A 144179-nucleotide genomic window follows, 5' to 3' on the forward strand; every position below is an offset into this window, starting at 1 on the left:
ACCCCCACCCGCCAACGGCCTGTACCAGTCAATCGCACGCACAAGTACGACACGCACACCCCCCTACGCGAACACCCCCACCTGCCAACGGCCCGTACCAGTCAATCGCATGTACAAGTACGACACGCACACCCCCCAACAAGCCCACGCGAACACCCCACCCGCCAACGGCCCGTACCAGTCAATCGCATGCACAAGTACGACACGCACCCCCCCAACAAGCCCACGCGAACACCCCCACCCACCAACGGGCCGTACCAGTCAATCGCACGCACAAGTACGACACGCACACCCCCCTACGCGAACACCCCCACCCGCCAACGGCCCGTACCAGTCAATCGCACGCACAAGTACGACACGCACACCCCCCTACGTGAACACCCCCACCTGCCAACGGCCCGTACCAGTCAATTGCACGCACAAGTACGACACGCACACCCCCCAACAAGCCCACGCGAACACCCCCACCGCCAGTGGCCCGTACCAGTCAATCGCACGCACAAGTACAACACGCACCCCCCAACAAGCCCACGCGAACACCCCCACCCGCAAACGGCCCGTACCAGTCAATCGCACGCACAAGTACGACACGCACACCCCCCTACGCGAACACCCCCACCCGCCAACGGCCCGTACCAGTCAATCGCACGCACAAGTACGACACGCACACCCCCCTACGCGAACACCCCCACCTGCCAACGGCCCGTACCAGTCAATCGCACGCACAAGTACGACACGCACACCCCCCAACAAGCCCACGCGAACACTCCCACCGCCAGTGGCCCGTACCAGTCAATCGCACGCACAAGTACAACACGCAGCCCCCAACAAGCCCACGCAAACACCCCCACCCGCCAACGGCCCGTACCAGTCAATCGCACGCACAAGTACGTCACGCACCCCCCCAACAAGCCCACGCGAACACCCCCACCCGCCAACGGCCCGTACCAGTCAATCGCACACACAAGTACGACACCCACCCCCCCAACAAGTCCACGCGAACACCCCCACCCGCCAACGGCCGGTACCTGTCAATCGCACGCACAAGTACGACACGCAGACCCCCCTACGCGAATACCCCCACCCGCCAACGGCCCGTACCAGTCAATCGCACGCACAAGTACGACACGCACACCCCCCAACAAGCCCACGCGAACACTCCCACCGCCAGTGGCCAGTACCAGTCAATCGCACGCACAAGTACGACACGCACACCCCCCTACGCGAACACCCCCACCCGCCAACGGCCCGTACCAGTCAATCGCACGCACAAGTACGACACGCACACCCCCCTACGCGAACACCCCCATCCGCCAACGGCCCGTACCAGTCAATCGCACGCACAAGTACGACACGCTCACCCCCCTACGTGAACACCCCCACCTGCCAACGGCCCGTACCAGTCAATTGCACGCACAAGTACGACACGCACACCCCCCAACAAGCCCACGCGAACACCCCCACCGCCAGTGGCCCGTACCAGTCAATCGCACGCACAAGTACAACACACACCCCCCAACAAGCCCACGCGAACACCCCCACCCGCCAACGGCCCGTACCAGTCAATCGCACGCACAAGTACGACACGCACACCCCCCTACGCGAACACCCCCACCCGCCAACGGCCCGTACCAGTCAATCGCACGCACAAGTACGACACGCACACCCCCAACAAGCCCAAGCGAACACTCCCACCGCCAGTGGCCCGTACCAGTCAATCGCACGCACAAGTACAACACGCACCCCCCAACAAGCCCACGCAAACACCCCCACCCGCCAACGGCCCGTACCAGTCAATCGCACGCACAAGTACGTCACGCACCCCCCCAACAAGCCCACGCGAACACCCCCACCCGCCAATGGCCCGTACCAGTCAATCACACACACAAGTACGACACCCACCCCCCCAACAAGCCCACGCGAACACCCCCACCCGCCAACGGCCGGTACCTGTCAATCGCATGCACAAGTACGACACGCAGACCCCCCTACGCGAATACCCCCACCCGCCAACGGCCCGTACCAGTCAATCGCACGCACAAGTACGACACGCACACCCCCCAACAAGCCCACGCGAACACTCCCACCGCCAGTGGCCCGTACCAGTCAATCGCACGCACAAGTACGACACGCACACCCCCCTACGCGAACACCCCCATCCGCCAACGGCCCGTACCAGTCAATCGCACGCACAAGTACGACACGCACACCCCCCTACGTGAACACCCCCACCTGCCAACGGCCCGTACCAGTCAATTGCACGCACAAGTATGACACGCACACCCCCCAACAAGCCCACGCGAACACCCCCACCGCCAGTGGCCCGTACCAGTCAATCGCACGCACAAGTACAACACGCACCCCCCAACAAGCCCACGCGAACACCCCCACCCGCCAACGGCCCGTACCAGTCAATCGCACGCACAAGTACGACACGCACACCCCCCTACGCGAACACCCCCACCCGCCAACGGCCTGTACCAGTCAATCGCACGCACAAGTACGACACGCACACCCCCCTACGCGAACACCCCCACCTGCCAACGGCCCGTACCAGTCAATCGCACGCACAAGTACGACACGCACACCCCCCAACAAGCCCACGCGAACACTCCCACCGCCAGTGGCCCATACCAGTCAATCGCACACACAAGTACAACACGCACCCCCCAACAAGCCCACGCAAACACCCCCACCCGCCAACGGCCCGTACCAGTCAATCGCACGCACAAGTACGTCACGCACCCCCCCAACAAGCCCACGCGAACACCCCCACCCGCCAACGGCCCGTACCAGTCAATCGCACACACAAGTACCACACCCACCCCCCCAAGAAGCCCACGCGAACACCCCCACCCGCCAACGGCCGGTACCTGTCAATCGCACGCACAAGTACGACACGCAGACCCCCCTACGCGAATACCCCCACCCGCCAACGGCCCGTACCAGTCAATCGCACGCACAAGTATGACACGCACACCCCCCCAACAAGCCCACACGAACACCCCCACCCGCCAACGGCCCATACCAGTCGATCGCACGCAAGGTACGACATGCACACCCCCCAAGCCTACGCAAACACCCCCACCCGCCAACGGCCCTTAACAGTCAATCGTACGCACAAGTACAACACGCACCCCCCCAACAAGCCCACGCAAACACCCCCACCCGCCAACGTCCCATACCAGTCAATCACACGCACAAGTACGACACGCACACCCCCCTACGCGAATACCCCCTCCCGCCAACAGCCCGTACCAGTCAATCTCACGCACAAGTACAACACGCACCCCCCCAACAAGCCCACGCGAACACCCCCACCCGCCAACTGCCCGTACCAGTCAATCGCACGCACAAGTACAACACGCACACCCCCAACAAGCCCACGCAAACACCCCCACCCGCCAACGGCCCATACCAGTCAATCGCACGCACAAGTACGACACGCACCCCCCCTAACAAGCCCACGCGAACACCCCCACTCGCCAACGGCCCGTACCAGTCAATCGCACGCACAAGTACGACACGCACACCCCCATACGCGAATACCCCCACCCGCCAACAGCCCGTACCAGTCAATCGCACGCACAAGTACGACATGCACACCCCCCTACGTGAACACCCCTACCCGCCAACGGCCCGTACCAGTCAATCGCACGCACAAGTACGACACGCACACCCCCCTACGCGAAAACCCCTACCCGCCAAGGGCCCGTACCAGTCAATCGCACGCACAAGTATGACACGCACACCCCCATACGCGAACATCCCCACCAGTCAACGGCCCGTACCAGTCAATCGCACGCACAAGTACGACACACACACCCCCCCTACGCGAACACCCCCACCCGCATATGGCCAGTATCAGTCAATCGCACGCACAAGTACGACACGCACACCGCCCTACGCGAACACCCCCACCCGCCAACGGCCCGTAGCAGTCAATCGCACGCACAAGTACGACACGCACACCCCCCCAACAAGCCCACGCGAACACCCCCACCCGCCAACGGCCCGTACCAGTCAATCGCACGCACAAGTACGACACTCACAATCCCCCAACAAGCCCACGCGAACACCCCCACCCGCCAACGGCCCGTACCAGTCAATCGCATGCACAAGTACGACACGCACACCCCCCCAACAAGCCCACGTGAACACCCCCACCCGCCAACGGCCCGTACCAGTCAATCGCATGCACAAGTATGACACGCACCCCCCCAACAAGCTCATGTGAACACCCCCACCCGCCAACGGCCCGTACCAGTCAATCGCACGCACAAGTACGACACGTACACCCCCCTACGCGAACACCCCCACCCGCCAACGGCCCGTACCAGTCAATCGCACGTACAAGTACGACACGCACACCCCCCCAACAAGCCCACGCGAACACCCCACCCGCCAACGGCCCGTACCAGTCAATCGCACGCACAAGTACGACACGCACCCCCCCAACAAGCCCACGCGAACACCCCCTCCCGCCAACGGGCCGTACCAGTCAATCGCACGCACAAGTACGACACGCACACCCCCCTACACGAACACCCCCACCCACCAACGGCCCGTACCAGTCAATCGCACGCACAAGTATGACACGCACACCCCCCTACGCGAACACCCCCACCCGCCAACGGCCCGTACCAGTCAATCGCACGCACAAGTACGACACGCACACCCCCCTACGCGAACACCCCCACCTGCCAACGGCCCGTACCAGTTAATCGCACGCACAAGTACGACACGCACACCCCCCAACAAGCCCACGCGAACACCCCCACCGCCAGTGGCCCGTACCAGTCAATCGCACGCACAAGTACGACACGCACACCCCCCCAACAAGCCCACGCGAACACCCCACCCGCCAACGGCCCGTACCAGTCAATCGCACGCACAAGTACGACACGCACCCCCCCAACAAGCCCACGCGAACACCCCCACCCGCCAACGGGCCGTACCAGTCAATCGCACGCACAAGTACGACACGCACACCCCCCTACGCGAACACCCCCACCCGCCAACGGCCCGTACCAGTCAATTGCATGCACAAGTACGACACGCACACCCCCCCAACAAGCCCACGTGAACACCCCCACCCGCCAACGGCCCGTACCAGTCAATCGCATGCACAAGTATGACACGCACCCCCCCAACAAGCTCACGTGAACACCCCCACCCGCCAACGGCCCGTACCAGTCAATCGCACGCACAAGTACGACACGTACACCCCCCTACGCGAACACCCCCACCCGCCAACGGCCCGTACCAGTCAATCTCACGCACAAGTACGACACGCACACCCCCCTACGCGAACACCCCCACCCGCCAACGGCCTGTACCAGTCAATCGCACGCACAAGTACGACACGCACACCCCCCTACGCGAACACCCCCACCTGCCAACGGCCCGTACCAGTCAATCGCATGTACAAGTACGACACGCACACCCCCCAACAAGCCCACGCGAACACCCCACCCGCCAACGGCCCGTACCAGTCAATCGCATGCACAAGTACGACACGCACCCCCCCAACAAGCCCACGCGAACACCCCCACCCACCAACGGGCCGTACCAGTCAATCGCACGCACAAGTACGACACGCACACCCCCCTACGCGAACACCCCCACCCGCCAACGGCCCGTACCAGTCAATCGCACGCACAAGTACGACACGCACACCCCCCTACGTGAACACCCCCACCTGCCAACGGCCCGTACCAGTCAATTGCACGCACAAGTACGACACGCACACCCCCCAACAAGCCCACGCGAACACCCCCACCGCCAGTGGCCCGTACCAGTCAATCGCACGCACAAGTACAACACGCACCCCCCAACAAGCCCACGCGAACACCCCCACCCGCAAACGGCCCGTACCAGTCAATCGCACGCACAAGTACGACACGCACACCCCCCTACGCGAACACCCCCACCCGCCAACGGCCCGTACCAGTCAATCGCACGCACAAGTACGACACGCACACCCCCCTACGCGAACACCCCCACCTGCCAACGGCCCGTACCAGTCAATCGCACGCACAAGTACGACACGCACACCCCCCAACAAGCCCACGCGAACACTCCCACCGCCAGTGGCCCGTACCAGTCAATCGCACGCACAAGTACAACACGCAGCCCCCAACAAGCCCACGCAAACACCCCCACCCGCCAACGGCCCGTACCAGTCAATCGCACGCACAAGTACGTCACGCACCCCCCCAACAAGCCCACGCGAACACCCCCACCCGCCAACGGCCCGTACCAGTCAATCGCACACACAAGTACGACACCCACCCCCCCAACAAGTCCACGCGAACACCCCCACCCGCCAACGGCCGGTACCTGTCAATCGCACGCACAAGTACGACACGCAGACCCCCCTACGCGAATACCCCCACCCGCCAACGGCCCGTACCAGTCAATCGCACGCACAAGTACGACACGCACACCCCCCAACAAGCCCACGCGAACACTCCCACCGCCAGTGGCCAGTACCAGTCAATCGCACGCACAAGTACGACACGCACACCCCCCTACGCGAACACCCCCACCCGCCAACGGCCCGTACCAGTCAATCGCACGCACAAGTACGACACGCACACCCCCCTACGCGAACACCCCCATCCGCCAACGGCCCGTACCAGTCAATCGCACGCACAAGTACGACACGCTCACCCCCCTACGTGAACACCCCCACCTGCCAACGGCCCGTACCAGTCAATTGCACGCACAAGTACGACACGCACACCCCCCAACAAGCCCACGCGAACACCCCCACCGCCAGTGGCCCGTACCAGTCAATCGCACGCACAAGTACAACACACACCCCCCAACAAGCCCACGCGAACACCCCCACCCGCCAACGGCCCGTACCAGTCAATCGCACGCACAAGTACGACACGCACACCCCCCTACGCGAACACCCCCACCCGCCAACGGCCCGTACCAGTCAATCGCACGCACAAGTACGACACGCACACCCCCAACAAGCCCAAGCGAACACTCCCACCGCCAGTGGCCCGTACCAGTCAATCGCACGCACAAGTACAACACGCACCCCCCAACAAGCCCACGCAAACACCCCCACCCGCCAACGGCCCGTACCAGTCAATCGCACGCACAAGTACGTCACGCACCCCCCCAACAAGCCCACGCGAACACCCCCACCCGCCAATGGCCCGTACCAGTCAATCACACACACAAGTACGACACCCACCCCCCCAACAAGCCCACGCGAACACCCCCACCCGCCAACGGCCGGTACCTGTCAATCGCATGCACAAGTACGACACGCAGACCCCCCTACGCGAATACCCCCACCCGCCAACGGCCCGTACCAGTCAATCGCACGCACAAGTACGACACGCACACCCCCCAACAAGCCCACGCGAACACTCCCACCGCCAGTGGCCCGTACCAGTCAATCGCACGCACAAGTACGACACGCACACCCCCCTACGCGAACACCCCCATCCGCCAACGGCCCGTACCAGTCAATCGCACGCACAAGTACGACACGCACACCCCCCTACGTGAACACCCCCACCTGCCAACGGCCCGTACCAGTCAATTGCACGCACAAGTATGACACGCACACCCCCCAACAAGCCCACGCGAACACCCCCACCGCCAGTGGCCCGTACCAGTCAATCGCACGCACAAGTACAACACGCACCCCCCAACAAGCCCACGCGAACACCCCCACCCGCCAACGGCCCGTACCAGTCAATCGCACGCACAAGTACGACACGCACACCCCCCTACGCGAACACCCCCACCCGCCAACGGCCTGTACCAGTCAATCGCACGCACAAGTACGACACGCACACCCCCCTACGCGAACACCCCCACCTGCCAACGGCCCGTACCAGTCAATCGCACGCACAAGTACGACACGCACACCCCCCAACAAGCCCACGCGAACACTCCCACCGCCAGTGGCCCATACCAGTCAATCGCACACACAAGTACAACACGCACCCCCCAACAAGCCCACGCAAACACCCCCACCCGCCAACGGCCCGTACCAGTCAATCGCACGCACAAGTACGTCACGCACCCCCCCAACAAGCCCACGCGAACACCCCCACCCGCCAACGGCCCGTACCAGTCAATCGCACACACAAGTACCACACCCACCCCCCCAAGAAGCCCACGCGAACACCCCCACCCGCCAACGGCCGGTACCTGTCAATCGCACGCACAAGTACGACACGCAGACCCCCCTACGCGAATACCCCCACCCGCCAACGGCCCGTACCAGTCAATCGCACGCACAAGTATGACACGCACACCCCCCCAACAAGCCCACACGAACACCCCCACCCGCCAACGGCCCATACCAGTCGATCGCACGCAAGGTACGACATGCACACCCCCCAAGCCTACGCAAACACCCCCACCCGCCAACGGCCCTTAACAGTCAATCGTACGCACAAGTACAACACGCACCCCCCCAACAAGCCCACGCAAACACCCCCACCCGCCAACGTCCCATACCAGTCAATCACACGCACAAGTACGACACGCACACCCCCCTACGCGAATACCCCCTCCCGCCAACAGCCCGTACCAGTCAATCTCACGCACAAGTACAACACGCACCCCCCCAACAAGCCCACGCGAACACCCCCACCCGCCAACTGCCCGTACCAGTCAATCGCACGCACAAGTACAACACGCACACCCCCAACAAGCCCACGCAAACACCCCCACCCGCCAACGGCCCATACCAGTCAATCGCACGCACAAGTACGACACGCACCCCCCCTAACAAGCCCACGCGAACACCCCCACTCGCCAACGGCCCGTACCAGTCAATCGCACGCACAAGTACGACACGCACACCCCCATACGCGAATACCCCCACCCGCCAACAGCCCGTACCAGTCAATCGCACGCACAAGTACGACATGCACACCCCCCTACGTGAACACCCCTACCCGCCAACGGCCCGTACCAGTCAATCGCACGCACAAGTACGACACGCACACCCCCCTACGCGAAAACCCCTACCCGCCAAGGGCCCGTACCAGTCAATCGCACGCACAAGTATGACACGCACACCCCCATACGCGAACATCCCCACCAGTCAACGGCCCGTACCAGTCAATCGCACGCACAAGTACGACACACACACCCCCCCCTACGCGAACACCCCCACCCGCATATGGCCAGTATCAGTCAATCGCACGCACAAGTACGACACGCACACCGCCCTACGCGAACACCCCCACCCGCCAACGGCCCGTAGCAGTCAATCGCACGCACAAGTACGACACGCACACCCCCCCAACAAGCCCACGCGAACACCCCCACCCGCCAACGGCCCGTATCAGTCAATCGCACGCACAAGTACGACACTCACAATCCCCCAACAAGCCCACGCGAACACCCCCACCCGCCAACGGCCCGTACCAGTCAATCGCATGCACAAGTACGACACGCACACCCCCCCAACAAGCCCACGTGAACACCCCCACCCGCCAACGGCCCGTACCAGTCAATCGCATGCACAAGTATGACACGCACCCCCCCAACAAGCTCATGTGAACACCCCCACCCGCCAACGGCCCGTACCAGTCAATCGCACGCACAAGTACGACACGTACACCCCCCTACGCGAACACCCCCACCCGCCAACGGCCCGTACCAGTCAATCGCACGTACAAGTACGACACGCACACCCCCCCAACAAGCCCACGCGAACACCCCACCCGCCAACGGCCCGTACCAGTCAATCGCACGCACAAGTACGACACGCACCCCCCCAACAAGCCCACGCGAACACCCCCTCCCGCCAACGGGCCGTACCAGTCAATCGCACGCACAAGTACGACACGCACACCCCCCTACACGAACACCCCCACCCGCCAACGGCCCGTACCAGTCAATCGCACGCACAAGTATGACACGCACACCCCCCTACGCGAACACCCCCACCCGCCAACGGCCCGTACCAGTCAATCGCACGCACAAGTACGACACGCACACCCCCCTACGCGAACACCCCCACCTGCCAACGGCCCGTACCAGTTAATCGCACGCACAAGTACGACACGCACACCCCCCAACAAGCCCACGCGAACACCCCCACCGCCAGTGGCCCGTACCAGTCAATCGCACGCACAAGTACGACACGCACACCCCCCCAACAAGCCCACGCGAACACCCCACCCGCCAACGGCCCGTACCAGTCAATCGCACGCACAAGTACGACACGCACCCCCCCAACAAGCCCACGCGAACACCCCCACCCGCCAACGGGCCGTACCAGTCAATCGCACGCACAAGTACGACACGCACACCCCCCTACGCGAACACCCCCACCCGCCAACGGCCCGTACCAGTCAATCGCACGCACAAGTATGACACGCACACCCCCCTACGCGAACACCCCCACCCGCCAACGGCCCGTACCAGTCAATCGCACGCACAAGTACGACACGCACACCCCCCTACGCGAACACCCCCACCTGCCAACGGCCCGTACCAGTTAATCGCACGCACAAGTACGACACGCACACCCCCCAACAAGCCCACGCGAACACCCCCACCGCCAGTGGCCCGTACCAGTCAATCGCACGCACAAGTACAACACGCACCCCCCAACAAGCCCACGCGAACACCCCCACACGCCAACGGCCCGTACCAGTCAATCGCACGCACAAGTACGTCACGCACCCCCCCAACCAGCCCACGCGAACACCCCCACCCGCCAACGGCCCGTACCAGTCAATCGCACGCACAAGTACGACACCCACCCCCCCAACAAGCCCACGCGAACACCCCCACCCGCCAACGGCCGGTACCAGTCAATCGCACGCACAAGTACGACACGCAGACCCCCCTACGCGAATACCCCCACCCGCCAACGGCCCGTACCAGTCAATCGCACGCACAAGTATGACACGCACACCCCCCCAACAAGCCCACACAAACACCCCCACCCGCCAACGGCCCGTACCAGTCGATCGCACGCAAAGTACGACATGCACACCCCCCAAGCCTACGCAAACACCCCCACCCGCCAACGGCCCTTAACAGTCAATCGTACGCACAAGTACAACACGCACCCCCCCAACAAGCCCACGCAAACAAACCCACCCGCCAACGTCCCATACCAGTCAATCGCACGCACAAGTACGACACGCACACCCCCCTACGCGAATACCCCCACCCGCCAACAGCCCGTACCAGTCAATCTCACGCACAAGTACAACACGCACCCCCCCAACAAGCCTACGCAAACACCCCCACCCGCCAACGGCCCTTAACAGTCAATCGTACGCACAAGTACAACACGCACCCCCCCAACAAGCCCACGCAAACACCCCCACCCGCCAACATCCCATACCAGTCAATCGCACGCACAAGTACGACATGCACACCCCCCTACGCGAAAACCCCCTCCCGCCAACAGCCCGTACCAGTCAATCTCACGCACAAGTACAACACGCACCCCCCCAACAAGCCCACACGAACACCCCCACCCGCCAACTGCCCGTACCAGTCACTCGCACGCACAAGTACAACACGCACACCCCCAACAAGCCCACGCAAACACCCCCACCCGCCAACGGCCCATACCAGTCAATCGCACGCACAAGTACGACACGCACCCCCCCTAACAAGCCCACGCGAACACCCCCACTCGCCAACGGCCCGTACCAGTCAATCGCACGCACAAGTACGACACGCACACCCCCCTACGCGAATACCCCCACCCGCCAACAGCCCGTACCAGTCAATCGCACGCACAAGTACGACATGCAGACCCCCCTACGCGAACACCCCTACCCGCCAACGGCCCATACCAGTCAATCGCACGCACAAGTATGACACGCACACCCCACTACGCGAACACCCCCACCCGCCAAAGGCCCGTACCAGTCAATCGCACGCACAAGTATGACACGCACACCCTCCTACACGAACACCCCCACCCGCCAACGGCCCGTACCAGTCAATCGCACGCACAAGTACGACACGCACACCCCCCTACGGAAACCCCCCCACCCGCCAACGGCCAATACCAGTCAATCGCACGCACAAGTACAACACGCATACCCCCCCAACAAGCCCACTTGAACACCCCCACCCGCCAACATCCCGTACCAGTCAATCGCACGCACAAGTACGACATACACACCCCCCTACGCGAACACCCCCACCCGCCAACGGCCCTTACCAGTCAATCGCACGCACAAGTACGACACGCACCCCCCCAACGAGCCCACGGGAACACCCCCACCCACCAACGGCCCGTACCAGTCAATCGCACGCACAATTACGACACGCACCCCCCAACAAGCCTACGCGAACACCCCCACCCGCCAACGGCCCGTACCAGTCAATCGCATGCACAAGAACGACACGCACGCCCCCCTACGCGAACACCCCCACCCACCAACGGCCCGTACCAGTCAATCGCACGCACAAGTACGACACGCACACCCCCTACGCGAACACCCCCACCCGCCAACGGCCCGTACCAGTCAATCATACGCACAAGTATGACACGCACACCCCCCTACGCGAACACCCCCACCCGGCAACGACCCGTACCAGTCAATCGCATGCACAAGTACGACACGCACACCCCCCTACACGAACACCCCCCGCCAAAAGCCCGTACCAGTCAATCGCACGCACAAGTACGACACGCACACCCCCTATGGAAACATCCCCCACCCGCCAATGGCCCGTACCAGTCAATCGCACGCACAAGTACGACACACACACCCCCCCAACAAGCCCACGTGAACACCCCCACCCGCCAACAGCCCATACCAGTCAATCGCACGCACAAGTACGACACGCACACCCCCCTACGCGAATACCCCCACCCGCCAACAGCCCGTACCAGTCAATCGCACGCACAAGTACGACACGCACACCCCCCTACGCGAACACCCCCACCCGCCAACGGCCCGTACCAGTCAATCACACGCACAAGTACGACACGCACACCCCCCTACGTGAACACCCCCACCCGCCAATGGCCGGTACCAGTCAATCGCACGCACAAGTACGACACGCACACCCCCAACGCGAACACCCCCACCCGCCAACGGCCCGTACCAGTCAATCGCACGCACAAGTACGATACGCACACCCCCCTACGCGAACACCCCCACCCGCCAACGGCCAGTACCAGTCAATCGCACGCACAAGTACGACAGGCACACCCCCCCAACAAGCCCACGTGAACACCCCCAGCCGCCAACAGCCCGTACCAGTCAATCGCACGCACAAGTACGACATACACACCCCCCTACGCGAACACCCCCACCCGCCAACGGCCTGTACCAGTCAATCGCACGCACAAGTACGACACGCACCCCCCCAACGAGCCCACGGGAACACCCCCACCCGCCAACGGCCCGTACCAGTCAATCGCACGCACAAGTACGACACGCACACCCCCCTACGCGAACACCCCCACCTGCCAACGGCCCGTACCAGTCAATCGCACGCACAAGTATGACACGCACACCCCCCAACAAGCCCACGCGAACACCCCCACCGCCAGTGGCCCGTACCAGTCAATCGCACGCACAAGTACAACACGCACCCCCCAACAAGCCCACGCAAACACCCCCACCCGCCAACGGCCCGTACCAGTCAATCGCACGCACAAGTACGTCACGCACCCCCCCAACAAGGCCACGCGAACACCCCCACCCGCCAACGGCCCGTACCAGTCAATCGCACACACAAGTACGACACCCACCCCCCCAACAAGCCCACGCGAACACCCCCACCCGCCAACGGCCGGTACCAGTCAATCGCACGCACAAGTACGACACGCAGACCCCCCTACGCGAATACCCCCACCCGCCAACGGCCCATACCAGTCAATCGCATGCACAAGTATGACACGCACACCCCCCCAACAAGCCCACACGAACACCCCCACCCGCCAACGGCCCATACCAGTCGATCGCACGCAAAGTACGACATGCACACCCCCCAAGCCTACGCAAACACCCCCACCCGCCAACGGCCCTTAACAGTCAATCGTACGCACAAGTACAACACGCACCCCCCCAACAAGCCCACGCAAACACCCCCACCCGCCAACATCCCATACCAGTCAATCGCACGCACAAGTACGACACGCACACCCCCCTACGCGAATACCCCCACCCGCCAACAGCCCGTACCAGTCAATCTCACGCACAAGTACAACACGCACCCCCCCAACAAGCCCACGCGAACACCCCCACCCGCCAACTGCCCGTACCAGTCACTCGCACGCACAAGTACAACACGCACACCCCCAACAAGCCCACGCAAACACCCCCACCCGCCAACGGCCCATACCAGTCAATCGCACGCACAAGTACGACACGCACCCCCCCTAACAAGCCCACGCGAACACCCCCACTCGCCAACGGCCCGTACCAGTCAATCGCACGCACAAGTACGACACGCACACCCCCCTACGCGAATACCCCCACCCGCCAACAGCCCGTACCAGTCAATCGCACGCACAAGTACGACATGCAGACCCCCCTACGCGAACACCCCTACCCGCCAACGGCCCATACCAGTCAATCGCACGCACAAGTATGACACGCACACCCCACTACGCGAACACCCCCACCCGCCAAAGGCCCGTACCAGTCAATCGCACGCACAAGTATGACACGCACACCCTCCTACACGAACACCCCCACCCGCCAACGGCCCGTACCAGTCAATCGCACGCACAAGTACGACACGCACACCCCCCTACGGAAACCCCCCCACCCGCCAACGGCCCATACCAGTCAATCGCACGCACAAGTACGACACGCATACCCCCCCAACAAGCCCACGTGAACACCCCCACCCGCCAACATCCCGTACCAGTCAATCGCACGCACAAGTACGACATACACACCCCCCTACGCGAACACCCCCACCCGCCAACGGCCCGTACCAGTCAATCGCACGCACAAGTACGACACGCACCCCCCCAACGAGCCCACGGGAACACCCCCACCCACCAACGGCCCGTACCAGTCAATCGCACGCACAATTACGACACGCACCCCCCAACAAGCCTACGCGAACACCCCCACCCGCCAACGGCCCGTACCAGTCAATCGCATGCACAAGAACGACACGCACGCCCCCCTACGCGAACACCCCCACCCACCAACGGCCCGTACCAGTCAATCGCACGCACAAGTACGACACGCACACCCCCTACGCGAACACCCCACCCGCCAACGGCCCGTACCAGTCAATCGCACGCACAAGTATGACACGCACACCCCCCTACGCGAACACCCCCACCCGGCAACGACCCTTACCAGTCAATCGCATGCACAAGTATGACACGCACACCCCCCTACGCGAACACCCCCACCCGGCAACGGCCCGTACCAGTCAATCGCATGCACAAGTACGACACGCACACCCCCCTACACGAACACCCCCCGCCAAAAGCCCGTACCAGTCAATCGCACGCACAAGTACGACACGCACACCCCCTATGGAAACATCCCCCACCCGCCAATGGCCCGTACCAGTCAATCGCACGCACAAGTACGACACACACACCCCCCCAACAAGCCCACGTGAACACCCCCACCCGCCAACAGCCCATACCAGTCAATCGCACGCACAAGTACGACACGCACACCCCCCTACGCGAATACCCCCACCCGCCAACAGCCCGTACCAGTCAATCGCACGCACAAGTACGACACGCACACCCCCCTACGCGAACACCCCCACCCGCCAACGGCCCGTACCAGTCAATCACACGCACAAGTACGACACGCACACCCCCCTACGTGAACACCCCCACCCGCCAATGGCCCGTACCAGTCAATCGCACGCACAAGTACGACACGCACACCCCCAACGCGAACACCCCCACCCGCCAACGGCCCGTACCAGTCAATCGCACGCACAAGTACGATACGCACACCCCCCTACGCGAACACCCCCACCCGCCAACGGCCAGTACCAGTCAATCGCACGCACAAGTACGACAGGCACACCCCCCCAACAAGCCCACGTGAACACCCCCAGCCGCCAACAGCCCGTACCAGTCAATCGCACGCACAAGTACGACATACACACCCCCCTACGCGAACACCCCCACCCGCCAACAGCCTGTACCAGTCAATCGCACGCACAAGTACGACACGCACCCCCCCAACGAGCCCACGGGAACACCCCCACCCGCCAACGGCCCATACCAGTCAATCGCACGCACAAGTACGACACGCACACCCCCCTACGCGAACACCCCCACCTGCCAACGGCCCGTACCAGTCAATCGCACGCACAAGTACGACACGCACACCCCCCAACAAGCCCACGCGAACACCCCCACCGCCAGTGGCCCGTACCAGTCAATCGCACGCACAAGTACAACACGCACCCCCCAACAAGCCCACGCGAACACCCCCACCCGCCAACGGCCCGTACCAGTCAATCGCACGCACAAGTACGTCACGCACCCCCCCAACAAGGCCACACGAACACCCCCACCCGCCAACGGCCCGTACCAGTCAATCGCACACACAAGTACGACACCCACCCCCCCAACAAGCCCACGCGAACACCCCCACCCGCCAACGGCCGGTACCAGTCAATCGCACGCACAAGTACGACACGCAGACCCCCCTACGCGAATACCCCCACCCGCCAACGGCCCGTACCAGTCAATCGCATGCACAAGTATGACACGCACACCCCCCCAACAAGCCCACACGAACACCCCCACCCGCCAACGGCCCATACCAGTCGATCGCACGCAAAGTACGACATGCACACCCCCCAAGCCTACGCAAACACCCCCACCCGCCAACGGCCCTTAACAGTCAATCGTACGCACAAGTACAACACGCACCCCCCCAACAAGCCCACGCAAACACCCCCACCCGCCAACATCCCATACCAGTCAATCGCACGCACAAGTACGACACGCACACCCCCCTACGCGAATACCCCCACCCGCCAACAGCCCGTACCAGTTAATCTCACGCACAAGTACAACACGCACCCCCCCAACAAGCCCACGCGAACACCCCCACCCGCCAACTGCCCGTACCAGTCACTCGCACGCACAAGTACAACACGCACACCCCCAACAAGCCCACGCAAACACCCCCACCCGCCAACGGCCCATACCAATCAATCGCACGCACAAGTACGACACGCACCCCCCCTAACAAGCCCACGCGAACACCCCCACTCGCCAACGGCCCGTACCAGTCAATCGCACGCACAAGTACGACACGCACACCCCCCTACACGAATACCCCCACCCGCCAACAGCCCGTACCAGTCAATCGCATGCACAAGTACGACATGCAGACCCCCCTACGCGAACACCCCTACCCGCCAACGGCCCATACCAGTCAATCGCACGCACAAGTATGACACGCACACCCCACTACGCGAACACCCCCACCCGCCAAAGGCCCGTACCAGTCAATCGCACGCACAAGTATGACACGCACACCCTCCTACACGAACACCCCCACCCGCCAACGGCCCGTACCAGTCAATCGCACGCACAAGTACAACACGCACACCCCCCTACGGAAACCCCCCCACCCGCCAACGGCCCATACCAGTCAATCGCACGCACAAGTACGACACGCATACCCCCCAACAAGCCCACGTGAACACCCCCACCCGCCAACATCCCGTACCAGTCAATCGCACGCACAAGTACGACATACACACCCCCCTACGCGAACACCCCCACCCGCCAACGGCCCGTACCAGTCAATCGCACGCACAAGTACGACACGCACCCCCCCAACGAGCCCACGGGAACACCCCCACCCACCAACGGCCCGTACCAGTCAATCGCACGCACAATTACGACACGCACCCCCCAACAAGCCTACGCGAACACCCCCACCCGCCAACGGCCCGTACCAGTCAATCGCATGCACAAGAACGACACGCACGCCCCCCTACGCGAACACCCCCACCCACCAACGGCCCGTACCAGTCAATCGCACGCACAAGTACGACACGCACACCCCCTACGCGAACACCCCACCCGCCAACGGCCCGTACCAGTCAATCGCACGCACAAGTATGACACGCACACCCCCCTACGCGAACACCCCCACCCGGCAACGACCCGTACCAGTCAATCGCATGCACAAGTACGACACGCACACCCCCCTACACGAACACCCCCCGCCAAAAGCCCGTACCAGTCAATCGCACGCACAAGTACGACACGCACACCCCCTAAGGAAACATCCCCCACCCGCCAATGGCCCGTACCAGTCAATCGCACGCACAAGTACGACACACACACCCCCCCAACAAGCCCACGTGAACACCCCCACCCGCCAACAGCCCATACCAGTCAATCGCACGCACAAGTACGACACGCACACCCCCCTACGCGAATACCCCCACCCGCCAACAGCCCGTACCAGTCAATCGCACGCACAAGTACGACACGCACACCCCCCTACGCGAACACCCCCACCCGCCAACGGCCCGTACCAGTCAATCACACGCACAAGTACGACACGCACACCCCCCTACGTGAACACCCCTACCCGCCAATGGCCCGTACCAGTCAATCGCACGCACAAGTACGACACGCACACCCCCAACGCGAACACCCCCACCCGCCAACGGCCCGTACCAGTCAATCGCACGCACAAGTACGATACGCACACCCCCCTACGCGAACACCCCCACCCGCCAACGGCCAGTACCAGTCAATCGCACGCACAAGTACGACACGCACACCCCCCCAACAAGCCCACGCGAACACCCCCACCCACCAACGGCCCGTACCAGTCAATCGCACGCACAAGTACGACACGCACACCCCCCAACAAGCCCACGCGAACACCTCCACCCGCCAACGGCCCGTACCAGTAAATCGCACGCACAAGCACGACAAGCACACCCCCCCAACAAGCCCACGCGAACACCCCCACCCACCAACGGCCCGTACCAGTCAATCGCATGCACAAGTACGACACGGACACCCCCCTACGTGAACACCCCCACCCGCCAACGGCCCGTACCTGTCAATCGCACGCACAAGTACGACACGCACCCCTCCTACGCGAACACCCCCACCCGCCAATGGCCCGTACCAGTCAATCGCACGCACAAGTACGACACGCACACCCCCTAAACGAACACCCCCACCCGCAACCGGCCCATACCAGTCAATCGCAATCACAAGTACGATACGCACACACCCCTACGCGAACACACCCACCCGCCAACGGCCCGTACCAGTCAATCGCACGCACAAGTACGACACGCACACCCCCCCAACAAGCCCACGCGAACACCCCCACCCGCCAGGGTCCCGTACCAGTCAATCGCACGCACAAGTATGACACGCACCCCCCAACAAGCTCACGCGAACACCCCCACCCGCCAACGGCACGTACCAGTCAATCGCACGCACAAGTATGACACGCACACCCCCCTACGCGAACACCCCCACCCGCCAATGACCCGTACCAGTCAATCGCACGCACAAGTATGACACGCACCCCCCCTACGTGAACACCCCCACCCGCCAACGTCCCGTACCAGTCAATCGCATGCACAAGTACGACACTCACACCCCCCTACGCGAACACCCCCACCCGCCAATGGCCCGTACCAGTCAATCGCACGCACAAGTACGACACGCACCCCCCCAACAAGCCCACGTGAACACCCCCACCCGCCAACAGCCCATACCAGTCAATCGCACGCACAAGTACGACACGCACACCCCCCTACGCGAATACCCCCACCCGCCAACAGCCCGTACCAGTCAATCGCACGCACAAGTACGACACGCACACCCCCCTACGCGAACACCCCCACCCGCCAACGGCCCGTACCAGTCAATCACACGCACAAGTACGACACGCACACCCCCCTACGTGAACACCCCTACCCGCCAATGGCCCGTACCAGTCAATCGCACGCACAAGTACGACACGCACACCCCCAACGCGAACACCCCCACCCGCCAACGGCCCGTACCAGTCAATCGCACGCACAAGTACGATACGCACACCCCCCTACGCGAACACCCCCACCCGCCAACGGCCAGTACCAGTCAATCGCACGCACAAGTACGACACGCACACCCCCCCAACAAGCCCACGCGAACACCCCCACCCACCAACGGCCCGTACCAGTCAATCGCACGCACAAGTACGACACGCACACCCCCCAACAAGCCCACGCGAACACCTCCACCCGCCAACGGCCCGTACCAGTAAATCGCACGCACAAGCACGACAAGCACACCCCCCCAACAAGCCCACGCGAACACCCCCACCCACCAACGGCCCGTACCAGTCAATCGCATGCACAAGTACGACACGGACACCCCCCTACGTGAACACCCCCACCCGCCAACGGCCCGTACCTGTCAATCGCACGCACAAGTACGACACGCACCCCTCCTACGCGAACACCCCCACCCGCCAATGGCCCGTACCAGTCAATCGCACGCACAAGTACGACACGCACACCCCCTAAACGAACACCCCCACCCGCAACCGGCCCATACCAGTCAATCGCAATCACAAGTACGATACGCACACACCCCTACGCGAACACACCCACCCGCCAACGGCCCGTACCAGTCAATCGCACGCACAAGTACGACACGCACACCCCCCCAACAAGCCCACGCGAACACCCCCACCCGCCAGGGTCCCGTACCAGTCAATCGCACGCACAAGTATGACACGCACCCCCCAACAAGCTCACGCGAACACCCCCACCCGCCAACGGCACGTACCAGTCAATCGCACGCACAAGTATGACACGCACACCCCCCTACGCGAACACCCCCACCCGCCAATGACCCGTACCAGTCAATCGCACGCACAAGTATGACACGCACCCCCCCTACGTGAACACCCCCACCCGCCAACGTCCCGTACCAGTCAATCGCATGCACAAGTACGACACTCACACCCCCCTACGCGAACACCCCCACCCGCCAATGGCCCGTACCAGTCAATCGCACGCACAAGTACGACACGCACCCCCCCAACAAGCTCACGCGAACAACCCCACCCACCAACGGCACGTACCAGTCAATCACACGCTCAAGTATGACACGCACACCCCCCTACGCGAACACCCCCACCCGCCAACGACCCGTACCAGTCAATCGCACGCACAAGTATGACACGCACACCCCCCTACGTGAACACCCCCACCCGCCAATGTCCCGTACCAGTCAATCGCGCGCACAAGTACGACACGGACACCCCTCTACGCGAACACCCCCACCCGCCAATGGCCCGTACCAGTCAATCGCACGCACAAGTACGACACGCACCCCCCAACAAGCTCACACGAACACCCCCACCCGCCAACGACACATACCAGTCAATCGCACGCACAAGTACGACACGCACACCCCCCTATGCGAACACCCCCACCCGCCAACGGCCCGTACCAGTCAATCGCATGCACAAGTACGACACGCACACCCCCCTACGCGAACACCCCCACCCGCCAACGTCCCGTACCAGTCAATCGCGCGCACAAGTACGACACGCACACCCCTCTACACGAACACCCCCACCCGCCAATGGCCCGTACCAGTCAATCGCACGCACAAGTACGGCACGCACCCCCCCAACAAGCTCACACGAACACCCCCACCCGCCAACGGCCAGTACCAGTCAATCGCATGCACAAGTACGACAGGCACACCCCCCCAACAAGCCCACGCGAACACCCCCACCCGCCAACGGCCCGTACCAGTCAATCGCACGCACAAGTACGACACGCACACCCCCCAACAAGCCCACGCGAACACCTCCACCCGCCAACGGCCCGTACCAGTAAATCGCACGCACAAGCACGACAAGCACACCCCCCCAACAAGCCCACGCGAACACCCCCACCCACCAACGGCCCGTACTAGTCAATCGCATGCACAAGTACGACACGGACACCCCCCTACGTGAACACCCCCACCCGCCAATGGCCCGTACCAGTCAATCGCACGCACAAGTACGACACGCACCCCCCCTACGCGAACACCCCCACCTGCAACCGGCCCATACCAGTCAATCGCAATCACAAGTACGATACGCACACACCCCTACGCGAACACACCCACCCGCCAACGGCCCGTACCAGTCAATCGCACGCACAAGTACGACACGCACACCCCCCCAACAAGCCCACGCGAACACCCCCACCCGCCAGCGTCCCGTACCAGTCAATCGCACGCACAAGTACGACATGCACCCCCCAACAAGCTCACGCGAACACCCCCACCCGCCAACGGCACGTACCAGTCAATCGCACGCACAAGTATGACACGCACACCCCCCTACGCGAACACCCCCACCCGCCAATGACCCGTACCAGTCAATCGCATGCACAAGTATGACACGCACCCCCCCTACGCGAACACCCCCACCCGCCAACGGCCCGTACCAGTCAATCGCACGCACAAGTATGACACGCACACCCCCCTACGCGAACACCCCCACCCGCCAACGGCCCGTACCAGTCAATCGCACGCACAAGTACGACACGCACACCCCCCTACGCGAACACCCCCACCTGCCAACGGCCCGTACCAGTTAATCGCACGCACAAGTACGACACGCACACCCCCCAACAAGCCCACGCGAACACCCCCACCGCCAGTGGCCCGTACCAGTCAATCGCACGCACAAGTACAACACGCACCCCCCAACAAGCCCACGCGAACACCCCCACACGCCAACGGCCCGTACCAGTCAATCGCACGCACAAGTACGTCACGCACCCCCCCAACCAGCCCACGCGAACACCCCCACCCGCCAACGGCCCGTACCAGTCAATCGCACGCACAAGTACGACACCCACCCCCCCAACAAGCCCACGCGAACACCCCCACCCGCCAACGGCCGGTACCAGTCAATCGCACGCACAAGTACGACACGCAGACCCCCCTACGCGAATACCCCCACCCGCCAACGGCCCGTACCAGTCAATCGCACGCACAAGTATGACACGCACACCCCCCCAACAAGCCCACACAAACACCCCCACCCGCCAACGGCCCGTACCAGTCGATCGCACGCAAAGTACGACATGCACACCCCCCAAGCCTACGCAAACACCCCCACCCGCCAACGGCCCTTAACAGTCAATCGTACGCACAAGTACAACACGCACCCCCCCAACAAGCCCACGCAAACAAACCCACCCGCCAACGTCCCATACCAGTCAATCGCACGCACAAGTACGACACGCACACCCCCCTACGCGAATACCCCCACCCGCCAACAGCCCGTACCAGTCAATCTCACGCACAAGTACAACACGCACCCCCCCAACAAGCCTACGCAAACACCCCCACCCGCCAACGGCCCTTAACAGTCAATCGTACGCACAAGTACAACACGCACCCCCCCAACAAGCCCACGCAAACACCCCCACCCGCCAACATCCCATACCAGTCAATCGCACGCACAAGTACGACATGCACACCCCCCTACGCGAAAACCCCCTCCCGCCAACAGCCCGTACCAGTCAATCTCACGCACAAGTACAACACGCACCCCCCCAACAAGCCCACACGAACACCCCCACCCGCCAACTGCCCGTACCAGTCACTCGCACGCACAAGTACAACACGCACACCCCCAACAAGCCCACGCAAACACCCCCACCCGCCAACGGCCCATACCAGTCAATCGCACGCACAAGTACGACACGCACCCCCCCTAACAAGCCCACGCGAACACCCCCACTCGCCAACGGCCCGTACCAGTCAATCGCACGCACAAGTACGACACGCACACCCCCCTACGCGAATACCCCCACCCGCCAACAGCCCGTACCAGTCAATCGCACGCACAAGTACGACATGCAGACCCCCCTACGCGAACACCCCTACCCGCCAACGGCCCATACCAGTCAATCGCACGCACAAGTATGACACGCACACCCCACTACGCGAACACCCCCACCCGCCAAAGGCCCGTACCAGTCAATCGCACGCACAAGTATGACACGCACACCCTCCTACACGAACACCCCCACCCGCCAACGGCCCGTACCAGTCAATCGCACGCACAAGTACGACACGCACACCCCCCTACGGAAACCCCCCCACCCGCCAACGGCCAATACCAGTCAATCGCACGCACAAGTACAACACGCATACCCCCCCAACAAGCCCACTTGAACACCCCCACCCGCCAACATCCCGTACCAGTCAATCGCACGCACAAGTACGACATACACACCCCCCTACGCGAACACCCCCACCCGCCAACGGCCCTTACCAGTCAATCGCACGCACAAGTACGACACGCACCCCCCCAACGAGCCCACGGGAACACCCCCACCCACCAACGGCCCGTACTAGTCAATCGCACGCACAATTACGACACGCACCCCCCAACAAGCCTACGCGAACACCCCCACCCGCCAACGGCCCGTACCAGTCAATCGCATGCACAAGAACGACACGCACGCCCCCCTACGCGAACACCCCCACCCACCAACGGCCCGTACCAGTCAATCGCACGCACAAGTACGACACGCACACCCCCTACGCGAACACCCCCACCCGCCAACGGCCCGTACCAGTCAATCGTACGCACAAGTATGACACGCACACCCCCCTACGCGAACACCCCCACCCGGCAACGACCCGTACCAGTCAATCGCATGCACAAGTACGACACGCACACCCCCCTACACGAACACCCCCCGCCAAAAGCCCGTACCAGTCAATCGCACGCACAAGTACGACACGCACACCCCCTATGGAAACATCCCCCACCCGCCAATGGCCCGTACCAGTCAATCGCACGCACAAGTACGACACACACACCCCCCCAACAAGCCCACGTGAACACCCCCACCCGCCAACAGCCCATACCAGTCAATCGCACGCACAAGTACGACACGCACACCCCCCTACGCGAATACCCCCACCCGCCAACAGCCCGTACCAGTCAATCGCACGCACAAGTACGACACGCACACCCCCCTACGCGAACACCCCCACCCGCCAACGGCCCGTACCAGTCAATCACACGCACAAGTACGACACGCACACCCCCCTACGTGAACACCCCCACCCGCCAATGGCCGGTACCAGTCAATCGCACGCACAAGTACGACACGCACACCCCCAACGCGAACACCCCCACCCGCCAACGGCCCGTACCAGTCAATCGCACGCACAAGTACGATACGCACACCCCCCTACGCGAACACCCCCACCCGCCAACGGCCAGTACCAGTCAATCGCACGCACAAGTACGACAGGCACACCCCCCCAACAAGCCCACGTGAACACCCCCAGCCGCCAACAGCCCGTACCAGTCAATCGCACGCACAAGTACGACATACACACCCCCCTACGCGAACACCCCCACCCGCCAACGGCCTGTACCAGTCAATCGCACGCACAAGTACGACACGCACCCCCCCAACGAGCCCACGGGAACACCCCCACCCGCCAACGGCCCGTACCAGTCAATCGCACGCACAAGTACGACACGCACACCCCCCTACGCGAACACCCCCACCTGCCAACGGCCCGTACCAGTCAATCGCACGCACAAGTATGACACGCACACCCCCCAACAAGCCCACGCGAACACCCCCACCGCCAGTGGCCCGTACCAGTCAATCGCACGCACAAGTACAACACGCACCCCCCAACAAGCCCACGCAAACACCCCCACCCGCCAACGGCCCGTACCAGTCAATCGCACGCACAAGTACGTCACGCACCCCCCCAACAAGGCCACGCGAACACCCCCACCCGCCAACGGCCCGTACCAGTCAATCGCACACACAAGTACGACACCCACCCCCCCAACAAGCCCACGCGAACACCCCCACCCGCCAACGGCCGGTACCAGTCAATCGCACGCACAAGTACGACACGCAGACCCCCCTACGCGAATACCCCCACCCGCCAACGGCCCGTACCAGTCAATCGCATGCACAAGTATGACACGCACACCCCCCCAACAAGCCCACACGAACACCCCCACCCGCCAACGGCCCATACCAGTCGATCGCACGCAAAGTACGACATGCACACCCCCCAAGCCTACGCAAACACCCCCACCCGCCAACGGCCCTTAACAGTCAATCGTACGCACAAGTACAACACGCACCCCCCCAACAAGCCCACGCAAACACCCCCACCCGCCAACATCCCATACCAGTCAATCGCACGCACAAGTACGACACGCACACCCCCCTACGCGAATACCCCCACCCGCCAACAGCCCGTACCAGTCAATCTCACGCACAAGTACAACACGCACCCCCCCAACAAGCCCACGCGAACACCCCCACCCGCCAACTGCCCGTACCAGTCACTCGCACGCACAAGTACAACACGCACACCCCCAACAAGCCCACGCAAACACCCCCACCCGCCAACGGCCCATACCAGTCAATCGCACGCACAAGTACGACACGCACCCCCCCTAACAAGCCCACGCGAACACCCCCACTCGCCAACGGCCCGTACCAGTCAATCGCACGCACAAGTACGACACGCACACCCCCCTACGCGAATACCCCCACCCGCCAACAGCCCGTACCAGTCAATCGCACGCACAAGTACGACATGCAGACCCCCCTACGCGAACACCCCTACCCGCCAACGGCCCATACCAGTCAATCGCACGCACAAGTATGACACGCACACCCCACTACGCGAACACCCCCACCCGCCAAAGGCCCGTACCAGTCAATCGCACGCACAAGTATGACACGCACACCCTCCTACACGAACACCCCCACCCGCCAACGGCCCGTACCAGTCAATCGCACGCACAAGTACGACACGCACACCCCCCTACGGAAACCCCCCCACCCGCCAACGGCCCATACCAGTCAATCGCACGCACAAGTACGACACGCATACCCCCCCAACAAGCCCACGTGAACACCCCCACCCGCCAACATCCCGTACCAGTCAATCGCACGCACAAGTACGACATACACACCCCCCTACGCGAACACCCCCACCCGCCAACGGCCCGTACCAGTCAATCGCACGCACAAGTACGACACGCACCCCCCCAACGAGCCCACGGGAACACCCCCACCCACCAACGGCCCGTACCAGTCAATCGCACGCACAATTACGACACGCACCCCCCAACAAGCCTACGCGAACACCCCCACCCGCCAACGGCCCGTACCAGTCAATCGCATGCACAAGAACGACACGCACGCCCCCCTACGCGAACACCCCCACCCACCAACGGCCCGTACCAGTCAATCGCACGCACAAGTACGACACGCACACCCCCTACGCGAACACCCCACCCGCCAACGGCCCGTACCAGTCAATCGCACGCACAAGTATGACACGCACACCCCCCTACGCGAACACCCCCACCCGGCAACGACCCTTACCAGTCAATCGCATGCACAAGTATGACACGCACACCCCCCTACGCGAACACCCCCACCCGGCAACGGCCCGTACCAGTCAATCGCATGCACAAGTACGACACGCACACCCCCCTACACGAACACCCCCCGCCAAAAGCCCGTACCAGTCAATCGCACGCACAAGTACGACACGCACACCCCCTATGGAAACATCCCCCACCCGCCAATGGCCCGTACCAGTCAATCGCACGCACAAGTACGACACACACACCCCCCCAACAAGCCCACGTGAACACCCCCACCCGCCAACAGCCCATACCAGTCAATCGCACGCACAAGTACGACACGCACACCCCCCTACGCGAATACCCCCACCCGCCAACAGCCCGTACCAGTCAATCGCATGCACAAGTACGACACGCACACCCCCCTACGCGAACACCCCCACCCGCCAACGGCCCGTACCAGTCAATCACACGCACAAGTACGACACGCACACCCCCCTACGTGAACACCCCCACCCGCCAATGGCCCGTACCAGTCAATCGCACGCACAAGTACGACACGCACACCCCCAACGCGAACACCCCCACCCGCCAACGGCCCGTACCAGTCAATCGCACGCACAAGTACGATACGCACACCCCCCTACGCGAACACCCCCACCCGCCAACGGCCAGTACCAGTCAATCGCACGCACAAGTACGACAGGCACACCCCCCCAACAAGCCCACGTGAACACCCCCAGCCGCCAACAGCCCGTACCAGTCAATCGCACGCACAAGTACGACATACACACCCCCCTACGCGAACACCCCCACCCGCCAACAGCCTGTACCAGTCAATCGCACGCACAAGTACGACACGCACCCCCCCAACGAGCCCACGGGAACACCCCCACCCGCCAACGGCCCGTACCAGTCAATCGCACGCACAAGTACGACACGCACACCCCCCTACGCGAACACCCCCACCTGCCAACGGCCCGTACCAGTCAATCGCACGCACAAGTACGACACGCACACCCCCCAACAAGCCCACGCGAACACCCCCACCGCCAGTGGCCCGTACCAGTCAATCGCACGCACAAGTACAACACGCACCCCCCAACAAGCCCACGCGAACACCCCCACCCGCCAACGGCCCGTACCAGTCAATCGCACGCACAAGTACGTCACGCACCCCCCCAACAAGGCCACACGAACACCCCCACCCGCCAACGGCCCGTACCAGTCAATCGCACACACAAGTACGACACCCACCCCCCCAACAAGCCCACGCGAACACCCCCACCCGCCAACGGCCGGTACCAGTCAATCGCACGCACAAGTACGACACGCAGACCCCCCTACGCGAATACCCCCACCCGCCAACGGCCCGTACCAGTCAATCGCATGCACAAGTATGACACGCACACCCCCCCAACAAGCCCACACGAACACCCCCACCCGCCAACGGCCCATACCAGTCGATCGCACGCAAAGTACGACATGCACACCCCCCAAGCCTACGCAAACACCCCCACCCGCCAACGGCCCTTAACAGTCAATCGTACGCACAAGTACAACACGCACCCCCCCAACAAGCCCACGCAAACACCCCCACCCGCCAACATCCCATACCAGTCAATCGCACGCACAAGTACGACACGCACACCCCCCTACGCGAATACCCCCACCCGCCAACAGCCCGTACCAGTCAATCTCACGCACAAGTACAACACGCACCCCCCCAACAAGCCCACGCGAACACCCCCACCCGCCAACTGCCCGTACCAGTCACTCGCACGCACAAGTACAACACGCACACCCCCAACAAGCCCACGCAAACACCCCCACCCGCCAACGGCCCATACCAATCAATCGCACGCACAAGTACGACACGCACCCCCCCTAACAAGCCCACGCGAACACCCCCACTCGCCAACGGCCCGTACCAGTCAATCGCACGCACAAGTACGACACGCACACCCCCCTACACGAATACCCCCACCCGCCAACAGCCCGTACCAGTCAATCGCATGCACAAGTACGACATGCAGACCCCCCTACGCGAACACCCCTACCCGCCAACGGCCCATACCAGTCAATCGCACGCACAAGTATGACACGCACACCCCACTACGCGAACACCCCCACCCGCCAAAGGCCCGTACCAGTCAATCGCACGCACAAGTATGACACGCACACCCTCCTACACGAACACCCCCACCCGCCAACGGCCCGTACCAGTCAATCGCACGCACAAGTACAACACGCACACCCCCCTACGGAAACCCCCCCACCCGCCAACGGCCCATACCAGTCAATCGCACGCACAAGTACGACACGCATACCCCCCAACAAGCCCACGTGAACACCCCCACCCGCCAACATCCCGTACCAGTCAATCGCACGCACAAGTACGACATACACACCCCCCTACGCGAACACCCCCACCCGCCAACGGCCCGTACCAGTCAATCGCACGCACAAGTACGACACGCACCCCCCCAACGAGCCCACGGGAACACCCCCACCCACCAACGGCCCGTACCAGTCAATCGCACGCACAATTACGACACGCACCCCCCAACAAGCCTACGCGAACACCCCCACCCGCCAACGGCCCGTACCAGTCAATCGCATGCACAAGAACGACACGCACGCCCCCCTACGCGAACACCCCCACCCACCAACGGCCCGTACCAGTCAATCGCACGCACAAGTACGACACGCACACCCCCTACGTGAACACCCCACCCGCCAACGGCCCGTACCAGTCAATCGCACGCACAAGTATGACACGCACACCCCCCTACGCGAACACCCCCACCCGGCAACGACCCGTACCAGTCAATCGCATGCACAAGTACGACACGCACACCCCCCTACACGAACACCCCCCGCCAAAAGCCCGTACCAGTCAATCGCACGCACAAGTACGACACGCACACCCCCTAAGGAAACATCCCCCACCCGCCAATGGCCCGTACCAGTCAATCGCACGCACAAGTACGACACACACACCCCCCCAACAAGCCCACGTGAACACCCCCACCCGCCAACAGCCCATACCAGTCAATCGCACGCACAAGTACGACACGCACACCCCCCTACGCGAATACCCCCACCCGCCAACAGCCCGTACCAGTCAATCGCACGCACAAGTACGACACGCACACCCCCCTACGCGAACACCCCCACCCGCCAACGGCCCGTACCAGTCAATCACACGCACAAGTACGACACGCACACCCCCCTACGTGAACACCCCTACCCGCCAATGGCCCGTACCAGTCAATCGCACGCACAAGTACGACACGCACACCCCCAACGCGAACACCCCCACCCGCCAACGGCCCGTACCAGTCAATCGCACGCACAAGTACGATACGCACACCCCCCTACGCGAACACCCCCACCCGCCAACGGCCAGTACCAGTCAATCGCACGCACAAGTACGACACGCACACCCCCCCAACAAGCCCACGCGAACACCCCCACCCACCAACGGCCCGTACCAGTCAATCGCACGCACAAGTACGACACGCACACCCCCCAACAAGCCCACGCGAACACCTCCACCCGCCAACGGCCCGTACCAGTAAATCGCACGCACAAGCACGACAAGCACACCCCCCCAACAAGCCCACGCGAACACCCCCACCCACCAACGGCCCGTACCAGTCAATCGCATGCACAAGTACGACACGGACACCCCCCTACGTGAACACCCCCACCCGCCAACGGCCCGTACCTGTCAATCGCACGCACAAGTACGACACGCACCCCTCCTACGCGAACACCCCCACCCGCCAATGGCCCGTACCAGTCAATCGCACGCACAAGTACGACACGCACACCCCCTAAACGAACACCCCCACCCGCAACCGGCCCATACCAGTCAATCGCAATCACAAGTACGATACGCACACACCCCTACGCGAACACACCCACCCGCCAACGGCCCGTACCAGTCAATCGCACGCACAAGTACGACACGCACACCCCCCCAACAAGCCCACGCGAACACCCCCACCCGCCAGGGTCCCGTACCAGTCAATCGCACGCACAAGTATGACACGCACCCCCCAACAAGCTCACGCGAACACCCCCACCCGCCAACGGCACGTACCAGTCAATCGCACGCACAAGTATGACACGCACACCCCCCTACGCGAACACCCCCACCCGCCAATGACCCGTACCAGTCAATCGCACGCACAAGTATGACACGCACCCCCCCTACGTGAACACCCCCACCCGCCAACGTCCCGTACCAGTCAATCGCATGCACAAGTACGACACTCACACCCCCCTACGCGAACACCCCCACCGCCAATGGCCCGTACCAGTCAATCGCACGCACAAGTACGACACGCACCCCCCCAACAAGCTCACGCGAACAACCCCACCCACCAACGGCACGTACCAGTCAATCACACGCTCAAGTATGACACGCACACCCCCCTACGCGAACACCCCCACCCGCCAACGACCCGTACCAGTCAATCGCACGCACAAGTATGACACGCACACCCCCCTACGTGAACACCCCCACCCGCCAATGTCCCGTACCAGTCAATCGCGCGCACAAGTACGACACGGACACCCCTCTACGCGAACACCCCCACCCGCCAATGGCCCGTACCAGTCAATCGCACGCACAAGTACGACACGCACCCCCCAACAAGCTCACACGAACACCCCCACCCGCCAACGACACATACCAGTCAATCGCACGCACAAGTACGACACGCACACCCCCCTATGCGAACACCCCCACCCGCCAACGGCCCGTACCAGTCAATCGCATGCACAAGTACGACACGCACACCCCCCTACGCGAACACCCCCACCCGCCAACGTCCCGTACCAGTCAATCGCGCGCACAAGTACGACACGCACACCCCTCTACACGAACACCCCCACCCGCCAATGGCCCGTACCAGTCAATCGCACGCACAAGTACGGCACGCACCCCCCCAACAAGCTCACACGAACACCCCCACCCGCCAACGGCCAGTACCAGTCAATCGCATGCACAAGTACGACAGGCACACCCCCCCAACAAGCCCACGCGAACACCCCCACCCGCCAACGGCCCGTACCAGTCAATCGCACGCACAAGTACGACACGCACACCCCCCAACAAGCCCACGCGAACACCTCCACCCGCCAACGGCCCGTACCAGTAAATCGCACGCACAAGCACGACAAGCACACCCCCCCAACAAGCCCACGCGAACACCCCCACCCACCAACGGCCCGTACCAGTCAATCGCATGCACAAGTACGACACGGACACCCCCCTACGTGAACACCCCCACCCGCCAATGGCCCGTACCAGTCAATCGCACGCACAAGTACGACACGCACCCCCCCTACGCGAACACCCCCACCTGCAACCGGCCCATACCAGTCAATCGCAATCACAAGTACGATACGCACACACCCCTACGCGAACACACCCACCCGCCAACGGCCCGTACCAGTCAATCGCACGCACAAGTACGACACGCACACCCCCCCAACAAGCCCACGCGAACACCCCCACCCGCCAGCGTCCCGTACCAGTCAATCGCACGCACAAGTACGACACGCACCCCCCAACAAGCTCACGCGAACACCCCCACCCGCCAGCGTCCCGTACCAGTCAATCGCACGCACAAGTATGACACGCACACCCCCCTACGCGAACACCCCCACCCGCCAATGACCCGTACCAGTCAATCGCATGCACAAGTATGACACGCACCCCCCCTACGTGAACACCCCCACCCGCCAACGGCACGTACCAGTCAATCGCATGCACAAGTACGACACTCACACCCCCCTACGCGAACACCCCCACCCGCCAATGGCCCATACCAGTCAATCGCACGCACAAGTACGACACGCACCCCCCCAACAAGCTCAAGCGAACACCCCCACCCACCAACGGCACGTACCAGTCAATCACACGCACAAGTATGACGCGCACACCCCCCTACGCGAACACCCCCACCCGCCAACGACCCATACCAGTCAATCGCACGCACAAGTATGACACGCACACCCCCCTACGTGAACACCCCCACCCGCCAACGTCCCGTACCAGTCAATCGCGCGCACAAGTACGACACGCACACCCCTCTACGCGAACACCCCCACCCGCCAATGGCCCGTACCAGTCAATCGCACGCACAAGTACGACACGCACCCCCCCAACAAGCTCACACGAACACCCCCACCCGCCAACGGCACGTACCAGTCAATCGCACGCACAAGTACGACACGCACACCCCCCTACGCGAACACCCCCACCCGCCAACGGCCCGTACCAGTCAATCGCACGCACAAGTACGACACGCACACCCCCCCAACAAGCCCACGCAAACACCCCCACCCGCCAACAGCCCGTACCAGTCAATCGCACGCACAAGTACGACACGCACACATAACTCCAACACCCAAACCAGCACAAGGACTTTGCAAACAAGTCGCACAACAACACTGAACATGTCTCCTGTCTACACACCATACAGAATCAATGTCCTGGTCACAGCCAAGCAGAGGTCAACACTAACACCCACCCCATATAACATACATACAACCAATTCAAATTAAGCCACACCCACTATTTGACCAATAAAAGGGTCCACACATACAACCCATCATCCTTTGCAACATACCCATTCTTGCAAAGAAACCGAGAGCACATCAACAATTGCAGCCACATACCTTCACACATACACCCTATCACATCTACACCCACACCACCCCTTCACAATCACAACCACACACCCTCATCCATACACACCATCACCCCCTCAATCACATACATCCCACACCATGACCACACCCAAGAATCCAAAGTTCACTAACCCGGAGATGGAGATACTTACAGATGAAGTCATCAGAGTCGAGCCACAGCTGTTTAGCGCATTGGTCAGACAGACCAGCATGCAGAAAAAACACGCCTGTGGGAGAGGATCGTAGACCGGGTCAATGCTGTTGCACCCATCAGGCGCACCAGGGGGGAATGCCAGTCCAGGTGGTATGATCTGCGGAGGATGGTCAAGAAGAAAATGGACCAGGACTACGCCTCTGCACACTACGCTGGAGGTGGTGGTCCCCGCAGACCTCCTGTATACCATCCCTGGGAGGAGAGAGTCATGGCCTTGCTGCCACCGGTGGGAGTACATGGAATAGAAGGAGCCGTTGAGTCTGGTGAGTGTACAAAAAATACATGTTACATGGGTGGACTTACAACAGTGCCCAGCAGCATGGGGTGGGTGGCCATGAGTCCTAGCAGGACACAACTAAAAGTGGTTTGTTGCAAGTGGGAGCCACAAAGGGTAGAAGGTGGAGGGCAGGAGGTTGCTCTCATCCCATATGCCCCAGGGCCTCACCCAGGCACCATGCCCAATGTACAGGGATAGGGAAATATCACACAAGATAGTAAACCACAGCTCGTAAACAATTTCATGTTGCGGACTCACCTTCCAGAGATACAATATTTTGTGACACAGTAAGGCAGTGTAGCAAGTGAGCAAGCACAAACAACCTGTCTCCATCCCTGTCTCCCCCTCCCTCTGTCGCCCTCTCCCTCTGTCGCCCTCTCCCACTGTCGCCCTCTCCCTCTGTTGCCCTCACCCTCTGTCGCCCTCTCCCACTGTCGCCCTCTCCCTCTGTCGCCCTCTCCCTCTGTCACCCTCTCCCACTGTCGCCCTCCCTCCCACTGTCACCCTCTCCCACTGTCGCCCTCTTCCTCTGTCGCCCTCTCCCACTGTCGCCCTCTCCCTCTGTCGCCCTCTCCCACTGTCGCCCTCTCCCACTGTCGCCCTCCCTCCACAGTCGCCCTCTCCCTCTGTCGCCCTCTTTCTCTGTCGCCCTCTCCCACTGTCGCCCTCCCTCCCACTGTCGCCCTCTCCCACTGTCACCCTCCCTCCCACTGTCACCCTCTCCCACTGTCGCCCTCTCCCTCTGTCGCCCTCTCCCTCTGTCGCCCTCTCCCACCTTCGCCCTCCCTCCCTCTGTTGCCCTCTCCCTCTGTCGCCCTCTCCCACTGTCGCCCTCCCTCCCACTGTCGCCCTCTCCCACTGTCGCCCTCTCCCTCTGTCGCCCTCTCCCACTGTCACCCTCTCCCACTGTCGCCCTCCCTCCCACTGTCGCCCTCTCCCACTGTCGCCCTCTCTCACTGTCGCCCTCTCCCACTGTCGCCCTCTCCCTCTGTCGCCCTCTCCCACTGTCGCCCTCCCTCCCACTGTCACCCTCTCCCACTGTCGCCCTCTCCCTCTGTCTCCCTCTCCCTCTGTCGCCCTCTCCCTCAGTCGCCCTCTCCCACTGTCGCCCTCCCTCCCACTGTCGCCCTCTCCCACTGTCACCCTCTCCCTCTGTCGCCCTCTCCCACTGTCGCCCTCTCCCACTGTTGCCCTCCCTCCCACTGTCGCCCTCTCCCACTGTCACCCTCTCCCTCTGTCGTCCTCTCCCTCTGTCGCCCTCTCCCTCTGTCGCCCTCTCTATCTGTCGCCCTCTCCCACTGTCGTCCTCCCTCCCACTGTCGCTCTCTCCCACTGTTGCCCTCCCTCCTACTGTCGCCCTCTCCCTCTGTCGCCCTCTCCCACTGTCACCCTCCCTCCCACTGTCGCTTTCTCCCACTGTCGCCCTCCCTCCCACTGTCGCCCTCTCCCACTGTCGCCCTCTCCCACTGTTGCCCTCTCCCACTGTCGCCCTCTCTCTCTGTCGCCCTCTCCCTCTGTCGCCCTCTCCCACTGTCGCCCTCCCTCCCACTGTCGCCCTCTCCCACTGTCGCCCTCTCCCTCTGTCGCCCTCTCCCTCTGTCGCCCTCTCCCACTGTCACCCTCCCTCCCACTGTCGCCCTCTCCCACTGTCACCCTCTGCCTCTGTCGCCCTCTCCCTCTGTCGCCCTCTCCCTCTGTCGCCCTCTCCCACTGTCGCCCTCCCTCCCACTGTCGCCCTCTCCCACTGTCGCCCTCTCCCTCTGTCGCCCTCTCCCACTGTCGCCCTCTCCCACTGTCGCCCTCCCTCCCACTGTCGCCCTCTCCCACTGTCGCCCTCTCCCACTGTCGCCCTCTCCCACTGTCGCCCTCTCCCTCTGTCGCCCTCTCCCACTGTCGCCCTCTCCCACTGTCGCCCTGTCCCTCTGTCTCCCTCTCCCTCTGTCGCCCTCTCCCTCTGTCGCCCTCTCCCACTGTTGCCCTCCCTCCCACTGTCGCCCTCTCCCAGTCGCCCTCTCCCTCTGTCGCCCTCTCCCACTGTCGCCCTCTCCCACTGTCGCCCTCCCTCCCACTGTTGCCCTCTCCCACTGTCGCCCTCTCCCTCTGTCGCCCTCTCCCTCTGTCGCCCTCTGCCTCTGTCTCCCTCTCTCACTGTCGCCCTCCCTCTCACTGTTGCCCTCTCCCACTGTCGCCCTCTCCCTCTGTTGCCCTCTCCCACTATGGCCCTCCCACCCACTGTCGCCCTCTCCCTCTGTCGCCCTCTCCCACTGTCGCCCTCCCTCCCACTGTCGCCCTCTCCCACTGTCGCCCTCTCCCTCTGTCGCCCTCTCCCACTGTTGCCCTCCCTCCCACTGTCGCCCTCTCCCACTGTCGCCCTCTCCCACTGTCGCACTCTACCTCTGTCGCCCTCTGCCACTGTCGCCCTCTCCCACTGTCGCCCTCTCCCACTGTCGCCCTCTCCCTCTGTCACCCTCTCCCTCTGTCGCCCTCTCCCACCGTCGCCCTCTCCCTCTGTCACCCTCCCTCCCACTTCGCCCTCTCCCACTGTCGCCCTCTCCCTCTGTCGCACTCCCTCCCTCTGTCACCTCACTGCATCTCCCTGGGCACACACACAGTTGCACCCAAGCACTGCACAGGCCTTACAAACACCATAGAGCAGAATGTTTAGGGATGTCTCCTAATTACCAGCAGTCATCTACTAAGTGCCTGCAACACACACACCATTTCCAGGCAACACTGTACTGTGTCAGGACACATATATCGGAAAGCTCTGTAGTACACAATGGGCACAGGTGTAGGCAGCACAAGTCCCTCCTGTGATCACTGCAAACAAGTTCAAGTTCAAGTTCTAAAATTTGTATAGCGCACTACTCACCCAGAGGGTCTCAAGGCGCTTGAGGGAGGGAGGTGCTTTACTTATCGAATATCCAGGTTTTTAGTTGTTTTCTGAAGGAGAGGTGGTTCTGTGTAAGGCGGAGGTGGGTGGGGAGGGAATTCCAGGTTTTGCCCGCTAAGTAGGAGAAGGATCTTCCCCTCCATGGTGGATCTGTGGATGCGCGGAATTGCGGCGAGGGCTTGGTTGGACGATCGAAGTTGGCGGGAGGGGGTGTAGAAGGAAAGTCGTGTGTTGAGGCATTCCGGTCCTAGGTCGTAGAGGGCTTTGTGTGCGTGAGTGAGGAGACGGAACGTTATTCTCTTGTTGACAGGGAGCCAGTGGAGGTCTCTCAGGTGGCCGGAAATGTGAGCTTGCCGAGGGATGTCCAAAATGAGTCTGGCTGAGGCGTTTTGGATGCGTTGGAGTTTTTTCTGTAGTTTGGTTGTGGTTCCGGCGTAAAGGGTGTTTCCGTAATCCAGTCGGCTTGTGACCAGTGCGTGGGTGACCGTCTTTCTTGTTTCGGTGGGGACCCAACGGAAGATTTGTTTGAGCATGCGTAGGATGTTGAAGCATGATGATGAGACGGCGTTGACTTGTCTGGTCATCGAGAGGGAGGAGTCCAGGATGAAGCCCAGGTTACGTGCGTGGTCCGTAGGTATGGGTGCGGTTCCCAGGGCCGGTGGCCACCATGAGTCGTCCCAGGCAGAGGGGGATGACCCTAAGATGAGGACTTCCATTTTGTCTGAGTTAAGTTTAAGACGGCTGTTCTTCATCCACTCGGCTACTTCTTTCATTCCTTCGTGTAAATTGGTTTTGGCGGTGTTTGGGTCTTTGGTGAGGGAGAGGATCAGCTGGGTGTCGTCTGCATAAGAGATGATGTTTATTTTATTTATTTATTTATTGTCATTTATAAAGCGCGACAAATACCCGCAGGCGTCTTGGCGCTAAAAATATTTGCGTTTCTACGACTCCCTGTGACTTGCAGCATCCGAGTATCTTTCCCGAAGGGCACTATTGGTTAAACAACCAAGTTTTTAATTTCTTGCGGAACTGCAGGAGTGAGGGACTTAGTCTGATGTCCTGCGGCAAAGTGTTCCAAAGTTTAGGTGCCGCTATCAGAAAACGACAATCACCCCAGGACACTGTTTTGGACCGAGGGATCACTAGCTGATTAAGGTTAGAGGACCAAAGCTGCCTAAGGGGATTTTATGATACAAAAGGGGATGATGGACGGAGCGTTTGAACAAATCAAACACTCACCCCCAGTCAACTGATCTGGGTTTAATCCATCACCATTCTTTAGTTCACTCAGCCACCCCAGTTCAGACATGGCTATATGCAAATCAGTCTGACCCTGTGCCTTATGGGAACAGTCCAGCCCGAACTGCCAAGCCATGTCTTCCCTGGACCGGAAACAAGCATCCTGGGACCGGTTTCGGATTCATAATCCTCATCAGCCAGGCTATCTTGAATCCAGTGCCAAGTGAACAAGGGACTCACGTCTGAGCATACCCTGCCACACTTAGGGCGAACAAAGCGATACAAAAGGGGAAGCTTGTTTCCGGTCCAGGGAGACATGGCTTGGCAGTTCGGGCTGGACTGTTCCCATGAGGCACAGGGTCAGACTGATTTGCATATAGCCATGTCTGAACTGGGGTGGCAGAGTGGGCTAAAGAACGGTGATGGATTAAACCCTGATCTTTTGACTGGGTCTGAGTGTTTGATTGATTCAGATGCTACGTCCATCACCACCCCTTTTTGTACCACTTTTGGCCGCCATAAGTGTGGTAGGGTATGCTCAGACGTGAGTCCCTTGCTCACTTTGCCACTGGATTCAAGCAAGCCGGGCTGAAGACGGCTGGAATGCCAGAAACCGGTCCTCGGAAGCTTGTTTCCGGTCCAGGGAGACATGGCTTGGCAGTTCGGGCTGGACTGTTCCCATGAGGCACAGGGTCAGACTGATTTGCATATAGCCATGTCTGAACTGGGGTGGCAGAGTGGGCTAAAGAACGGTGATGGATTAAACCCTGATCTTTTGACTGGGTCTGAGTGTTTGATTGATGCAGATGCTCCGTCCATCACCACCCCCTTTTGTACCACTTAAGGGGATTTTATGGCACCAGCTGGTCCGATAAGAATTGGGGACCTTGAGTGTTTAAGGATTTATACACTATGCATAGTGATTTGAATTTAATCCTGTTTTGGATCGTCAGCCAGTGTAATTGTTTTATTGTTCCAGATATGGCCGCGAATTTTGGTATTCCTGAAAGAAGACGTGCTGCTGCGTTTTGTATCGACTGCAGCTTTTTTAAGACCCTGACCTGGGTATTTAAAAACAACCCATTACAATAGTCAAGGGCCGAAAGAACCAAGGAACTAACCAAGGTTTTAGTGGCAGTTGCTGGTAAAAACGGGCTTATCTTTCTGATCATTCGTAATTTATGGTGAGCTGTAGTTGCGACTTTGTTCGCATGATCCATAAAAGTAAGGCCCTCGTCAAAGGTGACTCCTAGGTTTCTGACCTTGGCTGTTGGAGTAGGTGCTTCTCCGAATGTGGGTGGCCACCAGAATGAAGACCACACTGGAAAAAGTGGGCCGAAGATAACTACCTCGTTTTTTTCCGAATTGAGTTTCAGGCAATTTGTTGCCATCCACTCTCCTATTTTCAGCAATCCATTTTGGAAGCGTTGGGCCACCTCCTCTCCGTCACATTTAATGGCCAATACCAACTGCGTGTCGTCTGAGTACGAGGTTAGGCTCATCCCATAGGTTTTGATGACATTCGCAAGGTCCGACACATAGATGTTGAATAGTGTCGGACTAAGGGATGAGCCTTGAGGAACTCCGCAAGGCAGAGACAGCTGCGCAGATTGGTATGGCCCCAAGGTGACGGCCTGGGTTCTGTCCAGGTGAGCAGGTTTATTGCTGTTTGGCAAACGCCCATTTGGCCGACACGGTCGACAAGGGTCTTATGGTCGACCGTGTCGAAAGCCGCCGACAGATCCAGCATTACCAAGACTGCCGTCCCGCCCTGGTCTCGAATTGCTCTCACCTCTTCGGCAGCTTTAATCAGGGCGGTTTCGGTCCTGTGGTGTTTTCGGAATCCCAATTGTGTGTCATCCAGCAATTTGTGTTTCTCAATATACTCCGACAGTTGTGAATTCATAGCTTTTTCGACCACTTTTGCTATAAAAGGTAGACTGGCTATAGGCCTGTAGTTTCTTTGTTCAGTTTTATCAAGGCCTGCTTTCTTTAAAAGCGGTTTCAGTAATGTCTTTTTTAAGGCTTTGGGATATATACCTGAACTCAAAATGGAGTTGCATACTTGAGTAAGGATCGGTATTATGGCGTCCATCACAGGAGGGAGGACGAAAAATGGGCATGGATCCAGTGCCGATCTGGTTTTGATTGTGGTAACAATAGCTTTTGCCTGATCCTGGGTTAAGGGGTTAAAACTGTCAAAGATGGCTGGATGTATGTTGGGGGAAGTAGAACTGGTTATATTGGGGTTGGAGGCAAAAATTGATAAATATCGTTTACTTTAGAAAAGAAGAAGCTGGCGAGCTTGTCGCACAATACTTGTGATGGGGGTGGGGTGAGGTCGGAAACGTTACCTGACAGTGTTTTAGTTATTTCGTATAGTTGTTTACTGGAGTGTTTAGCTTGCTCAATTTGGTCGGAGTAAAAGGATTTCTTAGCTTTTACTATCATCGCTTTGTAGACCGCAAGTGACTCTTTATAGCGCGTTCTGCTTGCTGGGTCATATGTTCTCCTCCACTGCCTTTCGCAGTTCCTATTATATTGTTTTTGCGTTTTTAATTCAAGCGTGTACCACGGGGCTGTTGGACTAGGTCTGTTCCTGGATATGGATTTAATAGGAACCAAAAGATTAGTGGCCTGGCCTAACCAGTCCTGGAATTGTTGTGTTGCCGTGTCTGGTTCGGAAGTAATCAGCGGTCGCGTACTGTCCAGCTGATTTTTAAGATCTTGCTGATTTATGTTCTTCCAGGCTTTAAAGGAATTAGGGGCGTGAAGGGTGACTTTGTTGTACCCAGGGGCTGTAATTGTCATTGTACTGAAAACGGCATAATGATCGGTTCATGGCATTGGTAAAATGTCTGAGACCTGTAGGCCCTCGACATTGGAAAATATGCCATCTAATGTATGCCCCGCCAGATGAGTGGGTGAGGCAACCAGTTGTCTGAGTCCTAGTGTTTCCATATCCGAGAGCAAGGCATGGGTATCTTTCTGGTTTTTATCTTCCAGATGGAAGTTCATATCACCTAGGACCGTACAAGAGTCCTCGGTAGCCAGCGATTCCAGTATGGTAATTAAGCCAGATAGAAAGCCTGTCCTTATTCCTGGGGGTCGGTAGAGAAGTATCCCTTTAAAATTATAAAGGGGGCTAAGTTTAATTCTAAACTGCAGAGCTTCACATGAGATGTCTGGAATATGTGAAGTTGTAATAGCAAACCTTTCCCTGGCTATAATAGCTAGCCCACCTCCTTTTTTTCTGATTCTGTCCTGTCTGTAGATTTTATAACCATTGGGTGTGGCAACCACTAGATCCGGATCTGAGGAGTTATCGGTCCATGTCTCCGTTATAAAAAGAAGGTCTAGATTATAGTCGGTTATGAGATCGGCAATTTCCTGTCTGTGTTTGCAAAGCGAGCGAGCATTAATATGGGCCATAGCTATGGATGTCTCTCTGCCTTTGGTGTGTATCTTAGTGTGCTTTCTGGCCTTGGTCGTTAGTATCACTTCATTACAAGATGGGCAATGCAACACAGCGTCTTTAGGGGTTAGTATCAGGTCATATTGGGTGCACTCGGGTGCCTGAGGCAGTCGTAAATCCATCAACGATGAGCGGGAGTAGACCATATGCCGATTATTATATATCGAGCCAGGGGTCGTGGCCCTGGGCCCGGTCCCGGCGCGGACGGGCGCAGACGGGCTTGCCTTTGCGCGCCACCGGCGCGCCCGCTGCGTGCGCCCGCTGTGCGCGTCCGCTGCGCGGGCGGGATGGTCTGTTGTTTTTATCCATGATTAGGTAGGTAGGAGGAGGGTGGGAGGAACGATCAACTAGACCGCCAGCCTTCCCTAGGCAAGATGGCGGCTAAAGTGGCTGTAATGGGTTGGCAGCGCCTAGTAACAGTGGCGCTGTGCCTGGCAAGTCGGAAAAACAACCTCGGGCGACGTAAGTCTCGCACCAAGGTGGGAACTGGTGTTTAAAAATGAGCTATTAAAATATTTACACTCTTTTTAAAATGTTATTCTTAAATCAATAGCAAATAGCATTCAAAGTGAAAGTTGCACCAGAGCGCGCAGAGAACCCTCGGAGGTTGTGTTGGCGTGCGATGGATGCGAGATGTATACGTTGAAGAGGGTGGGACTGAGTGATGATCCTTGTGGTACGCCGCAGATGACTTCGGTGGCCTCTGATTTAAAAGGGGGGAGGCGGTCTCTCTGGGTTCTTCCGGCGAGGAATGAGATGATCCAGTCCAATGCTTTTCCTTGTATTCCGACGTTGCTGAGGCGTTGTATGAGGGTGCTATGACAGACTGTGTCGAAGGCTGCGGATAGGTCAAGTAGGATGAGGGCAACTGTTTCTCCGTTGTCCAGTAGTGTTCGGATGTCGTCTGTTGCTGCGATGAGGGCGGTTTCGGTGCTGTGTTTGGCTCGGAAGCCGGACTGTGAAGGGTCGAGGGATTTGTTGGATTCGAGGAAGGCGGCGAGCTGACTATTGACGGCTTTCTCAATGACTTTGGCGGGGAATGGGAGGAGTGAGATGGGGCGGTAGTTCTTAAGTTCGGTGGGGTCTGCTGTGGGTTTCTTCAGAAGGGCGCTGAGTTCGGCATGTTTCCAGTTTTCCGGGAAGGTAGCGGAGTTGAAGGAACAGTTGATGACATCACAGAGGTGGGGTGCGATGATGGAGTCTGCTTTGTTGAAAATGTGGTGGGGACATGGGTCGGTTGGCGATCCTGAGTGGATGGAGTTCATCAGGCGGATGGTGACTTCGGTGGTGATTGGGTTCCAGGCGCAGAGGTTGCTAGAGTGCAGTTTTGGTTCGGGGCTAGGTGGAGTGGACTGGTCTTCGGACTGGTTTTCAAAGCTGTTATGTATTTCGGCGATTTTGTTGTGGAAGAATGAGGATAGAGAGTTGCAGAGGTCTTGGGAGGGAGTGATGTCGTTGGTGCCGGCGGTGGGGTTAGTAAATTCTTTGACGATGTTGAATAGTTCCTTGCTGTTTTGGGCATTGTTGTCTAGTCGATCCTTGAATGCTGATTTCTTGGTGGATCTGATTAGTTGGTGGTGTTTGCGGGTGGCGTTCTTGAAGGTGGCTAGGTTGTCAGTGGCTGGGTTTGTTCTCCAGGTTTTCTCGAGAGTACGACAGAGCTTCTTGGATTTCTTAAGGTCATCGTTGAACCAGGGGGCTTTTTTGCTACCTTGCTTGATTAGATGGTTTTTCAGGGGTGCTAGTTTGTCGGCGCTGCGGGTGATCCATTGTGTGAGGTTAGTGGCTGCTTGGTTTGGGTCCGATGATTTGGCAGGGGGGTTTTGGTGAAGCGATGTGAAGAGCTGGTCGGTGGTGATTTTGTTCCAATTTATTCGAGGAATAGGTTGTGGGTCGTGGTCTTTTTGTAGTAGAAGTGAACGCAGCTGTGGTCCGTCCAGTGGAGAGCTGTGGTGTGATCGAAGGAGATGTGCTTATTGGAGGTGAAGATAGGGTCGAGCGTGTGTCTGGCAAGGTGGGTGGGGGTGTCAACAAGTTGTTTGAGTCCGAGATTGGCCAGGTTGTCTAGGAGGGTGGTCGTTTTTCTTTTCCAGGTGGAAGTTGAGGTCTCCCAGTAGAATGTAGTTCTCGGAGGGGAGAGCGTGTGGGCTGATGAAGTCAGTGATGCCTTCGCTGAATTGTGTGCGGGGTCCTGGTGGTCTGTAGATGAGGGTGCCTCTGAGTGTGGTTTTGGTGTCGGTGTGAATCTGGAAGTGAAGGTGTTCGGCGGAAGTGAGGTTATCGTCGGAACTGGTCGTGATGCGGATGGTGTTCTTATGGACGATAGCAATGCCTCCTCCTGTTTGGTTGGTGCGATCTTTTCGGATGTTCTTGTAGGCGTCCGGGATGGCTATGGCGATGTCGGGTGCTGATGAGGCGTTCATCCATGTTTCTGTAAGGAAGGCGACGTCCGGCGATGTGGTGTCGAGTAGGTTCCAGAGTTCAATGGAGTGTCTGTGGACCGAGCGGGTGTTGAGCAGGATGCACTTTAGGTGGTTAGTGTGTTGTAGTTTGTGGAATTGGTGTGGGTCCTGATGCAGTCGAACTTGCAGGAGTGGCAGGTGAAGGGTCCCTGGGTGTGTCCAGGCGCGGCTAGATAGCAGTTTGGGAGTCGGCCGGGGTTAAGGGCTGAGAGGGTTGCGGTGTCGTATGTAATGCGGGTGGTATGGGTTTTGTGGGGGGCAGGGGGTCTGGCGCTGGGCGCGGTCCAGGCGCGGACGGGCGTAGACGGGCTTACCTTTGGCGCGCCTTCAGCGCACATAGGGCGCGTCCGCTGCGCGTGAACGCTGTGCGCAAAGGCATCTGTCATAAGTGGGTAGTGGAGGGGGGCGGAGCGAGGGAGGAGCAGCTGGGGGGCGGGAGCGGGGAGTAGGGATGGGCCAGGAGTCAACAAGCAAATGGCGGCACAAACAAAAAGCGGAACAGGGGCACCACCGGAACTATGCCACGATCTGGGCAGTGGTAGCGGCACAACAATGCACAAATAACTCTGCAGGCGATGCGAGCAGCGCAACAACAGCAGTCAGCCCAATGAGCAAAAGCACAACAATTGGCAGCCAGCGCTACGATATCAGGCAGCAAGCGCTACAATGTCACACAATGTCACAGGCAATGAATTAGCAGCAAGCGCTACGATAACAGGCAGCAAGCGCTACGATGTCAGGCAATGTTCCAGGCAAAGAGTTAGCGGCAAGCGCTACGATACCAGGCTGCAAGGATGGTCAGGGAGCGTGGGGAGCGACCTCTTCAGAGCAATCCGAGACGGTCACAAACACAAACACAAACACCAGGACAAGGTCACACATCCTGTGCATAAACACAAAACCACAATTATGCCAGCATGCTACATCAGGGGGCAGCCAAATCATGAACGATGGACGCTTGCAAATCACATGCAAACTACTAGCATGGCCTATCATACACCCGCCTTACAGAAACTCATCCCCTGGGGACAGGCTTTGGAGAGCAACACTGTCCCAATTGTCATGTACCACAACAAAACACTCACTCATATGAATACGCATACTACTCATAAATGCACATTGCATATGCTCAAGTCCATTGTGCCGCTCAAACAATGCACGTGCCCCATCTCATGAACGTTGTGGATGCACTGAAGTACCAACATGGACATGGGTATTGACAAGGTTATGCGTCTTACAGAAGTGCCAAGTTCAAAAGCCATGATCTATAAGTGTGTGTACAGGTCCAGGGGTGTTGGCATTGTTTGGCCATCACGGTACAGCAAAAGACATCCAAAGTAGTAGATGTCATGCAAATTAATGATGCTCTGTCTCTTACATCAACATGCTGTATCTAAACTCTGTGCATGCTTGACGCAGACATAAGGATTTACACCGTATCCTGAATGTTGCGTGAACATGACCAATGCTTTACATGTGTTGTGCCGGCAATACAAGACACAGCAATGGCTATGTCAGTCATTGTCAAGAGAATGGAAGAATGAAAATACCCTAGAGTACATGTCAATTTACTACCACTACATACACAACAGAACAATGTCAACAATGTAAAGCTTGTGGAACTGTGATGCTCATAATGGATAACTAAACAAGATGTCACTTGATAGTGCCTTTACAGTGTCTGTCTCACCTACACACAGGGGAACGTGTGGCGCCCCCCCCAACCAGGGGGGAGAAGGATCCCAGTCCCAGGCTCAGCAGGACGCAGACCCCACCGACAGCGACGCCACTCAACGCACTGTGGATGATCCCAACCAACCTGGCTCCTCTGGATCCCAAACCCCTGCACCAACTGTACCAGCTACGTCTCAGCCAACCACCGGACCCATTCCCACCACATCCCAGCAGACAGGTCACAGCCCTGCCCATGATCCACAAGAGAGCCAGTCTGAAAATGAGGGACACCCTTTGTCGGGCGCCCCTGAGGTTGCTGACGACCTCCACCCTGGCAACACTCGGGGGGGCCGTCGATCGGATGTGCCCACAAGCGCAGGCCGTGTTCATGTGGGTCAGGGTGGTGGGAGTGGCGGAAGGCGGAGGCGAGATTTTGGCCAGTCAGCTGCAGCACCCGGTATGCCTGAACTCGCTAACATCCTGGAGGCATACCGGCGGGACACCAGGGAGATAAGCCAGCTTGCGGAGGCCCTCAACCAGGTGAAAGAACAGCAGGCAGAGCAAATAGCCAGGCAAGACCTACATTATGGACGGATGGAGGCAAGTCTGGCTCAGCTCTTGACGGTGCATCGGGAAATTAACCAATCGCTATGTCAGATAGCTGTCAACATGCAGCAACCTCCCTGTGTCACAAGGCCAGCAACATCACGGCAAAGTGTGACACCAGGCACAGGGAGGGAGGAGGAGGAGGAGGAGGAACTCTCTGACGTAGCATCCCACGCATCGTCCAGGCCTGCACCTGAGGGTCCCCCAAGGAAGGTGGGTCGTCCACGGCTAAGACGTTGAGGGGCAGTGGGCCATGCACATCTCCCAGGACACTGGACCTGGCACATTGCCCCTGGGTGCAACAGCATCCCCTATGAGACTCTCCCACATGGACTTGCTGGTCACAGTCTGCCCAATTATGCCAAGCACTGTGGCCTGGACTCTGTTGACTGAAACTGTAAGGCATCTCATCTCCGGGAGTGAACTTTGGATTCCACCCCTTTCTGTACAGCACCTATTCACGTTTCCTGCCCAAGATCTCCCAATAAATATACTAATCCTCATACGCATGTGGTGAGTTATCTTTGAACCACAGCATAAATTGATATGTGTGTGCAAATGTATGAAATGCAAGGGTATCCAACAAACAGCAGCCTACCACACACTTGGATCAGAATCTGAGTGCGGACACACATCGGTCAGAAATTCCTAACAACTAGATACATGGATGGAAAGACACACCTGTGTGGGATAGTAAATGCTGGAGGGGGGTTTGGATCCCAAAACTGCTATCACAGGCAGGCCCAGGAGAGTCACTTTGAGGTGTACAGATCAGTGTGACAAAACTAGTTGTCCACGTAGGGAGTACCTACAACTGTGTCCTCAGGTATGTGAACTATCATCTGCATGATGCAGTACTGTGGATGTGATGAATGGCGCACAGGACAAGGGTGGCAGGAAAGACTGTGGGTAATGGGCTGTAGCACTCTACACAAGCACACCTGAATAGGTGACCTACCCCTATATAGCTACAAGTACTATACTAATGTAATGGGAGCAACGCATACAGAACAACTACCCACACCTGACAAATACCTACACCAGAACGGGGAAATCACACCACACCCAAGAGACGTGGTCATGGTGTGTGTCCCCTGTGGCTACTTGACTGACTGTGACAGCTATGTTTTTGCTGCTGTGGCGTTGACAAGGTAACACTGTACAATATTGTGCCTATGGAAGGTGTGTGTGTGCTGTACACGGCACATGACCTGGTGGTACATAGACCCAATGTCATGTGAATCTGCCCTGGTCATGCCAGTATGTGTTGCACACACAGGCATAGCAGCTGCAATGGCTGAGTTTGAAGCATTGTGATAGCAGGATGGTGAATGTCTGGTGTTGTCTGTGTGTAGGGTGGCAGGAGCATGCTCTATAAATGGATGGAAGGAGGGTCATCCTGTAGGTCTCTGTGTCCCTGGATAGTGTGCGCTGCATGGTGGCTGTGTATGCAGCAGCAGCAATGAGTGAAGACATGACGGCAGGAGGGGTGTGACAACTTGCAAAACAAGCACATACCACAAGGGCATTGGCAAGCCACAAAGTGACATGTGTATGTGAAGGCAGGAGTGTCTGCCTCACTCAGGGTCACTGCAAATAAAATGGCACAGTAATCACCAAAGATCACAGTCACTGGATCAGGGCCCTTACGGACAAGTGGGGCACAAGACACACAGCGTCAGCAGGTGTAGACTACAGCTAGTGTGTTCAAAGATAAACAGCAGCTACAAAGCCATCTACCTCACACACAACATAGTATTCTAGCCTTCCCCAACACCATGCGTGTGGTCACTTTACAGGTAAACACATGACAAGCATAAGCTAACTTCATGCAAAATAGTATACATGCACATTAGAAGGACATGTGCGTTGACATCAAGGCGGCACAATATTCTGTAGAAGTCAGACGTCATGCACAACATGATTATTAACATTGTGAGCCCATAGATCATTATCAAACATACATGAGCATTGGCAAGAACTCCAAATAACACTATTAATGATGTCACCTGTAATGCAGCAGTACTATTGGCTACAAGCCTGTCAAGGACTGGCCGTACCTTTCTTCATCAGAGTGGTGTGATGCTCAAAGGGTTCCACCTCCAAATAGCCCCTTTGTCTGAGTACAAACGACAGACACAAAAGGGTGATCAGGCGAGGGAAGGAGAGGATGAGTAATCATGCTATCACATGAGATCCGATGCTATGACACGGACATATAAACCCTAGGACAGTCTGTCATCCATTAGAGTCATGTGTAACTCTCACAAGTGAGCTACCATGCAATGAGATCTATGTTGTTAAAAATCATTCACTGGCTCAGATGAGGTGGACCTTACAAACAAATGGAAACATATGGCAATGCTACTTACGCTAACTGTAATGTCTGTATGTGATTATGGGTACCCATAAGGGCCATGTACACAAACTTGACTTCACCCACAACAGCTGTAAGTATCACATATGATGAGGAAGCTAATGATCTACATGCAGGACCCTCAGGTGCAGGCCAGTCTTTTGATCTGTCAAGTTTGCATTACTATGCTAAACATGATATGCAGGTTGAAGAAATATAAAGTGCAAGTGATGTTGATCCAAGCCACATAATGAGACCCTAGCATTGCACAGTAATGCTGCACGGGACTAGAGATTCATGTGAATGACCGCACTCCACTGGTGCAACACAATAAATCACATATGCATCATCCCAACATTGTCATTTCTCATGCTAAACATTCATGGCATCATGTGAATCAAAACAGAACTGCTACTCACTGTGAAGGCTGGCGTAGCACTATTTTCAACCTGCACTGCGGTAACAACATGACAGTGACATGATATACTGCAACAAGGGGCAATGCATCCATGTAAACAGAATGACAGGACAGTTATCTTAACATGTGGAACATAGACTGGGCCACACCTACACCACATGGTTTGATGGTAATCAAACGGGACTGGCCCACAAGCTGGAGGTGAGGATCCACTCACATTCTAATGCACACAGTGAGGCTGCAATCCCCCACAGAGTCCGTGTTTTTTTGTTTTTTTTTAGAGTTTTATATAACGCGAACTAGACCCGAACCGAATCAGGTATCAGAGCGCTTTACATAGCACCAGTTACATTACATGAGGACACACTTTCATTTTTTTTAGGCACGGGGAGATTAAGTGATTTGCCCAGAATCACAGGAGGTTTTTGGTGTCGTTACCGAGACTCGAACCCAGATCCCCAGGTCCGAGGTCGAGCGCCTTAGCCGTTAGGTCAACCCCTCTCCCCCTCTGGTTGTGACCTCTGACACAATGTCAAGGCATGGTATATGCAATATTGCAGTGTCAATGTCTACAAACATAGATGCATTCACCAGAGTCTCAAACTACAACAGATGACAGTCAGATGGGGTGACTATCCTGTCATGGGAGTGGGCATACATGTAATAAGTAACATTATGTTGTTGCATGTATGCATGGTCTCACTACATGCACATGAACATGTACCACACGTTTCAAAACATACCAACGCTGAACAGCCTCATATGAGTCCTTACCCAAATTGACTTCTCCACATGTCCATGCATGCTCCGTTGATTTGGCTGACGTTGCAATCATTATGATCAATAGCAGGATGACCACGATGACCCCAACGGACAACAGGCAGGTCGAGCTGTGGATGAGAGTGGCACGCAAGGGGTCAAGTTCTGTATAATGTCGTTTTGACAATGTCCTGTAGAATATCCAGATGTTGTAGTACACCTGTACATTCCAAATACACACATAGCACGTATGTGTGTTGCATTACATCTGCACCTGTGTGACACTGCACAACAAACATCCAAGTGACCTTGCATACAGTCTGTTGCATACACAGCATGCTACCCATGTAACTCTATAGTACATGTTTCACATTACAGCTGCTATGACTCACCATTATGAAAAGAAGTTGCGGATGAGGTGACTCCGGATATCATCTTCACCCTCATCGTCGCTGGCATCCTGGGCAAGGCCTTCATCCTCAACGGGCGGATGTTCCAGCTCATCAGAATCAAGGTAGAGTGGCACGGCCTTCTCCACTGCCATGTTGTGTAGCATGCAGCAGAAGGTCAAGATGTCACACACCTTGCGTGGGCTGTATTGGAGGGCTCCGCCTGTTTTGTCCAGGCACCTGAACCGGCTCTTCAGGAGTCCAAAAGTTCGCTCGATCACCCGCCTGGTCTTCCCATGAGCATTGTTGTACCGCTGGCCTGCAGCTGTCCTGGGGTTGCGTAGTGGAGTCATTAACCACGGCATATTTGGATATCCAGCGTCTTCTGCAAATTGACATCATGGAAATGAGTGTGTAATATGATGCAGATCATGAAGTTGTGACATACTGACATACATAGCTGACAGGGTATACTCACCAACAAGACATGCCCGGTGGTTGTGCAGCTGCAGCATCATCTGTGGTACTCTGCTACGCCTCATGATGAAAGCATCGTGGCACGATCCTGGAAAACGTGCACAAACATGTGAGATAATCATGTTGGCAAGACACACCACCAGGGCATTTATCGAGTGGTGGTGTTTCCTGTGGCGATACGCTTGCTCCTGATCCTGTGGTGGCACCAGAGTAACATGTGTACCATCAATTGCACCAATTACATGTGGCATGCGGCCCAGGGCATAGAATTCCCCCTTGACATCTGTCAACTCTTCTGGAGTAGGGAATGTAATGAATTCATCTATGTGCAGCAACATAGCTGCCAATACATCACCCAATACCCGGCTAAACATTGTCTGAGACATCCCTCTCACATCAGCTATGGTGAATTGGAACGTACCTGTGGCAAAGAAATGGAGGGCTGCCATCACCTTTACCTTGGGTGTCAGCGCAGTTGGATACCTCTGGTGTGGTTGTAGGTGAGCCTCCAGCCTGTCCGTCAGGTCCTTGATCAACTGTCTGTTGAAGCGATAACGACGGATGCAATTCTGCTCCCTCATGGCTTCCAAGTCAGGCAACGGCCTTTCCAGAGGGGGTGCCCTGCAATACACAATTTATCGAAAATGTCTTCAACTGTCTGACTACGACAATAACAATGTACATGGCACAAGCAACACTGCTTCAAATAATCTAGACCATTTGGAGTGTGGCGTGGGATACACACTGATGTAACATGTGCCAGCTCCCAGTCACTCCTCCGTGAAAAGTAAAACACATGTGGTGTGTGGAATGGATATGACATGCATACAAATGATCGGATGGAAAGGTCTTAGTGAGCATTGACAGTGTATCATGTCAGTGACACACGTCATGTGAATGTCAGTAGGAGGTTGTCTGCACATCCAGACAGCTGACAGCAATACACACACACACACCACATGTGCCATCATTTGCACAGTTCTGCCTTAGTCATGTTGCGTTGTGTACTTTCCCTAACTATTACATGACCATCGTCATACAGCATAAATCTTTGATTTGTGACAAATGGTCTGTGATGCCATCACACATATGAGAGGGTAATTAACACACGTGGCATGGTGTGCGTACATTAGAAACCAGGTAATCACGCCAAGGACACTATATAGATGCTTCTACAGCAGATGTACTGAACTGTATGGACTAGTTACTTACCTTTTGTAACAACATATCAGTAAGGAACAGTAGTTAGTAGCATAATCCCGAATTTGAATACATGACAAGCTTTTGACAAATTTGCCTCCCTGGATGCCATCGATCTGCCCAGTGAGTCGGGGCTATTCAGGCCACACCGGAAAAAAGACAGTGTCGCTGATTGGCATCCTACAAGGGCGTGGCCAAGTATTGCCCGAACCTACAACGCACACTCTGCCAGCAGTTACACAACCATGTCCCACAGAGAGTGTGGGTAGCGGACAAAGAGGCATGCGATGTTGGAAGACCCCACTCCCAGACTCAGGGAGGAGGATTACATGTTTCCGTTGTGCTCATACCTCTTGGATACCCTCTACAGCGGAGCTAACGGGAATGTGGTCTGTGATTTGGGGGACTGGATGGCCATGCTCTCTGGGGTGGGGTGGGAGGACAGGGAACATGGTCAGTCCGGGGAGGGGTGTGGGCGTCTGACAACATGCCTATCTACAGCCAAACATGCAGCATGCCTGTACATGCTGGCCAATATAGATACAGTACATTCCTGAAGATAGGCCTGCAGAGGCTCAGCGGACCGTGAGTGGAGTTGAAAGACCTCAGTGAGGAGGTTGGTCCTCACGGCGGCAACGGGGAGATGAAGGGGCAAGGCTCCGGCTGGCCACGTAAACACTACACTGTACGTTGCCCGCTCATCCAAAAACACGTTTGGAATAGAGACATCACCAGTGTCAGGCTAGGTGTCCAGACCACTCGCATCCCCCAGTCCACCTGTCCTGTCGTCTTGGGACTAACACTCACATGCCAGTGGGTCTTCATGACCCGACCAATACTCATTAACACCCATTGTTATGAGCTGTGCCCGGCTCATTGAAGTTTTACTCCCCATGCAGCATTAATAGCGGTGTTCTGCCGCACAGTTTCCACGCTGGAGCCGTACAGTGTGTGGTATCGGCGACAGCACCCCCCGAGAACGGCACCAAGGCTGACACCTGGGGGACAGTTGCCAGTGAGGTTGTGAGGTGAACCAGCGAGGACCAGGATGACCATTCACATCCTGTCTGTCCCAGCGGTTCCCGGGACGTATGCACCGCCTGCGTCAGGGACAAAGCGAGTGATGGCGTCAGGGGCAATTCACCGGACTCGCTCGTGCCCCCAGACGGGTCCGCTGGGCCAGAAGCCGACGCGTAGGCCGTTGGTGGGGTGAGGGACATCATGGACATGAGGAAGTGCACTTACTCCTCCTGCATCACATGCAGGGCACGGCCTGGAGGTCGTGGTGCAGGCTACGACGGCTGCAAATCTGACAGAGCCGTGTGGCCGCTGTCACCCGAATCCCATGCACCATTGCACGTGCATTGTGGGGATTTGGAAGTGCGATGACATATCTTTGACTTATTTGGGATACCTGACGACTCAGCCCTGGAGGACTGATGTCTAATTCAGGGGCTCTGATGTCTCAACACCCACACCCAGGCACTCGTCCTACGTCCAGACCATGAGCTATAGTGGTGCAGGGCCAACTGCTGGAGTCTGAGCGGCTTGTGGGTCCAATCACACCTGGATTCATATGTGTGTTCCCGGCAGTCGGAGCAGCTCTTGTTGTTGTGCTTGACGTGGAAACAGTGGAGATACCAACGGTGAGGGTCAGTCACCAACATGAGTCGTTTGCATTCCTCACAGGCTTTGAAACGGACATCCATATTGGCACCGTCCGGAGTCAGACAATCCTAGTGAAATGGTCAGAAGTGAACGTACTATGATTTTGGTGCAAAAATGAGTAAGCTTACACTCATACGGGACCAGCGCTTGTGTTGTGAAAAAAGAGTACCTGACGTGTGCCCGCAGAGGTGACGTCTGAGTACTCAGATAACGTCATCACGGCACACACAACGCCAACAACACATGCTGAGCCGCAGGACATGCCTACCGACACACAAGTGTAGTGCTGAGCGGAAATTGCCATATTCAGGATGACACTTGGGGATATTCAAAGGTGAGTAATATGATACTGACCTATAAATTTCATATGCTATCAGCATGCACAATGTCGCACATGGCACACACATGCCGTGGTCACACAGGGCCATGCTGTGCGGCTATTACACCTCTGTGACAGTGGGCATGTTGCTGTCATCATGTGCCAGTTCCCTGTACTGAATGGTGTGCCATTCCAGTGTTGATGTGCATCACAATATGTTGCAGACTTTACTCCGGTGTGAAGTGTTGAATGCATGTGATGCACATGTGCAATATGGTTGATGACATGTCACGCCAGCTCTTCACACATCAACTGAGTCACAAGGTCACAGTCCCTGTGCTTCTTCTATGTCTGCCACACCTGGGGCATGCTGATGTATGGATGCCATGCTGATGTATGCATCCCCATCCTCGACATGAGTGTAGACTACATCCCTGCTATGTGATTTCCTGGAGTCACTCTCCCAATGGTGACATGGAGGAGGACAGGGACGCAGCCTACACAATTGTTCACTTGAGCATGTCCGACGCACTCTACCCCAATGGTACGTGCGTGTGTTCACCTCGTTTCCCTATTGCATTTCAGCCATACGCGAGCCAAGCGTACCCCAATGGTACGTGCGTGTATTCGCCTCGTTTCCCTATTGCATTTCAGCCATACGCAAGCCAAGCGTACCCCAATGGTACGTGCGTGTGTTCGCCTCGTTTCCCTATTGCATTTCAGCCATACGGGAGCCTAGCGTACTCCAATGATACGTGCGTGTGTACGCCTCGTTACACCATTCAATGGGTTGCATAAGCAACGGCAATGTTACCGTACTTGTGTGGGTATTTGAATAAATACATAGGCAACATCTAGGGGAACAGTGTACTGATCAAAATGCAACCAGGTTGTCATGGATACAGAGTTTGTTGAGCCTCCTACTGGTGTTCTAGTAAATTCAGTTGGGCAAAAGTATACAATGTTGCAAATGTTGTTCAGCTCAGGCTCAGTTTTCAAACCATGCATATGTGTGTAATGGCCTTATGTGTGATGTGGTTGGATGGAACATAGGATGCTAACTATGGTGGCCTATCACACACTACTCCTTGGACTCACAGACCCTCTGCAGCACAGATATAAGGCAGCATGTGGCTGTAGGAGGGCACTTGCCTGAACAACATTGGTGTGTTAACCACAGCTGCTGTCTCTGAATCCTCTGGACCCTGATTAGCTGAGCATGGAGAGGGCACCTGCATTCACTGATGCTGAGAACAAGGCCCTGCTGGATACCCTCCTGCCAAACTAGAGCAAGCTGTATGGGAGACCAGGGGATCAGGTGAGTGATGTGTGCAATACCTTGGAGTGTGCACCTGTTGTGTGTGTGACATTTCAGCCACTGTGTATGTATAGTGTATAGATGCAATGTTGTTAGGAGTGATTGCCAGGGTGTACAGTGTTGTTTCAAGAGGGTTATTTGTTGTAGTGGGGTGTGTGACAGCGTGTCACGTGCTGCAGTGCACCCAGATGTAGCATACATTGCTCTGTGAGTGCCATGCTCTAAGAGTGTTTAGCACCCGTCATGTCATCTGTAGCCTTTCAATGGCATGTAATGCAGTAGTGTTTGCTCACAGGCCACATACTCCTGGACAATGATGCTAATGTGTTGAGCCTACGATGCCCTGTTGTCATCAAGCATTTTGTGCACATATGTGTGTGTTTAGAACATGGACCAGGTGTACTGATGCTCTTTAACTTTACATTTGTGACAGGTATCTGCCTATGAGAAGGGTGAAATCTGGGTGGACATCGCCAGGGCTGTCAGGAGTGAGGGGGGCCTCGCAGGAGGCTCAGAAACATCAAGAAGAGGTGGCAGGACATCCGGTGCTGGACCCGCCGCATCGCCAGAGTACAGCTGAAGCTGGAAGCTCCACGCCGGCATGGCGGCACCCGCCACCTCACCCCCCACATGCTCTGGGTCCTGGAAGTGGTGTTCCCAGACCTCCATAGGCAGTTGCAGGAGGGACAGCAGCAAGAAGGGGGTAGGTACATGTATGTTTGTTGTCATGTGTGTCACATGCTCCCTGCAGTGCTTCAAGGCATGGTGACACTCCCATAGTTAGAGTGGTGTGGTCAGACAGGCACTCCATGCATTGGCATTAGAATGTCCCAGTTTCTGCAGCTGCTACTTTACATGCCTTGCCCTACTCCACATTAGCCCTGCGCTTTGGCTGATGTTTGTTTTTCACATGTACTCCTATGGTGCAATGTCTCAGTATGCATATTCCTTTGCACATCATCATGTTGGAGGGGGGTCTGTGACACCTGTTGGTACATTACATGTAGCACCACATGTGCACTGTGTCTGCCATTCTTAATACTTTGGCACGGATCCTGAGTGTCAACATGTGTTTTCTGCACGAGTCAGCCTCAGTAGCCTTTGTCCATGGTACTCTTTCGAATTGGCATGTGTTGGCTACTGGTGCACAATGTTCATGTCTAACATTTTGGGCTTATGCATACTCACACTTGGCAGTGTGCATATTTGCCAATTAAGTAGAATGTTGTTTCTAACTAATAATGATGGTCAGCCACACAATGAGGCCTTAGGTGTCAACAGCTGTGATGCCAGTGTGAGGTGTTGTTACACTTGGTTCAGGTCCAAGGATGGCATAAAATTTCAGTTCAGGAAGGACTTTTCCCATGTGGCACAAGGTCTAAGCAAATCAAACATGTCCAGGTCTGGGTTTGGGTGGCAGGGTGGGTAAATGAGCATGTGATGCATCATCAGCTATCCTGTTGTCAGGCAGTGGATCATCATTGTGTCTCTCATACAAGTTTTTGCCTTGCCTGTTGCTTGTATCCTACTATACATTGAGCGTTGTGTCTCTCACAATTGGCCAAAACTAGACTTATCATTGTGCAGAGTTCTGTGTCATGTGACTCATGATGCATGCCATGTTTAGAAATGAGCCCAAATGATTTGTAGGTGATATGTCTGATGTGTACAGGTGACTGATATGTTTTTATTCTTCTCCTTGCCCACAGCATCATCATCTGAATCAGGAGGAGACACAGGCGCGGACCAGGCAGAGGGACCCAGCGACAGTGCCACCTGCTTTGAGGAGTCAGAGGGAGGCAGTGGCACGGAGGGTGATGAGAGTCTGCAGACCGGACGACATGTGACTGACACATCTTACCATGCCGACAACTCCGAGTCTGACTCTCAGGAGGAGGGGGAATATGCAGATATGGTCACTTCTTCATCTTTCTCTGGCCGCCCCTCCTCCAGTACCATCTCCACCCTTCCTGTCGTTAGTCTCCCTAGGGTCCATGCTAGCCCCCGTGTCTCCTTTGTTCCCGGCACCGCAGCCCCTGCCCCTGTGTCCCCTGCTGCCCTCAGTGCTGAGACTGTGGACCTACTCCGACAGATAGCAGTAGGTCAGACATCCATGCTGACTGTCCTCCATGGACATACACAACTGATTACACAGTTGGTGTCATTCATGGAGGGCATGTCATCGGCCATGTCTGATCTACGTCGGAGTGTGGCTGCCATAGAGTCAACACTTATGGCAGCTCTGTACACCCAGCAGCATCTGTCCCCCCCATCCTTCAGACCCATCCACCTCTGCCTCTCACATACCTACACAGCATACACGCACACGCCACAGGTCAGACACACACAGCACATACACACACACCATAAGAAGCTCAAAGCTCCACGCACCCAATCTCAAGGGGATGTAGGCACACCCACAGAGAGAGGGGAGACACCTCACACACGCATCCACACACCCAGGGGAACAGACTCACAGCCCTCTACCTCCACCCCCAATGTGTCCCCGGGTTCAGGTGGTAGTTTTTCCGCACTAGCTGAGGTGTGCAGCCAGGTTTTTGAGGCTACTGTCGGCGATGCACCAACCAGTGTGGATGAATCCACTACACCTGCACCCACTCCACCTGTCCTTCCCTCTCCTGTCCATGCGGTGCCGGAGGATTCCACAGATGGTGCCCCCATAGTTCCCACAGCGGATTAAACGCCATGTGCAGGCAAGTTTGGGTGTGATCACACCCATGGAGGCACAAACTGTTGCTCAGACTTATTTGGACTGGCCATTGGCCTTTTTCTGAGCAAGGACTCTTATTTGGATTTCTATTTTGAACCAGCTGAATAAAGCAATTCTTTTCTTTTTCTGAACTTTAGTTTGTGTGATGATGTCTGTGACTGCTGTGTGCCTGGGAGCTGGTGTGATGTTCAAATATAGTAATGTTGACATGTGTCATTCTCATGATGGTAATGTGGTTAACAATGGTATGTTTATGTTGTAAGGGCTGGGCACTGGTGGGCAGTGGTGGGGGTGTTGTCCACACACACACTCTGATGCTGGGCACTGGTGGGCACTGGTGGGCACTGGTGGGCAGTGGTGGGGGTGTTGTCCACACACACACTCTGATGCTGGGCACTGGTGGGCAGTGGTGGGGGTGTTGTCCACACACACACACTATGATGCTGGGCACTGGTGGACACTGGTGGGCAGTGGTGGGGGTGTTGTCCACACACACGCTGATGCTGGGCACTGGTGGGCAGTGGTGGGGGTCTCAGCCACACACACGCTGATGCTGGGCACTGGTGGGCAGTGGTTGGGGTGTTGTCCACACACACACTCTGATGCTGGGCACTGGTGGGCAGTGGTGGGGGTGTTGTCCACACACACACTCTGATGCTGGGCACTGGTGGGCCCTGGTGGGGGTGTTGTCCACACACACACTCTGATGCTGGGCACTGGTGGGCACTGGTGGGCAGTGGTGGGGGTGTTGTCCACACACACACTCTGATGCTGGGCACTGGTGGGCAGTGGTGGGGGTGTTGTCCACACACACACTCTGATGCTGGGCACTGGTGGGCACTGGTGGGCAGTGGTGGGGGTGTTGTCCACACACACACTCTGATGCTGGGCAGTGGTGGGCAGTGGTGGGGTCTCAGCCACACACACACTCTGATGCTGGGCACTGGTGGGCAGTGGTGGGGCTGTTGTCCACACACACACTCTGATGCTGGGCACTGGTGGGCACTGGTGGGGATGTTGTATACACACACACTCTGATACTTACACTTAGAATGACATAGCAGACGTATGTCCCACACGTCTAGTACACTGGTGAAGTGCGGTGACGTACTTCGATGATGTAGGTGCGGCACGTCTCCATATTACACTGGTGTTGTGCGGTGACATACCGTACCCCGAGGTCGATGACGTACCGTACCACGAGCTGGATGACGTACATGCGGCACCGATTACACTGGTGAAGTGTGGTGACGTGCTTCAATAACGTAGGTGCGGCACGTCTCCGTATTACACTGGTGTTGTGCGGTGATGTACCGTACCCCGAGGTCGATGACGTACCGTACCCTGAGCTGGATGACGTACATGCGGCACGTATTACACTGGTGAAGTGCGGTGACGTACTTCGATGACGTAGGTGCGGCATGTCTCCGTATTACACTGGTGTTCTGCGGTGACGTACCGTACCCCGAGGTCGATGACATACCGTACCCCGAGCTGGATGACGTACATGCAGCACGTATTACACTGGTGTAGTGCGGTGACGTACTTCGATGACGTAGGTGCGGCATGTCTCCGTATTGCAGTGGTGTTGTGCGGTGACGTACCATACCCCGAGGTCAATGACGTAGGTGCGGCACGTCTCCGTATTACACTGGTGTTGTGCGGTGACGTACCATACCCTGAGGTCGATGAAGTACCGTACCCTGAGCAGGATGACGTACATGCGGCACGTATTACACAGGTGAAGTGCGTTGACGTACTTCGATGACGTTGGTGCGGTATGTCTCCGTATTACACTGGTGAAGTGCGGGAGTGTGTGGACCAACGTACCCAGACATTACAGTCGTGCAATGGAGATGTGCGCGTGTGGCAACACGTACAGGTATGTTGGACTTCGTTGTACTCACCTTCTGCGCCGTCGTCGGTTTCTAAGTACGAGGTGGTGGCCGTACAGGATAGGGATGAGATGGACGATGGCGTTCATGTCCTGCTTGTCGCGTACCGGGGTGCGGTTCGTGCCGGAGTGTGGTTTTATGGTAGTTTTGAGCTCTCATAGAAAAAGAGCCGTACGGAGTGTGTTCTACACGGATCGTACTTCCTGGGTTAGGAGACGCGCTCTTTTTACGTTCGGACGTAGCGTCGAGCGTCAGCCGACTGCAATTCGTATGGACTTTCGATTCGTACGGCGATTTTTACGAGCCGTACGGAGTGACGCTTTAGATTGTGATCGTACTTGCTGAATCGTACAGGGACGCCTACGGGTACGATACATACGGGGAAAAACGCTCCGAACCGCTATTCGGAGCGCTTTTTACCGGATCGGAATCGAGCCCTAAGTGTCTACAATGCACAGTATGAAACCAGGGAGCCTGGTATAAGTCCTGGCTCTCCTGTTCAACAAAGTGCATACTCCTGCACTCTGCTTTAACTAGCTAAGAAGACTACAACCATAGGAAATCATATGGACGTGCAGTGCTGTTCAAAGCTGCAATCATACTATAAACCATATCTTGCAGATATGTCTCTCACACCTTTTCATCCCCCAAACTACTACCTTCCTCAACTCAGTATTCGAATCCCGGTGGTCATCATGCACAACATGGGACACTTCCCACATAGGCTCACAAAATAAAGACAACACCTTTCCCACCACAACCCCTACATGGATAGGCTTGCAGGGTAGTAAGCAGTACAAACAAATGCTGCAATACAATTATTTTATTACATCATACCTCCTTTTTCTACATTACCACATGACTAGACCTTGAAATGCCTGAGTTCAGGATTTGCACTGTACAAATTATCTCCTAACCATAAATGTATGCCATGTAATAATAACCTACTATAGATGTATGGTTCACATGAATTGGTACTTAGTTCATTATCATAGAATTGTCATCAAGGATGGTGGGAGTCCATGATTATTTCATGATTAAGAGCTATTACTTCTAAAAATGCCTCTTAATCTCTAGTACTATAATTTGCTGTTCATAAGAAATGCTTAGGCATGTAGTAAAAATAAACCTTATTATTTTCTAACATTCCATCATATTTTTGAATTACTTTTGTGCCACTGTTTGCATTACTTGTAACTCTTTGCTCGCGCAAAGAAGGGGCCACAGACCTTAGCTTGGCCCATGGACAGCTCTCCTTGTTGATTTATTAGCCTCGTTAACAACAGAAACTTGTGGCCACTGCAAGGTTGTGAACTTTTTTAAACGGGATACATTTGAAGTGAAGTGGGAAGTCTTATTTTCATCGTGCCTAAAATCAACAGTTCTCACATGATATGATATAATGAAATGAAATGCATAATTTAATACATATTTTGTTTTTTAAAAAGCACCTCTTAGGAGTTCTCCCTGTCCACAAACTAGAGCCAGTAACTTAATTTTACATTACATTTCTCCCATTATTTCATTAAAATGGGGTGGGGTGGTGTTATAGCTGAGTGAACTAGACAGGTTTCAAAACTGTGACTATGAGGTCAAACGCAGATCACGGAGGGTGCATTAGCCCACAGTGAGTGACCTCGGCCCGGCAATGAATTGTGATGTGTTGGCATGCACTGAAAACTATACAATGTTAAAAGGAAACAATGACAACGCCGTAACACAAGCACAATAATGCAAGGCATAAATGACGAGGTGGCAGCCTGCTGTTCTCTCACTCAAAATAAAACAGCACAATCCGTTTTCATGTAACAAAAACCAAAAGTAACAATGCGCAACTAATAACGTCTATTATCACCCGAACAATAAGGCGGCAAAGCAGAGCTAAAAATGAACAATTTATTTAGTTCAACAAGAGCTACTTAATTTTAACATCCAAAGCCATTTGGAAGGAATTCAGTCCAACTTGTTCGAAGTACTGCTCATGTTTGATTTAGAAGCCTCAAATAAAGGCATGCACAAGCATCTATTTAAAAAAAATAAAGCTGCTTTTTCCCACATACCTACTGTCTGTCTGGTTCTGCTTAAGTTGGCTGAACCTGCACCTCCTGTATTTCAGCATGGAGATCCTTCAAGGCTGCCGCTCCGGCCGCAAAAATGCACAGGCTCATAGAATGGAGACAAGGAGCAAAAGGTGCGCATAGTGGTTCTCAGAGGGCAGCAAACACTGACCATGCGCTGGCCGACGTCAACCACTTCACCCCGCCCCAGATAGGCTCTAATAGCAGCTGCTTCCTACGGCGGGAGAACAGCATCTGCAGAAGGCCTAAAAACAAGCAAAATGACAATGATAGGCTACTAAAGTGGAAGTCAGGCCGGGTGCTACTGACAGGGCACCAGCGAGCTACCGGTAGCTCACAATCGACCGGTTGGAGACCCCTGGTCCAGCACCTACCCCAATTAAATAGTAATTGGAGTGGGAATAGTAAATTAATTAAGGTTAGTGTCCAGCACCTACTCCAATTAGGGGCCGATTAGGATTGCGGTGAATCCGCATCCTCCGGGCTGGCGGAAGCCACCGCCGGCCCAGAGGATGCAGATTCACCGCTGCGGTGCCTTCAAAGACCCCCCCGCCAGATTAGGATGGCTGGGGGGTCATGGGTGGACGGGAAGACCGTCCGCCGCTTTTCTGCCGCGGTCGCCTTCCGACCGTGGTGGAAAAGCTCTAATATGGTGGCAGGGTCTATCAGACACCGCCAGCCATATTAGGATGCATGTTCAAACATGCTTTTCCGCGGCGGTTTTTCCGCCGTGGAAAAACATGTGGTCCTTTGCATCTGCATTTGCAGGGGCCGTCAGAGTGAAGGGGGTGGTGGGGGTGCACATGGGGGGTAGCTATGGTACCCCCCTGCAGTTGCATGCACAAAGCGGCAGGCACAGCGCGGTGCCTACCGCTTTGTGCATGTAACTGCAAAAGATGCATTTTTAACCTTGCGGCGGGTGCTGCATCAAGCAGCACCCGCTGCATCAAGCAGCACCCGCTGCAAGGTTAAAGATACAGGATGTGACCGCCAGGGTGGCGGTCACATCCTAATTGCACCGGAGGGACCGCCGCTGCCCCTGCGGACGGTCCCTCCACCTTGGGGGTGGCGGACGGACGCAGGTCCGTCCGCCATCCTAATAGGCCCCTAAATACAGACTGGAGTGGGAATAGTAAATTAATTAAGGTTAGTGACCAGCACCTACCCCAATTAAATACAAAGAGGCACATTAGGATGGCGGGCAGATCCTGACGCAAAAAGGGACCACCCGCCATAGGGTGGGGGTCCTGTGGAGGACATTAGGATGCGCCCCAGCATTCCTGACATTGTGGCGGGTGGTGCACTCAGAACCGCCCGCCAAAATGCCAGGAAGGCATGTTGTGTACTTCCATGCACAACATGGCAGGCACCCATAGGTACCCCCCATGTGCACCCCCAACCATCCCTGGGGGCCTGCATTGGGCCCCCGATGGCAGCCGCACACATGATAATATGGATGGCGGTGTCTCCCAGACACCGCCACCATGTTAACTGCTTTTCTGCCTGGTCGACTCTGCGACCGGGTGGAAAACCGGCAGATGGTCTTTACGTCCGCCGGGGTCCCCTCCGCCATGGTAATCTGGCAGGGGAGAATTAGGGAGCGGACAGTGGTTTTTAGCGGGCGGATCGCTACCGCCATACGGGCGGTGGCGATTCACCCATTATCATAATGGGCCCTAAAGTGTAGTGGGAACAGTGAAATAAGTTCATTAAATAAAAAATAGTATTGGGCGCTTATGTTGAGTGGAATTGTAAGCGTAATTTAGGTGAGTATTTTCTACATATATTATAATAATATTATTAAAGGTAAAATTATTTAAAACATATTTAGTTATATGTTGAACTAGAACAGATATCATATATAGGTATATTATTTAATTTAAATTATGTACTTTAAATAAAATACATTTTGAAAAAACATTTTAGTATTTACATTAAAAGTGATATCAATGAAAAGATAGTTAAAAAATAGACATTTTATTTTTATTAACAAATTTTATTATATAAAACCTAGAAATGAGAGGTGAATCTAAAATGTTATTTTTTATTAAACATTAGAAACAAAATCACAAAATATATATATATTTGAAGGAGAGTGTATTTATTACAGAGAAAATAAATGTTATCAGTTTGTGTATTTTAACAAGTAAATTATTCCCAAAAAGATTTAATAATGAACAAAATTATATTTCACAATTGTATATATTTTACAAATTTAGCATGATGCATATCAATTTTTTTAAAGGACATTTTGTAAATTAGTACACATTTTTGAATAAGTACTAAATATTGTTTGTAATTTTTTATATTTTACCAACTGTTACAAAATGTGTAAAGAATTTATTGACATTATATACTGTAAATATTTTACAATGCATTTAATATAACAATAACATAGTTTACTTTTGTTATACAAACTAAATATATTGTTAATATTAATATTAATAATTAGTACACTTAATAATAGTTGTTTCTTTTATTTACAAACCACATATTTTTTAAACAAAAAAGAACATTAATACAATGTTTTAGTAATTGTAGTTTGACATATATATATATTTATAATTATAATAATAGATAATAAATATTAAAAAACAAGGTATATTTTTAAGTATTTTATTACAATGCAACAGTAATTTTTAAACCATTATATAATATTAAATAAATAGTTTAGTCATTTATCTATATGTTTATAGTTGACATCTTTGTTTGGGCCTTTAATTTAGTAACCTCTCGTTGTTGTTTTGGGTCATTTGGGAAGAAAGAAGCTCGCGGTTGGGAGCTACTTCGCGTCTGAAAACGTGAGAGTAATTTTCTTTTATATTAAACTATTTTTAGTTTGTTTTGAAGGTAGTAATGTTGTAATTAGGGTGCATAGATTTATATTTTAGAAGTAATGGTGTTTTTAGTGCTTTATGTAGGCATTAATTGTTAAGGTCGTGTTCCGTATTTGCGGCCTAGTTATTAGTTTTCCATTTATGTTGTATTTACAACATAACGGAGGGTGCAGTATTACGCAGAGAGGACCTACTTGGCATACGCATGTTCCCCCTAGCACCCCAATGGGATGAGATGGGATGAGATGGTTTCTAGAATTTCGGGGGCAGGCACAGACACAGGATCTCCGATGGCATGGCAGAGCCTCCTCATCAGGAAACCCCCTCCTCCCCCCCTCATTGCTGATGTACATTTAGAACACCACCGACATTTGGACAGCCACCACCCCAGCGCCATAAACCCCTGCCACCATTGAGACTCGGAGGTGTATAGCGAATTTAGATATGGCAGCAGGTCTGGCACGACTTTACCCTACCCTACCTTCACTTTTGTTGTCCTCATTTGTTGCATTCTATGCCCCAGGTTATGTTTGAACTGCACTGTTCCTAAAACTATTCGCATACTATCTGAAGTATTGATCTAGCAGCATTATGTTGTCCTCCTTGAGATATTGCCACAAGATTGGTTAGGATTAACACAATCCTGTCTCTACGCTGAAATGTTGTACTCAGTCACAGTGTACCTATTCTTTTCCCGTCTGTTACAGGAATGCTGCTCTTATTGTACGGTTTTACTGAATGATGTGCAAAGCAAACAAAAATGGTTAATATTGTGTGAATAATGTTAGTAGTGATGTTTTAAAGTGTATTATTTGTGCATTTGTGTGGGTTGGAATGTTTGTTATTCTCTTTTAGGTTTTACGATGAAGAAATTTGGAAATACGCAACTTTTTTTTAAAGGAAGTGTGTATTAGTTTTATTAACTAATATTTATTTTACACTTCCTTCATTATTCGGTTTTCATGTAGCAGTTCTTATTTTTTTACGATTTTTCTGTTTTTTTATTGTTACTGGAATGTCGATTTTTACCTGAAGGATTACGTTTTTGACACAGTTGTATTTTTACATTTTTTGGGGTTTTATTTTTAATATGTATGGATTGTGAACTACCTGGATTATTTTGGAAGATGTGGCATTTTCGCATTACAGCAGCGGGAAAGTTAAGTGTTTTTAAATATTTTAATTGAGGGAAGTTTTATTATTTTAAATACTGTAGTTGTTTTGTTGTTTGATTAATTTGTCTAAATATATATGAGTTTTTTATACATTTATAACATATATTAGACAAAATAAATAATTGTTTGATTTAATAGAATGCACTGTTTTATTATAATAATTGTTTGTTGAGAATGGTAAATTTAAATTGTTTACATGTTTTAGAGTAGAGTTTTAGCTATCATATTTAGGTACTCAAGGCCTCTTGTCGAAGGGTATAGCTGAACTTGTTGTTGGAGTTACTGATACCTTTGACTAGTTTGTCTAGATAGTTTTGGTTTTAATTGGATGACAGATTGTTTCATTCACAGTTCTTGGAAGTTTTGTTCTTTTTGTATGGCAAGGAATAGTTTATCTAGGGTAGGAGTGCTTTGTCCTGTAGAAGATAGGAAGGCATTATGCCAACCCTGAACTGCGTTGTTTGTTTTAGCTTCTTGGTTAGGTGTAGTTAGATACACATTCCACCAAGGAATTTTAAATTTAGGTTGACGTCTATGGCCTGATATGTGTAATCTCCCCACCCAGGTATCCTCAAAATAATCTAGGAGGGGAGATCATTTTTGTTCATTTTGGTAGTAAAATGGACTTTCAAATAAAATGTTATAGTGCTCAGCCACATCTGTCACTGGCACATAGGCAAGGGCTATTAGATGTTTTATTTGGTATGCAAAGGTAATATTTGTTGCATATTCCACACTAAGGGGTTTATTATTATGGCGGGCGGATCGCCACCACCCGTATGGCAGTGGCGATCTGCCCACCATTATACTCCACATACATGTAATTTACCCCTGCCTGATTATGTTGGCGGGGGTACCGCGGTGGACGGGAAGACCATCTGCCACTTTTCTTGCCCAGTTGATGAGTCGACTGGGCAGAAAAAGTTTGAATATGGTGGCGATGTCTGCTAGACACCGCCATCCATATTATAATGCATGCGGGGAACTGCCTTTCAGTGGCGGCATTGCTGCCACGGAAAGGCATGCAGATTTTGAAAATGTGGGCCCGTTGTGGGCCCCCTGGATGTTGGGGGGATGGGGTTCACCTGCATTCTCACAGACAAAGTTGCATTCCCAACATTGTGGCGGTCGGTGCTGTGAGCACCGACCGCCACAATGCTGGGGATAGAGGTTGCCACTGCCCCGGTGGCGGTGGCATCCTAATTGCTGGTACGGTCCCAGCACCACCAAGGTGGCGGGTGGACGAACGTCCGCTCACCATCCTATTAAGCTCCTAAGTGCAGATTTCTGTAAATGTCTCCATAAACATTGATTGAAATGGAAGTAACATCCTTGTATAGATGTGTGGGGTAAAATTTAAGGATAGAATTTATCATGGCTTGATCAAAGTCTATTACTATTCTTTGAGGAAAAAATTTGATTGTTTCTTCCTTTATTTTAGCTAACATTTCAATATATGTTGCATTATGTTTGTTTGGTTATAATGCATATATAAAGGGGGTGCACGTGTTGTGATATTGTTCATGGATACTGTACAGTTGGTAGAATGGTTTGGGCCATATGGTGAAGGTGCCATCCATCATCCATGTTTGACATTGTTGAAGTTTAGTTATATTGTTTGCTGTAGCAAACATAATCCTTTTATCTTTATTTTTATAGTCAATGAAAATAAAACGTTCATCATCGTGTGTTATACTCAGTTCTGGGGGTACTATGACATCTTCAAAAAATATAGGCATAGGTATTGGTGTTGTTGCTTTTTTGTTCCTAGCTATTGTTCTTTTAATAGAAACAATTGATGTTAATTGACCTGTTGCTTCTCTGGGTATTTTAGGTAACATTTCTTTAAGTATAACACTTGTAGGAAGTCCTGAGCTACTACTAAATTCTTTTATATTCTCAAGTGTTGATCTCACTTCAATTTCTGAAATATTTGGTGGATGGTTATGCCCTCTAGTATATAATACAGTTGTTTCCCTGGTGGTAACACAATCATAACATTTGCTTGAGTAATATTTTGAACATTTCCACTTCCCTTCAAGACCCGTTTGTTTCTCTTGGGTATAGATGTACCCCCATATAACACAATAAGAATTTCCCTTTCTGAGATGTTATAAATCAGGCTCCTTCAGTCATTGTGATGTGGAAAAATCTATAAAAAATATATATGAATATATATGAAAAATAATATTAAACATGTTTATATGAATAGTAACAAATACATTTTTAATACATACTTACCAAGTGTTATTTAGTTGTAATTAAATGGAGATGTTCTTTGTTCAATAAATGCTGTTTGGTTGAAGTGCTCTGTGAAAAAAATATAAAGTATATTTTAATTAATGTTTTACAATTTTACATGGGGTGGTATTGGTGTTTCGGATAAAGTATAGTATAGTTTTAATAAAATGTTTGTTCTATTTTCCAAAGGTTTTTTAAAAAGTTAAAAAGTTTAAATGGGGTGTTTTTGGCGTTTAGGATATATTAGGTGTTCAGTTGCCTTTTAATGAGATTTTACAAATGATCTTTAAAGTATACTTACTTTGTTAGTTAGCTATTTTTGCAAGGTGGTATCTTTTTTCTCGTTTTTAGATTAATATCTGTAGTGGAAATATAAAGAGATAAAATATATAGGTTAGCAATTTTAGTTAGCAATTGAAATCTGTGTTACATTTCAATTTAACAGTTTATTTAGAAACTGTATTTTACTTACTTTTTCCTAGGTGTAGTAGGCTTGATGTTAAACCTGTGTTTGATAGTGGTGAAAATCAAGCAGAGTTTCCCCTTCCTTAATTATTTTGGTTTAAGTTGTAATAGAACACTGAATTTTCTTGTTGATATAGTGTGTTTTTAATTGTTTGTTGAAATTCATTGCTTTATTTTGATCTTCTGTATTTCTATTGGTTAATTTGTATTTTTTTTCTTTGTTTGGTAATTGTTTTCCATATATGGAAAATGCTAATTAAGAGATTTTTTTGGGGGGGTTAGGAAAGAGATGTTGAACTAATAATATTTTAAAAAAAATACGTATAATATGTATTAAAAAGTTTGAATATGTTGCCAGTATATGTTTAGAAATATTAATATTGTTGTAGTTGTTATGTTATTATTTATTCATGTTGTTATTATTTTGATAGATATGTTTTTAGTTTAATTCAATGTGATATGTATGTTTATGTAATTTATTGTATTTATGGTGTTAAAAGTACTATTTCCTATGTATATTTGCGTTGTTGATATATTGTAAAAAATGATAATATTGGTGTCTCTGTTTTTGTATTCGATATTTTGGACATGGTCGATACTTATTTATAAACGACGATAACTTGTATTACGTTATTGTGGTATCGATATTAGTGTAAATTCATAATTAAGTATACAACATCAATATTTTTGATGTCGATATTTTTGCCTCAAAATATTTGCATTTCGATAATGCGACTTTCGATATTATGTCAGTGATTCCTTGTAAATTTGGGCAATCCCAAGAAAAGTGATGCATCAGTGGCACAATGGGCTTGTAAATAAGTCCCACAGTTTCTGGGCTTTATTGTGGATTTGGTTAAGGCAGAACTGAAATTACCAAGAGACACAATACAGAATTTATGGAGGAATTGAGAAAAGTGTTAGAGAAGAAGAAAATACCTTTCAGGGTTTGGGCAAAGATTCTGGGTCTGTTATCCCCAGAGATTCAGGCAATATTCCCAGGCACACTGTATTATCATGCCTTTCAGAGACTCAAAACAAAATGCTTAGGGACCAATTGGCCACACTCCCAGATGATATGTCTGGATCAGGAGTCAAAAAAGGAGCTAGTGTGGTGGCTCAAGAACATGGAGGCATGGAACAGCAGGACCATTTTCAGAGAGGAGCCAGAAATAGTAATAGAGTCAGATGCAAGTTTAGAAGGATGGTGAGCGAAATGTGGGAAATCATCCATGGGAGGACATTGGACAGTTTAAGAGAGGACGTTACACATCAACTGTTTAGAATTGTTGGCAGGTGCAATGGTGTCGCAGACTAGTTTTCCAGGAAACTCAAATATTTGAGCAACTTGACGTTGAACAGGGAGGTGTTTCTAAGTATTCAGGGCGATGGGTCCCCTTCGGTGTGGACCTCTTTGTGGACACATTGAATACAAAACTGACAAAGTTCGTCAGTTGGAGACCAGAGCCAGAGACTTAGGGAATAGATGCTTTTCTGCAGGACTAAAGGGGCTTAGCTCCTTATACTTTTCTTCCATTTGATATGCTGCTAAGAGTACTTCTGCAAGTACGCAAATGCAGGTAAACTGTAGTTGTGTTAATCCCAGTTTGGAGGTAACAGGTTTTGTTTCCAATCATGTTGGAAATGGCAATAGACTTCTCTGTCCTGATACTGACATTCACAGTTGTACTTCTAGGACCAGGGGGAGATTTTCATACTCTGGTAGAACAGGGCCTCCTTGTCTTGATGAATTGGAAGATTTCAGGAGACAGTGGGAAATGCCAGGGCTTTCAGCAGAGGCTTTTAGACTCATATCACAATCCTGGGCATCATGAACAAGGTAAGCATATAGATTGGATTGAAAGAAATGACTTTGTTGGTGCATTTGTGATCCAGTTTCAATTAATATAGTCCATGTGATGAATACTTAACAGAATTGTTTGATTCTCATTTATCATACATAACAGCCAATGTTTACAGATCAGCTATAGTAGCTGGCCATTGCTTAGTAGATGCTGTATCTGTCAGTCAGAATTTACTGAGTAGGAAAGTTATGCATAGTATGCAAGTATTGGATTCACGTACAGCAAGGTACTCTTCATTCATTCAAGTTTTATTGTGAATTGGGGTGGTAACTCTAACCTGCAGCTAAAACATAACTCTTACAAACTGACCATTTTACTCTGTTTGGTGTCGTTTAGCGGAGCTTCAGACATTAGGCACGAAGGGCCCGATGTAGGTAATTCTTATTTACCACTTCTTAAATACCGAATTTTACCGATTCGGTATTTAAGAAGTGGTAAATATGAAGGGGGAGATGTAGGTATTTCAGAATCTGTAAATACCGAATCGTTAAGATTCGGTATTTACCGATTCTGTAAATACCGAATCGGTATTGCCCATTGATTCCTATGGGCTTTGAAGCCCATGGGAATCAATGGGAAATACCGATTCTGTAATTACAGAATCGGTAAAATTACCGAATTTGCAAGGGTGACAGGGTGTCACTTTGACACCCTGTTGCACCCCTGTTCCTGGCTTGTGTGCCATGTGACACACAGACATGCCCTTAGGGCATGTCTGTGTGTCACATGGCACAGGTGTACATGCACAGATGTGCATGTACACTGGAATTCGTTATTTACCATGGAATAGTATTCCATGGTAAATAACGAATTCTAAAGGCCCTGTAGCACTGTTTATAGTGCTACCTACATAAGAAAATACAGATTCGGTAATGTTACCGATCGGTAATTTTACCGAATCTGTAAAATTACCGATTCGGTAAAATTACCGAATCTGTATGTTTTTCAAAGCCCTACATACCAATGTCCAAATACCGGTCGGAAACGGCCGAAAATCGGTATTTTCGGCCATTTCCGACCGGTATTTAGACACCTACATCTGGCCCTAGATGTCATTCATAGGGCCTACCTGCCAGAGGGAGTTTGTTTTGATATTAAAAAAGAGAACACAAACTTTATCTACCTCTATTTTTTATCCTTACGTTGAGTCAAAAGAAAGACTTTGCATAGTTAAATGTTTGAAAGAGTACGAGAGAAGAACCAAGATGTCATACAGGTGGCCTCATTTGGGTTCTTTTGCCCCCATTTTGGCAAGACGAGTGAAAGAGGTCATGATAGAGGCTGGCATAGATGTCAGTAAGTTTAAGGTTCATTCCTTTAGGGATACATCAACATCAAAAGCATTTATCCTTGCCTGTGCCTTGCAAGATATCCTAAGAGCTGCAGATTGGTTGACTGAAAATATGTTAAAAAGTTGCCAATTAAGCCATTAAGCCATTGTGGTAAATGCAATTGACAATGGGTTAACATCACTTTAAACTTGTATAATGTTAGCCTTCATGTCCTGACATGGAATAAAGATTTTTCACAGCCTGGTGGGCAGAAAATCTGGATTTTATTAATGACACAGAGGCTAAGATTATCCCACCACATAAATACTCATCCTGTTGGAATATATACATGTTCTAATTTTCTTTCAGGTTAAGAAAAATTCAGAGAACAAGATTTGGAATGATTTATTGGGTGTATTTGCCTTTGGATTTTAGGTCTGTGTTTTGAGATTTATCTTGCTCATAGGATTTGAAGGTGGGAGATGACTGTGCACTGCTTGACTTTATTCAATGTTTTAATGTTCTAAGTTCGCTCTATTTGTTCTGCTGTTGAGCGGGCAATTAAAGATTTCCATAATCTTAGCCTGGGTGTCATTTATAAAATACAGATTTTCTGCTCACCAGGCTGTAAAAAATGTTAATTTTGTTAGAAAGGACTCCCTTTTTCTGCAGACAACTTTTCTTTCTTTTTAACTTTTGGATCCTTTGCAAAGCAAAGGAAAAAAGCTATCTTCTATTTTGAGTTGATGGAGTTGTTTTGCCATCACTACTACCTATGGTGCAGTGTGGGGCCTTTTACTTGGAGCAGTAAATGGCCGACTGTTAGACTCGCATTTTTTGCATTTGCCTCCTGTGTTTTGCTGTGTGTTGGACTCCGTTTTGCTGGTCCAGATGCTTTGGGCACTGTGGGGCCGATTCACAGAATAAACTTACGACAAAATCCTAAACTTACTACTTTTGGTATTCACAGAAGGCATTTAGTAGTGTTAAGTTGGGATTTTGTCCTAAATTAGAATTTTGTCTTAAATTAGGATGTTCTCTTAAGTTAGGATTTTGTCTTGTTGTAAGTTAGTTCTGTGAATCGGGCCCTTTGCCAATGCTGTCAGTGCCAAAGTGCAAGTACTCCCTTTATAAATTATTGCTATGGATTAGTGATTCCATGATTAGCATGTTTGATTTACGTGTCAGACCCTAGTAAAGTGCACTGTGTGTGCCCAGGGCCTGTAAATCAAATGCTGCTAGTGGTCTGCAGCACTGATTGTGTCATCCACAGAAGAAGCCTTTAAAATGAACCTCTGGCCCGCCATTGCACAGCTGTGTGCAGTCTGGACTGCCATGTCGACTTGGCAAGTGCACACACTTGCCAGTCCCTAAACCTTCCCTTTTCTTCATATTAGTCATCCCTAAGGTAGGCCCAAGGTACCCCTGTGGACAGGGTGCATTGTGTGTGAAAGGTAGGACATGCCCTGATGTGTGTGGCTGGTCCTGATAGTAAAATGCTGTAAATTTCATTTTGTTTTTTCACTATTTCAAGGCTACCTGTTCCCTTAGGACAACTTGGGGAGTTTGTTTATAACATTGTATAAACATAACTGGCCCTTGGAACAAGGTAGACAAGTAAAGTTTAGTATGCCCGAACTCAAAATGTTAAAATACATCTTTTAGTGAGGGTGATGTTTACATTCTATGTTTGAAAATACCACTCTTAGAAAGTAGGTATTTTCTTGCCTAACCATCCAGTGGGCTTATGCAAGGTTTGTGTATTGCATGTCTGGCTTTTGGATGACAGGGGCTGGAGAGGAGCAGTGGCTCCAGAAGTCTGATTGGGTCAGGGCTGGGCTGAATAGACCTGGGCTGCATTTAGAGTAGGTGGAGGAGATTTCCTTTCACCTGAATGGGCCTGGTCTGACTTCAACAATGCTGTCTCCACCTCCTGCCAGGAAGCTGCACCAGTGAGGACAGAACTGGTTTTGGCTGAATACAAACACTCTCTGCCTTCAAAGAACAAAGGATTTTAGTGAATAAAAAGAGGGGCCCAGACCCCAGACTTTTAGATCACTTCTGGGAAATCAAGAGGAACCTTTGCCAATGAGAAGAGCTGTAGATGCTGAGGAGGAATACTTCCCCTGTGCTGTTTGCTGTCTGGGGTTGGTCTGCAGTAGCTACTTGCTGCCAAGGAAAAGAGAAAAGGACTTTGCTGTTTGCTTTGTCACCTGCTTGAGGAAAAGATCCCCAAGGGCTTGACTTGCCTCCTGTTCTGTAGTCTCAGGGATGCAAAGACTTCCCCACCAGCTCCAGTGAACTTCCTTGCTAGGAGTTCTGATCTGCAAGAGGAGCCTGCTTTTGTTTTGGATCTCCATAGAATTGTTTTCCGCTGGGAGCTGGAAAATCAATGCAACACCGAAAAAAGCATGACGCATCTGTACCTGTTTCTGATGCATCGCCAAAGAAACCATTCCAGCACCTGCCGCAGCTTGACAAGTCGCTGCACGCCGCATTAAGTGCAACGGTCTCCGAAGTCCGAAATCACTACATCGATTCCGACGCAAGCCCTGGTGTGTGGCTGCAAGAATCCATGCATCATGCTGGATCGTCGCATTACATCGAGGCGCCAAGTCTGTCGCACCGTTGGGGGATGCAGTAAGAAACAGATGCATCAACTCCCCTGAGTGTAAGGAACTGGCACATAACCTTCCCTAGGGCCCGTTTTATTCGTTTGCGTGATGCATCCCAGGTACTTTGTGTGAAAGGTGTCGCATCTGCAATTTGCTTTGAACTGAACTATTTGCACCATCTGGAAGTTATATTTTTATTACTGTATTGTGGATTTTTGTCATTTGGTCTTGTTTTGAGTTTAGATAAAGATTACCTATTTTTCTAAACTGGTGTGGTGTCCATTTGTAGTGTTTTCGCTGTGTTACTGTAAGTGTTCACAAATGCTTTACACACTGCCTCTGAGATAAGCCTGTCTGCTTGTGCCAGCATACCACGGGGGTGAGCAGGGGTTATGTTAGAAATGTATCCCCCTTACCCTGACTAGAAGGAAGGGTCCCTATTTGGACAAAGGTGCCTACCTCTGCCAACCAGAGAGCAACATTTCTAACAATAACCTGCGCAGTTTTTAATAGAGCCACACCAATGGATGTTTTTAATGCTGCACATGGTTACTTCCCTACACATTTATTACACATTACCATGTACAGGTTGGCGGAGGATATTCTAGGGATTTTGTTTCTCTGTTATTATCTCAGAAATTTGTTTTTTTCTTTTAACTCTAGTTTGTTAAATACAAAAAAGAGAGACAAGAGAAAGAGTGAATGTTATTGTTCGTCAGTGTTTACTCCCTATATAAACCTTTTAGCTTGGTTATAGCCTCCGATTATGAGGACTAGGGTGTGCAAGATTGAGAAGGAGCTAATAACACGATTGCTTACAGCTAAACTTCATTAACCCTTTGGGTGCTGGTGAGGGAACCACTCCGTCACCAGCCACGGACGGGCTGTGCTAATGACGAAGTGGTTCCATCACGGCCCCGCCGCCATTCCTGCGCGGCAGCGATTTCACGCCTGCGCTGAGCGTTCCATTGAGTGGGCGGGGCCGTGATGGAACCACTCCGTCACAAGCACAGCGCGCCCGAGGCTCGTGACGGAGTGGTTCCGTCACGAGCATGGCGGCGCCGTGCGGGCCCTCCTCCCCCCTAGCGCTGAGGCAGAATTACCGCCGCAGCCAAGGTGTTAAACTACCCCGATCCATAGGAGTACATATCCAGGTGTAGATTAGCTAGTATTTGTTTTCTTTTAATCGGAGGCTGGTGTGCAGGCAGCAGTTCGTCTGCTCCCTTTGACCCTTGGAACTTTTTTCACAAGCTGAACACAATCCTAAAATGTGTATATAACTCAGCTAGAATCTGGTTACTAACCAGAAAGGTCGGTGTAATATGTTAAAAAAAATAGCATAATCATGTTTTAGTTACTACAATTGTCTGAGGCAATTGTTATATAAATGATATGAAGGAAGGGCATGATTACATATAAAAGAAGTGCTAAATTAGAATTTATTATATTTTATCACACTCTTTTTGTTGATGGCAGGTTCCAACACCAAAGTGGAATCAATAAAATCAGATCCGGAGTGCGAACTTGACTTCAGTAGATTGCGGCTGGAAAGCTGCTCTGGTGAGCATTAGCTAGATTTGTGAAAATCTGCGCAGAGGAGGGAAAGAAATTGGACAATAAAATTTCAGCCAACTTAATAAATGTCAGAGAAATAACTGCACAAGACATTGACTGGTGACATTGTACTCATCGTATAAGGGAGAGTCACAAAAAGAATTAAAATCGTTTGTCCAGTGTCAACGTCCTCTTTTCAAAATGCAATCAACGCTAAATTGTTCGTTTTTAGGAGTGTAGTAAAAGGCTAACACCTGACCCCGAATTGACTTCGCAGGTTTCCCATTAAAATAGTTGTGTATATCATGCTTGTTGGCAGTAAAATCAGTTATCAATTTACTCTGCTAATAATCCCTCCTAATGGCTGTAAATATAACATGATCAGATGACTTTATACGACGTGGATATATCGAAAAGGCTTAGAGGCAAGCTGTGAAAGGAAAACATATTTTGCTGAAACGGTTCATATAAAGTTTCATGTACCTGTTTTATATCTCTCCAGTGCTGTCAGTGGCTGTAAGTATTTCGTGTAACTATAATTAAACAATGGAACAATTACAAGAGCGTCTATATAAATAGGTGTCATGTTCCAACATTTAATTGAGTGGTTGTCTGTATTCATTGTTACAATGTTTATTGCCCTTAAATGTACTAGGCTTTGGTATTTAAAACTATGGAAAGTTCAAGCACATTAGATGTCTTTAGAGATAGGAAAAGCAGTGCCATGTATGCGAATATCTTTGAAAGGAAATATGGACTTCTATGTTATAATGTATTTGGGAAACAAAACAGTTGGATACACAAAGGGCAAATAATGTACATGTAAGTTTGTGAATTATAATTAGCGAATTTATATCCATTATAGTGCTACCCATGAATAGTATGTGTGTAAATTATGAGTGTAGATGAATGAAAATAATGTACAACATTGATTTGCCCTAATATTTAATTAACCCTACGATTGTATATTAATCATGTATATCATACAAATGATTAGTGAAGTTAGTTATTAGGCATGATTTTCAGGTCATGCATTTTCCTAAAAGATTGTTTTCGTACGTCTTACTCAATTCAAAATATATCTTACAAATATTTTATTAACTAATTGTTTTGAGAAATTTTTGCAGAGGGGATGGCTGCGGAGTTCCACGCCTCCGTGTAGCCTCCGGTGGCCCGTGGTCTGCGACCCCGCCCCCTGGAATGGCGAACGCTGTCTGAAACGCCGTGGCAGAGATTTGCTCCTGTTCCTGCCCCAAAGCCGTTTTTGCCTTCACGGACTTCAGCGGTGGTGATGCGGCTGGCGCCCACAGTCGTTGTGTAAGGTCGAGGGGTGTTTGTGGCCCCTGGAAGCTGCTGGGAGGTCATAGTCTGCTTGCTTGCTTTTCGACGATCGGCATTCGGCACTCTGAGTCCCGCGGACACTGCGACTTCCCGGCTTCATGCCTCAGTTCGGACTCGGGGGCAAGTCTCTTGCTCTTGCTATTGGAGCTGCTGATTAAAGGGATACAATTTCTAGTACTTCAGAGGTTTTTTCGGGATTGTGGTGCTTTTACTTTTTGGATTCTGCACTGCCCCTGATTTTTTGAATTAGATGCAGCCAGAGGCTGGAGGCTGCAACCTGCGCACAGGTGGAGGTTGTTGGATTTGGATTCGGTAACCCCCTGAAAATCCTCGCTGCGGTGGCAAGATAAGAAGTTTTGCACTTACATCACGCCTATCACCGTGAGTAATGCCTGGCCTAAAAAAAGGGAAAAAATATAAGGGGGAAAAAAATGTTCTTCTTTTCTTTTCTCTTTTTTTTTTTTCTTTTTCTTTTCCTCTTCTGCAAGAGCATCAGTAAGAAAATTTTAAGGTGGCTGAACTTTACCAATTTTGCACGCTAGAATGGGCAAGCCTCAAAGAGAGGGAGAGGAGGTAATAAAGTCCAGCAAAGTCGAGTTGGCTGCCCGCCAGAAAGCAAGAACTCGTCTAGCCCTAGCCAAAAAGACCTCTCGCAGAGCAGCCAGGGAAAATGACAAAAATAAGGGTAAAACAGGGGGAGAGAGCTCAGCGGGGGATACGCTGCCGGAGTTCTCGGATGATGAACTGCCTATTCCTCCTATCTCATTGCAAATCAAGGAGACAAAGAAGACCGCAATGGATTGCCAAGATAATTACAACTCGACAATACAGTCCGAACCAGAACCAGAACTAGAGTCTGAACCAGAGCTAGAAGCAGAGTTACCAGCCGGTACCTTGGTATCAGTACAAGAAACACCATCTCACGCAGAAGAGACCAAAAATAAAGCTGGTAAAGGAGGAAAAGAATTAAAAGAGTATCCGCTTTTTGCAAAAAAAAAACACTCCTAAGACTCTCTCTGTACAATCCCCCACAACCTCAGCTCTCGCCGCTTCACCTGCCTTACCCCCCTCACCGGTCAATCTTGCACGTTCCAATGACCCTGGCCTAGCGAATCCGTCTAAGTCACCCTGTCGTGATGGGACATCTGAACCTCTTCCTCTACGTGCTTCACAATCTCTTGGAAACTCCATAGAAGAGGAGCTGGGCACGGAGGGTTGTACGCAAGACTGCTCCTCATTTCCAGATATACAAGGCGAGGTATTGGGAGTCCCAAGTGGAGAGGGTGATGGGGAACTGCGGTGCTCCAATAAGAGCAATTCGGATTCTACTACATAACTTTTGGTAGGGAAAGATAATTTTCCGGGGCCAGAGGAGAAATCAGAGGTGAAATACCAGCTAGACATCCGCAAAATGCTGAATTTAATTCTTGATGAGATCCGAGATATTAAACATAATCAGCAAGTAGAGATAGCCACACTTCATTCAAGAATGGATAAATTCGAGGAATCAATGTTGGTGTTCCCGAATTCACCATTTCCAAGAACTATTCTTATGAACTTTGCTGACTACTGGATCAAGAAGAAGATTCTTTCCAGAGCTTTCCAACAACGCCAGTTTTCAGTATCAGAAACTGTTAAATGCAGGATCTTTCAGACATGACTTCAGTGGCTGCAAAAAGAAGAAAAGAATTTGTGAAAATTCTACACTTATTTAAGGCAAATGGCGCTCAAGCCTCGATTGCGCAGCAGTCAAAATTAAAGGTCCTGGTTAAAGGAAAATTCTACTTGTTTACGGACGTAGAAGAGGCGCAATCTCTTCTCAAGGAGATCTCTTCAGGAGCTAGGGCCTGAAATAGGGAAAATGTAATCTAGGCCTGGCAATATTCTTCTTTTTCCTGAAGTTGTCTTCTCTTGCTCCTTTACTTTGTGTTTCCTTTTTCCTTCTCCTAGTATGAATAACGCACAATAGTAATATGGGGCCGAATCAGATCTATGGGTCACCTAGGGTGTAACAAAAGGACACCCAGACCAGAAGAAGTGGGAGGAATGTGCCAAGCGTGGCAGGGAGGGGAGTCTCCACATTCCTGGGAAGGGAGGGGGAGGGTGTGGGTAAATGCAGCAAAAGGAATATGAGCAATCGATATTTCACTTTTTGTAGGTTTATTAATAGGTACTTAACAGTGATAAGATTGTTTTTTTTTCTTTATGAAATGTAATACCTGTAATATCCTGTCAATTAATGCAAATGGAATGTTAAACAAACAGAAGTATGGGGCGCTGGTGAAATGGCTAATATCTTAGACCCCAGGTGGTCTTTTTTCAGGAGACTCATTTGAAGTCTAATAGTCAAGTTGTTTATTCCTAGATATTTCTCCAATGTATTTTTTTCATCAGCAGGGGTGGCCCAGAGAGGGGTTGCCATTTATTTCTCAAGGGACCTAGCCTGGGAGTTCCTACAGGTTCATAGAGATGCCAAGGGCAGGTGGATATGGGTGGCGGCAAAATTACAAGATAAAATTATAAATTTTGTGAATTACTATGGCCCCATCTTAGATGATATTTCCGGGTTGTCAGAAATGTATGAATCTTTAAGGGGAGTCCCTGGACAGATAATTCTAGGAGGTGATTTTAATTATATTCAAGATTTGTCAAGAGATACTTCTAATAAGAAAAAGAAACAGCTAAAGCCTAAAACAAAACGTTTCTTTGAAGCACTCTTAAATGAATATCAATTGAGGGATCCATGGCATTATAGAAATCCTGAAGTTGAATCTTTTACATGTTATTCCCACCGGTTTCGGACTGCCTCCAGAATAGATTTCTTTTTAATATCCAGATCTTTTCAGATCTCAAGAATTGTGATTGGATGCAATCCGTTTTCGGATCACGCCAGAATTGAATTAGAACTAGTACTTGGAGGAGTGGAGGAAGTAGTGATCCAGGACTATTTTGCAAATATAGAAATCCCCAAAATCTCCGAAAACCGGGTCAACCAAATCACTCTTGAAATAAATACTCCAGAAATACAAGATTGCATAAAGGCAACCTCAGGGGGAAAGGCTTCCGGCCAGGACGGATTCCCAATTGAGTTTTATATAAGGTTTTTTTGAAAGAATTAGCAAATTCCTTGAAAAATTTATATAATTATGTTAGGTTAGGTGGGCACGTCCCTGCGGAGTTTAAGGAATCTACAATTATATGTTTTATCAAAAAAGATAAAAATCAATATGATGTTAATTCATACAGGCCAATTAGCCTTTTAAATTCTGATTATAAAATCTTTATGAAAATATGGGCCAAAAGATTTGTCCTTGCTGCCCAGGAGGTCATCCACCAAGACCAGTTCGGTTTTATCGCAGGACGTTATATGGCAGCTAACACGGAATGTTTGATTCAAGCATTGGACTATTTTAAAACAAATTTGACCCCAGCCTGCATATTGATGATGGACCCAGAAAAAGCGTTCGACCTGGTGAATTGGGCAGCACTATTCTACTCTCTCGGTCAATTTGGTTTTCCAGCCTCAATTATCAAGATGCTTCATAACATCTATGAGGGAGCATCGGCCCAAGTAATAATCAACGCCAAACAAGCTGGTAAAATCAAGGTAACTAGGGGTACAAGGCAGGGCTTTTTTTATCGAGCCTCTAGTAATAAAGATCAGGGACAATGCGGCTATCCTGCCCCCTATCTTCGGTATGTCTAAATTAAAGTTGTTTGCCGATGATACTATTTTATATTTAATACCTAAAAAAGAAAATATTGAAAACCTAATGAGAGATTAACAACTACGAAAAAATAGGGGGTTATAAAGTAAATACTAAAAAAACGGAGGTCCTTGCATTAAACACTGATCTTCATTTTCTCCCTATTGATCTGCAGGTCCAAGCTGCAAGGAGCGACCCAATTAGATACCTGGGCATATTCGTGACTACCGAATACGACATACTTTATTCTATGAATTACATTAGAATGAAGAACAAAATTCGGACTCTTTTAGATCAATGACTCCTTCTCCCATTATCAGTTATAGGCAGGGTATCATTGATTAAGATGTCGATGCTACCATTGCTCATATTTTTGTTCATTAACGTTCCCATTAAATTAATTTAGCTTTTTTTAAAGAGCTTGAAACAATGCTGAGAGGTCTTATATGGGGTAATAAAGCTTCGAGAGTCAAACTCCCAGTATTATAACTTCCAGTTGAACAAGGAGGTTTAGCCCTACCCCATTTAAGGACCTACTATGAAGCTGCATTTTTTGATATATTGGCAGGATTATTGAGGAGTAATCAGACAAGAGATAATTGTTTTCTTACAAGAATGTTACAAGAGGCAGGTTCCCAAATTCCAGTTTTTTTTTAAAAAAATTGCAAAGTTCCCAAAGAGGTCAAGATACAAGACGTTAAGAGAATATGCCTCAAGAATGACACTCCTTTTTTTTTTAAAAATGGTACTGATGGCTCTCATTATTTAAGTTTATTTGAATGTACTCAAATAGGCCTCCCACTAAGTTTGATTCATATTAAAACCTGGGAACTTTGTGGGTTTCATGAGATGTGGCATATGATAGTCCAAAACAGGGTAATTAGCTGGCAGGAGGTAGTTGTTAGAATTAATGGTCCATTGCGCCCGACCTTTTTTGAATATATGCAGATTTTGCATTTTATTAGAAATGTGACAAGTGTCCTGCTAAATGCTCCTAATGCTATACTAACAGCCCTTTATGCTGGAAAGAGCAAAGGTATTGGATACTGGTACAAGATGCTTTTTTTGCTCAAATCAAAATGTATTAGTAGATAGACATCTTGAGAAAATAAATATCTCTACACAATGTAATTTTTCCACAAAGGATTGGGAGGTCATTTGTCAGTTGGGGAATGGATCCTTACGTGCCGCCAACTATAAAAGGATGTCTTTTCTATCTCGCTGGTTAGCGTATTATACACCGGAGGCTTTGGAAAAAATGTATCCTGAAGTTGAGAATAAATGCTTCAGATGTATGGCTAGTAGCCAGGGCGGATGGAATCATATCTTTTTTACTTGCCGGCAGTTAGAAACCTTCTGGAAGGGAATATTTGCCGATATCGAACAGGCTATTGGGAAATCTTTGTTACCAGCAGCAGAAGTAGCCCTGTTCGGTATATGCAAAGATAGAAGTGGGCTTAATAAAGCAGAAGAAGTATTTATATTTATATCTTGTGCAGTTGCTCGCTCCTTAATACTTCAAAATTGGAAGTCCAGCGAGATCCCATCACATATAAACTGGTTTAATAAAATGAGGAGAACCTGTTTTTTTTAAAAGGCTTATACTGGCAGAGTGGGAGCCATTGGGGGATTCGAGAGGAACTGGAAATATTTTGAGAATCTAGAAGAAATGAAGGGAGGATGATTTGTGAAGAAAATCGAGAGTAGATTTTTTTTTATTCCAGGTCATCAGCACTTATTAGCACTTTCTATTAACATTAGCTTGCATTACGCACTTTTTAAGATGGTACTTTTTGTACTCTTCGCACTTTACTCTTTGCACTAGCACTTTATTGCAGTTTTGCACGCCTTTGCAGATGCACTTTATAAAATTGCATATTTTGCACATGTCTTGGAAATCTTAATGATGTAGTAGACTGTTCTTTTTTCCGCATCTCGACAAACCTCCCTTCTTATCCTTGTACATCGTTTTTATCTTTTTATCTCTTGTCTGTCATCTAAGAAATTTATTGGAAATGTGTTGTAATTGAAACTTAGAGTGTAATATGTTTTGTACCTTTGGTTTACCTATTGCTCTATTCAATAAAAAAAATTATTTAAAAAAAAGAAGAAATTTTTGCAGAGTTTAGAACAGGTGCATGTGTACATAACTTTGCTGGTCAGCAGGGTGTAGCAAGTGCATTCCTAAATCTGTGTGAACATCCAAAAGTAACTACTGTGGCAGTGATGGTGAACATTGAGTACACTGTGTTCCAGAGGGCAGAGCTTGGATTATTGCATCTCCTTGCCAATTGTCTGACTCTTCCCTCGGTGTATACTGTTAATAATTGCTGGTCAGAAACAAAGACTGTTGTTTCCTAGTTTCCTCCTAATAATAATAAATAAATAAATCTCAATTTGGTGCAATCGCAACTATAAAAGATGCAATAAAAAACATTGTTACAGGTCCAGTTAAAAGATAAAACACAACTACTGGTCACAGGTGATTTAAGAGAAAAAGAAAGAGAGACAGTGCAAAATATGCAAAAGACATTCAACAATCAATTGAGACTGGAGAGTCGTGATCTATTGGTGGCCCGCAGGAAGTTTGTCATTACACAAAGTATAAAATCATTAGGCAAAAGCTGCAGGTACATAAGCACCACTCGGGCTTGCCTAAACTTCATGGATTTTAAAAGGGGCAGAAGAAACTGCCTCCTCAGGTAGCTAAACTTTTTGCATAAAACATGTCCTGTGGAGACCCAAAGTCAAAGCCAAAGGTCCTCACATTTGGGAGACCTAAACCAGACAGGGACATCAGGAGATGGTGAAGCAGTTTGAACCTAAAACAGGTTACTAAAAACCTGTGGATTGCGCTTGTAAGGATTGAGAGATAGTTTTCCCTACCCTGGAATGACTTTAACAAGGCGTGCCGTCTCAATGCTGGTCTCAGGAGCTCAGTGTTTTCATCGAGGGCAGTGGTGTGTTTGAAGAACAATTCTTTTACCATGTTAAGGTCCTGAAGCCTTATTGAGCCACGTGTAAGAAAAATGTCTGCCCTAGCTAGAGCAAAAAGGGACTCCTTAACATACCGGAACCAGGGTATTTTAAGAGCATGCTCCAGTGACAGGCAGTCTGATATGATCAGGCGGTTTAGAGCCTCATCCTCCCTGGACCATATCTTTACCCAACACAGCAAAGGCTTAACTGTCACCTGGTCAGCTCAATAGTGAACGCCAAGTTCTTCGTGTACAGAGACGGAGAGAGTGCTTTGAGGAACCTTCAGAATCCATCGTAAAAACGTATTTTGGGACACCTGTAGTTTATGTGCTGAAGTATACCCCGGACTTCACTACCATATAAGGTCTTGGGGTGCATATGGACTGGTAAAACTTTAAAATCACATCTGGTGACCACGATCCCAGTCTAAGGGCATACTTGCGATATCCCCTGTAGATTTGTTCAAGTTGCTCAGCTTTCCCTCCATCAATGTTTTTCAGTTTTATTTTTCATCCAATAGGATTCCCAGGTAAGGGAAGGGCAGGAGCTTTGTAAGAGTATGGGTTCCCGCTTTAAAAGTTTTAGACCGGAGCACCCGAGGGCCAACTTACAAAATATAGGACTTTCTAAAGGTCCAGTCTATCCATGAAGTCAACAGATCATCTTGATTAAGACATACAGGTCCAGTGCTGTGAGAGCCATAAGTCAGAAGGACAACATCATCGGCATATAATAAGACTGGCAAATATTTCTTGCTGACTATGGGGCAATCATACTGTAGTGGCAAGAGGGCAGCTTCTAATCCATTAATATAAATAGTGAATAAAAAAGGGGTTAATATGCAGACTTGGCAGGCCCCCCTGGAGCTGTTGAAATGTTCAGTAAGGCCCCCTCCCTGAGAATATATAACTGCTGCTGTAGTATGGACATGAAGATTCATTAAAAGGGATACAGTGGCAGGCTCGGCGCCCACAGAGATCGATAAGTCCCACAGTTTTGGTCTGTTGAAGTTGCGATTCAGATGTCTCGACCGTACGGGGGTGTGCTGCTGTACTCCCCAGAAGTCGTGTGCAAGATCATATTAGCCTGTTGTGCTTTGCACAACATTGCTTTATTGCATGGCTTACACATGCCTCTGGAACCTCGGCTAGCTCTGAATCTGGGAAACCGGGCCATTGCACATGACCGACGTCAGGGCATGCAAGTCTGTGGTCAGCTTGTTGCCACATTTTTCACATGAGCAACCTGTAGGTCACGGACAAAATGTGGTTTGCTCTCTGTTGTCAATGATGAAACTTGGATAGACACGACTGTGTCAATAAATCCTACCCTGAAGCGACTTTGCAAGCCACACTAACTGCATGTAAATCACAGCTGCTGACAGTAGTCAAAAGGTGGAGTGTGCCTCAGGTAATGTGCCCATGTCAGCGATCAGTGTAGTGGACGTCCCTCAAAAGAACTATTCACGCAGATGACAAACAATACATGTCCTGAGAGACAAACCTGGGCCTCATAAGGATGGGTCACCTAATCACAAAAGGCAATAACCCTTGCATACTCAGGCCTGTGACCACAACAGATTTGACTCCCCCACAAATGATGGGCCCAGAATGTGAGTGATGATGTCATGGATGAATCAGGCACCGTGGGGCAGATTTACAATAACTGGAGCATTCCTACATATTAGCAGGGATGCCCCAGTTATTGTGCGTCACGGCAGACACCCCTTGCGCCATCATGGATGCGCCGCATTTACAATGCGGCGCATCATGAGGCAAGAATAGACAGATGTGTGACGCATCTGCTGCCATAAAGGTGAAGCACTGCTGGAGTTGCGTCGCAAGCACAACGCAGCTCCAGCAAGGCTTGCGATGACCCTATGCCTAACATGCTGCGTCAATCCTTACACCTGCTTCAAGCAGGCGCAGGGTTTTGACGCAGCATGGCCATAAAAGTGACTGAGTGAAATCTTGTACATTTCACTCAGCCACTTTTAGGAGGCGTTCCTGTGCCGGAACGCCCCCCACACCCCCCGCGCCGGAATGCCCAACTGTGGTGCAGGGATTTGCAAAGTGACACATCTCCCAGATGCGTCACTTTGAAAATACCCCACAGCATGGAGGTGGCTTTGTGCTGCCGCTGCGTCACAAAAGTGATGCAACTTTTGCGCAAATGTGGCATATGGGGCTTGTAAATCTGCCCCCATGTGTCTGTGATATTTCCACACTGCTCCACACCAATGTTACGTAACACATCACACAACTCTGATAATGAGCACTCAATATGGACTACATGTACCATAATGCAAAGCAGGAGAAAATGAAACTGGGGTTTGATGTTGTGTCAGCCCCACCTGTCTGTGCAGAAATGACATCAAATGGTCTGTTCCCCTTTTTGTTACATATTCTTGATTCTGACTTGCACTGTCATTTCAGTTTTTTCTACAACAGAACAGCAGGATGGCAGTGGATTTGATTACTGATTGTGGATGGATCAGGATGAATACAAAATGGCTGCCAATTACTTCCTGTGATGTATTTCCTGTCTCCTACTTCCTGTATAACATTTCCTGTATGATATGTGTTCCGGGTCATTTTCGGAGGTTACGGCCCAAAAATGTAATTTCCGGTTTTGCGGCATAATGCGCATGTGCGTAAACGATGCTCCGGACCCAGAAACTACGTTTTCGAGCCGCAATATCCGAAAATAAACTGGAACACATCATTTCATACAGGCAATATTATACAGGAAGTGGGAGACAGGAAATACATCACAGGAAGTAGTTGGCAGCCATTTTGTGTTCATTCTGAGTCATCCTGTATCACTGATCAGATCCTCAGACACCCTGCTGCTCTCATCACACTTATTTCCCCCAAAATGGCTGAGGAATATGAAGAGAGAGCACCCCCTTTCTCTGAAAGGGAATTGGACATATTGGTAGAGGGGGTGCTGGAGACATTTCCTGTTATATGGGGACCCTGAGTACCATCTGAGCACTGCAGCCCAGGCCAGGCTACGGGCCAACATCGGCGATTGCTGCAGTACAGTGGGAGTGTACACCTGGAGTGCTAGGGCATGCCGCAAGCGCTGGGAGGACCTAATTCGCTGGGCCCGTTACAAGGCTACGGAGCTGGTGGGCCTGTCTTCCCAGCACGATGTGCATCGTCCTCACCTCTCCCCACTGTACAGGAGGGTCCTGCGAGCAGCTTGGCCGACCCTCCATGCTCAGCTGGAGGAGCATGAGCAGCAGGGACCAAGTAAGTGCATCATATGCAATATGTGTCTGAGAGTATGATGTGAGTGAAACAGTGCTGTACCATTGTTTGTCCCATGCCTCCATTTACCAATTCTGTGTCCATGCAGCAGTCACCAAGATTAAAAAGGAACACTGTGGCATATGGACTGTGCAGGGCAGAGTGCCTTTTGGGAGTTGTAGTATCTTCATGACAACTGGGTAAATGAGCCGCACTTGTGTATTCATATCGAATTCTGCTCTGCCAGCACCAATACCATTGAACTAAGGAAATCATAACTGATGTGTGCATTGGATGAGCAATGGTACACGGACTGTCCAGTGTTCGCATGGCAGGCCATAGGGTATTGGATGCTGTGATTTGCATTGCATTTGTAGAGTTTGGGTTACAATTGAGACAGATCATCATGTGCCATGGAGTCAAGACAGACTTTGAGTTCCTTGCATCACTGTTAAGTTTTCCTAAATTTGCAAGGTGTGTCCACTGACAGACGTCTCACCCTCAGTGGCCTGTATGATATTTTACATGTACAGGTAGCTGTCACAACCACCCACCACTATTCACCGGTGTACTGCACTACCTTTTAAGTCAACAAAGCCAATATGTGGCACTGGATCGTCCGATGATGTGTGGGGACGGCAAAAGGCTAGACTCACAATGTAGCTAGAGAAGTAGCCCAGACCCTATGTGGATGTGTGACCCACATTCGGCATTCGTCTTGTCCCATACAATGCTACAAAGCAGATGACACTTGTCCAGACGTTAAATAGCTGCAACTCCATATCAATGGCCAAATTCTATTAAATCTGGACTCCTCATGTTCTCCTTTGGTGGACTGGTTTTGGAACTGGCACATGTTGCAGTGACAGGACACAGATCTCGAGAATGCCAAGGTTGAGGTATGGCCAATACAGTAGCGTAAGCCACAATAATACACATGAGATATCCATTTCAAACTCAGTTCAGTAAATGACAGTGAACATACATGTAATGTAAGTTCATAAACACTGAGGGGCAGATTTACAAGGCCCTTGCGCCTCTTTTAAACCACCATTGGGTCACTTTTGTGAGGCAGCGGTGGCGCAAACAAAGCACCATGCTGCTGGGTAATTACAATGTGACTCATCTGGGAGATGCGTCACGTTGTACAGCCCTGCACCACATGTAGACATTCTGGTACTGGGGGGCGGGGGGCGTTCCGGTGCAGGAAATCCTCCTAAAAGTGGCTAAGTGAAATCTGCAAGATTTCACTCAGTCACTTTTAGGGCCATGCTGTATCCAAACCTTGCGCCTGCTTGAAGCAGGCGTAAGGATTGACGCAGCAAGTTAGAGATTGGGCACCCCTGAGCCTTGCTGGAGCGGTGTCACGCTTGCGACGCCACTCCAGAAAAGCGCAGTTTTTCCACCTGGGGATGCGTCATACATCTGCCCACCCAAGTGCCATCAGGGGTGGCGCAAGGGTGGGCAGATGCGTCGCAACTCTTCTGGCACATCTCTGCTGATTAGCAGAGATGCGCCAGAAGTCATAAATCGGCCTCTGACAACTGTAGGGTGTGACCAGAGGAGAACAAAATCTGACCTTGACTCATCTATGTATGTATACCAAAAAGGGGACACTGTTCCTAATGCAAGGTGCAAAAAGTCACCCATGCATAGGGGTGCAAAAAGTCACCCATGTGAGGAAAAGGAAAGAGGAATAAGAAACAGAAATCCGCCCTGATCGATTCTGAGGGTATTTTAACTTGGTTTTCACGTGCACTTTACATTTTATAACTTTGGTCCTGAAGAAGCGCCAACGACCCTTATGGCGATATAGGCGCGAAACATGTTGACCTATGTCCTTCTACACCCGGGCATAGTATGCCATTGGGGCTAGATTTTATTTAGCAGTTGAGTCTGCTCTGGGTACATCATTTTAACATTTGCTGCATGGTGACCCTTTTCTTTGAATTTCACATTACACTTGCACGCACTTATTACCACCCTCATTGAACACAAACAACCCCTCCACCCCACACACCCACATGCACCATCCGGCAGTCCTATAAAAGATCTCCGATAAAGAGACCCTTCGGGGGACCCGTAGGGAATTGCAGCGCCGGCCCTACGAGGAGCAACTGCCCAATGAAGAAGCATGACACCTTCCGAGGTGTGTGAGGGCAACAGAGGACAACACAATGGTTTCCCTATCATTGGTGGGGCCCTTCACCTAGGATTTCTGTTTCTTATTCCTCTTTCCTTTTCCTCACATGGGTGACTTTTTGCACCCCTATGCATGGGTGACTTTTTGCACCTTGCATTAGGAACAGTGTCCCCTTTTTGCTATACATATTCAATTATGGAGCATGGACACTGGACCTTGTAAAAGCTCTTTGGTCCCCCCTCTTTTTTGTTGAAGTAATTTATGCACGGCGGATCAGCCGTGGGACCGTACTATCCCCTTTTCTTTTCCTTTCTTTTCATTACAGATCCATGAGACAACATCCTTTCTGACAGTGACGATTGCCTTGACCCTGCATCCGCATAATTGCTGACACGGCATCCACTAAACATTATGTACTTCCACTTATTTGGATGAGACAGGAATTATGTTGGCATTTATATCGTGAATGACACTTTACCCCAGCCCTCTGTACCCTACCACTTTGTCAGTATGAAGTTCATGTATTGGCAAAATCCTCGTGTGCAGGCATTGACAAGTGTGACCCCTTTGGATCTACTGGATTTATCAACAGACTAGAGAAATTGTACTCATACGAGTAGTTCTGACAACCGTCTTTATGGTTTATCAGCCCGAGTTAAGTCGAGCAAAGTCTGTTTTTCTAAAGTCAATTATTATCGTGTTGAACCTGCACATAACTTATGATTCACGGTATGAGTACATTAGGACTAATAGCGTTTCTACAGCGCATGCGTTGGGGAGTAGTCTACTCTATTACTACACATGAGCAGTATGTTTAAGCCCCTGAGCATGCACGTTGAGTTTCCTGTTCAAACGGGATATCCCGGAAAGGGTCTACGCCTAGCACACCTGACCCCTGTGATCCCTTTTTAAAACAAGTTGCCGTGGATGTCTAAATCATTTCCCTGGCAGACGAATTGATGGGGGAGGTTCAGAGGAATCAGCACTCGGGTGAATATGTGAGTAGCTTGTTTTCATTGCAACGGGCATCGCGACCAATTTTATGCTTTACATAGCACTTTCCGTGCCCGTTTGCTAACTCCCGCTGACCATTTGTTATATTCACAGCCCGGCATTTTTGCGGCGTCCATTGCCTTTGCCAGTTGTGGCCTTTCCTCATTATTGCGAGGTAAGCACGCATTAAGAGACTATACCTTAAGGGCGCCCACCAATTAGGGTGCTGCTCGTGTATTATATTTCTTAGTGGTTGAGACCTCTGATTACTAAGTATACATGGACGCTAGTAGGTTCCTGTTCTCCCCTGTATTTTGACATGAGAGGAGCGGCTCTCTTCGTTTATGCTCACATGGGGCCCTTTCCTTTTTGCACGTATTCATGCTCTATTGGGCAAGGGCATTTCTGATACACTGCTGTGAATTTATGTCCCATGCATTTGTTATTCTTTATGTTTTTATGTATAGAATGTGCACACAGTGGTGGCACACTATGTAGCATCAAGGTGTTCCTGATGTTGAAATCTGTGTCCTATCTTGTTTTGCTTTTCTTTCCTAGGTACTGATCAGGAGCGGATACATCATGCAGCTGTAGCCAGAAGTTGGGTATACAGGTTACTGCTCCGCCCTGATCGATTCTGAGGGTATTTTAACTTGGTTTTCACGTGCACTTTACATTTTATAACTTTGGTCCTGAAGAAGCGCCAACGACCCTTATGGCGATATAGGCGCGAAACATGTTGACCTATGTCCTTCTACACCCGGGCATAGTATGCCATTGGGGCTAGATTTTATTTAGCAGTTGAGTCTGCTCTGGGTACATCATTTTAACATTTGCTGCATGGTGACCCTTTTCTTTGAATTTCACATTACACTTGCACGCACTTATTACCACCCTCATTGAACACAAACAACCCCTCCACCCCACACACCCGCATGCACCATCCGGCAGTCCTATAAAAGATCTCCGATAAAGAGACCCTTCGGGGGACCCGTAGGGAATTGCAGCGCCGGCCCTACGAGGAGCAACTGCCCAATGATGAAGCATGACACCTTCCGAGGTGTGTGAGGGCAACAGAGGACAACACAATGGTTTCCCTATCATTGGTGGGGCCCTTCACCTAGGATTTCTGTTTCTTATTCCTCTTTCCTTTTCCTCACATGGGTGACTTTTTGCACCCCTATGCATGGGTGACTTTTTGCACCTTGCATTAGGAACAGTGTCCCCTTTTTGGTATACATATTCAATTATGGAGCATGGACACTGGACCTTGTAAAAGCTCCTTGGTCCCCCCTCTTTTTTGTTGAAGTCATCTATGTATGTGTCTCGTCCTGCATGAAACAACCACCACATCAGGATTTTGCTTACATTTCTGCAGGCACGCCTGCTGAGACAGAAGAACTGCTGGAACAGGTCCGGAGCAGGAGGACATCAGTTCGCTGGCGGCTACACCCTCTTTCCACCAGCGAGGAAGAAGAGGAGAAGGAAAGGACCTCAACATCAGGAGGCAAGGGGATTGCGCCCACCCGGGATGAGGAAGAACATGACTGGTGCTACGTTCCGGGTGGTGGCTGTGGACATTGAAGGTGGGGGGGAAGGACCAGACACCTCTGACCATGATGTGGTGGAGAACCACTCTCCCACACACTCTTCACCAGTGGCTCTTGAAGAGGTGTCCCGGGGCAGGCCAACATTCAATCTAGGCCTGTCATCAGCCTCTCCCTACCTCTAGAGTCCCCCATACCATCGGGGGCTCCAGCTCCATCCCCTGCAACCTGTCCCCCTCCTTGTAGCCGCCAAGACGAACACATCAGCTCCGGACCTGAGGCACCACATCCCTCCTGTCCCCCCAGGCCCCTCCTGGTGTTGCTCCTCCTGTGGCTTTGCCAGGGGACTTGAGTTGGATGGTTGACGGTCAAACAGACATGTCCGCTCACATCTTGCTACAATCTCTGGACAACCTCGCCACCAACGTCCAGTCCCTGACCTCAGCCATGTCATCTGTTGCCTCCCAAATCCCTTCCTATACCACTGTCAATGTTTCCCCCTGTCCGTTGCCCCACACTGTTTCCCCCCGTACTCCTCGTGTGTCAAAAACCCATGTGGTGCCTGTTCCTGCACCAGCCAGCCATGTGCCTGCATCGGACTCTGAGGATCTAGACATTGTGGTCCTGGAGGATGACCAGTAGGACACTTGACTTTTTGACTGAGACATTGTTGAAGACAAAGATTTAATTTTCCCCTTGTAAATAGACTGGTTTCCCTGACCCACCCCAATCCAAGTTCCCTTCTCCTTCTGCATTAAGATCATCATTTGTTTTCCTTTCTCCCTTCCAAACGGACGGTTATTTTCGGTTTATACATAAATATCCTTGAGCAATTCTACTTAGTTTAACTTGTTTGACTTCATTTTGAATGTCTGTTTCCAAATATGATTCAAAAGGGGGTAGTGATGGACAGAGTATCTGAATTAAGCAGAACACTCCTACCCAGTCAAAAGATCAGGGCTTGATCCATCACCGTTTTTTAGCTCACTGCACCATCCCAGTTCAGAACCTGGCTACATGCAAATTAGTCTGACCCTGGCCCAGTGCACCAAACTACCAAGCCAATTCTTTACTGGAAAGGAAACAAGCTTCCAGGGACCGGTTTCTGGCATTACAGCCGTCTTCGGCCCGGCTTGCTTGAATCCTGATGGTGCAGTTTTTTTGAAATTATTTTGGCCACCATGAGTGTGGAAGGGTATGCTCAGACATGAGTCCCTTGCTCATTGCACCATCAGGATTCAAGCAAGCCGGGCCGAAGACGGCTGTAATGCCAGAAACCGGTCCCCGGAAGCTTGTTTCCTTTCCAGTGAAGAATTGGCTTGGTAGTTTGGTCTGCCCTGTTCCCATGATGCACTGGGCCAGGGATAGACTAATTTGCATATAGCCAGGTTCTGAACTGGGATGGTGCAGTGAGCTAAAAAACGGTGATGGATCAAGCCCTGATCTGTTGACTGGGTAGGAGTGTTCTGATTAACTCAGATACTCTGTCCATCACCACCCCCTTTTTGAAATTGTTTCCAAATATGGACACATATTTTGTGAGTCATATGCTATGCACATAATAGCGCATTGCAATGATGGGTTATACACGTAACTGTGTCTCACACACATGCCTACATCGTTAGACAGGACATGATACACAACAGAATATTACTTTTGTAGATTTTTATTTTCACTATACACCTAAGAACCCCAAGACAAATTGACCACGTGAATGTCACTGGCGATCGTGTTAGCGACTCCGCAATTTTGGGGGTGATGAACGCTGTGAGGGGTCAGGTTGAGCTTGTCACCTAAGTGTATGTGGGTGTTGTAAAGGGTGATCTACAAGTGCAGGTGCAGATGGTGTCTGCACATTTGGTGTCTGTGCCTGGACAAGGGCTGGTTGTTTTAGGTGGTGGGAGTGACTGTACCAAGGTTGGTGCTGGTTGTGGAGGTGGTGGGGGTGGTGAGAGTGACAGTACAGGGGTTGGTGGTGGTTGTGCAGGTGGTGGGGGTGGTGGGAGTCACTGTACAGGGGTTGGTAGTGGTTGTGCAGGTGGTGGGGGTGGTGGCGGTGCCTGTTCAGGGTGCCGGTGTGTTTGTGTACCTTTTGCTGTGGTGGTGTGCAGTTGATGGTACAGGTGTGTGGAAGTGCTGCCCTGCAGGCAGATATGGTTGTTCCCCTCCCTGCCTTGGCCCTGAAGGGAGACTTTGGATCACTCTCACCATGCCCTCCATCATCTTCATGACCAAGGCATGGTATCTTGTACTCTCTTCCCTTTGGATGGATATCAGGTCTGTCATATTCCTGGACATGTCCTGCCAAGTTCTATCCATCCTATCCAAAGCTTGGCTCACCCTGTCCACCACCTGAGGGAATTGGACCATGTCCTGCAGGGACCCAGCAATGTCTCACAAGGTAGCCCCTTATGACACAAATGTCCTGCCTCACATCTGCCTGCTGTTGTTAGAAGTCCTGCTCCCACTGGCCACCATCGCCAGGTGCAGGCCCCCTCTGCGGGTGCGAAGGGGATACCTGCACCACAACAGGGCTGGTACTGCCCACAGATGGTGGAGAGAATGGCAGGGATACACTGCGTAGGGAAGAGCGGGTAGGGAAATCACCATGTCGGTCCAGGACGTGAGGGCTGTGAGGGAGTGATGTCTGTGATTGGATGTGTGGGAGCGGTGGCAGGTTTGATCTATGCTGAGGACATGGTATTGGTTGTTCGGTAGGAGGCTGACAACCATTTTTTGGCGGAGGATGTGATGCCGTGACATTAGAATCGTCATCCACGGAGTGGATGGATATGTGGTTATCATCATTCTCAAAGTCAACATCCTCGTGATCTTTCCTCCTCCTCTTGAGCATGACTTGCTGCTGACATTACTGCCTGGAGGATCAGGGGATTCTCCCCTCTGATTCCCCGTCGGCCAGCACTGGTCATCGGTCTGTCATCCTCTCCCTCAGCATCATCTGAAACACAGAGGTTGCAACCGTATCAGTGATTGACCTGGTATTACATGTGGTACAACACCAGGGTTGTATTAACTGTGCTTTGCATCAGCAGATGAGGCTCATGTGACCTGGTTAGGGTACCACCACAAATGACCGCTCACACCATAGCATTGAGGTGTTACACGGAGATGTACTTAATACTAGCAAACTCACCAGCTCCAGCCACAACTCTCTGTCCCTTCGCGTTCGCCCCTGGTGTATCCTGCTGAACCTGTCTCCTCATAGATATTGTAGACATAGCTGTAGAGGGTAGAGACAACATTCTCAATGATCTGCATCGCCAATTGACAGACAAGCACATGTGACACTCCTGATTTGTTTTTCACTTTGTAAACAACAACTGTTGAGTCCATGCAGAAGGGGATATTGATCTCTGTCATGGCCTAGTAACGTAAGCTAGTGACACACCTCATGCCAGATTTACCTGTAACACAGGTCTGCTAGGGTCGCACAGCTGCAGCCAGGATGTCATGCATCCTCTGGGATGTTGTCCGCTGCAGTGGTATCATCCGGTCAGCACCTGTGATGAGACATACATGTCCATATTTTAGTACAACAGATTGTAGCTATGAGCCAACATGTCATTCTCAATAACCATTAGCGGATAATCAAGGACAATGTGCAGCATGTTTACCTCATTGACTTTACATGTGGGCACCTGCTCACATGCAGCATTTGCCAGCTGTTACCTCCATGCAGCACTGACATCAATAGGATGACACATCAACTGACAAACTTGTATGAGAAGGTTACTGATATTTCAAGGAAGGGGATAAATGACCCTGACTCATCCGCATCACACTGATTTCACCTTTACCATTGAGACTAACATTTTTCATGAGTGTAATGTAGTCTGTTGACGAGTCAGAAAAGAGTTCATGTGTGAGATGTGCAGTAGTCAGGGACATGATGTTGCTCATTAGTGCTTCCCTACCCATGAGGTCACACAGCTTATTTTTGAATGAGAGAACACAGATTACTAATGTCCATTCTTTCAGTGTCCTCTGTTCCCATACTCTATTTCCAACATCATGGTACTACTTAGCTGACAACGGATGATGTCTTGTGCAGCAGTCATCCAAACCTCATTTGTCAAACACTCACCTATACATGTGAATACAATAGAATGGAGGCAAGCAGAAAACATTTGGTTATGATCACACATTGCAGATGATGTGAGAAGCTTTGAGGCTTCCCGCCTCACTGGATTATCGTGTTGCTCTTCAGCCAATTCATTTTGCAGGTGTAACTGCATGAAGAGTCACCTTAGTAGCCCCCACGCCCATCCCAAAGGTACACAACTGGCATCGGTGTGTCTCAGCCATACCAATTTCATTTTGATTTAACCATGTATATTTTGCAAGGGATTTATCCTATCATTGAATTGCAAGCCTGTTGTGTTTTGGTCAGCTCATATGACACATTGTTCTATTGTATGTCCATTGTGCACTCACTTGGCATACATTTCGTGTCAGCCACTCATTTGCCACCAGGGTCTGATCTGCCATGTGTTCAAATGCCATATGTGGCATATTGTGATGCAGGACAACAGTGTTGTACAACACATACGGTGGAGGTGAAAGGCCCAATTAATGAGCATTCAGCCAGGTTGACTTACCTTGACCTAGCACAGGAGCAGTGTGTGGTCCCTGAACAGATTTCACGTCCAACCTAGTAGCAGAAGTCAGTGGGTGTCTTGGATTCTGGGAGGACCGCATTGTACCTACAATGATAAGTGTGTTTTGCAAATTTGCATTTCTCCTGCCACATGTGATGCACTCAATTTCTGGCACAAAGGACGAGCACAAGCAGTTGTGGGCACCACCGTTGCAGTAGTATGTCATACATGATATAATGAGAGATCCCACATCTAAATTAGAATGGGCCCACTACCTTGATGCTACCTATATCACAATTACATGCCTACGAATCAAGAGGTAAGGTCCACTATGGTGTTTTGTTGATGCCCAAAAAATAATCCATCCAATGTAGGCAGTACATGACCAGCTGTATGGACTGTATAATTTAATGTATATTGGAAAGATTTGAAGTTGGACAGTGGATGCATTGTCAATACTACTGAGACTGGTATCTCACTGCTTGTTTATCATTTCCATATCTGTGCAAATAGGATTTCTTGATTAGGTCTACAGACACTAATACAATATAGTGGGCACACTCTTTTGAATAGTAGTGTCACTCGATTACAGAATTGGATTCCCCGGTCTGGGACTGTTGGTGAAATACATGTTGTGTACCACAATTACAAAGGAATGATGAGCCAAGACATTTTATATTTTGTCTTTCGCTGTTCACAAATGTCATATGGTAATGGTGAATGTCCATTGACAACTCCAATTGTAATGAAGCAAATTTTGCATCTCTGGTTGACTTTCATAGGTGGGCACTATTTGTCCCTCTGTCGTCTCCTGACAATGTATGCATTTTGACCATCTCCTGGCCAGTTTGACTTACCATTAGGTGAGGTTGTCATGCCTTCCTCTGTACTTTAGCGATTCCTCACAGTAGATGCGGTGACCTCTGCTACTGCAGTTGTCTATGCTCTGGCTGGATGTGTCAATGGGTGAGAAGAGAGAAAAGTAACCAAATGGGAAATGTGCTTGTGGGACTTCTAAGGGATTTCCCCATATCTTCTGCGTGCTAAAAGTGTTTTGAAGTACTTCCGCAGACAGGGCAGGTAGGAGCAGTGGTGTGTTGGGGAAGTAATGGCGTGGCAGAGTGGAAAATAGACAACAGAATATGTGTATGACATATTTTGATCTGATGATTCTCTAACCTTCTGCTTTGTGATTTAGGCTGGCACAGGGTGATGTACTTCTTGGAGAATTTGTGGCAAGTTTACAAGCCCCTTGAATAAGATTTACTCTGCTGTTGCATCACTTCTGTGACACAGCGGTGGTGTACAACAGACAACACATTTAGAATTATTTGCAACGTGACGCATCTTTGGTGAAGCGTCACGTTGTGAGGCCCTGCGCAACATTGGACCTGCGTCAGCATTGATGTAGGCAGGGTGGGCATTCCTTTGGGATAAATGCCGCATAAAAGTGATTCAGTGAAATCTACGAGATTTCACAGAGTCACTTTTCAGGGTCCGCTGCGACGCAACCTTACGCCTGCTTGAAGCCGACGTGAGGAGTGGCGCAGCACAATAGGTATGGGCAGTCCATGGACATTATTGGAGTTGCATCGCTCTTGCCACATGACTCCAGCAAAGCCCCCCTAAACACCATCAGATTCAACACAAATTTGTCTATCCCTGCGCCACAGTGCACCGCCATTTAATTGCGGTGCAACCGATTGCATATCACATTGCTACTGGCACTTCCCTGCTAATATTTGTCAATTGCTCCTTAGCAGGGCTGTGTATGTACGGCTGCAGTACCGTGCCCGTGTTATCAAGAGGGGGGGAGGGATTAATCTTTTTTAATGCAAAGGATTCTGGGACTTGTGGTGCTACATAGAGGGTAACACAAACCAGATAGGGGAGGGTCTAGGGGATGGTTTAATGACCCAACAGTACTAGTATCCCAAAACCATATGAACCACAAAAGATAGTAAGGGGTCACGACATAAGTACCAACTGAGTTAAATCTCTACAACACTGGATGGAAACAGAAAAACAGACAGGAAAGAGAATAAAAGGAGTGTCCAATAAATCACACCTAGGGTCCCCTGTTGTTAGGGTAGAATTCCCATCAGTCACCACTCGGATCCACCCTTCATCATTTGGGATCCTATGCCCTCTGAGCCACAGATATATAGACCCACAGTGGATTGGCAGATGTCTAAATGCCTAATCCTACATGTGTTGGACTCTAAGAGGGAAAATGTAGGTGTTTGGTGGTGACTGACAGCAGTGCGTCAAGTGCGAAAAACGTGAAGTGCACAGTGAGTGTTGAAAACTGGTTTTAAAATTAGGTGAAGAAGCAGAGAGAAAATTTATTAAGTTAGCTACTTCCCTAAATATTAAAAAGAAAGAAGTGCGTAGTGGTTTAAACAAATAACCACTGTTGGAAAAAGGTCGACATGTTTCTGCAGGCTTATCAGATCGAACAGTATCCAGCTGCTTCCTCAGGACCAAATCACGCTACTGCTTGTGAAAAGAATAAGTGGGAACACATAAAAAGTAAATGGATATCACCTGCAATGTAGCGATACCATCTTTCTCCTGGCTGAATTGGTTCATATGCCAAAAGTAGATTCATTTCCAAAGGGACATATATGTAGAGAAAGAAAACAGAAGAGGTACAACATTTTATCAGTGCAAACCACGAATGTGAGTGCACAAAACAGACACGCTGTTGTCATTAGAACTGCTTAGCAGATGTGGTCGCCTATACGTGCGTCTAACACATCACTATTTACAACAACAAGTTTGCAGTTGCTCACTTACCTAACTGGCAGGAGAGAAAGACCCACCTCACCTGGCTACAGCGCAGGTAGAGCGAGGCACCGCTCTAGAGTAGCGAAAAACACAAGTAAAATAAAAAGGGAACCATTAGGACATCAAAGTCATAACGCTATTCAAGCAAGTACCTTACACACAAATCAAAATTGTCTCGCGCTTTTTCTGCCCATAATAGGTCATAAACAACACCGTACGTTTACTGACCATAGTAGATCATAAGCAACACCATAAAAGCCCCACCCATGATCGTTTATCGGTGGTGCAAAAATGGTTTCCAGAAATGCAAAGAGACTAGCTCCTAATTACACATGTTAAAAACGCTGTGTGTTATGCAAATTTCACCAGTGTCAGCAAAAATGCAAAAGTGCAGTCGATAGAAAATACACCACACGTTTAAAGGCTATCATATTTTGGCATAGCATACCAGTCACAACTAACTTTCAACCTCAACTCAGGGTTACAAAGCGCCAAAAGCCTTCAGCATAAAACAATAAGTACTCGCGCCAATTGTAAGCGGTACCATCAGCGGCTCTCAGCGGAAGAACCAGAAACTGTCTTCCGAGTGAAAAGAGAGACCCGTCTAGAAAGGTTACCACGGGACCTAGACATTAGCGCATAGGTGGAATCACTAGACACACCAAGCGCTACCTACATACAAACAAACAGACCTCCTACCTGTCCGTCGGTACCCCGGGCGTCCCTCTGGGCTGTCGTGGGAGGTACCGACGCGGCGTTCAGCCTGTGAATTAAATCAGGCAGAGGCGCATACCGGTGACGTCAGGCAGTGTGCGTCCTACTGGGCATTCTGGGGATTGTGGTCTTTCACCTAAAAGCCCGAATGGCGAAATAAGTGCATGTGTTATTATAGTGATATTGGCGCTGATGTTACACATTGCTGATTATGGAACGCTGCGTCAGTCCATATCCCCAATAAAGAATCTTCTTATTGATTATACCATGGGGGAAATGGACAAGTGTATAAATATGAGCATAGCAGCGCCGGTGGCAAGCACTAACGTGATAAAGCGCTGTGCTCGAGTAGTGTAACCCGGAGTGTCCAATGACCATATGCCTAAATTCCACAGGTCATGGACAGAGTTTTACATCCCGCGTTCGATTGGGCGGGGTATATAACAGGAATAAACCAAGTCTACAAGGATCCAACTTCTTGGCTTATTTGTGGGTTAGAGTTCCCAAGGGCTCTTAGTTAAAAGAGATATACTACAGAGAAGAATCAAATATTCGTGTGTCAAATATTCAAGGGTCTTACTGTTTATTTATTTTGCCAATAGTAGTCAAGGAGTTGTAAAGATATATCATAAACTCCAAAAAATCTTTAAGGCATGCAGACACCCATCGGCAGCATCATAATGCCATCCATGGGATAGGCTCGTTGAGACCTATCTTATCTGATCGGAGTTTATACACCCATTTTTGCTCCTTACCAAATAAAAACCCACTGATATCTGTCATATGTGATGGAATCAAAGGTTGTTCGATAATTGTCCATCTAAGTTCAGAAGGTGAATGGCCAACTGTTATGTAATGAGCTGTAAGTCTGGTAGCCTGTTTAGAGCACCGAATGGAGCTTCTATGCTCAGAAATCCTTAGCTTCACTTTACGTGTGGTCATCCCTACATACTGCATATTGCAGGGACATGTGATTAAATAAATCACATTTAGGCTATTACAATTAGTGAAACGGCGCTGTTCCCAGGGGCGCCCTGTGCCAATGTCAATCTCTGTAGATTTAGTAGTAAATGGACATGCCACACAGTTGCCACAGGGATGGTGTCCCCTGACAGCTGGCATATCCCAGAGAGTACCCACGGTGCGGGGATTCATGGTCTTTGGTCTCGTATGGACCAACTGGTCTTTCACATTCCTTCCTCGTTTGAAGGCAAAGAGGGGAGGGGGTAAGGTAGTGGTATCACACCCTGTGTTCAGGATAGCCCAGTGTTTTTTCACTATTTTCTGTATTTGATTTGACTTAGTGCTAAAGGTATTAACATAAGTCATTCTCTTTGATGTTTCTTTTGAAGGCAAAAGTTCAAGAAGACCCTCCCTGTTGTTGTTTACAGCGCGTTTTTTAGCTGCTTTAACAAGTTTCTTAGGATACTTCTTTTCCACCAACTGTTTCTCAAGGTTAGAGGCATGTTCCTCAAAGGCCGGCCTAGTCGAACAATTTCGTTGGATACGGAGAAATTGTCCGTAAGGTAGGTTATCAAGCAGGGCTTTAGGGTGGAAGCTCTGATAACTCAAAAGGGAATTCCTTGCTGTAGGTTTCCGATATATTTCGGTATGTAAACCTGCCGGGGTAGATCTAATCAGCAGATCCAAAAAAGATAACCGCTCTGCACTGTATTCCATGGTGAATTTTAGAAAGGGATTCAACTCATTTAACCACACGTGGAACATATTCAAGTTCTCAATTGTGCCACGCCATACCACCAACACGTCATCAATGTAACGCTTCCATAAACGTACATTGTTCCTGTATGGGTTAGTTGAAGTAAGCACATGTTGTTGCTCAAAACTATGTACATACAGATTAGCGAGGCTCGGGGCAAAAACGCTGCCCATACTGGTCCCGCTAATCTGTAGGTACAGGGAGTCCTCAAAAGCAAAAAAGTTTTCGGTCATAGCCAAGGTCGCTAAATTCATAATCAACCTGACTGGTGTAATAGATTTTAAATCTCGAGTTTCAAGAAGGCCCTCTATTACCTCAAGAGTTTCAGTTTGAGGTATAGAGGTATAGAGGCTTTCTACGTCGAACGAGACCAAAAGGTCTTGTTCAGCGTCATAACTCACTTCAGGGAGAGTTCTGAGCACAGTCTTAGTATCTTTTAGATAGGTAGACATCTCTAAGACTATGGGTTGCAAAAAAGAGTCCACGAACGTTGATAGAGGCTCTAACAATGAGCCTATGCCCGAGATTATAGGGCGCCCAGGTGGTGGTCTCTGGGTTTTATGGACTTTGGGCAGCACATAAAAATATGGAATGACCGGGTTAGTTGCACACAAAAATTGTGACTCTTTAACCGTAATCCAACCTTCTGCCAGTGCTTCCTCGACAATGGTGCCAAAACCAGTTTTCAACACTCACTGTGCACTTCACGTTTTTCGCACTTGACGCACTGCTGTCAGTCACCACCAAACACCTACATTTTCCCTCTTAGAGTCCAACACATGTAGGATTAGGCATTTAGACATCTGCCAATCCACTGTGGGTCTATATATCTGTGGCTCAGAGGGCATAGGATCCCAAATGATGAAGGGTGGATCCGAGTGGTGACTGATGGGAATTCTACCCTAACAACAGGGGACCCTAGGTGTGATTTATTGGACACTCCTTTTATTCTCTTTCCTGTCTGTTTTTCTGTTTCCATCCAGTGTTGTAGAGATTTAACTCAGTTGGTACTTATGTCGTGACCCCTTACTATCTTTTGTGGTTCGCTACATAGAGGGTGACACATGAGTCTCTGACTGACTATATTTTTATATACACTTTGGACAATTCCTTACTCACAATGACAGTGTAACACAGACAATATTTTCATGCACTTTTTCTTTTCATTACATTTACCTGGTACCATGTAGCGGGCATCAGTGACAGGTAGCCCATGGACCAAGTGGGGGTGTATTGTTGTGAGGATATCCTCCTCCAGTGGGGTGAGACGGATGCGGGGTCCAGGGTATGCAGCAGGGAAGATACTGCTTAATTCGATCTTGGAGTATTTCTCCTTCACCCTCTGCCTTTTGTCCTGCCACTTTTTTTTAATATTCTGTACTGTGCGCCTCTCCTCCCCAATGCTGAGACAGAAGTGGCTAACTGCTGCCATAGGGCTGCCTTCTGTGTCCCACTGGTGCAGTAAGGTGGGAGTCAATATAGGCATTTGTAGTGTCTGACTATGAACTCCACAAGCATGGTGGTATCCTCTGCAGTAAAGTTCCTTTTTCTCCTCATTTCCATTTTCTGTGGCAATGTGAGCATTGTGGACACAAACTCTCTGTGGCCAAACCTGTTCCTTCAATGTGTGCTGCTTTTATGTGTTTTGTGGTGCTGGTCAATTAGTGTTAATTGGCTTCATCTGGAGCGTGGTGGGGGATGGTAGGCACTGGCAACATTCATCATGGCAAAATGGATCTATTGGCTGCGATTGGCTGCAGTTTGTCATCTGATCCATGGTGGGGGATGGTAGGCACTTGGACAGGTGTTTACCCTTGGCTAAAATGACTAACTGCCAAAATTCGTATCTTACGGCCCGGAATTGGAAATTAGGACGCAATGCCGGAAATTGCGGGTTGGATTCGTAAATCCCGCCGCTGAGCTGTAAATTCCGGTCCGGTGGTAAAAATTACAGCCCGGGTGCAGACGTAAAGTTAGTAGTCGTAAGTCTATTCTGTGAATATCGTAAGTAGTAAGTTCATTCTGTGAATGCCAAAAGTAGTAAGTGCATTCTTTGAATACCAAATAGTAGTACGTTTAGGATTTAGTCTTAAATTCATTCTGTGAATCAGGCCCATATCTTACAAGCCCCCCTTGGAAGGGGGCTTGGGAGTTCCGGACCTGGCCTCATATTTTCAGGCCACCCAACTGTGAATTCTTGTGGAGTGGTGGTGGGCAGAGTCGGAAAAGCATTGGCTTTTTATGGAAAGGGCCCTTGCCGGGTAATCCCTGTCGAGGATTCCCTTCCACTCAAAACTGTGCAACCCCCCAACTTATACCTCTCTTTCATCACAAAGCCAGTCCTAGCAATTTGAGACAAAGTAACGACCAGAAGGAACCTCAACTCCTTCCCCTCCCACTTGACTCCCATAGTAGGGAACCCTGACTTTACACCAGCCTTCTCTGACCCAACCTTGCACTGCTGGAATCAAACAGGATGCAGATGGAGGGACACATGTTCGATACCATTTGAATCCCTTCGCTCTGAACACGGACTTCCTGAGAGTGAGAGATGGCATTACACACTGATCCACCATTGGGTACTGCAACCCTGATTTCACCCCGGGGCACAGCGACACCTTACCCCATCTGAGCATTGGTTGTTCTTTTCTACAGCAAGCACACGCCTAATCACACATTTTTATAAGCTCCTAAACCCTGACAGCGCATCCACTAAATTCCCTGGTCACAAGCGGTGGAAATCAGAAATTGGTTGCGAGCTGTCCCAGAAGGAAAGGGACGACATACACTACCGTGCTGGACACATGGCCTATACCATCCCAGGCATTGAAACTGCAACCAAGATAATACCTTACTAGTACCTCACCCCCGCTAGAATATAGAGGCTCACACCATATAGATAACCTGAATGCTGGCACCACTGCAGATCCCCCTGCACTCTACTGCACATATTATGGGAATGCCTGAAATGAGAGGTATACTGGGTGTAAGTACTTAAGGACATACACACACACCTAGAAACAGAAATCCCCAGATTCCCAGCGCACATCCTCCTAGGTCTCCATAAAGCACTTGCCTTCCCATTAAAAATGTGCAGAGGCAGACAGATTGGGCTAGCACCATTGGCGGCCCTTCAGAACATCCTAGCAAATTAGGACGCAGGCCATATGCCTACTCATCAAGCTTGGCTACATAGACTATGGTATACAAGGGGGATGGAGTGAATTACCCTCACACTAATGAATCAGGGCTCTGCATTCCCCAAGCTCTGCAAACCCTTCTTAATCCTCTTGACAACAGAGTTTCCCAAGCCCACATGACCTAAATATTTACACCTCCTTTGCATATCAGAAATGAATGCAGCAACCACCTAAGACACTATATTGAGGTGAGACAAGAGAGATAGCGACACTTACACTATTTATCTCGAAGTGGTGCCCGGGTCCATGTTGGGGAGGGTGGGGAGACTTAGCGGGATATTACTTAATTGAAACACTGCAACCTGCACTTACAAGTCACTAAGCGAACACTGTATGTTCTAACTAAAATTACAATAAAGAAATTTAAACCATAAAAATCCCAATAGAAATACCTGGAGAAATAAGTTACTATACCTAGGGGAGGGTCATATCAAGCCCAGAAAGAAGAAGGGCTCTTTATCCTGAGGAAGGCCTGTAGACCCCAGAATGGCTCACAGAAGGCTGAAACATGTTGATAGAATTACTCAAACAGTTAGGGGGAACCGGATACCAAGAACCCTGAAAACTCCCAAGATAATTATTTTAATCCTGCCTGGGGAAGTTCGGAATAAAGCTTTGGTGAACATTTGCCGAGGTATTTTTTATCACTTTTTTGTGTTTGGAGGATCTTGATACCAGCTGGGATATATGGATTGATCCAATCCCCTCAATTGTTTAAAAAATAAATGTTCTCCATCATTTGACGTTGGTCTGTGTCATGATGTTGATTTGCCTCCTATACTGAAGCATGATACTATCTAGTGTGTGAGGGCAGTATTAAAAACAGGTGGGATTTCTCAAATGATGAGAGATAAGCAGCACTCAGGGACAGATTAGTCCAGCTGATTTCCCTTTCCCTTCCCAGTGTGTGTGTGTGTGTGTGTGTGTGTGTGTTTGTTGAAGAAGGGAGACTGAAGGGAAACGTAGAACTTTTTGTCCCAACCCCAGGGTGTGTGTTGATAATCTATTAATAGCCTGCCAGATGAATGTGCCTTACCTCAATCCACGGGCTTTGGTTAGCTCAGCCCAAGCCTGTTTTTGTAACAGATGCCTCCGTTCATTCAGAGTCCCCTTATAGGCACAACTGCAGTTTGGCTCCCATTCCCTATCTTGAAGAGACTGCTTCAGGACTTTCTTCAGAAGACGGAGAGCCCAGAGAGCACTCAGAGTCAAACCATGTGGGGTGGTTCAGGCAATGACCAGCCACGGAAGTCGCTACTAGTTCAGAGACTGATTGAGATGATGGAGGCAACAGAGCTTAAAACCTCCTCGCCAGGCGCCAAAGGGTCCAAGCAGGAGTTAGTAGCTCCTGCTGGCAGCCTGCAAAAAGTCTGTGCTTGAAAGCCTTTGCATCTATTTCCAAACAGCAGAAGGGCCTTCCTTGGTCAGTTAGCAATAAAAATCCCCAGAGCCTACGAAAGCCCTCTGAGTGGTTCACCACCCACTTCATGGTCAGGGACAAAGGATTGTGGTCACTGAAGGTGGTAATGTGAGAAATTAAAGGAAGCGGATACAAAGATTAAATCAATAAATCATGGTGGACCCCCTTCCTTTGTATGTTGGGGGGTTTAGGGTTTAGACAGTTTAATCAACTTGTCTAAAGTGAAAGCCAGACTGTGAGGGTGAAGAAAACTATTTCTCTCAGCACCTTGTATAGTGTGCTCCATGTGCATGCCCTTTGAGATCAAGCAGGGTTGTGTACTGGGTAAAGAGTGTAGAAAGTTTGGGCACTGATGACAATTAAAATCCCCAGCCAAAATAAGGTTCTCATAACCAAGGCCCTCCCACTCTAAAGAGTGCAAGTCACTACTTAACGCTACAAAATTTGAGGACAGGCTAGGCCCTCTTTTTGTGTTATAACAATTAATTTATACCAGATCTCCCATCATGCAGTTTTAGACCCTGGAACACAGAAGAGTCTTACTTCATGATCTTCATGGAACCACAGTACTCATGAGCTACAAATATAATGAGGCCCCCTCTCGCTCTACCAGCACTAGAACCCACCGCTGGACAGAAGATGCTCTTATACCCCTCAAGAAAAAAACTATTCCTGACTTCCCATATCTCTTGTAGGCAAATGTTGTTAAAAGACTTGCTGAACTAAATCCACCTTGAATCTAAAAATTTTGCATACAGGCCTGCCACATTGCAAAAGACGAGTCTCAGGTCCATCACCGGTCTTTGTGTGGGGCTCACGGGGATATTATGCGGCTGGTTGGTGAGGTAGGAGCCCCATTAGATGTGAACTGGCAGGGGAATGCATTGAATTCAAAGGGGATAGATTAGCTAAGGGGGGGTGAATGGGAGGGGTAAATCCCCATTATCCAACCCTGTGATAATGAACCAAGTTGGTGGGCCAGCAGGATGCATTTACCTACTCTCTCTGGGATTAAATTCAGATCATTAACATCCTTCATGGAGGTCACCACGGCCCAAATGTTGGACTGCATTTGAGGCGCACAAGGGGGGTCTATAGAAGAAGCCCAACAGCAGTGGTTTGATATAGGTGTCTGGCAGAGAGTTCTGCTTAACAGTTCCCTAGAAACTTCCTCCAAATTGTCAAGTCTGTCCCAAAGAGGGACCAATAAGCCAGTGAAGGAGACTATGATTGTTTGTAGTGCGGGAATCAGATAGTCCTACGAGACTTCGAGGCAGTTTCTCGCATGTGCACTCAATATCCTCTTTTGTGTTTCCTGTACATCATCATGTTTTTAGCCTTCCTCTTGGGGGCTTGAGGGATCACCAAGTCAGAGTTGAGAGATGAGAGTAGCAGCCCTGGATGTAGAGGGGCCAGGATACTGGTCTTCAGAAGCTGAATTAGGTGTAGGACTCACTGGTTTTGCTAAAGAAGCAATGGGCTCATGCCCTTTACATTTGGTGCGTCCATCAACTGGGCATCTGAGGGCAAAGGCAGGGAGCCTCTAGAACTGACAGAAAGACGTCTTTCAGCCCAGTCGATTTATTTAGAGTTCGTCCCCGCGGCTTTTGCCGGAAATGAATCAATATATATGCAGCTGGGGCGCTTGGGTGTTGTAACAGGTAGGGCTTCCCTTTTCCCCATTGGAGCAAGATGATGATATGGCAGTAATCAAAAGCCACCAAGAAACAACAGGGGACAGAGTGCAGGCTTCACAAAACCACAATATTGAAGCAGAGAGCAGTAAAGCAGTTACTTACTTCTCTTGCTTCAAGTTGCCCCTGGGGAACGATATGCCATTGTTGCTGCTGCCATAAGATTTAAAAACAAAACAGGTGATGGACAGAATGTGGATCAATGTCACACATTCACCCCAGTCCAAAGATCTGGGCCCAAATCCATCGTTTTTTTGCACTCCACACCACCCTGGGTTAGACAATGGCGATATGCAAATCAGCTCTGACCCTGTGCCCCATGGGAACAGTCCAGTCCGAACTACAAAAGCCATGTCCTTCCCAGAACGGAATCAAGCATCCGAGGACCGGACCGGTTTCGAGGTAACACCTCTCATCAGCCCGGCTAGCTTGACTCCAGTGGTGTGGAGTGCCTGGGACCCACGTCTGAGCATCCCCAGCGCACTTATGGCGAATTTGCAAACAAAACAGGTGATGGACAGAATGTGGATCAATGTCACACATTCACCCCAGTCCAAAGATCTGGGCCCAAATCCATCGTTTTTTTGCACTCCACACCACCCTGGGTTAGACAATGGCGATATGCAAATCAGCTCTGACCCTGTGCCCCATGGGAACAGTCCAGTCCGAACTACAAAAGCCATGTCCTTCCCAGAACGGAATCAAGCATCCGAGGACCGGACCGGTTTCGAGGTAACACCTCTCATCAGCCCGGCTAGCTTGACTCCAGTGGTGTGGAGTGCCTGGGACCCACGTCTGAGCATCCCCAGCGCACTTATGGCGAATTTGCAAACAAAACAGGTGATGGACAGAATGTGGATCAATGTCACACATTCACCCCAGTCCAAAGATCTGGGCCCAAATCCATCGTTTTTTTGCACTCCACACCACCCTGGGTTAGACAATGGCGATATGCAAATCAGCTCTGACCCTGAGCCCCATGGGAACAGTCCAGTCCGAACTACAAAAGCCATGTCCTTCCCAGAACGGAATCAAGCATCCGAGGACCGGACCGGTTTCGAGGTAACACCTCTCATCAGCCCGGCTAGCTTGACTCCAGTGGTGTGGAGTGCCTGGGACCCACGTCTGAGCATCCCCAGCGCACTTATGGTGAATTTGCAAACAAAACAGGTGATGGACAGAATGAGGATCAATGTACACATTCACCCCAGTCCAAAGATCTGGGCCCAAATCCATCGTTTTTTTGCACTCCACACCACCCTGGGTTAGACAATGGCGATATGCAAATCAGCTCTGACCCTGTGCCCCATGGGAACAGTCCAGTCCGAACTACAAAAGCCATGTCCTTCCCAGAACGGAATCAAGCATCCGAGGACCGGACCGGTTTCGAGGTAACACCTCTCATCAGCCCGGCTAGCTTGACTCCAGTGGTGTGGAGTGCCTAGGACCCACGTCTGAGCATCCCCAGCGCACTTATGGCGAATTTGAAAACAAAACAGGTGATGGACAGAATGTGGATCAATGTCACACATTCACCCCAGTCCAAAGATCTGGGCCCAAATCTAACCCAGGGTGGTGTGGAGTGCAAAAAAACGAAGGATTTAGGCCCAGATCCTTGTACTGGGGTGAATGTATGACATTGTTCTACATTCTGTCCATCAACTGTGTTTTTTGCAATTTTCACCCGAGTGTACTGGGTATGCTCAGACGTGAGTCCCAGGCTCTCCACACCACTGGAGTCAAGCTATCCAGGCTGATGAAGGCTGATAGCCAGAAACCGGTCCTTGGATGCTTGATTCCGGTCTGGGAAAGACATGGCTTGGTAGTTCGGACTGGACTGTTCCCATGAGGCACAGGGTCAGAGCTGATTTGCATATAGCCAGTGTCTAACCCAGGGTGGTGTGGAGTGCAAAAAAACGATGGATTTAGGCCCAGATCCTTGTACTGGGGTGAATGTATGACATTGTTCTACATTCTGTCCATCAACTGTGTTTTTTGCAATTTTCACCCGAGTGTACTGGGTATGCTCAGACGTGAGTCCCAGGCTCTCCACACCACTGGAGTCAAGCTATCCAGGCTGATGAAGGCTGATAGCCAGAAACCGGTCCTTGGATGCTTGATTCCGGTCTGGGAAAGACATGGCTTGGTAGTTCGGACTGGACTGTTCCCATGAGGCACAGGGTCAGAGCTGATTTGCATATAGCCAGTGTCTAACCCAGGGTGGTGTGGAGTGCAAAAAAACGATGGATTTAGGCCCAGATCCTTGTACTGGGGTGAATGTATGACATTGTTCTACATTCTGTCCATCAACTGTGTTTTTTGCAATTTTCACCCGAGTGTACTGGGTATGCTCAGACGTGAGTCCCAGGCTCTCCACACCACTGGAGTCAAGCTATCCAGGCTGATGAAGGCTGATAGCCAGAAACCGGTCCTTGGATGCTTGATTCCGGTCTGGGAAAGACATGGCTTGGTAGTTCGGACTGGACTGTTCCCATGAGGCACAGGGTCAGAGCTGATTTGCATATAGCCAGTGTCTAACCCAGGGTGGTGTGGAGTGCAAAAAAACCGATGGATTTAGGCCCAGATCCTTGTACTGGGGTGAATGTATGACATTGTTCTACATTCTGTCCATCAACTGTGTTTTTTGCAATTTTCACCCGAGTGTACTGGGTATGCTCAGACGTGAGTCCCAGGCTCTCCACACCACTGGAGTCAAGCTATCCAGGCTGATGAAGGCTGATAGCCAGAAACCGGTCCTTGGATGCTTGATTCCGGTCTGGGAAAGACATGGCTTGGTAGTTCGGACTGGACTGTTCCCATGAGGCACAGGGTCAGAGCTGATTTGCATATAGCCAGTGTCTAACCCAGGGTGGTGTGGAGTGCAAAAAAACGATGGATTTAGGCCCAGATCCTTGTACTGGGGTGAATGTATGACATTGTTCTACATTCTGTCCATCAACTGTGTTTTTTGCAATTTTCACCCGAGTGTACTGGGTATGCTCAGACGTGAGTCCCAGGCTCTCCACACCACTGGAGTCAAGCTATCCAGGCTGATGAAGGCTGATAGCCAGAAACCGGTCCTTGGATGCTTGATTCCGGTCTGGGAAAGACATGGCTTGGTAGTTCGGACTGGACTGTTCCCATGAGGCACAGGGTCAGAGCTGATTTGCATATAGCCAGTGTCTAACCCAGGGTGGTGTGGAGTGCAAAAAAACGATGGATTTAGGCCCAGATCCTTGTACTGGGGTGAATGTATGACATTGTTCTACATTCTGTCCATCAACTGTGTTTTTTGCAATTTTCACCCGAGTGTACTGGGTATGCTCAGACGTGAGTCCCAGGCTCTCCACACCACTGGAGTCAAGCTATCCAGGCTGATGAAGGCTGATAGCCAGAAACCGGTCCTTGGATGCTTGATTCCGGTCTGGGAAAGACATGGCTTGGTAGTTCGGACTGGACTGTTCCCATGAGGCACAGGGTCAGAGCTGATTTGCATATAGCCAGTGTCTAACCCAGGGTGGTGTGGAGTGCAAAAAAACGATGGATTTAGGCCCAGATCCTTGTACTGGGGTGAATGTATGACATTGTTCTACATTCTGTCCATCAACTGTGTTTTTTGCAATTTTCACCCGAGTGTACTGGGTATGCTCAGACGTGAGTCCCAGGCTCTCCACACCACTGTAGTCAAGCTATCCAGGCTGATGAAGGCTGATAGCCAGAAACCGGTCCTTGGATGCTTGATTCCGGTCTGGGAAAGACATGGCTTGGTAGTTCGAACTGGACTGTTCCCATGAGGCACAGGGTCAGAGCTGATTTGCATATAGCCAGTGTCTAACCCAGGGTGGTGTGGAGTGCAAAAAAACGATGGATTTAGGCCCAGATCCTTGTACTGGGGTGAATGTATGACATTGTTCTACATTCTGTCCATCAACTGTGTTTTTTGCAATTTTCACCCGAGTGTACTGGGTATGCTCAGACGTGAGTCTGTGGTAAATAAATAAATAATACCCTATTTTTGACTAGACATATATCATAACAGATAGCTCAATAAATAAGAGTCAAGATTCGAGGTAGTAGGAGTTTTGCAGGTTTAATACAGCATAAGGACAGGAACAGGACAACCTGCATAGGAATAGGATGACAGGGCCCAGCAGCTGCTGGGGCTGGGTCTGGGATGAGCGCGCTGGCTTTTAATAACAATACATGAGCATATATACATAACGCAAACACATAGCATTACATTGCAGTAGGCGTAGCAGTGGGTGGAGCAGAAGGCGTGACGCGTAGCAGTCGCGAAAGATAAGGGTGAGAAGGAGGTGTAACTCAGACATGTGATGCAAACGTAACAGAATATGTCATGAATGGGCGGAAGCATAGGAGGGGGCTACCTAAGGAGCCGGGACCTCTAACCTGGTGGTGCGCGCAAACTGGCAATGACGTATCACTAGGAGAAGCTGGGGGCTATGAACTCTGTGCTAGGAGCAGAGACTAAAGTCTGGAGGGTCGGAGCGACATGTACCTAAACCCTATCTAGTATCTGATGTTTAGGGAACATGTTGATATAAACTAGAAGTCATGAGGGGAAAAGCTAACTGACTCTAAGACTGGAGCATGCATTTATTCTACATATAGTGCGTGATGAAGAATATTAAATGACCATTAAATACAGTATTTCTCTTAACATGGAGCCGCATAGGCTAGACAATGACGGAAACTATTGATGCAGTTCAGTAGCTTAGGAATGCAGAGAAGGAGGACTGAACTGATAACTGGAATCATAACATATTCTTGGCAGACTCAGAGGCAGAGCCAAGCTGCACCGGGCACTGCGAGGCAGGAAGTAAGTGAAAGGTCGAGGATACAGGTGGGGGCTGGATCGCTCCTCAGCGAGGCTCAGGAGACAGGAGCTGAATCTGATGTCCGGGACCTGTTGAGGCCTGGAAACGGGGACTTTATAATGAAATAACGTGCACACTGAGAAACGTGGCAACGTTACTTTACATAGGCCTGATATTCGTAGTATTCACGAGGACTGGAAACTGGCATACTAGAGGAGGACACAACTGTAATTGCGTCTTGAATCGGACATGGGGAATAACATATGCATATTGGTCATGCACACATAACATATGATGGATGACACGTAGAGACACAGAACATGGCAAAATTTACTTTTCCACATTCCCTCCTTGTCACTACGTTTCCATCAGGAAACATCAATATTCATGATACCGTCTATCATTTCATACAGTATCATTTGCTCGTCTCGAATTGTCTTGGAACGAGATTTAGAACGGGGCTTGGGACTAGGAATACAAGAGGTAGCACACATGCCGCAAATCGCAGGGCCACATTGTATACAGAGGCAGCAGCTGAATATGATCGCTACTGCGATACCTAGAAAGGACAGGACTTTCCATCCCCAGGCGGAAATTATATTCCAGAACCAACCGGACCATGTCCAGGTGCCTGGATCTTGGTGTAACAGATGGGCAATTTTATGGAGTCTGGTTATAGCTGAATAAACAGACGGCGCGTTATTTGGAATGAAAATGCAACAACTGGATCCGATGACTCTACAGGCCCCGCCCCTATCGGCCAGTATGACGTCAAGGACGAGACGATTCTGGAGCACAACAATTCTCATAAAGGATTGCTCTTCGGTTAAGTTACCTAGAGCGGAGGCAGTCTCATCTACTACTGCTTCAAGGGTTCTTGTTAACCTACGGATTAGCTTACTGTTTACAACTGTACCTAAATAAGGGAACACACCTTTATCAATATCAATGAATTGCTCTGCAGCAGTTTCAGTATAGTCGACAATCGGGAGGTTTCTCTTGTGTCTAGTATGTACTAGGAAGGAATTCCTATGGTAGTCAGGTGGGGCTAGGAAAACAGGTGGCAGTAGGAAGGCAATGTAACAGGTTCCCTCCCAATCGAGGGGCAGACGAACATATGCGGTTTGACCACAAACAAAATAAGAATGACGTGAAGCTTTAAAAATAGATTTCCCACTGTCACTATACTTGATAATAGTAATACAATCACTATGTCCTACGTGTACAGAACCATTATTTCGGACACATAATTCGCCTTTGACTGGTAATACTGAAATAGCAGGTGAGTCTGGAGTAGTATCAGACTGAACATTCAGGACCATAAAATTCGAAGAATAGTTACCTAAATTATACACTTCATTTTCTAGATCTAAACCTGTTCTGTGGGGGAAACCTTGCTTGTCTGGGAAACATGTGCTGTTAAGAGAAGACATATCTGTTAAGGAGGACGTTAACGTGGACCATGCTCCACACGAACCATTATGGGAAAAAGGATAAGGGAAGAGTGGCAGAACTCCCTTCGGTGTCTGGAAAGGGGGGAGTCGACCACACACCCAACAATTGGTGGCATTGCTGGTCTGGTGTGAATAATGCAGCATGCGGATAAATGTATTGTTACGCATAGCGAGGCGGTATGAATATTCGTGAGGAGGCAGATCACTAAACGTGTGCTCTACTGTAACATTAGAAGGCTTATTTACATGAGGAACTGGAAAACACAGGAAAAATGCGTAACTAGTGCAGGAAATCATTATGCTGATGAATAATATGAAACTTAGAAAAACGATACATCGGATTGAGTTTTGACTAACTCTCTCACTATGGGGGTCTATTTTATACATGTCAGAAACAGTCTAACCGTTTCACCTAGGGGAGGACTTAGACAATCAAACTGGCTGACTTATTTTACTAGACCTTAATTTCTGTTTATACTCCTGCTGCGGAGTTTTCTCTAACAGGGGGGGTTTTGAATCAATGTCATTTGCGGGACAGTCCTTAGGAACAATGTTTTGACAAGTCTTGATATCCTGGGAAATGTTCTTGGAGACCGGTTTCAATCCGTAGAATTTCTTGACGTGCGAAAGGTGCACCCAGCCGCGGCGTCCTTCCAATTTCACAGCTGTACGGGTGGTGAGGAGGACCTGACGGGGCTCCTTCCAACGTGGCTCCAGCGGACTTGATCTGTCAAAGTTGCGTACGAGCACCATCGAACCTGGAACGATTTCATGCGGTGCCACCTCGGTATTGTCTGGAAATGCGGCGGCAACCTGTGAACGACATGAGTTGAGGGCAGACATCAAGGAAGCTAGGTAATCTGTCAGCATATTACATGAAACATCAGTAATACTTCGGGGTCTAGGAGTACCCCACATATTAGGGGGGCGGCCGAATACGACCTCATACGGGGACAGACCTGATCTGGAATGTGCGACCATGCGCATATAAAACAAAGCAACTGGCAGAGCTACTAGCCAGTCCACACCCTTATCTTTACATATTTTGGCAATTCGAATTTTCAGAGTCTGATTATGTCTCTCGACTAGACCGGCTGCTTCAGGATGGCGTACACAATGAAACTTCCACTGGTACCCTAACAACAGGGAAACGTGCTTCATCAATTCAGATGAGAATGGCTGACCGTTATCAGAATATACGACTCTAGGGAGTCCATATCGAGGGAAAAATTCACAAACCAACTGCTTGGCAGTGGTCGCGGCTGTGTAATCTGGGACTGGATATGCTTCTGTCCATCTGGACAAAGCGCATACAACTACAAGGACATACTTGAAACCTCGACATCGCTCCATCTGAATATAATCCATCTGGAGGACTTCAAAAGGGTGGTCAGGAGGCTGGAATCCCCCTTGTTCCACCGGGACACTTTTACCTGGATTAAACTGGCAACATATCATACAGGTACGGACTTTCTGCTTGGCTGCAGCTCGTAAATGCTTGTTGAACCAAATGTTCTGGATACTGTCTAACATAGCTTTTTCTCCTAAATGTGCTGGACTATGTGCGGTATTAATGATGACTTGAACCATAGAGTCGGGGAGAAACCATGCGGTCCTACCCTTTGTTAACCATCCTTGATCTGTCTGGACCCCTCCTTGTTCAGACCATTTCTTGATTTCATCGGGAGTAGCATGTAACTGGATATCTATGACATCTTGAGTAGGGTCCTTAACGGTCATACATGTAATCGGATCTGGAGTGTGTGTCATGTTAACTGGACTGTCTAGAGTCTGTGCTGTAAGCTTGGCTGTGCGATCTGCTAGATCATTACCTTGAGAAATAATGTCAGTAACTTTCGTATGTGCTTTGCATTTCATGATAGTGATAGATGTCGGTAAGTGTATGGCATCTAACAGAGCTTGAATAAGGAGACCATGCTGAATCTTGGTTCCATGAGAAGTCATGAAACCTCTCTCCTGCCAGAGCACTCCAAAGTCGTGTACAACTCCAAATGCGTAACGTGAATCTGTGTAAACATTAACTTTCAGGTTCTTGGCGTGTATACAGGCTTGTGTCAGAGCAACTAGCTCTGCTGCTTGAGCGGACAGGGTATCAATACGGTGTGTTTCAATAACTTCGGTGTCAGTAGTCACTGCATACGCGGCGACTAGTTCTCCTGTACTAGTTCTCATACATGAACCATCCACATAAAGTGTCAGGTCAGGATCTGGTAACGGAATGTCTGTCAGGTCTTGTCTTGGCTTTGTCGTAATGTTAACTACTTCCACACAATCATGTGCGGCAGGATTTGAATTAACTGATGGTAACAGTGTAGCAGGATTCAGGATGTTGCAGCGTCTAATTTCTATGTGTGGCTGGAACAGTGTCAATTCATAACCTGTTAAACGTGCAATTGTCAAGTGCTGTGTTTGTGTTCGATTTAAAAGAACTTCCACAGAGTGTGGGACTTGTACTGTCAAGGTATGTCCTAAGACTATGGAATCACTTTGTCTGATAGCTAGTGCTGTGGCTGCAACTGACTTGAGGCACGCAGGCAGAGCCTGGGCGACTGGATCTAGTGTGCTAGAAAAATAAGCACAAGGCTTGTATTGTCCTGCTTGATCTTGTGTACGAACAGATAATGCTGTACCTTCACGTTCAGTAACGAAAAGTGTAAAAGGCTTACTGTAGTTCGGTGTAGCTAGAACTGGAGCTTGGCATAGGGCTTTCTTTAACTCGTTGAAACTAAGTGTATGTTCAGATGTCCAAGGGAGAACAGTCGATACGGCTGCCTCCTGTGTCGTTAACTGTATCAGTGGCTTGGCTAGAAATGCATACTGAGGAATCCATTGTCTGCAATAAGAAGTAAGGCCGATAAAGGCACGTACCTCCTTCTGGGTCCTGGGCTGGGGAAGACTCGCTATTAACTGGATACGGTCTGGTGTCAACTGCCTACCCCTCTTGGACAGTAAGTGTCCTAAGTAGACCACTTGCTGGACACAGAATTGAAGCTTCGAAGGGGACACCTTGTGCCCCATCTCGGCTAGGAAATACAGAACCGTCAGTGACGCTCGCTCGCAGTCACGTTCAGAACGAGCTGTGATCAGTAGATCATCGCCATACTGGAGCAGGGCAGTGTCAGTTGGCATGTGAATATTGTCTAGTTGTCTCTTAAGTGCTTGACTGTAAATACTAGGACTTTCTGTGAAACCTTGAGGAGCGCGTGTGAACATATAGCTCCTCCCATTTAAACAAAATCCGAAAAGAAACTGGCTGTCTGGATGGATGGGAACACTAAAAAATGCATTCTTGAGGTCTATGACAGTGAAGAACGTGGCTTCGGAATCAATGGCTGTCAATAGGGAAGAGATATCTGGGACAACTGGGTACTGCGGAATAATACATTTGTTAAGTTCCCGTAAATCAATCACTAATCGATATACTGGGGGTGCATTTGGATCAGTACGTTTCATGACTGGAATGATCGGAGAGTTACATACATTGGAGTCAGTTTCCACAACCACTCCTTGAGCCATGAGCTCGTCTATAATTTTGGATAAGGCTGCTACAGCCTCAGGTGGCAATCTATACTGCCTGATTCGTGGTAACACTACACCTGGTTTCAGGGTCACACGACGGGGTGTGATTTGCATGTAACCTACATCAGTTGGACCTTGCGCCCATAAATGCTGCGGAACTTTAGACAGTCTGGAATCAAAATCTCGTAATACATAGTGACCCTTAAAGTCACGTAGGAACAGACGTATTCCCTCTGGGGAACAACATATAACTGCACCTAACTCTTTCAGTGTTTTAATGCCTAATAGATTTTCTGGACATGACTTAGTAAGTAACAGATCAGTAGTGCGGGACAATGGACCTACTTCTAGAGTGACTGGCTTTGAAATCTCATTAACGATAGGCTTTCCTGAAAATCCAAGGGAAACATTTCTTGAGCCTGAGAGCGGAGCCCCTGGAACTTCGGCATGACTAATTGTGGTCCTACTTGCCCCTGTATCAATCAAAAACTTTCTGTCTTTCCCTAATACTTGACTGTGAACATAGGGACCTTCTTGATCTACAGGTATCTCGATGAGAGGCAAGCCTACCTCCCTCTCTAGGCTGTTTCATGAATATGGCTGGTACTCTGGATACTCAGACTGTGCATACTGGTACATCTGCGATGTAACATGCTGTGTTGCAGCAATAGGCTGCGGTACTGTAACTGTCTGTTGTGCATTCTGTGGCTGAGGAATCTGTGAAACTTGTTCCTGTCTAGGCGGACGTGGTCTTTCTTTAGTCTTACCAGTAGCTATGTTATGTTTCAGAACTGCACACTCATTTATAAAATGACCTGGCTGTTTACAATAATTGCAGTTCCCTTTAACGGGAGCTGCAGGATGACTGACTTGATTCGGACCCCTCTTCTGACTGTCTTGAGGAACAGATTGTGCAACTAGCACTTTCATTTTCGTGTCTTTCATACGTTTTCTTTCATGTTCTTGCTCTTCTCTGATTCTATTCTGGTGATACTGGAGCATCTGGAGCATCTGGGACGGAGTATTTGCTTGCCAGGTGCTTTCGACTTTTAAAACTCGGTTTTTAATTGGTGGACTTGAATTCTCGACTAATTTGGTAACGAAAAGGTGAGGGTATGACTCACTACTTGTCTTGAGACCACTGTTGATACTAAAGCACTTTTCAAACCTAGAATAAAAATCACTAATATCTTCATCTTGTTTCTGTTTACAGGCTGAGATTGCATCCCAGTCTTCTTTTCTCGTTGTTAATAATCTGGGTAAAACTTGAATTAATAATTCTGGTAATTCTTTACATTTCTCTCCAAGACCAGTACCTGGTACACGTATCTTATCTTCTGCTTCTAGGACTGCCCAATCTATCTTTTTCTCTCCCACCTCCCATTCTTTTTCCTTTAGCTTTTCATACACCCCTGCGGGTAGCAGAACCTTTAACATTTTAATGATATCTGGGTAAGTGTATTCTCCCATACGGAGCATGTCCTTTAATTCTCTATGGAACCCTGCTGGATCTTTGTCATGACAGGGAATTAATTTCTTCATTTCGAGGAGTTCCATCTTTGTGATTGGAGTGTATACAAACACTCGCTGCATTTCGCCACCCGCTCCTCTGACTGGGTGGACTTCTCGTAACGGATTCTGTCTGTCTATGTAGAATGATTTACTTTCTGGGGGTGAAACATGAACAAAATGCGGGTTCAAGAATGTTCTATATTTGTGGCGCTGTTCTAGAATGACACTAATTAAATCGGTACCTAGACCTCTCCATTTGTACTGGAGTAACTCGTTCAGGATATCATGTAACGGGCCTGGATCAGAATGTTGACCCTCATACAGAGTAATGAGGTGCTGAATCATATACATACCCACCAGTCGTTGCTCGGCTGGGGGCATTTTCAGAAACATTTGTGCCACTATTTCGTCTGGAAAAGTGGTAGAATCACTAATCCATCTGACTGCTGATCGGACTAGTTCCTGTTCATGCATAGTACTTAACTCACTATAACCGATTCGTGATTTCAGAATGTGATCGGTAGCTTGAAATACTTGTTCTAGGGAACCTTGTTCTGGTGCTGAATGATGGAAAATTGACTTGTGTTCTAGGCGTAAATGGCGATCTGGAAATCTAGATTTTCCTACATACGCTATTCTGGCGGTATTCTCGTCGTCTTCCTCTTCAGGATCAGAGGTACTTTCTTTCTCGCTTACTTGTGCTGCTTTACGCTGTTCGTGTATCTTTATTATCTCTCTACGGATTTTCTTGTACATACTTTCCATGGCACCAATGGTATTGTGCTTTCCTTCGGCTATATTATCACTCCACTTTGTTAGAGTTTTCATTTCTTCCGGGTCTTTAGACGGGTAATCCTGTTCTCTTATTAGACAGTTAATTAGGAACTTTAATATCATGCGCTGAATCTCGGCTTTCCTTTGAGACATGGCATCACTAATACTTTGTGGATCATCCCCTGTACGGATGAAACGATATATCCTGTCTAGATCTTCTTTCATATTCGGCAGGGTGACTAGATACTCAGTCACTCTCCTTACGCGTACGGAATATAAAACCATATTAAACTCGCCTGGAACTGGGTCATAGACACATTCGCCAAGGGTTTGCCTGATCTCTGCAACAGACTTATTACTTTTAGGAGTACGCTGTGATGCTTGAGCATGTAATTCGAGTGCTGATAAACGCTTGTATGGCGGCGGGGTTTGAGGAAGACCTCCTCCTGCGGCCCCTAAACTAGAATCATCAACTGATGCTTTCCGTCCTGGCAGGGTCGGTAATTGTAACGTGGGCTGGACTTGTATGGTGGGCTGACCCGGGGGGGCTGTTAAGGGCACCCCGGTGTCTGGAGGAGCAGGAATTACCTGATTTACAGGGACTGGCGGAGCGCGAACAGGATTTGCATATTCGGGGACTGTGTCGTCCAGATAGGACGAAATAAAAATATCAGCTGCGGTCGGTTTGTGACGTAGCTTGGTCGGAACTAATGGTGGCGGGAAATTACTGGATGCCTCTGAGGTCGCTTTTGGCAAGCCCTCGGCAAGAAGAGGATACATACCCTTAGTAAGGGCATGCCTCTGTCTGTCTGATTGCTCAGTTCTAACTCGTTCACCTATCTCGATTAATTCTCTTTCTTGGGCTCGTTCTTGGGATTCTTTACTTAGTTCTGACTTTCTGATTTCTTTTTCGGTTCTCTTATGAGCTTCTTTGCGCCATAACTCGATGGCATCTTTCTGTGATTGTCTGGCTTTCTTTTTCCATAATGCTTCTTCTACTCGCATGATGCACTCGGCATCCCATGTACCCGATACGGGCCATCTATACTTTTCTTCTAACTGTTTGGTATATTCTACCCATAAATCTAGATACAATATGGCGCTTATGCCATGTTTCTGATACATAAAGTGACCTGGACTGTCCCTGGGCGGGACGGGAACTGCTGCTTCCAGCAGACCCTTTCTAGTTTTTAACTGACGTAACTTGGAAAATATGGGCATGACTGAACTGTAATCTAGACACAATACAATACACAATAAACACGATACTTATTTCCCATTCATACCACGACATTGGAATACATAAAAAACATTTAAAATAACAGTTCGGACAGAATACTACCTGGAAATACTGAGAACAGAACACATTAATTTTCCCGAGAACAGAAACTGACTAGAACAGAAACTAGATGCACTGCTGAAACAGTACGAAACTTACCGGTCTCTTAAAGAGACACGTCAGGACCCGCATCCACCGAAGTGGACACTTCGTTTGTGGGACTGTGTACCACCAACCCACAGACCAGAGTCAATTAAATTGACCCTGTCTAGATACCACCTCAGTAACGGTACTCACCGGGCAGCAAGAACGGAAGGCCTCGGACTGGACTGGACTGCTACGACGACGAACTTCGGACTTCAGTTACGGGTGGACCTCCGGGTACCTCGGACCTTGGACTCTTGGCTTGGGCTCTGGTCGGGACTCGCCGCGTTCCTCCACCGTCTCGTTTGGATGCTGGACCGCCTCCTCCGTCTCCTCCGTGGGCCTGAGGGATACTTGAGCAGAAATATCTGCCACTGCGCAGAAGAGTTCCGTCACGACTGCAGAGGGTCAGGGGGTCGGCGTGGCTTCACCGACGCGTGGGGAAAGGGCAAGTCCCTGTTCGGGCGCCATTATGTGGTAAATAAATAAATAATACCCTATTTTTGACTAGACATATATCATAACAGATAGCTCAATAAATAAGAGTCAAGATTCGAGGTAGTAGGAGTTTTGCAGGTTTAATACAGCATAAGGACAGGAACAGGACAACCTGCATAGGAATAGGATGACAGGGCCCAGCAGCTGCTGGGGCTGGGTCTGGGATGAGCGCGCTGGCTTTTAATAACAATACATGAGCATATATACATAACGCAAACACATAGCATTACATTGCAGTAGGCGTAGCAGTGGGTGGAGCAGAAGGCGTGACGCGTAGCAGTCGCGAAAGATAAGGGTGAGAAGGAGGTGTAACTCAGACATGTGATGCAAACGTAACAGAATATGTCATGAATGGGCGGAAGCATAGGAGGGGGCTACCTAAGGAGCCGGGACCTCTAACCTGGTGGTGCGCGCAAACTGGCAATGACGTATCACTAGGAGAAGCTGGGGGCTATGAACTCTGTGCTAGGAGCAGAGACTAAAGTCTGGAGGGTCGGAGCGACATGTACCTAAACCCTATCTAGTATCTGATGTTTAGGGAACATGTTGATATAAACTAGAAGTCATGAGGGGAAAAGCTAACTGACTCTAAGACTGGAGCATGCATTTATTCTACATATAGTGCGTGATGAAGAATATTAAATGACCATTAAATACAGTATTTCTCTTAACATGGAGCCGCATAGGCTAGACAATGACGGAAACTATTGATGCAGTTCAGTAGCTTAGGAATGCAGAGAAGGAGGACTGAACTGATAACTGGAATCATAACATATTCTTGGCAGACTCAGAGGCAGAGCCAAGCTGCACCGGGCACTGCGAGGCAGGAAGTAAGTGAAAGGTCGAGGATACAGGTGGGGGCTGGATCGCTCCTCAGCGAGGCTCAGGAGACAGGAGCTGAATCTGATGTCCGGGCCCTGTTGAGGCCTGGAAACGGGGACTTTATAATGAAATAACGTGCACACTGAGAAACGTGGCAACGTTACTTTACATAGGCCTGATATTCGTAGTATTCACGAGGACTGGAAACTGGCATACTAGAGGAGGACACAACTGTAATTGCGTCTTGAATCGGACATGGGGAATAACATATGCATATTGGTCATGCACACATAACATATGATGGATGACACGTAGAGACACAGAACATGGCAAAATTTACTTTTCCACAAGTCCCAGGCTCTCCACACCACTGGAGTCAAGCTATCCAGGCTGATGAAGGCTGATAGCCAGAAACCGGTCCTTGGATGCTTGATTCCGGTCTGGGAAAGACATGGCTTGGTAGTTCGGACTGGACTGTTCCCATGAGGCACAGGGTCAGAGCTGATTTGCATATAGCCAGTGTCTAACCCAGGGTGGTGTGGAGTGCAAAAAAACGATGGATTTAGGCCCAGATCCTTGTACTGGGGTGAATGTATGACATTGTTCTACATTCTGTCCATCAACTGTGTTTTTTGCAATTTTCACCCGAGTGTACTGGGTATGCTCAGACGTGAGTCCCAGGCTCTCCACACCACTGGAGTCAAGCTATCCAGTCTGATGAAGGCTGATAGCCAGAAACCGGTCCTTGGATGCTTGATTCCGGTCTGGGAAAGACATGGCTTGGTAGTTCGGACTGGACTGTTCCCATGAGGCACAGGGTCAGAGCTGATTTGCATATAGCCAGTGTCTAACCCAGGGTGGTGTGGAGTGCAAAAAAACGATGGATTTAGGCCCAGATCCTTGTACTGGGGTGAATGTATGACATTGTTCTACATTCTGTCCATCAACTGTGTTTTTTGGAATTTTCACTCGAGTGTACTGGGTATGCTCAGACGTGAGTCCCAGGCTCTCCACACCACTGGAGTCAAGCTATCCAGGCTGATGAAGGCTGATAGCCAGAAACCGGTCCTTGGATGCTTGATTCCGGTCTGGGAAAGACATGGCTTGGTAGTTCAGACTGGACTGTTCCCATGAGGCACAGGGTCAGAGCTGATTTGCATATAGCCAGTGTCTAACCCAGGGTGGTGTGGAGTGCAAAAAAACGATGGATTTAGGCCCAGATTCTTGTACTGGGGTGAATGTATGACATTGTTCTACATTCTGTCCATCAACTGTGTTTTTTGCAATTTTCACCCGAGTGTACTGGGTATGCTCAGACGTGAGTCCCAGGCTCTCCACACCACTGGAGTCAAGCTATCCAGGCTGATGAAGGCTGATAGCCAGAAACCGGTCCTTGGATGCTTGATTCCGGTCTGGGAAAGACATGGCTTGGTAGTTCGGACTGGACTGTTCCCATGAGGCACAGGGTCAGAGCTGATTTGCATATAGCCAGTGTCTAACCCAGGGTGGTGTGGAGTGCAAAAAAAACGATGGATTTAGGCCCAGATCCTTGTACTGGGGTGAATGTATGACATTGTTCTACATTCTGTCCATCAACTGTGTTTCTTGCAATTTTCACCCGAGTGTACTGGGTATGCTCAGACGTGAGTCCCAGGCTCTCCACACCACTGGAGTCAAGCTGTCCAGGCTGATGAAGGCTGATAGCCAGAAACCGGTCCTTGGATGCTTGATTCCGTTCTGGGAAAGACATGGCTTGGTAGTTCGGACTGGACTGTTCCCATGAGGCACAGGGTCAGAGCTGATTTGCATATAGCCAGTGTCTAACCCAGGGTGGTGTGGAGTGCAAAAAAACGATGGATTTAGGCCCAGATCCTTGTACTGGGGTGAATGTATGACATTGTTCTACATTCTGTCCATCAACTGTGTTTTTTGCAATTTTCACCCGAGTGTACTGGGTATGCTCAGACGTGAGTCACAGGCTCTCCACACCACTGGAGTCAAGCTATCCAGGCTGATGAAGGCTGATAGCCAGAAACCGGTCCTTGGATGCTTGATTCCGGTCTGGGAAAGACATGGCTTGGTAGTTCAGACTGGACTGTTCCCATGAGGCACAGGGTCAGAGCTGATTTGCATATAGCCAGTGTCTAACCCAGGGTGGTGTGGAGTGCAAAAAAACGATGGATTTAGGCCCAGATCCTTGTACTGGGGTGAATGTATGACATTGTTCTACATTCTGTCCATCAACTGTGTTTTTTGCAATTTTCACCCGAGTGTACTGGGTATGCTCAGACGTGAGTCCCAGGCTCTCCACACCACTGGAGTCAAGCTATCCAGGCTGATGAAGGCTGATAGCCAGAAACCGGTCCTTGGATGCTTGATTCAGGTCTGGGAAAGACATGGCTTGGTAGTTCGGACTGGACTGTTCCCATGAGGCACAGGGTCAGAGCTGATTTGCATATAGCCAGTGTCTAACCCAGGGTGGTGTGGAGTGCAAAAAAACGATGGATTTAGGCCCAGATCCTTGTACTGGGGTGAATGTATGACATTGTTCTACATTCTGTCCATCAACTGTGTTTTTTGCAATTTTCACCCGAGTGTACTGGGTATGCTCAGACGTGAGTCCCAGGCTCTCCACACCACTGGAGTCAAGCTATCCAGGCTGATGAAGGCTGATAGCCAGAAACCGGTCCTTGGATGCTTGATTCCGGTCTGGGAAAGACATGGCTTGGTAGTTCGGACTGGACTGTTCCCATGAGGCACAGGGTCAGAGCTGATTTGCATATAGCCAGTGTCTAACCCAGGGTGGTGTGGAGTGCAAAAAAACGATGGATTTAGGCCCAGATCCTTGTACTGGGGTGAATGTATGACATTGTTCTACATTCTGTCCATCAACTGTGTTTTTTGCAATTTTCACCCGAGTGTACTGGGTATGCTCAGACGTGAGTCCCAGGCTCTCCACACCACTGGAGTCAAGCTATCCAGGCTGATGAAGGTTGATAGCCAGAAACCGGTCCTTGGATGCTTGATTCCGGTCTGGGAAAGACATGGCTTGGTAGTTCGGACTGGACTGTTCCCATGAGGCACAGGGTCAGAGCTGATTTGCATATAGCCAGTGTCTAACCCAGGGTGGTGTGGAGTGCAAAAAAACGATGGATTTAGGCCCAGATCCTTGTACTGGGGTGAATGTATGACATTGTTCTACATTCTGTCCATCAACTGTGTTTTTTGCAATTTTCACCCGAGTGTACTGGGTATGCTCAGACGTGAGTCCCAGGCTCTCCACACCACTGGAGTCAAGCTATCCAGGCTGATGAAGGCTGATAGCCAGAAACCGGTCCTTGGATGCTTGATTCCGGTCTGGGAAAGACATGGCTTGGTAGTTCGGACTGGACTGTTCCCATGAGGCACAGGGTCAGAGCTGATTTGCATATAGCCAGTGTCTAACCCAGGGTGGTGTGGAGTGCCAAAAAACGATGGATTTAGGCCCAGATCCTTGTACTGGGGTGAATGTATGACATTGTTCTACATTCTGTCCATCAACTGTGTTTTTTGCAATTTTCACCCGAGTGTACTGGGTATGCTCAGACGTGAGTCCCAGGCTCTCCACACCACTGGAGTCAAGCTATCCAGGCTGATGAAGGCTGATAGCCAGAAACCGGTCCTTGGATGCTTGATTCCGGTCTGGGAAAGACATGGCTTGGTAGTTCGGACTGGACTGTTCCCATGAGGCACAGGGTCAGAGCTGATTTGCATATAGCCAGTGTCTAACCCAGGGTGGTGTGGAGTGCAAAAAAACGATGGATTTAGGCCCAGATCCTTGTACTGGGGTGAATGTATGACATTGTTCTACATTCTGTCCATCAACTGTGTTTTTTGCAATTTTCACCCGAGTGTACTGGGTATGCTCAGACGTGAGTCCCAGGCTCTCCACACCACTGGAGTCAAGCTATCCAGGCTGATGAAGGCTGATAGCCAGAAACCGGTCCTTGGATGCTTGATTCCGGTCTGGGAAAGACATGGCTTGGTAGTTCGGACTGGACTGTTCCCATGAGGCACAGGGTCAGAGCTGATTTGCATATAGCCAGTGTCTAACCCAGGGTGGTGTGGAGTGCAAAAAAACGATGGATTTAGGCCCAGATCCTTGTACTGGGGTGAATGTATGACATTGTTCTACATTCTGTCCATCAACTGTGTTTTTTGCAATTTTCACCCGAGTGTACTGGGTATGCTCAGACGTGAGTCCCAGGCTCTCCACACCACTGGAGTCAAGCTATCCAGGCTGATGAAGGCTGATAGCCAGAAACCGGTCCTTGGATGCTTGATTCCGGTCTGGGAAAGACATGGCTTGGTAGTTCGGACTGGACTGTTCCCATGAGGCACAGGGTCAGAGCTGATTTGCATATAGCCAGTGTCTAACCCAGGGTGGTGTGGAGTGCAAAAAAACGATGGATTTAGGCCCAGATCCTTGTACTGGGGTGAATGTATGACATTGTTCTACATTCTGTCCATCAACTGTGTTTTTTGCAATTTTCGCCATAAGATTTAAAGCACTGGTCTAGTTAGACGGGCCACGAGACCAAGAGAGTGGGCCCAGACAGCCTCATCCAGCCGTGGACAGATGCAGACAAGCCTGCTCTTGGCCTGATCACCCCGGCATGCACGTAGGCGTGTCATACGCAGCAAAAACCCTGTCCCAGTTATGCAAATGCCTCAGGGCTTGGTTGGAATGTTGGCAGCTCCTGCCCCTAGAGTAACTGGGGCCTGTAGTTTGCCCTGGATGTAATCTCTCCTCCTGTGCAGCAGCAGCCCTGATCCAGTTATAAAAACAAAACACACAAGATGATGGACGGAATGTTGCACAATGACAAAACATTCACCCCAGTCACAGATCTGGGTTTAATCCATCGTTATTTTGCTCACCAAGCCACCCCAGTTCAGACATGGCCATATGCAAATCTGTCTTGTCCCTGTGCCTCATGGGAACAGTCCAGCCCGAACTGCCAAGCCATGTCTTCCCTGGACCGGAATTAAGCATACTAGGACCAGTTTCTGGCTATCAGCAGTCATCAGCCAGGATAGCTTGACTCCAGTGACCTAGTGAGCACGGGACCTACGTCTGGGCATACCCTTCCCAAATAGGGTGAACAGCAAAACACACAAGATGATGGACGGAATGTTGCACAATGACAAAACATTCACCCCCAGTCACAGATCTAGGTTTAATCGATTGTTATTTTGCTCACCAAGCCACCCCAGTTCAAACATGGCCATATGCAAAGCAGTCTTGACCCTGTGCCTCATGGGAACAGTCCAGCCCGAACTGCCAAGCCATGTCTTCCCTGACCGGAATCAAGCATTCTAGGACAAGTTTCTGGCTATCAGCCGTCATCAGCCAGGATAGCTTGACTCCAGTGGCCTAGTGAGCACAGAACCCACGTCTGGGCATACCCTTCCCACATAGGGTGAACAGCAAAACACACTAGATGATGGACGGAATGTTGCAAAATGACAAAACATTCACCCACAGTCACAGATCCGGGTTTAATCCATCATTATTTTGTTCACCAAGCCACCCCAGTTTAGACATGGCCAAATGCAATCAGTCTTGACCCTATGCCTCATGGGAACAGTCCAGCCCGAACTGCCAAGCCATGTCTTCCCTGCTCCGGAATCAAGCATTCTAGGACCAGTTTCTGGCTATCATCCGTCATCAGCAAAGATAGCTTGACTCCAGTGGCCTAGTGAGCACGGGACTCGCGTCTGGGCATACCCTTCCCACATAGGATGAACAGCAAAACACACAAGATGATGGACGGAATGTTGCACAATGACAAAACATTCACCCACAGTCACACATCTGGGTATAATCCATCATTATTATGCTCACCAAGCCACCCCAGTTCAGACATGGCCATATAAAAATTAGTCTTAACCCTGTGCCTCATGGGAACAGTCCAGCCCGAACTGCCAAGCCATGTCTTCCCTGACCGGAATCAAGCATTCTAGGACAAGTTTCTGGCTATCAGCCAGGATAGCTTGACTCCAGTGGCCTAGTGAGCACAGAACCCACGTCTGGGCATACCCTTCCCACATAGGGTGAACAGCAAAACACACAAGATGATGGACGGAATGTTGCACAATGACAAAACATTCACCCACAGTCACAGATCTGGGTTTAATCCATCGTTATTTTGTTCACCAAGCCACCCCAGTTCAGACATGGCCAAATGCAATCAGTCTTGACCCTCTGCCTCATGGGAACAGTCCAGCCCGAACTGCCAAGCCATGTCTTCCCTGGACCGGAATCAAGTATTCTAGGACCAGTTTCTGCATATCAGCCATCATCAGCCAAGATAGCTTGACTCCAGTGGCCTAGTGAGCATGGGACCCACGTCTGGGCATACCCTTCCCACATAGGGGGAACAGCAAAACACACAAGATGAAGGACGGAATGTTGCACAATGTCAAAACATTCACCCCCAGTCACAGATCTGGGTTTAATCCATCGTTATTTTGCTCACCAAGCCACCCCAGTTCAGACATGGCCATATGCAAATCAATCTTGACCCTGTGCCTCATGGGAACAGTCCAGCCCAAACTGCCAAGCCATGTCTTCCCTGTACCGGAATCCAGCATTCTAGGACCAGTTGCTGGCTATCAGCCGTCAGCAGCCAGGATAGCTTGACTCCAGTGGCCTAGTGAGCAGGGGACCCACGTCTGGGCATACCCTTCCCATATAGGGTGAACAGCAAAACACACAAGATGATGGACGGAATGTTGCACAATGACAAAACATTCACCCCCAGTCACAGATCTAGGTTTAATCGATCGTTATTTTGCTCACCAAGCAACCCCAGTTCAAACATGGCCATATGCAAAGCAGTCTTGACCCTGTGCCTCATGTGAACAGTCCACCCGGAACTGCCAAGGCATGTCTTCCCTGGACCGGAATCAAGCATTCTAGGACCAGTTTCTGGCCATCAGCCGTCATCAGCCAAGATAGCTTCACTCCAATGGCCAGGGTGAGCACGGGACCCACGTCTGGGCATACCCTTCTCACATAGGGTGAACAGCAAAACACACAAGATGATGGACGGAATGTTGCACAATGACAAAACATTCACCCACAGTCACATATCTAGGTTTAATCCATCGTTATTTTGTTCACCAAGCCACCCCAGTTCAGACATGGCCAAATGCAATCAGTCTTGACCCTCTTCCTCATGGGAACAGTCCAGCCCGAACTGCCAAGCCATGTCTTCCCTGGACCGGAATCAAGTATTCTAGGACCAGTTTCTGGCTATCAGCCATCATCAGCCAAGATAGCTTGACTCCAGTGGCCTAGTGAGCATGGGACCCACGTCTGGGCATACCCTTCCCACATAGGGGGAACAGCAAAACACACAAGATGAAGGACGGAATGTTGCACAATGTCAAAACATTCACCCCCAGTCACAGATCTGGGTTTAATCCATCGTTATTTTGCTCACCAAGCCACCCCAGTTCAGACATGGCCATATGCAAATCAATCTTGACCCTGTGCCTCATGGGAACAGTCCAGCCCAAACTGCCAAGCCATGTCTTCCCTGTACCGGAATCCAGCATTCTAGGACCAGTTGCTGGCTATCAGCCGTCAGCAGCCAGGATAGCTTGACTCCAGTGGCCTAGTGAGCAGGGGACCCACGTCTGGGCATACCCTTCCCATATAGGGTGAACAGCAAAACACACAAGATGATGGACGGAATGTTGCACAATGACAAAACATTCACCCCCAGTCACAGATCTAGGTTTAATCGATCGTTATTTTGCTCACCAAGCAACCCCAGTTCAAACATGGCCATATGCAAAGCAGTCTTGACCCTGTGCCTCATGTGAACAGTCCACCCGGAACTGCCAAGGAATGTCTTCCCTGGACCGGAATCAAGCATTCTAGGACCAGTTTCTGGCCATCAGCCGTCATCAGCCAAGATAGCTTCACTCCAGTGGCCAGGGTGAGCACGGGACCCACGTCTGGGCATACCCTTCCCACATAGGGTGAACAGCAAAACACACAAGATGATGGACGGAATGTTGCACAATGACAAAGCATTCACCCACAGTCACAGATCTGGGTTTAATCCATTGTTATTTTGTTTACCAAGCCACCCCAGTTCAGACATGGCCATATGCAATCAGTCTTGACCCTTTGCCTCATGGGAACAGTCCAGCCCGAACTGCCAAGTCATGTCTTCCCTGGACCGGAATCAAGGATTCTAGGACCAGTTTCTGGCTATCAGCCGTCATCAGCCAAGATAGCTTGACTCGAGTGGCCTAGTGACCTCGGGACCCACGTCTGGGCATACCCTTCCCACATAGGGTGAACAGCAAAACACACAAGATGATGGACGGAATGTTGCACAATGACAAAACATTCACCCCCAGTCACAGATCTGGGTTTAATCCATCGTTATTTTGCTCACCAAGCCACCCCAGTTCAGACATGGCCATATAAAAATTAGTCTTGACCCTGTGCCTCATGGGAACACTCCAGCCCGAACTGCCAAGCCATGTCTTCCCTGACTGGAATCAAGCATTCTAGGACCAGTTTCTGGCCATCAGCCGTCATCAGCCAAGATAGCTTCACTCCAATGGCCAGGGTGAGCACGGGACCCACGTCTGGGCATACCCTTCTCACATAGGGTGAACAGCAAAACACACAAGATGATGGACGGAATGTTGCACAATGACAAAACATTCACCCACAGTCACAGATCTAGGTTTAATCCATCGTTATTTTGTTCACCAAGCCACCCCAGTTCAGACATGGCCAAATGCAATCAGTCTTGACCCTCTGCCTCATGGGAACAGTCCAGCCCGAACTGCCAAGCCATGTCTTCCCTGGACCGGAATCAAGTATTCTAGGACCAGTTTCTGGCTATCAGCCATCATCAGCCAAGATAGCTTGACTCCAGTGGCCTAGTGAGCATGGGACCCACGTCTGGGCATACCCTTCCCACATAGGGGGAACAGCAAAACACACAAGATGAAGGACGGAATGTTGCACAATGTCAAAACATTCACCCCCAGTCACAGATCTGGGTTTAATCCATCGTTATTTTGCTCACCAAGCCACCCCAGTTCAGACATGGCCATATGCAAATCAATCTTGACCCTGTGCCTCATGGGAACAGTCCAGCCCAAACTGCCAAGCCATGTCTTCCCTGTACCGGAATCCAGCATTCTAGGACCAGTTGCTGGCTATCAGCCGTCAGCAGCCAGGATAGCTTGACTCCAGTGGCCTAGTGAGCAGGGGACCCACGTCTGGGCATACCCTTCCCATGGCGAACAACCTTTACAACGCAACTTTTACCACGCAGTGCCTTTACGACGCAACTTTTACAACGCAAACCATTACAACGCATTGCGATGGGGGGCGATCTAGGATAGGGAATGTGTTTAATGTACTATCCAACACCTTCCCTACTATCCACGGGGACTGGAGTTGGAATAGTAAATTAAACAATTCACTATCCAGCGTCTAAAAGCACTATGCGTTGTAATGGAATGCGGTGTAAAAACCGCGTTGTAAAAGCATGCGATGTAAAAGCATGCGTTGTAATGTCATACATCCCCTTCCCATATAGGGTGAACAGCAAAACACACAAGATGATGGATGGAATGTTGCACAATGACAAAACATTCTCCCCCAGTCACAGATCTAGGTTTAATCGATCGTTGTTTTGCTCACCAAGCAACCCCAGTTCAAACATGGCCATATGCAAAGCAGTCTTGACCCTGTGCCTCATGTGAACAGTCCACCCGGAACTGCCAAGGCATGTCTTCCCTGGACCGGAATCAAGCATTCTAGGACCAGTTTCTGGCCATCAGCCGTCATCAGCCAAGATAGCTTCACTCCAGTGGCCAGGGTGAGCACGGGACCCACGTCTGGGCATACCCTTCCCACATAGGGTGAACAGCAAAACACACAAGATGATGGACGGAATGTTGCACAATGACAAAGCATTCACCCACAGTCACAGATCTGGGTTTAATCCATTGTTATTTTGTTTACCAAGCCACCCCAGTTCAGACATGGCCATATGCAATCAGTCTTGACCCTTTGCCTCATGGGAACAGTCCAGCCCGAACTGCCAAGTCATGTCTTCCCTGGACCGGAATCAAGGATTCTAGGACCAGTTTCTGGCTATCAGCCGTCATCAGCCAAGATAGCTTGACTCGAGTGGCCTAGTGACCTCGGGACCCACGTCTGGGCATACCCTTCCCACATAGGGTGAACAGCAAAACACACAAGATGATGGACGGAATGTTGCACAATGACAAAACATTCACCCCCAGTCACAGATCTGGGTTTAATCCATCGTTATTTTGCTCACCAAGCCACCCCAGTTCAGACATGGCCATATAAAAATTAGTCTTGACCCTGTGCCTCATGGGAACACTCCAGCCCGAACTGCCAAGCCATGTCTTCCCTGACCGGAATCAAGCATTCTAGGACAAGTTTCTGGCTATCAGCCGTCATCAGCCAGGATAGCTTGACTCCAGTGGCCTAGTGAGCACAGAACCCACGTCTGGGCATACCCTTCCCACATAGGGGGAACAGCAAAACACACAAGATGAAGGACGGAATGTTGCACAATGTCAAAACATTCACCCCCAGTCACAGATCTGGGTTTAATCCATTGTTATTTTGCTCACCAAGCCACCCCAGTTCAGACATGGCCATATGCAAATCAATCTTGACCCTGTGCCTCATGGGAACAGTCCAGCCCGAACTGCCAAGCCATGTCTTCCCTGTACCGGAATCCAGCATTCTAGGACCAGTTTCTGGCTATCAGCCATCAGCAGCCAGGATAGCTTGACTCCAGTGGCCTAGTGAGCAGGGGACCCACGTCTGGGCATACCCTTCCCATATAGCATGAACAGCAAAACACACTAGATGATGGACTGAATGTTGCACAGTGAGAAAACATTCACCCCCAGTCACAGATCTAGGTTTTATCGATCGTTATTTTGCTCACCAAGCCACCCCAGTTCAGACATGGCAATATGCAAATCAGGCTTGACCCTGTGCCTCATGGGAACAGTCCAGCCCAAACTGCCAAGCCATGTCTTCCCTGGACCGGAATCAAGTATTCTAGGACCAGTTTCTGGCTATCAGCCATCATCAGCCAAGATAGCTTGACTCCAGTGGCCTAGTGAGCATGGGACCCACGTCTGGGCATACCCTTCCCACATAGGGGGAACAGCAAAACACACAAGATGAAGGATGGAATGTTGCACAATGTCAAAACATTCACCCCCAGTCACAGATCTGGGTTTAATCCATCGTTATTTTGCTCACCAAGCCACCCCAGTTCAGACATTGCCATATGCAAATCAATCTTGACCCTGTGCCTCATGGGAACAGTCCAGCCCAAACTGCCAAGCCATGTCTTCCCTGTACCGGAATCCAGCATTCTAGGACCAGTTTCTGGCTATCAGCCGTCAGCAGCCAGGATAGCTTGACTCCAGTGGCCTAGTGAGCAGGGGACCCACGTCTGGGCATACCCTTCCCATATAGGGTGAACAGCAAAACACACAAGATGATGGACTGAATGTTGCACAATGAGAAAACATTCACCCCCAGTCACAGATCTAGGTTTAATTGATCGTTATTTTGCTTACCAAGCCACCCCAGTTCAGACATGGCCATATGCAAATCAGTCTTGACCCTGTGCCTCATGGAAACAGTCCAGCCCGAACTGCCAAGCCATGTCTTCCCTGGACCAGAATCAAGCATTCTAGGACCAGTTTCTGGCTATCAGCCGTCATCAGCCAGGATAGCTTCACTCCAGTGGCCTAGTGAGCACGGGACCCACGTCTGGGCATACCCTTCCCACATAGGATGAACAGCAAAACACACAAGATGATGGACGGAATGTTGCACAATGACAAAACATTCACCCACAGTCACAGATCTGGGTTTAATCCATCGTTAATTTGCTCACCTAGCCACCCCAGTTTAGACATGGCCATATGCAAAGCAGTCTTGACCCTGTGCCTCATGTGAACAGTCCACCCGGAACTGTCAAGCCATGTCTTCCCTGGACCGGAATCAAGCATTCTAGGACCAGTTTCTGGCTATCAGCCGTCATGCGCCAGGATAGCTTGACTCCAGTGGCCTAGTGAGCACGGGACCCACGTCTGGGCATACCCTTCCCACATAGGGTGAACAGCAAAACACACAAGATGATGGACGGAATGTTACACAATGACAAAATATTCACCCCCAGTCACAGATCTGGGTTTAATCCATCGTTATTTTGCTCACCAAGCCACCCCAGTTCAGACATGGTCATATGCAAATCAGTCTTGACCCAGTGCCTCATGGGAACAGTCCAGCCCGAAATGCCAAGCCATGTCTTCCCTGAACCGGAATCAAGCATTCTAGTACCAGTTTCTGGCTATCAGCCGTCATCAGCCAGGATAGCTTGACTCCAGTGGCCTAGTGAGCACGGGACCATTGCCATTGTGCAACATTCCGTCCATCATCTTGTGTGTTTTGCTGTTCATCCTATGAGGGAAGGATATGCCCAGACGTGAGCCCCGTGCTCACTAAGCAACCGGAGTCAAGCTATCCTGGCTGAAGACGGCTGATAGCTAGAAACCGGTCCTAGGATGCTTGATTCCGGTCCCGGGAAGACTTGGCTTGGCAGTTCGGTCAGGACTGTTCCCATGAGGCACAGGGTCAAGACTGATTTGCATATGGCCATGTCTAAACTGGGGTGGTTTTGTGAGCAAAATAACGATGTATTAAACCCAGATCTGTGACTGGGGGTGAATGTTTTGCCATTGTGCAACATTCCGTCCATCATCTTGTGTGTTTTTCAGTTATACAAACGCCTTCGGGTGTGGTCGGCACGTTGGCGGCTCCTTCAGCTGAAGTAACTGAGGCTTATAGTTTGCCCTGGATGAGATCTCTTACCAATAACTTGTCATGGAGGAGCTAATAGAGTGATTTATACATTTACATTGCAGCTCCTCGCCAATTTTTTGACTCTCTCCTGGGTGTATACTGTTACCAATTGCTGGTCAGAAACAAATACTCTTCTTTCCTAGTTTCCTACTGACTGCAAGACCACAGGACTGGGAAATACATCATGCAGTGGAAGGGATGAGACCACTGGTCATGATTAAGTTACACTATGCTGCCCTCTTCAAAGTTCCCATATCTCCAAAAACTGCAAAAAATGATTACATTGACAGCTTGAAGCCCTGGTCATTAAATGTCTATTGTTGAAAAGGTTGCATCTCCAAAACAACCTGGTATCCAGACCAACACATTAAGGGCCAGATGGAGGTAATCCCAGATTACCGTTTCTTAAATACCGAATCATACCGATTCGGTATTTAAGAACTGGCAATCGGGTTGTACGTAATTTTACCGATTTATTTACCGAATCGGTATGATTTGGTAATTACCGAATCGGTATTTACAGATTCGGTAATTGCCATTCATTCATATGGGCCTGGAGGCCCATAGGAATGAATGTCAATTACCGAATCGGTAAATACCGATTCGGTAATTGGGGGAAACATTGAAGGGTGGCAGGGTGTCACTTTGACACCCTGTTGCACCCCTCAATTGTGCATGGGCGCACATGTTGCAGACATACATGCCTTTAGGGCATGTATGTCTGCAACATGGCACTGTTTCAAAAACAAAAGAAATGCTTTTTAAAGGGTTTTCATAATTTACCACCAACTTCTAGTTGTTGGTAAATTAAGAATTCTTACACCCCTGTAGCACTGATTACAGTGCTACCTACATGTCAAAATACAGATTCGGTAATTATACCGATTCGGTATTTTACAGATTCGGTAAAATTACAGAATCTGTATTTTAACATGCCCCTACATCTCAAACTCCAAATACCGATCGGTAACGGCCGAAATCGGCCGTTACCGCCCGGTATTTGCCTTCCTACATCTGGCCTTTAGAGACGCCCATTGTTGTGGCCATCAATTTCCACCCCAAAACAGTTCCCATCAGCATTGTGAGAGCTGTGTGAGGACAAACAGACTAACATCAAGTGCACAGTGCTATGCTTTCATCACATTGCTATTCCCCAACAGTAGATCCTGAAAGTGGACATCCATTTTAAGGTCTCACAATACAAATGCCACCCATGTGCTCTGAATTTTCACCCAGCAATTAGAGGATTTCTACAAATGTTGTGTCTAGGACCACCATCATTTCAAGAGAGGACACCACATGTTCTTTATTGAGATGGACCTTCCAGACATATCAAGTTTTGAAAAGCTAATATTTTAATGAGATCTGTGCAGAAATCTCTGAAGAACATATTAAATATGCATCTAAAATTACATATTAATCAGTCATGTATAAGAGTAGAAATATGTTTAAATGTGTTGCCTACATTATACACCATTATGTCTAAATAAGTGAAGGTGTGGCTCCTGAATATTGTGTCCAGGATATCACTAGACACTAGTATCATGGACAAAATATCAAGGGATAAAATATTGAAAGGTTAGTATGTATAGATTTTTTATACCTAACTCCGCATCTGTGAACCTTGGCAACATATGTATACTTCTCGCTGTGTGCTAACATTTCAATATTTTTCCCTAGATATTTGGCTGTATATAAGTGAGACACAATATTTATAACTACAATCACAAGTGAAAGTTGTGAGCAATCTCGGGTTGGATTTGTTCGGTCAAAACTCCCAAATGCTGGATAACAATTACACCCTAATATTGCAATTGTAAGAAATTGGGTTCTTGGTTGACTGGGGTGTGAGCTCTGCTCAAGCAGCAACCACAATCCTTAATTGGATGAGGTACAAGCCAAACGCAAAATAAACCTACGCTCAGCCCTTTGGAAGTTTGGCACAGAGTAGCCGGGCTTAAATTGTGTGAAGTATTTGAGCAACACTTCAAAATGTAATAAAGTGAAAAGACCATAAACAAAGAATCACACACCAAGTTAGAAAAACAAAAATATTTTTAATGACTAAAACAAGACCATAGCAACAAAAATACAATCAGCAGGAACAGAGATATACAATTTCAAATATTTTTATTAAAATAATACCAAAAAGCACAAAGCGCCAGTATGGCTGACTCCTCTATCACAGAAATGGAATCCCTGTATGAAGATGGTCAGTTAATGACATATGCCCGCTTGACGGAACTGTATGACCTCCCTCCTGGGCATTTCCTTCTACATCAGCAGCTCATGAACGACAGCTGCCGTTTTTGGGATCCACAGGCAGGAGAACCCTCCACACACCCTGTAATACATACCATACTTCATATGGGGGTGGGCAGACACTTAGTGACCTGGCTGTACAAAGCTGTTAGGGAACTGACCCTTCGCCCACTAGTCACACTACAACATACATGGGAGGATAAAATAGATTGCGTTGTAAAACCTAGGGTCGGGGGCAATCGATATTTGCCCGGCGGTATCGCCTCTTTAACCCGCGAAACATTAATCGATGAAGAGGCAGGCGCTGGAGACTGGAAGGCAGGAAACAAGGTTTTATTTTCTCCGGAGGAGAAACACATCAGTTGGACAGCAGGTATCGTTCTGAGGTGCTCTACCCGCATCTCTGAGGCCTGGCCTCTTATACACAAGTTTGTCACTTTATTGCATGTAACACATTCCCGTTAATACTTTGATGTACGGAAAGACATCCCCGGGATCTCCCCCTCGGGCCCGTTCCCACACACATTTACAGTAGAAGTCCCCACCCCGGTCACAACAGGTGATGGTTATCGCGCAGCTGGATATTCCGCCGATTCATGGAATGTGGGAGGTTCGATTGGATCTCGAGGGGTGGGGGCTTTGATCAACTCGGGGGTCCTTTGATGAGGGAAGCTTCCTACTGTACGGAGAGGGGCGAGGAATAGTATTGGCAGAGCTAGGTGTTGGCCTGGGAGCAAGGAAGACAAACGGGCACAGGAAAAGGGGGTTTTTGTATCAAAGGGCCGGGGACTATAAAACGAATGAAGGGAGGGGTCGCGCTGGGAACAGGATGGGGCTTTGAGGCAGAGCTGCGCTGAAGAGGGGTTTATGACTCAAAAGCATGTGCGAGCGAGGGGGGGGTTGGTCAGCGTGCAGGCTTGGTGAGGGCGAAGGGCTATGTCGGGGGCCAGTGGCATGCAAAAGGGAGGGTCCTGATCGAGGCACCTAAAATGGCGGGCGCGCACAACAAAAGTGTGGCATCAGGGGAAAAGGCAAGATGGCGCAGATAATGTTCACCAAACCGTACTAATTTTCCACAGTCCTCCCTTTAACATATTCAAGACATCTTGCTGATCTATTTCCTATTCAAGTCTATCATGGTGGGCATAAGAAAAAGCAGTAGGAACCCAGGTGAAGGAGTCGTAAACATTACATTTAAGATCTCTAGTTTTTTAGGAGGCGGGTCTATTGATAAACTTTGATAAACTTGTTAGCAGGAAAGTCATAGTAATGTAATACAAAAAAATGATTCTGTAGCGGGCAGTGAGTACATTGCATACAGGTTATTATATACGGGCTCTATATATATTTGGTTGGAGCATAATCAATACAATGGTGGCTGGGAGAGAAACGAGACGTAGCAAAAACGATGATTGAGGGTGTCAATGTTCGAAGTTAATGAGTTCTCAGTACTGTTTGTCGTCCTTTGTTGGCGCTGTGGAGCACCGGTGGTGGAGCTAAGGGTCCAGCTCTATTCTAGGTCCCGTGTTGCAGGGCACGACCTTTTCCTCGCGTTTCTGGTCAAAAAGGTCCTTTTCGCCCTGTGTCCTTTGGAGTCGATAGTAAAAAAGTTCAGATGGAAGAAGAGTGTAAAAATAGTCCATAGGGTAGGTCGGAGAAAAAGGGGGATGGAGCAAAGGCCAGACCGAGAACAGACTAGGGGAACGGAAAATTTCAGGTTGGTGGGCTCATGACCGAGTTTAGGGAGCGGGGACCTTTCGGCACACATTTGAACATTAGGCAGGGGCATCAGGTTAGCCCTTTCCTCTCACTTTGTCGGAAATAGTGCCTCGTCCTGCAGCTCCTTTCTGTCGCGGTCTCGCCTCGGCCAACGTCGCAGGTGTTCCAAGATCTGTAGTCAGGCCACGTGCTCCCACATCCGGTCCTTCTTTCCTCCGACAGTCGTACCCTTAAATGAGTTCGAAAAGACAGTCTTTAGAGAATTGGCAGAGGAAGGTAATCACATAAGTCTATTTCTCTCCCAGCTCCAGGTAAATGAGAATAGAAACGTCCGTTATATTAGGGTTCACAACTGACATATAAATGATCGATGGTGGGCCTGCTGGATTTACTACGACTTTCCTTCACAACTATTTATTATAGTCACAACAGTTCATCTGATGGAGACCCACCTTCGTAATACAAGCCTGACAAAGCTATACCATTCTCTAGGGGTTTATATTTACAAAGGGTGTTGCGAGCTATCAACATGGTACTAATAGGTATCTCGCTGAGGGACGAACATAGGCTAAACATCTTTCATCTTATCAATGCATCCTGCCTTTTAACTAAACATTTTCGCTTTTCAACAAGGTTCATTGTAATGGTTTTCTTCGCTTAGGTCTAGTCTTTAACTTTGTAAAACATCATTCTGGTTCCTATGCAGCCTCTCACGGCCTGATTACTAAATTAGAAAAGACAGGGGTCTCATGGGAAGAACAACTAGGGGCATAGAAAACTGCAGTGAGGGACTATCATCTTGCTTTGTGTTATGATGGCATTATTTAGCAGAAGGCCACAGTTCGGTTGGTAAGCGTTCAGTGATATTTTTCGAATTCCCAACTCTGTAGTTCGCTCATCAACAAATTATTCCTAGGAACAATGGCTGGCCTGCGTTAGTCGTAAATTGACCCATCTCTTACAACCGGGGGTGAGGGACAGTAAAAATCTCATCTAGGGCAGCTGATACAAAACTGGGTGCGTCCTGGGAAGATGGGAAGGTTTCGATTACCTTTACGGTTTGGGGATTGCGACAATTCAGAACGTGGAAGGTCGCGTTATCTGGGGTATTTTATCTCATAATAGGAGCCGCTGACATGTAGTTCCCTCATTACGGGTCAGATTAGGGAACTCCAGTCGTCTTACCTGTCCTTTCCCTTATGGCCAATTCTCGGTTTCATCAAAATATTTTTTCGGAAAGGAGAGGTAGTGACACAGCGTTAGGGTGATTGCATTAAAGACAAGTTTTGTGCAAATACTGGTGGTATTTGAAGCCAATTGGGTGGTGTGCTAGGGGTGGCGGTTTGCCAATTTAGGAGCTGGTCGTTCGGGAGAGTGAGGGTGGAGGAGAGAGAGAGAGAGAGAGAGAGAGAGAGAGGGAGAGAGAGAGAGGGAGAGAGAGAGAGGGAGAGGGAGAGGGAGAGAGAGAGAGAGAGAGAGAGAGAGAGAGAGAGAGAGAGAGAGAGAGAGAGAGAGAGAGAGAGAGAGAGAGAGAGAGAGAGAGAGAGAGAGATATATATATATATATATATATATATATATATATATATATATATATATAGAGATAGATAGATATGCAACAATAGGCTAGATAGCACACGCGCAAAGTAGGGAGCGGCCGTGTGTTTAAAGTAGATTATTTCGGCGCTTTACTTGATACAAGACATCGCAGGTCTGTGTTAGTATTTTGAAAGCATGCGGTTCAGGACGGGCGAGCATTAGGTCGGGTACGGGGGACATGCGTTTGAGAAAAAGGAAAAGGGTACCACTGTGTCGCACATTCTTGGTCCTTCGACCAGTTGAGTCAACGCTTCCGTCACACACACACATTCTCTCATAGTTTCGAACATACGTGACATGGGTTCATTCATGCAGCATGGGTTAAGGGTGATCATTTTTCATCAGATCATACTAAATTTATGGGCTCGTTTGCTACGTGAGTAGCTTGTGGGCGTGCTTAGGCGCCACCTTGCAGCGTTGGTCCGCTTCGCGCATCAGACGGGGGCGAGGCTTCAGATCCTCGCCATACCTCGGTTGCGGCCCCTGATGTAACCTGTAGAGGGAGGGAAAAGAGGGGAAGGGAGGGGGACAACATTCGCGCATATCAAATACTTGTATTCGAGAGTCCTTTACTTACCTCATACTCGTCTTTCCTCCTCGGGGTAGAATCCCTGGGGTATGGTTTCTGGAGTCGGGGGGGGGGCAGTGTGTCCTTATAGGTCGTGTGCAGGGAAACGTAAAAAGGAAACCAGAGGTACCTAGTGCGAGGTATCTAGTTAGTAGATGTATCTCACTATCGGGGTCCTTAGATCTCCTTCAACGCTGTGACGTTCTAAGGTTCTTCAGTTCTTTGGTCAGCTCTGTTCCCTAATACCTTTGAGCGTCGTACTTTATAACATTTACATCGTTTTAGTTTACCCTTCTTTTACATTCCATCATTTATACCGTTTCGTTTTACCCATCCTCAGAAGTCGAGGTCTTTCTCCACGCGAGAGTTCATGAGTCAGTCGCGTACCTTGAAGGCAGAGTATCGTGTCGTAGATCCGATCCTTCCTCCGGGGCTGGGCAACCATCTTCTAATAACCTTAAAGAGAGAGCAGAGTAGGGTGCACAGAAAAGAACTCTCCCGCCGATCCCACATTTTTAAATAAAGCATGCAGTACCCGTTCATAATTTCGAAAAACCTTTATTTTGCAAAATCATTTCAGTACGTGGATTTATGAGGGTGCAATCGTATTTGGCCGGACACGGCAATGGCTAAAGTGCGTACAGTGGGGGTGTTGTTTTGCAGCAATAAAAACATTCTATCAAGTGGTTGGGGGATCGGGGGCATTTTATTTCATAATAGTCAGACTAGTGGCAATCAGATTTCCTATATGCATACCGTGTGCGTGCGTCATAAGCGAGGTTATACATCAGCTATAAAAATATAATACATCGTACATTTGTAATCAACATTTTTAACGGGATCCTTTTTACATGTTCGTCGAGTGAGCTCTCCTTTCTTCCTGTCAAGTGTACAAAGGATCATATATGTCTCAGAACATCAAGTTTTGTATTAGTAAAAAGGAACACCACGAGGTGTTCGTAAGTTCCTATCGATACCGGCGCCATTTTGGGCGGGGCCAGGTTAGTCCGGAAGTAGCATCAGGAAAAAGTTTCCTACAACCGGCGGTTGGACCAGAGTCCTTTTCGGCAGTTCTAAAATTCATGCTAACAGAGGGAGTGGCAATGTCATGTTTATTTTGTTGGCGATCAAGGCAGTTGTCCCTTACCGGAAGCCTGCAGGGGCCGAGGGCTCCGCCGGGGACCTTCGTAGACTCTTCAAGGCTGTGGAGATGCTGTCGGAGGTGGGAGCTCGTGCTCCGGTGGGCAAGCGACCGAGTTACATTGCCGTTCAAAGTTACTCTAGCGGCCGAGGCCCGCCTTCTAGCGGACCCAGATGCCATTTTGAGGCCCTGCAGTAGTCCCCTCTCGTCGAGTCTGCAAGAGTGGAAGAGACCTTCCTGAGGACAAAATAGGGAACGGAACTCTGTGTCGTGGAAGCGGGACGTTCGGCTGGGGTGCAGCTGTGATGCCCCCACTTGGGGGGCGAGGGAGACTCGTTCGCGCCGTCTCCTTCTCCCGGTGCACTCCAGGCCGCTCCCTTTCATGGGCATGCACGATGGTCTCTCC

Source organism: Lissotriton helveticus, chromosome 2_1 (genome assembly GCF_964261635.1).
Source record: "Lissotriton helveticus chromosome 2_1, aLisHel1.1, whole genome shotgun sequence".
Taxonomy (NCBI): Eukaryota; Metazoa; Chordata; class Amphibia; order Caudata; family Salamandridae; genus Lissotriton; species Lissotriton helveticus.